The 144,179-nt window shown below is 41.5% G+C and overlaps 1 long non-coding RNA gene across 2 annotated transcripts; it reads right to left on the bottom strand.

The window, feature by feature from the left end:
• Nucleotides 1-64,289: 64,289 nt before the first annotated feature.
• Nucleotides 64,290-109,812, bottom strand: LOC308475920. 2 transcript variants are annotated; one of them, XR_013985534.1, is made up of 3 exons: nt 109,588-109,800; nt 66,980-67,060; nt 64,290-64,556 (listed from the first exon to the last, which is right to left on the bottom strand). It is a non-coding gene; the product is annotated as an uncharacterized lncRNA (long non-coding RNA). The 2 variants fall into 2 exon arrangements; XR_013985533.1 differs by lacking the exon at nt 66,980-67,060 and having other exon boundaries at nt 109,588-109,812.
• Nucleotides 109,813-144,179: the final 34,367 nt, after the last annotated feature.

Below are 144,179 nucleotides of genomic sequence, written 5' to 3'. Positions count from 1 at the left end.
ACTTTAAAATTAATAGTAAAATAGATTAAAACAGGTCAGCATCTCAGTGTCTGGGGAGGCACTGAAAAGAGTAGAGTGAAGATGCTTCAACAGGGAGGGATGTCTGAAGTACAGACTGAACACTAAAATATTGATATTTTTTTTTGCAATTGTACAAAGACTAGTTTTGTACACACATTTGCATGCCTCTCTCTATCCTCTATTTAGGCAAGCAGGAGGCATGAATGGAGTACAAGGACATCTTCCAGCCAATGTCTGGTGATGGGGGTGGCCTGGGGAGAAGTATGTGGATGAGGTAGAGATGTAGACTAGAGAGAGTCCTGAAGGCCAGGTGCAGGCTTGAGGTTCACCACCCATGTTTTGGACGAGAGCTTTCCAAACTTTTCATGTTGGTGACACACATTTAAGACCTGCGTCGTTTTGCAACACAGTAATTCAGTTTTACTAGCGAACCGGAGGTTAAACTAACCTCTTTCCAGCCGCGGGAGGAGCTCAGGGAGTTTGTGAGACACACCTACACACTGCAGCCAACACACTAACATGTTCGACATGCAGTTTGGAAAGCTCTGGTTTAGACTATTCTGTAAAAGGAAGAACCATATTTTTCTGTGTATAAGACGATGTTTTCTGCTAAAACAAAATTTGGCAAAAATTGGGTGTCGTCTTATACACGGATAGTGAATGCAGAGGGGGGATGTGCGATTAATGGCAGCAGTAAGCAAGAGATTGGCAGGGGCAATTGGGCAGGTGATTGGTGGCTGTGGCAAGGCCTGCTGGTGATTGACTGTGGCTGCAGCAATTGGGCAGGCGATTGGCAGCTGCGGCAAGTGGGTGGGTGGACTGTTGGTGGCAGCAAGCAGGCAGACAGTTGGCGGTTGTGGCAAGGTGTGCGATTGGCAGTGGCTGTGGCAAGTGATCGGCAGTGGCGGGCAGGCAGGTGAATGATTGGCAGAAGTGACCTCCCCCACCCACCCAAAAGTTGAACAACTTAATTTCTTATTTTTGGGTTTAAAAAAAAGGGGTCGTCTTATATATGGGGACGTCTTATACACAGAAAAATATGGTATATGTAAGGGTCACCTTCCATGAGCTTTAACAATGTGCTGGAATGCATGGCATGTCCTTCAAATTAGAGCTGTTACAATGGGATCCCTGATCTGGACCTTGTGCAGAGTAGAAACAAATGCTCTCTGCCACAAGAATGAGTTTCAAAGCATTACTAAAGAACAGTCCTAAAACTAGTAACATTAAATGTTACAGGTAACATATTGCTCTTAGGCTGCAGTGCAGTGCAGTCATTTAAATCCATTTAATACAGTCCAAGAACTTCATTCTCTGATTCCAGAGAGACTTCCTGAAAAACAATCCTCCATTATGCTGGAAGCTCCTCCTCCCAGCATGGAGATGGTGATCTCTCTGATGGCTCCCCATGACACAGAGATGCTGGCTTCTCAAGTTTCAACTTCCTGCTGACAATAGCTGCTCAAATTTACTGCATTTGCTATAGCTATAGCTAAAGCTCCTGCCTAATGTAAACCTCTCTTTACAAGATGCATACCTCTACATAAGTTTTAACTTAAATGCATACAGACGTATTTTATGCACATTAAGGTTACAGTTTTAACACTTCGGGGATATCAAAGTGTTAGTTGCCACTGAGTTCACATGCGTAAGCCTAAGATACTTATTTACAATTTCTATTCCACCAATCTAGTCCATAAATGGACTCTGAAGGCAGCTCACACCAAGTTAAAAGCATTCAAAATCTCAATAAAATCAATTAAATGACAATAAAGCAAGACAGAATATCAAACCCGCATAGAAGACCGATTCATGGCCAGCATGTGTCCAGAGAAGAAAAATTGACTTACTCAATTTCATTAAACTTTAATTAAAATGTGTCCGGCTTACAGTTATAGGACAAATAAATTGAACAATTAAACCCAATTAAATCATTATTAAAATAGAAGAAGATACATAATTGAAATACAGTGAATGACAGTGGAATTAAGAATATTTAGCCAGTGGACCCCAAGCAGGGCTCGTTCCACTCATTCGATACGTCTGTCAGTGGCAACTGCTGGTATTCCTTCTCGCTACACAGGGACAGAGCCCAGCAGGAGAGTGAAACTGGCAGGGACTATTCTTCACCCTCTTTCTTGTGTTCACCTGTCACCAGCTGAGGAAAAGGTCATAGCTCAGTAGTAGAACATCTGTTTTGAATGCAGAAAGCCCCAGATTCAATCCCCACATATTCAGGTAGGACCAGAAGAGAATCCCATCTGAAATCCTGGAGAGCTTCCTCCAATCAGTGTAGACAATGCTGAGCTGAATGGACCAGTGGTTTGACTCGGTATAAGGCTCCTTCCTGTACTGCTATATGATGATGAGGATTGGACTCAAAGGACCAGAGCAGGAGCAGATAATGACTACTGAGAGAGAGCCAGTGTGGTGTAGTGGTTAAGAGCAGTGGACTTGTAATCTGGTGAACCGGGTTCGCTTCCCCGCTCCTCCACATGCAGCTGCTGGATGACCTTGGGCTAGTCACACTTCTCTGAAGTCTCTCAGCCTCACTCACCTCACAGAGTGCTTGTTGTGGGGGAGGAAGGGAAAGGAGAATGTTAGCCGCTTTGAGACTCCTTTGGGTAGTGATAAAGCGGGATATCAAATCCAAAGTACTCCAAACTATTGTCACACCTCCTCCATCTGGCCTACTCAGAAGTAATATAGAGAGACTGCATGGACCCCTTACTATTTTAAGGGCCCCAGAAAATGCCCAACTATATTGCATGACTTTTCTGGGCCAATCCAAGAGCCATATGGGGAAAGGTTTCACCTACCTAAACATGTGAAGTGAATATGCTTAGAAAACCACCCTAGCAAGGGAATTTTAAGGTGCCACAACTAGGAAATCTCTGTGGTTAGTTCAACAGAAGTTTACTATGTTGAAAATATTCTGCTTTTTACTACTACTACTACTACTACTACTACTACTACTACTGCTACTACTAAATTAATATACCACCCTTCATCTGAGGATCACGGAGCAGTTTACAATATAGAAAAGCACAAAAATACGTAACATAATAACAAACAAAACAATACCCTACCCAGTTTTAAAAGCCATCAGTTGTTTAGGTTTTATTAACAAGTAAATTCAGGCAGATTAATACAATGGAGAAAATCTGTGTTTGGCTTAATTGATTGCCGATTGCTTTCTAGACTGCAGTAGAGTAATTGTTCCTTGGCTGCCCTCCCTCCCGGTTTTCTTTCCTTTTTCTGGATTAGCTTCAGAAGACACAGAAGGCATTTGACAAGAATAACTAGTCCAACGTTGCCTCAGTTATTCTGAAAGTCTGCCAGGCACTCTGCCTGGTTTCTCTTAAAGTTTTTAAAAAGGAAACTCCTGCATGGATCATAAAGGCCAGTTCTCTTGAAATTGCTTTTTCTGGAAAGGATCCCAAAGCGCTTTGCGGACTTTGAAATGCCACCACAAGCAGAGTGAAATCCAAAGCCAATTAAATCCAATTGCTGAGCATTGCGGCCAAATCCACAATATAGCATGGCTCAAAGTGAACCTTGCCACCTAAGTGCCAATTTTCATGCACCCCCCAAGTCCTAGCAAAACAGACTGCTGCTCAAGTTAAAAAATGTAGAGACACACATTTAGGGCTAATTCTCACTTTCTTTTTTCCTACTCACTTATGACACTCTATAAAAGAAGGGTGGGGAACGAGTGGCTCCCCTGATGGTGTGGGGCTCCAGTTCCCATCAACCCCAGACAGCATGATGGAAGCTGTAATGTGGCAACTTCCGGAGGTCTTTGAAGAAACTCTCCAAATGAGTGGTCTGCTTCTTCCTGTGGGATATTTAAAATGCAGTCAAACAACATCTGAAGAGCACAAGGTTCACGAAGGCTTGGAACCAGACTTGATGCGAGAAATGGCGATACATGATGCATATCAGATCTTTTAAAGAGATGCACCACATATCTCCATTGTCACGTTCAGTTTGGCCCTAAAGCAGCCAGCACCAACCTTGAATTCTCCAGATGTTGTCCATCAGCCCCAGGCAGCATGACCAGTGGTCAAGGACGAGGAGAGTTGGGTACCAACAACATCTGGAAGAGGGCACCAAGTTGGGAAAGGCTGCTGCAAGGCTACTCAGCAAAGTTACGGCTGAGGTGAAATCTGAACCATACCTTCTCAATTTCTACTCTCTTACCCACCATGTAACACTAATTCCCCAATGCTACACAACATTCAAGCTCAGATTCCCACCAAGTAGGAGTTCCTTCAAGTGATCGTGTTTTAAGGTAGGAGTAGAGTGTGATCAATGCTTCAGTTTAAACTAACAGTTCAATTCTGTCCTCCTACTCTGAGGGAGGAAATAAACATGAATTAACATTTGCTGGTTCCAGTTTAGACCCTGCTGAGTTATAACAGGAAAAAAACAACCGTGAGTTGGGTTGCTGTATGCCAACAAAAGCAGTAATTTAATTTGCCAAAGAGACAGGTGCTAACAAGTGTTTTGTTTTCCTTCCGAAAGACTGGTTACTGATCAGTGAATACCTGACCTTCGCCTTAATGTTTCTGTCTATATTTTTAAATGTTGGGAATATTGGCTAAGCAGTTTCAGTGAAGCCTGCCAAGAGAATTAAAAAACATATTAAATTGTTAAAAAAAAGAACCTATTTATCAGATTATACCAAATGTTTCGGGACATATTGACATGCTGTAAATGTATAGGTGTATGGTATGTATCACTTTAGTGTTCCATCCCATCCAGCCCTCTTCCTGGTTTCTGCCCTTCCTCCCCTCCCCTGTCAGTCAGCATTCCATGCCCACCAAATGTAAGGTAAAGGTAAAGGAACCCCTGACCATTAGGTCCAGTCGTGGCCGACTCTAGGGTTGTGGCGCTCATCTCGCTTTATTGGCCAAGGGAGCCGGCGTACAGCTTCCGGGTCATGTGGCCCGCATGACTAAGCTGCTTCTGGCTAACCAGAGCAGCGCACGGAAAGGCCGTTTACCTTCCCGCCGGAGTGGTACCTATTTATCTACTTGCACTTTGACGTGCTTTCGAATTGCTAGGTTGGCAGGAGCAGGGACCGAGCAACGGGAGCTCACCCCGTCGTGGGGATTTGAACTGCCGACCTTCTTATTGGCAAGTCCTAGGCTCTGTGGTTTAACCCACAGTGCCACCCGCGTCCCCCACCAAATGTACTGAGCCATATATTTGGGGTTCCCCCTGTGACCATTGTGGAATTTCTTTTTGGTGGGGAAGTGGCACACTTGTGACCAATGGAAGCTCTCTTCTGTTCTTGGGGACATTCAAAAATGGCTCTTGGGATGAGCCAGGAAGTAAGCTATCTAGACAACAAGATAGCTTCCCCCCTACTGTATATAATATCTTCCTGTTCCACACCTTTCATTTGTCATCGTCTCCCCCTCACTCACTCGATATTCCATGCCGTCGAGTTATTGTGAGATGGTTTTGGGTTCCACACAAAAGTTTTTCCTGCAGAGGCATAGGACATTTTTCTTTAAAGAACTGCCTATAAATTCTGAATATTAATAACTGAATATTGATCACTGAAATGACTTTGGGAACCAGACAAAGTGAGAGCACGTGAACCCTGATAATGGAAATTCCTGGCTAAAATAAAAGCAAAGTTAGGTAAAAAGGTAAAGGCCCAGTCGTGGCCGACTCTGGGGTTGCGGTGCTCATCTCACCTTATTGGTTTGGGCAAAATTAGCATCATGGACTTTTAATGTGGAGATGCCCTAGGTGTGGAGTGGGATAGACAGTGCTTTTTTTCTGGGGGGATGCAGGGGGACGCATACCCCTAAGCATTTTGTGAATCTTTGTACTTTTGTCCATTTACTGTATTTATTTTTCCTGATTTGAACTATAAAATGGTGGTTTTCTTGAGTTAAAATGAGAGTACCCCTAAACATTTTTTTAAAGAAAAAAATGTACTGGAGATAGACATTGAAAAAGGTTCACAAGTGTGCATGCCTCTTTCATAAGCATCTTATTTCTTGTTCTAGACCCCCAGAGCTAAACACTCAACATATCTGAAGCAACTGCGCTGTGGATGTAATGTCTGATCTGTCCGAAGAACCACTGATGACAGGCACCGCTTTCCAGTAGCAATTTGTGTGAGGAAAGTAGATCACACTGCATTGTGTGTCCTTCCTTCACATGGGAGATCCCCATGGATGCAACCACATGGGGGGGAGAATGTCTGAACAGCAGTCTACCCTCTTTGTCTTTGAAAAGAGACTTGGTGCAAACACCCCTTTCACTGTATTCAGCTGAAGTACCACCCTCCCATAACCTGAGTATGAAAGAGATCTTGTCTCTCAAACAAGAAACATTTGATCTGTTTCCTTGCTGTCTTCTAGCAGTTTTTACAACGTATTTTGTTTGTTTTGGTTCTGCACACTGGAGAGATTCTCTAAAATAGCTTTTCTTATCTGTCTAGTAAATTGCATGAATTCAGTAAAGATTTTTATAAAAGCAAACTTGTTACAGGCAAGCAGTAAAATCCAAATGTATGTAGGTTTACAATAAAGTCTGACTGCACTCTAAATTGATGGAAATTCCCTAGCTGCAAGTGAGATAGTGGGATTTTTTTTTATCCTCCTCATTTATACATGTCTGTCATGGTCTGTAAGCATATGTTTTCACATACTATGTGTGGATAGATTACCATATAAAATTACAGTGTAGCATTTCCAATACTGTACTTAACATTGTGTTTGCATCTATTGCTTTATTGCCCTCATATCTCAATCATAAACATTCTTCTTTGGTTAAAACTTGGCTTATGACAGCCAACTAGGAAAGTGAATACTGAGAATACAGACACATACACAGAGTTTCCTGGGAATAATAACTCCACTGTTGTTATTAAAAGTTCAGGGACCAATTATTAAATAGCGTTTCCAATAAATGTTTTTTCTTGGCACAAGCTTTGTTTTTTTGTAATTGGACATGAGAGTTTGTGCAACTTAGTAGCTAAAAGCACAATCCTCTGCATCTCTACTCACAAGTAAGGCCCACTAAGTCCAAGAATGCTTGCGACTCAGACCTGAAAATCATTGGGAGCAGGGTTCTAACAAGCTAGTCTCAAAGATGGAAGGGGGAGAAATTTGATTTTGTTTGCATTTTAATGAGAAACGACCTATTTTGCATTTCTCAAACTAACATGTGAATCGAAACACACTTACCCTTCAAAATTTGCTCGTAGCTGAATTTTGTGATGCAGTTTTCAATGTTTCCAAAAACAGATAGGTGTATTGGGGAATAGTTTGCACAAAAAGGAATGTAATGGTGACAGTACCTTACAAAAATGCATTGTCTTAGGATAAATTCACACTAAAATGCCGATGAAGTTTCAGGAGGATTTTAGAAACAAAACACAAATTGCTCCAAAATTGTGGAGGACTAAATTGAAGATCAGAAAATGGGAAAATCAAGAGAATCCAAACTGACAAATCAACCCATTCCTAATTTCAAATGACTTCTTGAAACTCTGACCTACTTCTCCAGCTTGGATTTAAACCCTCTTTGTTTGTTTAATTTCATAAAATCTATACACTACTTGATTGTTAAAAAACAAACAAGCATACCTCAAAGCAGTTTGCACCTGTAATGAATGGTGGCAGCAGTGGATGTCAGTGGCTCATCATCCCTCTCTCCTTTCCAGAATTCCAGCTACCACTGATAGGTCAGGAAAGAGATATTGGACTGTTTCTTGGTAGCGAGGGGTATTGCGGAAATACAAGGTGTGACCAGAAAGTTCAGTGAATGGTCACAGAAATCGGACAGCGAGAAATATTCAAATATACAATCGGCATCGGAAACCCATGAAATACTCACAGTTGTGTACGGAGATGAAGCTGTAACTCAAAAGACAGTGTGTGAGTGGTTTAAGCATTTCTGTGAAGGGTGGTAAAACATTAAAGATGACCCTCAGCCTGGTAGATCGTCGACGAGCAGAACGGCGGCAAATGTCGACAGAGTTCATGAGTTATTGATGCGGGATCAGCATTTGTCCATCCGAATGGTGGTGGAAGAATTGTATATTCCACGTGAAATCGTTACTGAGGTTACTGAGTTGTCCCACCCTCCATATTCTCCCATTGTGGCCCCACCAGAATTTTTTCTTTTTCCAAAACTGAAATCTGAACTGAAAGGGCACAGATTTCCCAACGTTTCACACGTCCAAGTTGCTGTGATGAGGGAAGTGAAAGCAGTACGGAAAGAGGACTTCTCCAGAAGTTTCCAACAGTTCTATGAACGTTGTCAATGGTGCATTGTATCAGAGTGGGCCCTACTCTGAAGGTCTGTCAGGTCTGTATGTTCGAATATTTCTCACTGTCTGATTTCTGTGACCATTCACTGAACTTTCTGGTCACACCTTGTATGTATGGCATACAGATCAAAAGGCTTCACCTGCATATGGTCCATGTGAAAAGCAAGGTGAATGAGAAAACTGAAAGAAGACAAGACGTAGCAGAGCAACAGCCAGCTTTATTCACCCAACATACATAACGAAAGATTCAGGGTAATTCAGGAAATAGGAGTGTGCTCTGCTCCTAAGTCTAATTGGGGAGACAATTTTCTGGGCAGGGGCTGCTCACCAAGAAAGCCAGAATCTATGTAGGCAGAACTATATAATGTTGCCTGAGTTAGCCTTTTCCTTCCTCCCACACAATCCCTTCTTCCTTGTTCTTTTCGATGCTAAGCCTGAGGGCAAGGACTATCTTACTACCATTTCTTATAAGCTACTCTGGAAGCCTTTGGGGCTAAAAGGTAGGGTGTGAATGCTTTGAATAAGGAAAACATGTATCTTGATGATATATTTCTAACCCACTCTTCACTGACTATTCCCCAGAGTGAGGAAGAATGAAGCAAAAGAGGAATAAAAAATATACAGGAGAAAAATATAATATACAAAAACTCCAGAATCCACAAAAAACAAGTCCACTATATAACACAAGCAAATTAACAACTCCATAATGAAAGAAGCAAAAACATACTGCAGTGAGGACAACAATTAGCATTTCTAGTGTGTCCCGATGCCTGGGTAAAGAAAACAGGACACCCGACCGCCAGAGTCTTCTAAAAACAGTACTTAAGGAAGCCATTAGAAAACGGAGAAGGCTGCTGTCCTCTTCCCCTTGTAATTTGACCACTGTTTTCCAGAATCCTGTACTCCGCTGAACAAGTGCCACCCAGTTTTGCCTAATGCAAACTTTTGAGGGGCATCTGTGAGTTCCTGGCTCGGCAAAGCATCCAAGGGATTTCAAAGGAAGCAAAAAGTTTTGATTTAGGATTAAATATGAAGATAAACAATCTGGTGGAAGACGGGGCAGGGGAGAGACTTGGTTTCAATGCACAGGAGAGTTCCTTCCCCCATACTGTTGAGGAAATATTTGCTTTATAACCTTTGATCTCCACAGTACTGGCTGTTAAAAGGCGAGTTTCCTTACAACAGCATCTGTGGTGTTTAGAGCTACATCGTCCCAGGTTGGGCAAAATAAGACAGCCTCTCAGTGTCCAAACTCTGGGGTAACTCTAAGATCAGAGAGAGGGAATATTGCAGTGTGGAGGGTGGATGAGGGAGCAAAGCAAGAGACCTAGATTTTACTTAGTTTATTGCAACTTTCTCCATCAAATTTCAGAGGGTGAAATGTATTGTTTATTTCTCTCTATGCAGCGGTAGTGGTTGAAGCCTGTTGGAAGTGATGGGCCAGAAGGGCAGGGAGGCCAACAGAAGGTGGCACCAGAACCAATGACAAGCAGAGACAACGAATTCTAGCTTTGTCCCCATCCTTCTCTCTGCCAAGTTCTGCAACAGCAGCACTGAAGCTTCCAGGCAGTGCCACACCCTGAATTGGTTCTCCAGTTGTTCCAGTGCAATTCTCCAGCCAAGTGACCTATAGAATAATGGGGCAAGGTGTCTGTAAAAATGCACAAATCAGTGAAAATGCATTACTTAAGAGGAAATTGCTTTGCAAAAATGTGTGTATTAGCAGATATGGAAATGCTGGTGAATTTTTCATGAAGACGTTTCTTTTTTAAAACAAACTAATGTGGAAATCTGGAGAACCAAACTTAAGACTGGGGGGAAAAAACAAAAATCTGGGAGAAACTGAAACTGACACAGCGACAGGAGTGAGCCAGCAGTAAATCACAGTGAGCAAGCTGGTGTTAACTCTTTATTAGCAAAACAGGACCTGCACAGGAGCGCCAGGCCTAATGAGCACAGCTTACCCCCATGAAGCAGTTGCCAAAACTAAAGGTCCTTGCCTTCCCACAGCCAGCTATTTCTCCACCCTTCCATGGTCCCGTCCCCCCAAGCAATTGGAGACTATGCCTGCCTTTGCTCCTCCCACTTCATGCCTTTACTGGTTCTGGGAGACCAGGGGTGAGGACAGCTTGTTGCAGCAGAAGAGGGAGACACCTGTGCCTCTTCAAAAGCCTGGCCCATCCCTGCCTTTTTGGCTTCCCTCTCTCCTGCTTCAGCTTCTGCCTCTGATTCTGAACTTCTGTCTGCCACAGACTCTCCCTGCTCACTAAGCCTTGGTACTTCTTCAGCTTCTGACACCTCTTCCTCCTGGTCTTCTCCTTCTTCTCCTTCTGACCACTCATCATTGCCCTACCACCACACCCCTGGCTATGAGCCTTCTTTCCTTCCCCAGTTGGTTCCTCCCACCATTCCTCTGTGTCCAACCAGTCCATGACACAGGGCCACCCACTCCTAATAGACAAGGAGGATAGGAATTCTTATTATGCCTGTTTCACTGAAATGTAACAATTTAGGCTCAGCGTACAGTTTAGCTTGCGTTCTCCCTCTTTCATATTATCTTCCTCCCATGTTTTAACTTCCTGTCCTTACTGAGGGCTTTTCTTTCTAGTATGTTTAACTAGCATGCTGTCAGGTTAGAATACAACATGACAGAGATATTAATCACCTTATCAGATAGGGAGATCAGCACTGTAATATTGTTTACATTTCCCCACATGAAAAGGAACCAACATGTGCCAGATCAGTTGTTGATCCTTAACTGGCTTGAACTGGAGCTGCAAGGGAGCAATTACAACCCCACAATCAGAAAAGATTTCACTGGGGTTAGAACATTTACACTGATTTGTTATTGGGGAGGTTCTATGACACATTCATCCTGGTTTGCTTGTGGGCATCTTCCCGTTAATCAGCCCCACACTTTTTCAGCGTATTTCCCCGTCATTCTTGCAGCTGCAAAAGTCTTCTTTTTCTATAGTGGATTTCTTGCATCAGGTCAACAGAGCACTTTAATCCACATTCACTGTGCAAATCTAAATTTCTCGTATGTCGTTGAATCCCTCCCACAAAATCCTGGTGGTGACCTGAGAATGCTATGAGGATCTCTTTGACCGATTTATTTTTGCGCTGTGGCAAGGTAAAGTGGCAAGAGAGGCAATTAACAACCAGAAAAGATGCAGCGAATTCCTGAACATGGTACTGAGCGTTCCATATTATGCACAGTCTCCATATGGCAAGGAGAATTCTGATTTGACTCACAGAATATGCGTTGCCAGCATTCCAGATCATGGGCTTTTGCTGGCAATCATCCCCACAGCAATCATTCTGAATATTACAAATCAAACACATGCATTGCTTAGCAGAATAATTAATACACCTAACGGTGTAGGTATATAGCACAGACTTAAATATATTCTGGTGTATTGACAGAAGAGAATTACTTATCCAGAGTAAATAATGTATTTCATCGCTTTCCATAAAACATTTCATTTGTCTTTATTTAACATGAACTCTCAAATAAATTCATGTATCTAATGTATTTTAATTAAGTAAAGGGCTTTCCTTTCAACCTCCTTAGTTGCACTCTGTTGCTCCAGTCAATGAAAGTGAAACCAAAAGCCTCCATCTTTATCAACATTAATTTCATTTTCTTTCACACCCTTTAGCAAAGTGGACTCCATTTTTTTAATTATTTTTTTAAAGTTGGATCTTTATAGATGTCTTCCCTAATTGCTTTTACATGACTCACCTTCCTTCTTTCCTTCCTTGGAGAAGTAGAGAGGGTTGTTTTGTTTTTGGATTTGAGTACACACATGGGAGGGGCATTTTAACATGAAACGGACAAAATTATTGTATTGATCTCATGAAGCAACGAGACGTCAGGAAAGCAGATGAGCTGCTGCATGGTCTCCTTCCCCTTTGCCCACAACTTTACAATACATGCTACCCAGTGACGTAGGAAGGAGAGGTGCTGCTGAAGGAATGCCTATGCCGAAGGAATCCCCAAATCTCATTCTTAGAACAGATGACTTGTAGCTAGGGAAAATGGAGAATTCTGATGAAAATGGAAACATGAGTTGAAATTTCCACGTTTGCTTATTTGTCTCTTGCCAGGAATGCTACGTTATCGATGACACCCGCCCCCTATTTAGATTCTGTTTTGTTTGCGTTGAGACGAATGGTGGGGAAATACACTACAGTGGTACCTCAGGTTACATACGCTTTAGGTTACATACGCTTCAGGTTACAGACTCCGCTAACCCAGAAATAGTGCTTCAGGTTAAGAACTTTGCTTCAGGATGAGAACAGAAATTGTGCTCCGGCGGTGCGGCAGCAGCGGGAGGCCCCATTAACTAAAGTGGTGCTTCAGGTTAAGAACAGTTTCAGGTTAAGTACGGACCTCCGGAATGAATTAAGTACTTGACCCGAGGTACCACTGTATTAATGATGTTAAATTCATAATTTGCATAACTTACGTGAACAATTACATATATTATGTGAAATGATGAGTAATGTAGAATTTGGTGGAAACCAAACTGCAGCAGAACGGAAACGTGTCTGATGGTGACAAAGTCAGGTAGGAAAAGACAATGCTGCCTTCTTACATTCCCTGCTTGTAGGGAACTGATATCCTGTAGCGAACTGTGACATTGGACTCAGCTACGTAAGTAAAGAAAAAGCATGTTATATGCATTATACCACTGTGACACCAGATGGCGCTGTGGAGTCCCATCTTTCGCCAAAGTGATTTCCCACTATGTGGTTTACAACATGTTTTCCTGGAATACTTTTTTGATGTGTCTAGATTCAGCCATTGTCTTGTTCTGCTGAGAAGTATAGAAAAGGCCACACTGTATAATTCAAATTTATTTATTTATTTTGTGTGTGTGTGTGTGTGTGTGTGTGTGTGTGTAGTTTAAAATCCATGCTAGTCTTTAACTTTCCTTTTCTTTGGGGAGGAACTATTTAAAGCATAATAGAGCTTATTTAATTGCACTGGGATTTTTCAAATCATATCAGGGTAAAGCAGGATAGAGTATTGGCCCCCATGTGCTAATTAATAGCTAGCAGTACCCCTGAAATAAACCTGAAACACTTCATTAATCAGGCAGTAATTGAATTGGCACAGGAATTCTGTGCAAACTGTATGTGCCTTGTGAAATACCAAACTTGGCAGAAGAGACAGTAACTTTCTCCACAATGTGATTTCTTTTTGGACACTGGGTTTATCATTTTCAGAGGGTTGGTAGACTCTGTATCTGAGTTCCTATCATGCAGACCCACATGATTGAATCCAATGAATTGTTGCCTTCTGCTGCTTCAGAACGCATTCCTGTGGAGACTTACCTGGAATTAAATCCCATTGAATTCAATGAGGTTTGTTTCTGAGTCAAAGGGTAGAGGACTGCGCTGCTAGGAACATCTCCTTCAACGATCACAAGGTCACCTCAGTGGAAAAGAACAAATTAGGGCAGATACATTTCACTTTGTCATCTGAAGACATCTGCCAATTAATGTTATTATAAAATAATAGTTTTGAACAGATGTTGCGTTTGCTAATTTTACATTTGACTGTTTGAGATCTAACTACCTGGGGATTTATTTAGCTGCAAACGCTTTCAATAGCGCTAACAAAAAGGGAGATAAATTTTCCTGCAAAACTGAATGAAGTTTCTTTCTGGATATTGATTGCCCCTAGTAAAAGCTCAATGAGAAGACTTATTGGCTATAAAGGAAGAGAACAAAAACGGCGCTTGAAGCCTTTTGCTAGGAAATGGTTCTCAAGGCGCTCGTGCCGAAGGCTTAACATACAGCTGCTGTGTGACTTTGAGACCCATCACTTCACCTCTGTTGGCCTGTTTATCTCCTGCCTCCTCTGGCCCACCTTTCCCTCAGAAGGTAAGCCTTGTCGGGAATGGACATTTCTTCCCTGTTGACTTTTGCAGTGCCAGACAGAGTACAGACAATTCCTTATGGAAACAAAGTGCCGGATGTGCGCAGTCTTAAAGTCTCAATAGAAACCTAAGTATTGTGGAATGGCTGGGGCTGGGCTGCGAAATCACTGTCCAAAAATGTCCCTGTTTTCCCACAGGTCTGGCAGTCTAATTCCCCATAGTCATTTGAGAGTCAGAGCAATTGTCAAATGAGGAAGGGTAATATTAATCTAAAGGAATATAAAACTTTCCACGCTTTGGTTATGTCTTAAGATGGGGGAAGAAATTTGGTTCAGTTCATATTGAAAGGCGAATCTACCCAGTTCGCACTTCCTGAAACAATGCGCGAACGAAAACATAGTCATCCATTAAAAATTCACACTTCTCCTAATTTTGCAACGCAGTTCTCCAGCCACGTAAAGTGTACAATTGTACACAATTGTAAACTGTGCACAGGGATGCATATATTAGCAATCGAAACGTACAAAAATGCATTGTATTAGTGAATATTGCTATGCAGCGGTGCATACAAAAATATGTGTACAGTGGTACCTCGAGTTACAAATGCCTCAGGTTACAAACGCTTCAAGTTACAACTCCGCTAACCTGGAAGAGTTACCTTGAGTTGAGAACTTTGCCCCAGGATGAGAATGGAAATCGTGTGCCGGCGGTGCAACGGCAGCAGCAAGAGGCCCCATTAGCGAAAGCACGCCTCTAGTTAAGACCAGTTTCAGGTTAAAAACCTCCGGAATGAATTAAATTCGTAACTAGAGGTACCACTGTATTACGATAGATTTTGTATTACATTGTCTACGAATTTTCACAAGCTCTTTATAAAAATAAATTGCAAAGTGATGTGAAAACAGGGAGAAGGGAACTGAAGAACTGAAAAACGAGAACCCACAATTTGACAGATTTCACCCATTTCAAGCCTGGTCTGGATGAATGCAGTGAGCTAGCCCTGAAAATGGTTCAAAAGTCTGAGGGCAGAATGCAGTGGCCGAGGGTGGTTTTTTTGGTGGTGGTGGTGAACTTGCATTGATTTCTCAGATCATAACCCACCAGTTTTAAAACGATACCACCATATGTGTAGCCACATATGGTTCCAATTCAGACTGCTAGTGCTTACCCTTTTAAGCCCTAAATGTTTAAGTCCCAAGTACTTAAAGGATCCCCTTTCCTCCTAAGAGCTGACCGCACATTAAATCATTGGCTAATGCCCTTCCACAAATGCCATCTCCTCCAGAGGTAAGGCTTGCTGCAGCAAGGGAGAGAGATGTTTTCGTTTCTCCATGGTGCTCTAGTGATGGAATGCCCTCTCCAGAGAGATGTGCCCAATCAAATGTTGCTATCTTTCATATTTCTAATCCACTGAGTAATGTAAAACCATTTTATTTTTTTTGGCATTTGAAGCATCTTATCAGCTGTCGTTGGGGACGTATGCACATATTGTTTCCTCACTTGTCATTTTCATTTTCTGAAAACTGCCTTGAAAGAAATACCCGGAAGTTGTAAATAAATATTGTAAATAAACAAATATCGCGATTGCACACCTGTGGCAAGGGGGAGTGGCCATGACGTGACTTATCATGTGACAGAATGTACCTGCTTAAAGTAGAATAGGGTGGCATGACCACACCAGTGTCATCATGATGGCTGTATGCAGGAACAGAGGCACCATCCAGTGGTGTAACTTGGGAGGGGGGCACAAGGGCAGTTGCCCTGGATTCAAAATTGTTAAGAGTGAAAAATTTCAATATTCTGTGCTGCCTCAATACAGCTGCATGCTTCCACCACTGGTCTCCATTGAAAAAGGCTTCTCCATGCAAACCAAGGTGTCAGTTCTCCAGACAATGGAATGACCCTTCTTTTCCTTTTCTTTTTCCTTTTAATTTTTTATTGGTAAATGCAATACTCACAAACACAAAACAAAACACAAAACAAACTTATTATACATACAACTCCTTCTTTCCTACAAAGAAAACAATGAAACATACATTAACCAAAAGAAATATCACCTTAAATTACAAAAGAAACTAAACATAAAAGCATAAATCCTGACTTCCCTCCACCCATGTGTGACTTCCTTTATTTCTTTATTTCTTTTCTTCTTTTTGCTGTGTTATCTGAATGACCCTTCTTTTCTTATCTCTGCAGCTGTGATCTGCTGGGTGATGCGGACGCTGTTAGGTAGTTCAATGCGCATGCATACTCCATTTGTTTCCCTTCCTGCCACAGAACCCCTCCACAGAGCCCTGAGTGCTGGCAACCCATGTGGCCTTGGCCCAGTATACCTGAAGGAGCGTCTCCACCCACATCGTTCAGCCCAGACACTGAGGTCCAGCTCCGAGGGCCTTCTGGCAGTTCCTCACGGCGAGAAGTGAAGTTACAGGGAACCAGGCAGAGGGCCTTCTCGGTAGTGGCACCCACCCTGTGGAACACCCTCCCATCAGATGTCAAGGAAATAAAAAACTATCTGAAGGCAACCCTGTTTAGGGAAGTTTTTAATGTTTGATGTTTTATCGTGTTTTTAATATTCTGTTGGGAGCTGCCCAGAGTGGCTGGGGAAACCCAGCCAGATGGGCAGGGTATAATTTTTTTTATTTTTATTATTATTATTCCATTGGCACCATCCATCTGAATACATGTTGCTGGGAAACAACAGTGGGAGAGGACTATTATGCTTGTGTTAAATAAAATACAAAATGTTGTGCTTGTAGGCTTACCATAGGCGGTTTGCTGTTGTGGGATCAGTGAGGATGCAGATAGCCAAACTCCTTCAAAAACAGTTGAACTACAACTCCCAGCATTCCAGATGGGGATTGCGGGAGAAGCAGTCCAAGAACTCCCTGGAACTGGCCGTCCTAATGTGAATAACACCTACCCATAAGGAGTAAAGGTAAAAGGACCCCTGACCATTAGGTCCAGTCGTGACTGACTCTGGGGTTGCGGCGCTCATCTTGCTTTATTGGCCGAGGGAGCCGGCATACAGCTTCCGGATCATGCGGCCAGCATGACTAAGAAGCTTCTGGCGAACCATAGCAGCGCACGGAAATGCCGTTTACCTTCCCGCCGGAGCGGTACCTATTTATCTACTTGCATTTTGACGTGCTTTCGAACTGCTAGGTTGGCAGGAGCTGGGACTGAGCAACGGGAGCTCACCCCGTTGCGGGGATTCGAACCACCGACCTTCTGATCGGCAAGTCCTAGGCTCTGTGGTTTAAGGAGTAGCTTGGCCAAATTCAGAGAGGCAGGTGGCTAGCTCCAGTGGGCCATCATTCCATCAACAACCTGCCCATATTATGGGCTATCAAAAGAAATTTGCAGTGAAGGGGTTGAAAAGATGAAAGCCCTGTTGGCCATAGGCGGTCTCATTAGATTGCATCACTTGCGAGTTGCAGTTGTTTTTGAAAAACATACTTAGCATTTTGAACTTTTATGCCTGGTGATGGAAATAGTACCCTTAAGTATGTTTGCTAACAATTTCTTTTTTATGTGCTATGTGGTAGACAATATTTTCCAGCTATTTTAATTAGCCTTCTCAATGCCCCCTTTCACCTGAGAGTTTCTCATTACTGGGGAACATATGGATGTATATGTTTCTTCGGCAATCAGATCTGAACAAAATAATTATTCACTCATTTTCCAATTACTCCTCAGAATCAAATGAAACAGGGCTATTTGCAAAGACAGTTTCTCATAATAAATCCCATGAAACCATATTTAATGTATCTTCCATTCAAGCCGTTTAATTTCAAGATCACAGTGTAGATGGCAAAGGGGGAGGGTGGAGGAGGGAGGGAATTTTTACACACCAACAATAAGGGGTCTCAAGAGTAGGATTAGAGATCAAGTGAATAGCAGATTAAGGGGGAAAAACAAATTTATTAAAAGAGAATTAATAACAGGTTAAATGATTAACCTTTGCATATGTTGCTGCCTCACCCACCATGTTCGGAATGCTCCAGAAACTTGATATAGTTCATGGAAACTTTACAGACAGTGGAAACAGAGGAGCTCCCTCTTGATGTGACATGATAGCTGCCACAGTACATCTCCTTCCTGCAGTGCTTTAGTGCTGCTGGAAGCATGAGTTCATATAGGACATATAGAATGGGCATAGGCAACCTCGGCCCTCCAAATGTTTTGGGACTACAATTCCCATCATCCCTGACCACTGGTCCTGTTAGCTAGGGATCATGGGAGTTGTAGTCCCAAAATATCTGGCGGGCCGAGTTTGCCTATGCCTGATATAGAACTTCTCAACACCAGTGCCATTCATCCTGTGTCCTGGCGTGGCAATGATGTAGAAGAAAATGTGTTTTCGATATCTTGCACATGACCAGGAGCTTACTCTGTAGCAGAGTGTTAAAGGAAAGAGACATGCCACAGGTTAGATAAGGCAGGGATAGGGAACTCATGCCAAAAATGTGCCTGTCTCTCTGAGGTCCGCAGGACTCTCCTTGGGCCACACCCCTTCCTCAGTATTCAGGCTTTTGCCTGAATGAAAGTGTGTTCCATTCCTACACACACATGTGTAGAAACCTCTGACACCTGTATGGCTAGAACGTGGCCTCCTGTATAAAGGTAAGAGTCACACCTGTGGTCCACCCACATTTGCCTTTGACCATGCTGGCATGTGTCCTCCTCAGGCTCAGAAGTTTCCTTAGATGGAAATGTGGCCCTCTGAGGTAAAGTACCACCACTAGCAAGTCCAAGAGGATGCCAGTGTGGTTGACAAGCTAAGTCAATGAAGCTATAATAGGCAGTAAGATTTCTTTTGAAAAGTGGAAGACTTGACTAAGTCTTAACAAAGGAACACCAACCAAATCAAAACAAATATAAGAGGACATGCAGAGGACAACAAGAAGAAGGAGAACAATCTGAGGAGCATATGCCTAAAAACATGAAAGCAATGAATACAGCTTTCTTTAAATACATCTGCTAGCGAGGTTGTTGAATTGTTAGACAACAGAAGTATGAAAAAGTAGTTGAAAGAAGATAGGTGGTTGTGGAGAAGGTAAATGAATTCTTTGTGCCAGTCTTCACTGTGGAAGATGTTGAGCACCACACACAACTGAATCAGTTAGGAAAATAATAAGAATAGTCTAAAGAATTTAAGCAAACAGAGAAATGTCCCCAGTTAATTACAAATCACCGACAAATTACAAATGAACTCAAATCTAAAATTTTTGCTCTTCTAACAAAAATATACAACTTGTCACTAAAATTGGCCTCTTTACCAGATGATTGAGAGGTAGCTAATGCAACACCATTTTTTTAAACAAAAGGATTCTGGAAAATGAGGAAATTACATGCTTGCAACCAGCTTCTATCCTGGGTAAATTAGTGGAAAGGACTGCAAAAGCTAATATTATGTGGTTGAGCTTTCTGTGTTTGGGGTAATCTCAAAGGGTTGGCACCCCCAGAATGCAGTGGAAGAGCCTCGCTCTGGGAAAACCGCCTTGCAGTCCCAGTCGCAGGGAAACTGGGCCAGGCTGGGGCTCAGAGCATGTGCAGATGCAGTAAACATACTGGACATTGTTTTGGGGTTCAAATAGGCCACAACTTTATTGCTTACAAATATAAGTAGGTTTTGGCATAGGCATTGGAATAGGCATTCAGGGTCGATCCTGGGTGAAGCATTTTTCTATGATGCACATTAAGCAGGGCTGATCCCTCAAGACCTCAATTTTGGCGTGGGGTGCTATGGTCCATCAGCCCCCATCGGCATCTGGACAGAAGCACCTGCTCCCAGACATCCTTAATGCAGTACCCATGAATCCCTGTAGTGAACAGGAATACACTCCCAACTACCTCCCACACAAGACTAGGGATCCAACCCAATGCTTCATCTGTGAGAAAGTTGTGACAATTGCTAAACGTCTAGACAGGCCCAATTCGTCTTCAGGAAAATTCCTCCCTAGCCTGGAATACGGTGACTGAATATCTCCAAAGCAAGGTCCTTCACAGCACTTGCCAGTTCACCTTTGGGCAGGGTCTTGTGCTACACAGGGTGGGAGGATGGGGAATTCAGCCCCAACTGAGGCCTTCTTTTATCCCTAGCAAACAAACCTGAGTGAAGAGGAAGGGCTAAAGTCCTCATCCAGGTGTGCCAGCCAAGCCCTCATAAACTATTTTGGATTCATCTGTTTAAACCCAGCAAAGCCTGTGATTGCAGACTCTCTAAGTTTCCCTACTTTCCAAGGACAGTCCAGGATTTGCAGAAGCCATCCTGGTTTCTGATTTGATCCCACAATATCCCGCTTTTCCTTCAGACGTCCCTATTTTCATCGGAGAAATGTTGGAGGGTATGGTAGGACATTCCTATTTTCATCAGAGATATGTTGGAGGGTATGTGACTGGTTTGTTTAAAGTGTAGTCCTCAGGGGAACCTGTGCGGCCAGAGAAGGAGGGGATATCATCCCTCAATGACCACTTTGGGTCAGAGGAATTGCAGGCCAGGCCGCAATTGCCACTCCACCTCATCTGCAGGTAAGTGGTCCTTCATGATTAAGGTATCACCCCTGCCTGAACAGTAAGCCTTGCACAGGGAAAATCAAAATGCCTTTGATAAAGAGAAGTCCTGCCCCACTCACTAAAGTTTAGAATTCTTTGGAGAGAATGAACATATAGGAAGAGGCAAACTTGTAGGCATGCTTTGGCTAAATCCCTCACCAAAGACACTGGAAAAAACTTAGGGAGCAATCCAAACTCAAGATCTGTTGAGACGAGCAGAGTTTGGAGCAGGCAAATCTCTGGCTGAGCCCTCCGGATAGCTCTGCTGGAGATACACCAGCAGAGGTCCTCTGTCTTGCTTCAGCCGGGGCTCAGCCAGTGCCAGCTGAGCTGAGGCCAGGGTCAGTCTCAAAAAAGCAGTGTGGAGGGAGAGATGGTCAGGGGGATCCCCTGTTCCAAACTAGGTTATGTGACCTAGCAACCTGGCTGAAGTCACACTGGCAAAAAAGGTGGTTCTAGTCACACTCTATTTTTAAAAAAACTTCTTTTCCCTTTGCCAGGCTCTGGATAGCTGAACTGGCAGTAGCCCCACTCCTGAATGGAGTTTGGACTAGCAGTAAATTACTCTGGCATAATTTACCTCATGCTGGTCTCCTATGGTTTGCTCTGCCCATTATCGTGCAATGAGAGCACAGATTCCGATATGCATCGGTTGATTGTGAAAGAGAAGGAAGCCGGGAGATGGAAAAAAATAGACAGTTTTTACAATGTAGAGAAATAAGCAGGGAGGCTTTCCTCAAGGGACTTTTTCCTGAACTGCTGTCACAGAACAAAAAAATGATTTGGTATCAGAGTTGCATGGTGAGGCCATCCATGTTTCTGGATGACAATGAATTATTCAGGATGTTGAAAGCAGAATGTGAAGAACTCCAAAAGGATCTATCCAAACTGGGTGAATGGATAACAAGACGGCACAGGAGATTCACAGTGGGATCCTGAACATCTTGACTCAGAAGTAAGCCCCATTGAGTGCAATGATACTTACTACCAGGAATGTGTGAGTACCAGTAAGTTTAGAGTGAAGCAAATTTTAAGTACAAAGAGATGCGCTTTGGAACAAATATATCCCTCAGTTTCACATAAATACTGATGGGATCTGAACTGGGGGTGAGTCCCAAGAAAATAGATCTTGAGGATCTATCAATGAAAGCCTCCACACAGTGTGCAAAAGTGATGGAAAAAGCAACTCTGTGCTGAGGTTTATTAGGGAAGGAACTGAAAATAAAACCTCCAGTATCATTCTCCCTTTTTATATATAAAAAAACCTGTGATGTGGCACCTGTCCGCATTGTGTGAAACACTATGTCACCCTTCTCAAAAAAGGATATTGTAGAGCTAAAAAGGTGAAGAAATGGGTAACCCAAATTATCAAGGGGATGGAACAGATTTTGCAGGAAGAAAGGCCAAAAGCATTTCAAACATTTTTCTTTAGGAAAGAAACACAAAGCTCAAGTGAGGACATTAGAGAGATTTATAAAGAATACACAGTGTGGAAAAATATCACAGTTTAGTGGTAGGATATATGATTTGCATACAAAACTTTAAAGTACCACTACCAGTCAGCATAGATCAGTTTTCCATAACTGGATTTTCTCCAGAACATGTTCTTCTGTCAGGGGAAGAGTTATTTTGATAGAGGAAGACAATTTTGGAATCAAACCACCTACCATGTTAAGGTGGGTTGCTGTAGTTTCTGTGTGATGTGAAAGCACTCTACACATGCTCTGGAACATTTGCATCTGAGAGCTCAGCCCAGGCTGAGGGTCCAGAATGTAATGCTCCTAGGCTTCTGCCTTGAGCTGAGCTCTAAAACATCAGTGCTCAAATGAAGCTCTGGCTGCTGATGGAAAATAATGTATTCTCAGCTGAGATTTCTTTCTGCCTAAAATTAGAGAGCACAACTTTCGTGCCAAAAATACCCTAGAAATAGCTATTTATATAATCAAATCTTCTTCCTCTCTATTTTTTTTATATAGAAAAACACGCTCTATTCTTCCAGTACTAGAACACTGCTGATTAAAAAAGCAAATCCTTACATTAATATTATTTTGTGGTCCATAGATCATAATAACCTTCTGTTAGTTGCTTCTCAGTGCCAGGAAGGTTGTGAGGAAGAAGCAAAAACAGTGGATGATGACAGCTGTCATCCGATGACTGAATCACTTTTGAAATTGAAGAACAATCTTGTGTTTTGCCCCTTTAGCTGAGGATCCGAATGCTTTGACACCGGGCTACAGTTCCGTGTCGGCAATTTTTCTGTATCCCAGCTCCAAATCAGAGGCCAGCTGACTCATGGCATTGAAGCCCACAAAATGCTCAGATACAAACCACCTGCACAGAGACCGCTCACTTTCCGCATCTCCTTTTATTTCTCCCATAATAGCACCATAATAATTTTGCCTTATCCTTCAGAGGTATTTTGCTCACTTTATTATAGTGTTGTCTACTGCAGCTCAGGCTCAGTCATCATTTCTATGACAAACAAATAACCAGCCTTTAAAAATCCATTCAGGGATGAAACCTGGTGTACATAGCCACAGCGTGAAAACAATTTATTGTGCTCCCCCTTCTTTTTAACAGTATGCACTTTGTTTAACTCTGTTGAAGGGTTTTGTTTTGTTTTTAAAGGAAAGCTATAGCAGGATTTCTTTCTTTCTTTTTCTTTCTTTCAAATAAGAGGTTTCCTGAAACAGAGGCCTATAATTTTTGTACTCCAGCAGATCCTCCGGCAAGGTATTATTCTGAATGCACACATTTGCAAAATGATAAAATTGAATGCGGGGATGAATTATGTTATATTGTCCTTTTATTCAGATCAGTCAGATGTTGAAAAATAGAGACAAATTGGAAAGACTTCAGAGAAGGGTTGGTGGTGTGGAAAACACATCCTATGATGAAAGGGTGAAAGAGCAGGAAGAATGAGAAGCTGGTAGGCCTCTCAAATTCTCGAACCTTTATTGGCATATCTACGAGATTCCACTAGGGTAATTCTTCATGTCACATGACAAACCACTTTTTAATTATGAACACTTAAGAAGAAAAAGAGTTTGTGTTGTGGCAAAGAGGGGTGGTATTTAAAGAAAAGGAATCAAATCCCTCCCCAGGCATGTTCAAGCCCTTGGGCGTGTCTGAGATGGCTTTTTGGCTCCAAGGCAAAGTCTGATGCCCGCATTATTTCCTTGCCGGTTCTGAATGATGAAGATGTACCAAGTTCCAAAATTTACTTATTTACATAATTTACGCATCCATCATTTACATCCTTAAAAGTGTGTATTACGAAAACTGATTGCAATGATTTAGTGCAGAACTAAGTAGTACACCATGCTAGCAATTAGCTATACCTCCATTTATTTGATACATTATGATGATTTAAGGCTCTTCATGTTGCATTTAGCAATCTCATATGCATGTCGGGGTGCAAGCCCATACATGCACCTGCCATATAAAGCAACGTTTATGCAGCCACGGCCGACATAACAGTATATTCAGGGTAGGGGGTGTCTGCATCCTAAGGAATTGCTGTCGAACTGTGTGATGGCCTTCAGAAAACAAGCAATTTCTGTGTGTCTGATTAGTCGACAATCCATAGACTATGACAGATTAAAGGTACTGCCGAGATTGGTTGGCTTTGTCGGTTGTGTAGCTCGAGCTCACAAAAAAAATCTTTAGCCCTCAAAGGAAAATCAAAGGATAATGGCTCTTAGGGGAATGTTGAATTGCATGGCTTCCCAACCCCAAATTATAAAGTTGTAGCTATTCAGCTGCATCCCTGCCTGCCACCGAGCAAACATAGACATTTCCAAGGAGAAAAGGCAATCATATCCACCCCCTTTTTTAAGATACTGAGACATCAGGGCTCACTCAAACAAGTCAAGCCAAATTTATTAGTAGCTCATTTGCATAGCCTCATCCTATTAGCTGACATATTCCACAGGTGTGTTTGTGTGGGAAAAACTATCAGTGTTTAGCTTCCCCTAGTGACAGGGGTACATTGTTGGGGAAGCCAATGTCTGAAAATGGCCAGATTCCAGGTGCCAGGGCCAGCGCAGGCTGTCTCAAATACTCTGGGAAGGGACCTGAGGGAAGCCTACCTGCTCTGTCAGGCCCACCGCCTTTGGCCAATCTTGCAGGCAGGCTTGGAACCATTTTCCCGACTGGCAAGGAGAGCGACAAGGCCTCTTGCCAGCCGGGCAGATCCTAGCAATGATGGCCCACATTGGATCCTGGTAAAAGGAGGCGTCACCGGCCTGCAATGCCGCTGTACCAGGTCTTCCAGCATTGGCAGGAGTACATTGTTGGGGAATCCCATGTCTCTGAGTTGCCAGATTCTATCTTGTAGGCATCACTCTTTGCCCAACTTTTTTCAGTAGGGGAAAATATGTAGCCACGTTCTGTTTCCCAAGGTCCGCTTGATGTGCAAACAGGTGGCTCCCCAAGGACCAACTGGTACTGTAAGTACAAGGCACTCAGCCTGGTATTTGTATTCAGTGTTACAAGAAAAGGACCGATACCCCGCCAACTCGAAGGAAGAAGCACCTCCTTATTTCCATCACAGGCAGTGAGAAATTCTCTCATTATCATGCATAACTATACCAGTTATGCATACTTGAAATGAACGAATCGATTGTGCATCTCACAAAGTGGACCTGGATTTCAAAATAACCAGCACATGCAGAATCCACTGCCGCCCCCCCAAGCCTCTGAATATCATGTTATTTGTGCATTTCAGTGATTGTTAGTTATTCATCTTCGCTCACATCGTCAGCAGGCATATGGGGGAAGTCTATACAGAAGCCAGCAGAGAGGAAGAAGCAACTAAAATAAACAGATGGGTGGACAGGGAGGAAACAATATTAAGTAGTTAAATAGACAATATAATGTCTAGAGAGAAAAATAAAGGGGCTAAGAGGGAAGGAAGGGCTCTGATAGTAACCTTCCCTATGTTTCCCCCCCTTCTCTCCCCACCCCCCAATTCACACAGTGAAACTAGGAAGGGTAGCTTCTCAGGAAAATTACGAGGTGTCTGTAAACAAATGCAAAGATCAGAAACATGAAGATACAAGGGTGTATGGGAGCCAAGAAACTCTGTCTCTGGTATTAAATGCTTTACCTTTAATGGCATCCTGCCCGTTTTCTATTGACATAACTGATAGCAGAATATCTGATAGCCAAGTGAGGATTGCCGAGTTTAACCAAAACAAAGTGAAGCAGTGGGACTCCGCGGAAGCTCAAATGCGAGCGACTATAAAATGCCAGCTGGTTGAATAATGAAAAACAGATTAATGATCTGACTCAGAACTGATTTGTTGCTAGAAATGGACTGCGGTGTTGTGGTTCCAGATTCATTCTCCCTTCCCTTTTCAACCATTCAGAAACTGGTCAGGAATGTGCCAGCATCTGCAAATAAAGGGTAGGGAAGTTGCTGGTTCTTGTAACGATATCACGATGCTTGTGATAGCTGAGGATTTCCTTAAAGCAGGATGGCTAACCTGTTTCATTTCAATAATCCCTATCCATTGGTCAATTGGACTGGAGCTAATGGAAACTGGAATGAATGGGAGTTGGTCCAGAGAAGAAAAAGGCTTTCTACTTTCCGAAGGGCCACTCCCCATGTGACCTTTCCTTATGCTAGCACGCAAAACCTGTAGGGAAGCCAACAGAAAAAGTCTGAACGGCATCCTTGTTTTCAAACACGAGAGTAGCAGAATGAGAGTTCAAGACACGCATTTGGCAACACTCTTCAGATCCATTCCGTTCGGTTTGTTCATTTTATGTATTGTGTCACATTGCCAAAAAGAGCCCTGAAGCAATTTGCAGGGACAATAACCTACGAAATATACAATTAAAAAATCCATTAAATTGAAAGAAATCTACTAAAAGTGCTCAAAACTGGTACACCAAATACATCACTGGCATTGTGGGAAAGGAGGCTGAGAAGCCTTTGCTGTGGGTGCTTGAAGGTGACATTTCATGCCACTCAGGGTGAGGACCTGGGTGGGCTGGAGAGCAGGGATGAACAATGCTAAGCTGCTTATAAGCCCCAGAGTTGGCACAGAATGGGACCTCTTTGGACAAGGGACAGAAGGGCAGTGAGTGGGTTGCCCTAGGTTGGAGATGAGGCAGGAGCTGCTGCTAAAACCCCTTGGTTGTTTTAGTTGGCTGGCTGTCCTGTTTTCTTTAACTAGGTATTTGGTTAAATTGGAAAATCTAATAATTGTCTTCTCTGCTGCTCAGTGTATTTGTTCTGTGGTGAGCTTATGTTATTTATCTGACTTCTTTTTACAGATTCTGGAAGTTTTGGGTGGCGTGCAACTAAATGAATGTACTAGCATGATGGTTAGCACTAATGCAATGGGCCTTCCCTGCCCCCATCTCCCCCCAATGGAGGACCTTGGGCTGTCAAATTTCAGTAGTGCCCTGTGCAATGCCATAATTCAACCCCCTTCCACCTCTTGCACTCCATTCTAAATCATAGTTGTGGCGTCCCCGATGGTGCCCCCAAGATCCTGTGCCCAGTGCAACCAAACCAGTTGTACTTTCCTAAATCTACCTCTGCTTCCACCAGGCTGGATAAAACCCTCGAGTAAAAGTTATTGCCTGAGTGCTCACTGGAAGGACAGATCGTGAAGCTGAGGCTCCAATACTTTGGCCACCTCATGAGAAGAGAAGACTCCCTGGAAAAGACCCTGATGTTGGGAAAGATGGAGGGCACAAGGAGAAGGAGACGACAGAAGACGAGATGGTTGAACAGTGTTCTCAAAGCTACCAGCATGAGTTTGACCAAACTTCGGGAGGCAGTGGAAGACAGGAGTGCCTGGCGTGCTCTGGTCCATGGGGTCATGAAGAGTCAGACACGACTAAACGACTAAACAACAACAAAAGTTATTGCAGAATTGGAGCTTGTTTTATCATTATAGGGCAGGAATGGGCAACCTATGGCCTTCCAGTTGTTGTTGGAGTACGTGTTCCACCTTCTCTAACCATTGACCATGCTTGGTGGGACTAATGAGGAATGGAGTTTATTCCACAACACGTTCTGATAGACATCAGCTACCAATCCAATACAGATTTAGGTGTGGTTTTAAGCCTATTGAAATCAATATATTTGATGAAATCTGTACACAGAGATATCTGTGCACAGAGAAATCTGTACACAGCAATATCTGGAAAGTTGTATTTCCCCATCAGCACTGAAAGGTTTAATGCACTAATCTCTGTGTGCAGCTTTCATCAAATATCTTGATTCCAATAGGTTTAAAACCACACCTAAATCTGTATTGGATTGGTAGCTGATGTCTATCAGAACGTGTTGTGGAATAAATCCAGTATTTGATGCGCACACATCACCAATGCCTGCCTCACTGTATGTTTAGCAAAACATGAGGGTAGGGCTTGACTGATTTTCATCATTATTAGAGAAAAAGGCATTAGTGTTTTCTTACAGATGGTCACCTATGCTGGAAGCACATGAAGAGAATCCTAAATTGTGGAAAGATTATTCTAAATTTAGGGAAGCATTAACTCCCTAATGCTAAAGGTGGAGCCATGCTGCTAAACATATTAGTATTTCCTAATTCAAACACCTGTTCTGCCCAAAAGATACATAAAAAGCTCTTATTTATTGCTCGCATCTCCATTTCAGATTTAATTTCACTATAAATTCATCTCATGTTAATTTATGTACAAACAAAGGCACACACATTTTAAATATCCAAAATGCTGGAAATAAACTTATTTTTTAATTTTGTGCTTGTTTTCCATTTGTCAACCAGCACATGAAAGGACGGAATAAATCAGTCTCTAATTGCCAGCGGTGCTAAATTTAGTGTGAGATCTGGAATCCTTTTGATCAAAACCGCTGAATATGAAATCGTCCTCAGCTCTCTAGGCAACTTTATCCGCCTTTCTATTCTCCATCTGTCAGTCACCTGGGAATTTGTGAACTATTCCATATGTCAGGCTTGTCAATCACAATGGAATGTGGGAACTATCTGCCTACTGCATAGGAATTCTTGTTAAAAATTAATCGACATTAAGCTCGGAGTTCTATATTTTGTGTACCATACCATTTAGGGTTCCCATAATATTTTTCCTATAAAGAGAGGCTAAATAGATATGACATAACTATTCTAATAACTTCAGTGGCTATATATAGGCCATACAGAAGCACATCTTTCTCTCTCTCTCCCTCTCTCTCTATCTTTACAGACCAAGGAAGCTCTAGTTAAAGTTGGTTTTTCTATTCCATTTTCAGTTGCTAACTTCATCCATCCATTCCTCTGGGGCTAAATTTTTACATTTCTTATCTCAACCCGAAAGGTGACTTAAGAAAAAGAAGGAAAGAGTACAAGTAAACTTGACTGAGACATTTTTAATAAGTGAGAAGGAAGGAAAAACCTTCTCTCTATTACATCCAGAAACTTCTCGCTGAACCTTTATCCAATAGCTGTTGTTCTTTGGCTGGGCAGGATGCAAGCAACTGCAGACATCTGGCTTAACCACATTAAGAAGCAGTGTGTTGTAGTGACTACGTATAGGAATGAGCTTCTCAATTGGAGAATCATTGAGCTGTAAGACACTAATGTTGCAAAGGCAGAAGACCTTCTTGGTAGTGGTACCAGCCTTGTGGAACACCCTCCCATCAGATGTCAAGGAAATAAACAGCTATCTGATGTTTAGAAGACATTTGAAGGTAGCCCTGTTTAGGGAAGTTTTTAATGTTTGATTTTTGTCGTGTTTTTAATATTCTGTTGAGAGCAGCCCAGAGTGGCTGGTCAGGCACCTTATCCAAAAATTCCTATAATCTTGTAGGTCCTAAATCATCACTTGGTGGCTTGCTGATACTTGTATTGAGTAATTTTGCTCCTAGCCCCACATGTGAATATGGGTGCTCACGTGGAACCAAAACTATCGGCTTTGACATCCCAGGTGGCTATAGGTCAAGAAAGATCTCTTCATGAGAACCTACTGAAAGCATATTCAGACAATGGATACATCTTCCGCACAGTTCCAAATATTGTTCAACTGCTTTGTCAGTTGATCATGGAATCAGTGCTTCATTAATTCCCACAATTAGCTGAACCACCTGATTACAGTAAAGAAAGTAATAGTATTGAAACTATCTACTTGATAGTTGAAGTCATCTGAAGACTGATGCTCCCCTTATCTCCTAAAGGAGGGAAAGGGGACCTGTGGCTCTTTGGATAGTGTTGGACTCCATCTCCCATTAGCCCCAGCTACCAGAGCCAGTGGTCAAGGAGGATGGGAGTTATAGTCCAACTGGAAAGCCGTGCCCACCTTCATTTTAAAGGTTGCCTACAAGTGAAAAGTTGTCATGCTTAACACATTAGACAGCTGTTTGTGTTTCAAGAAACACATTCAAGCTCTTTCAGACCAAGAAGGTAACTTCAAGAGATGACATGGCAGATAGCATTTCTTCTTATGATGCAATTCTAGACTTGCCTATTGAGAAGTAAGCCACACCAAGTTCAAAGGACGTGATGCCACATAAATAGGTATAAAATTACACCCCTGAGGGGCATTTGTGGTGCCCATGAGTCAAATGTGTCTCCTCTGCCACAGTTCTACCCATTCTGCATGTGGAGCCTGGAGCATATACAGTGGTACCTCAGGTCCGTTCTTAACCTGAAACTGTTCTTAACCTGAAGCACCACTTTAGCTAATGGGGCCTCCTGCTGTTGCCGCGCCACCAGAGCACAATTTCTGTCCTCATCCTGAAGCAAAGTTCTTAACCTGAGGTAATATTTCTGGGTTAGCGGAGTCTGTAACCTGATGCATATGTAACCCGAGGTACCACTGTACTGCTGATGTTATTCCTTCTCTTTAATGGTGATCCATCCAGCCATTCCAAAATGGTGCCAAGCTTGAAAGAAATGTGAGTCATTATTTTCAAATTATACTCAGTCTGGATGTTGCAAACATGTTTCAGTGAGTGTGGTTGTTCTAATATGTTGCCGAGCTCTTTGTGGTGTGCTTTGATTTACGCCCTCTATCAGCCACCTTATTCTATTCAAACATTTATCACATCATTGAAATTCCTTATTTGCCCAGTTGTTCTGCTGTGAGGTTTGTCTGTTTACCCTGCACAGCACAGTTCAAGAGGGATGTTGACAAGTTGGAAAGGATTCAAAGGAGAATTGCAAAGATGATAAGGGGTCTGGAAGGTAAATCCTGTAAAGGACAGGCCGAAACAATGAGACTATGCTAAGCCAAGACAAGACAAAAGAGAGCAAAAGGGGGGCTTTAAACAATCCTTAGAAACATGAAAGAAAGAAGATATTACTTACTGGATTAAGACTTCAATCCTATATTAATTTGGGAAGAAGACCCATTAAATTCAGTGGAATTTTCTTCTGAGCAGACATGTACAGGATTGTACTGTAAGAGGCATGTATTTTAAAGGGTCTCAGAAGATGGAAAATAACCCTTTACACCAGAGGTGGGGAACCTCAGGGCCTCCACCCCTTTTTAATCTGGTCCCAGTGACCAGGGACACTGACGCCCCCACATTGAGAGGGCGCAGTCATGTGATGTGTCATGTGACATGGATGCCACTCAGCATGCATCAGGCGGGAACCAGGCTGCTGCTGAGATGAGCAAAGCAAAGATTGCCCATGCTGGTCCCAGTCATACGGAGGCTGGGATGAGTCTAAGCGATCATTGCTTCACTCGTCCCAGCCTCAGCCTGGTCCCTGGGCTGATGGGCGGAGGTTGCGGCTGGGGCGCTCAGAGAGCACCTGGCAGTGGCAGGGGTTGGTGGCCCCCTGCCAAAAAATATTGGGGAAGCTGAAGCCCCCTCTGCTCCACATACCTGGCACTGCTGCCAGTGACTCTGTTCTCACCACAGCATTTCCTCAGCCAGATCACCTTTCCCCAAGTCATACCTTTCACCAACTCTGATTTTTACCCTTTTTGAGTGTTTTTGCTTGGCTGGAATGTGTCCCTGAGTACTGATAAAGCCTCTTGCTTCCTTGAAGAGACAGGGATGTGTGAGTGTGTGTAGAAACTAGCCTACTGTACTATATACCATATACTATGCATACTATCAATAGGGTTGCCATATGTCCAGCAGTCGGCAGCAGTGTCCGGGCAGGAATAGGGGAAGTGTCTGGGGAAATCCGATGTAGTGCCGTTTTTGCCATTTTCCCATAAAAATACCTCAGAAGTGGTGTCTGTGTGTCTGTCTGTCTGTGTGTCTGTGTGTGTGTCTTCCCTCAGAAAGCTCAACAACTTTTCCGTCCAGATTTTCACTGTTTGAAATAGGTAAAGGTAAAGGGACCCCTGACCATTAGGTCCAGTCATGACTGACTCTGGGGTTGCAGCGCTCATCTCGCTTTATTGGCCGAGGCAGCTGGCGTACAGCTTCCGGGTCATGCGGCCAGCATGACTAAGACGCTTCTGGAGAACCAGAGCAGCGCACAGAAACACCGTTTACCTTCCCGCTGGAGTGATACCTATTTATCTACTTGCACTCTGATGTGCTTTCGAACTGCTAGGTTGGCAGGAGCAGGGATGAGCAACGGGAGCTCACCCCGTCGCAGGGATTCGAACCACCGACCTTCTGATCGGCAAGTCCTAGGATCTGTGGTTTAACCCACAGCGCCACCCGCATCCCTTACTGTTTGAAATATGGCAACCCTAATCTCCAAGTCACAAAGTGACTTGACTTGGAGGTATGCATAGTGTGAAGATTGCTGCTTGCCATCCTGTCCTGATTGCAGAGAGGGTTGTCAGGTATATTGCATGACAGTAGGGATGATGGGGAAGAAAGTCATTTGGTCCTCCTTTTGCAATGGACCAACCCAGCCTGACACTCCTGAACTTGCTTTGGATCAGAATGCAACAGTCAGTCAGACGACACACTTCTTCGGATTTTGCAGTGCAGATTAAGTGTGCAAAAAGTACACCCAAGGTAAGTATTGTACATAAAAAATAAGTATTTTACATTTAAAAAACCCCATTATACATAAAAATGAGTGTTTTGCATTTACAAATGTATACAATGTGCATAATTTATGGGGAAAGGCATTGAGAATTGCATGTTTGACATAAATAGTGAGTACACTTTAAATGCAGGCTTTGTGTGTGTTCTTTCAACAAATTTGCAGAATCAAATGGCTCAACATGAGCATGAGAGAAACTGCAGTGGGGTGGAATTAGCCTTCTCACTCCATCCCTAATTTTACCTTTGGCTGGCTGTAATGGAAAACAAAACACAATCATTCGATGCAACATTAATAAGCAATAGGAAGGGGTATTTTGTCAGTCCAAGGTGACTTTTACTTGACTCAGCTCCAGGTGCCACCTATAATTGTGACAGCATTTCATCTAGAGGGTTGGGGTGGCATCAAAGCTCGATACCTGTTTCTCTACCAGATCTGGCTTGACAGTAGAAAGCAAGAAGCCCCAAAACAAGGCTGGAAAGAAATAGCCCTCTCCCATTAGTACTCTCCAGCAACAGCTATTCTGGTGATTTCTCCAGACCCCATGCATCCACAGGACAGAGCAGTTGTCCATGAAATTTATTTAAGGCATTTATATTTACAGTGGTACCTCAGATTACGGACTCCGCTAACCCAGAAATAATACCTTGGGTTAAGAACTTTGCTTCAGGATAAGAACAGAAATCGGGCAGGGGCCACAGGGGGAGACCCCATTAGCTAAAGTGGTACCTCAGGTTAAGAACAGTTTCAGGTTAAGAATGGACCTCTTGAACGAATTAAGTTCTTAACCTGAGGTACCACTGTATATGCCTGGAATTCAGCTAAACTAGGGCAAAACTGGATGTAATGTAAGTCATGTCAATAGGCCTTGTGAAATTATTGAAAAACAAACAAATTGTGTGTATATGTGTCTGTGTCCAAATTGGAACTGTGGCATTATGGAGGGACATTAGCCCTTTGACTTCACCACGGTTCTAATCCAAATCACCCCCCTACTCTCATTTGCATTCCCTCCCAGAGTAAAATAGTAGATCAGGACCATGGCAGGGCAAAAGGTCAAAGCTCCTCCTCATATCATGGTCTCCATTTAGTCCTCTATCCCTCCTGCTGCATCTATTTATTTTTCAAAATAATCACGCAAGAGGGTGATGATGTGCTTAATGCCACATCCAGTTTGGCCTTTGTTAATGGGATTTCACTTTTTAAGGCAAAATTATCCATCTTAATTGGTTTACTTATCTTGCTGATAATCTGGAACCTGATTATAATCAATTTCAAAGGAATGAAATAGATGTGTCGAACTATATCGCCAGTAGGGTGTACGTACGGCTGTTCTGCATTCTGTTTCAAATATCACTTTGTGAATGCCAATAATAATAAAAAAGCACACATACCGCAAGGCTAGTTCATGTGTTTGGGAACTCTAAGACAATACTTTGAACAATGTGACTGTATAAACAACACATCTGAGAGCATAATATAGGTTTGTGTGTATGTGTGTGTTTTATCACACAGCAGTTCCAACAAATCTACGATAGATTCATGCTGTCACCAGATACATTGGGGGGAAAACAAGTCAACAAGAGTGTTTCTTGGAAAAACCAGCCAATTTACTTGTGTGAGACTCAATGCCAAACCATCACATCTTTGCACAAATCTTTATTCTCTAGCAAACAGCAGTTCTGGTGCAAACTATTTTCCCCCTTTGGTGTCATCACAGACTCTTTTGTAACATAGCAGACCTTGTGCTGACGAGTCCAGGAAAAAAAGACTTGCTACCATGATTTTAACTGGAAGGAGACATGAAAAACAAATAAATCCAGATCTTGTGAGATGGCAGGGGAGCAAGGAAGAGATTTTTTTTTCCTTTTGAGACAGCATCCAGGGAATGAATCTAGAAATAACAATTAGGGGCACCTCTCTAAAAAATGGGTTTTGAACATACAACACATCCTTGCAATTTGATATTAGCAAGCTGTGTCCCAAGTTTTAATTAAAAAAAAAATGCTATGAGAAATCTCAACAGTGATGACATAATTTCACATCCCATCTTTGACAGTCACTTTTTAGTCTGTAACCATTATTCATTTACTTTATTCATTTACTTTAGCCACTGCTAAAACTTTGGCTTCATTATACAAGGCCAATTAAAAGAGGAAGACTGCTGAGGAAACATAATAGCACTTCCTTCAATTTATTACTCACGGTAGATGGCTTACAAAAAGAGAGGGGGGGAAAGGGGGGGGGGAGAAGTCTCCGGGAAAAAAACACCCTTGTTCTATTCGCAAGGCTGATGCATAGCTGCTTATGCTATAGATAATTAAGTGTTTTGGTGGGAAATTTGTTCATGAGACGGTTATATAATTAGACAAATTTGTTCACCTATCTTGGTTCATTGAAGTCTCCATGAGCTTCCTTTGCTTGGCAATGGGTCCTGATCCTAGAAGCTTTTATGCCTGATTAATTGTCAATATTAGGCAGGGGTTTGCTCATTAGCTTCGTGCAGGGCACATTGCCACTTGCAACAAGCCCCATTTGGAGAGATGATGTGTTAACTGTTAATAAACTGCAGTGTGCTGGTTGTTTATAAAACCGCAGCGTGCTAAAGGCAAGGCACATTCTGATACATTTCCGAGGGAAACAGCATAAATACATTTCCCCCCCTGTCCCTTGTATAAGCAGCAGAGCCAGGCAGGAATCTTATTGCATTCTGAACTCCCCAGTGATACACACACACACACACACACACACACACACACAAATTTACTGCGTATTATTCAGGCAACATTTCTGGGGTTTTCCATCTGTCATGTCAACTACTTTAAATCACACGTACCCTGGTTTTAAACAAGGAGGAAGGAAATTAAAGTTCATATATTTCTACCAGACGCATTATTTGGTTGGGATATTTGTTGTCAAGGACTCGGCTCTGAATCTGAAGTTTGGTAGAGAAATTTGCATCCTGTTGAATTCAGCTCTTCCAAATCTGCTTTCTGACTAATTAGGCCCAATGCTAGGCAGTTCGTTCTTCCTATCCTCCCCCATTAGAAAGTCTGAAGTGTGCTGTCTATCTGAAACTACTGCTCGCCTCATTGACAGGCAGTTGGGTCTCCTCCAGAATATTCCTAACTATTTTGTGTGTGTTAAGACTTGCAGTTAGAAGCCATATTTCTGCAGGGCTGTGCTCAGGCCTATAGGTGTCATTAGTGCTTGTGCCAACGAGGACTCTAGACTCTTCTACTCTTCCTTGCCCCTAACAACTTTAATTTTTTTTTTAAGCCTCAGTTCCGGAGGAAACATATTGTATAAGACCACCACGCAGTTAGATTTTTTTAGAAAACCAAAAAAGTCAAAGAAATGGAAAAAGGGCTATTTCAAAACCCCAAGCACTATGCAAATATGGTCATCATCCCGGCACTGCTGCTCTCTGCAGTGGGAAAAGGCTGCCTCCATATTCTCCAGCATTGCAACTGCGTTTCGTGAAAGGTGACTGACAGAGGCTCAAAACTCAGAGGTTTTCTGTGCTCGCAAAAACTAAAGAGATGGTGCCAAAAGGCTCCCGACTCTAGAGAGGGCTTTTCAGAGGCTTATGGCTGAGTAGAAGACAGCACAATCAGCAATTCACGCCAGCACAGAGATGAATACAGGAGAAGAAAATGCCACCAAGAAAATAGGATGAAAGTATTTATGGGTTCGCAGCTCTCCATGCTCCTGTTAGGACAATCAGCCTCCAGTCATGGAGAGCTGGAGCTACTTTGAGTAAATGTATGTGGGGTTTGAGGCCAGTGTACAAGCCTGGGATGTGGGATGGAAGAGCCTGACCTTCTTCGCTGTCTCAATTCCTCATTGTTTAACTCTTAAATTTGCCTCTCTACATTTCTGCAGGAATTCACAACTTAAAAAATGCATTCTTATGAAAATTCTTCCGAACAAATTTCTTCTAACAAGCAGTTTTGACTAATGGACATATCTTTGCAAGCAATTTCTCCTAATGCTATGCATTTTTTCTGAATAATAATAATAATAATAATAATAATAATGTATTTATACCCTGCCCATCCAACAGAATATTAAAATACAATAGTCAGTTAAACATTAAGAGCTTCCCTAAAAAGGGCTGCCTTCAGATGTCTTCTAAAAGTCTGGTAGTTATTTTCCTCAATATCTTCATTTCTATGCAAACTTTCCCCAAAAACATTCTTTTTTTTTTTTTTTGGTAAACATTGCTTGCTTGGAGAACCTCATCCCAAAATTCAGATCCATGTGAATTTCAAAGAATGTCTGTGTTTTGGTTCTCATATTGTTTTTCGAAAGTGCAAAACTGGAAGATTCACCTTTAAATATCACCTGCATCCAATTCCTCCCCCATCCTGAGCTGGGAATAAGTCACACTGAACACAGTGGGCCTTCTGAATAAACTTGAACAGAATTGCGCTGTACATCTCAGGGTAAAATAAACATAACAGTTTCCTTCTGTTACATTTGGTAAAGAGCCCCACCTGTAAGCAAGTGTCTGCAATATTGTGAATGAAAAAAGTGTGAGTGCATATGCATCGCTACGTGGCTGTGTAAGAGAATGGAAACGTCTGTTTTGATGGGATCGCCTGCTGTTCATTTTAAAATTGGCAGTATACATTTCAGAAGAGATCAAAAGTGGTTTTGTTTAAATATCCTCATCCGAGATTCCTGCTTTGATGATCTCTAGGTACAGCACAAGATCGTTATCGATGCTTCGACTTGTGCCACGCAAAGTGTAGTTTGAAAATTAAGTGCTTTTTCTTCTGCTATACTTGAGACAAGTTAAAAGTTCAAAATGAGCAGGACACTCCCCATTCCCAGACTGTTCCATAATTATCCAGGAAAATTGGCTTACATACAATTTGGCTTAGGCTATTCATCTAAAACAGGAATGGGGAACCTGTAGCCCTATAGCAGTTTTTGGACGACAACTTCCACCATCCTTTACACTGGCCATGATGCCTGGTGTCATGGACTGGCTGGATCTTTTGTCTCTAAAGAGCTTGGGAAGGTTAAAAAGAGTGTTTTGCCTAGTGCCAAAAGAACATAAAAGAAGTTCCTCTCGTGGGAGAACATTGGGGCAATGTAGAAACTTCCCCATTGCATTCCAGCACACAAAATGCAGTTGGGGAATAGGTGGAGAGCCCACAATCTGTCTCAGGGGTGTTAAACAAACATAAGCAAGCAAGCAAGCAAGCAAGCAAACAAACGTTAAGAGCCACCTCACTGACTGATCATCAATGCTTTCTGGAACTCAATGCAATGGGCTTCTCAAGACCCAATCTTTGGCTCTGAGTTTTGCAGGCTGTGCTGATCCGCAGAGCCTGAATTGTGCCTCTTGGCTCCTCTGTTTTTACCTGTCCCACCACTGACATCATTGATCATATACACTGGTCCTGAAAGACCTACATTGGCTCCCAGTATGTTTCCGAGCACAATTCAAAGCGTTGGTGCTGACCTTTATAGCCCTAAGTGGCCTCGGCCCAGTATACCTGAAGGAGCATCTCCACCTCCATCATTCTGCCCAGACACTGAGGTCCAGCGCCAAGGGCCTTCTGGTGGTTTCCTCACTGTGAGAAGTGAGGTTACACAGTACCAGGCAGAGGGCCTTCTCGGTTGTGGCGCCCACCCTGTGGAATGCCCTCCCATCAGATGTCAAGGAAATAAGCAACTATCTGATTTTTAGAAGACATCTGAAGGCAACCCTCTTTTAGGGAAGTTTTTAATGTTTAATGTTTTTATCGTGTTTTTAATATTCTGTTGGGAGCTGCCCAGAGTGGCTGGGGAAACCAAGTCAGATGAGTGGGAAATAAATAAATAAATAAATATTTCAGGTTTATGGCAGTTGGGTAGGGCTTTGCTGAAATAGCCTCTCAGACTCAAAGGGGGTGCCTGGTGAGTTTAATTTGGCATGTAGCTGGAGATTTCCCACTGCTGGACTAAAACAAAAGTAAATAAAAGCCCTTCAAAAGAATGGGCATGAATGCACCTGCGGGAGAATTTTGGACCACCTTAATTCTGATCCCGCAACTGTGAAATCCTTTAGTCTGGTTCTGATCAGAGACCATTCTCTCTTGTGTCTCCAAAGCATTCTAGGTGCTCCAGAACCTGTCTTGGACCTTACCCCTGTTTCCTGCTTGATATCTAGAAGTTTGCTCTTATTTTAGTGTTGGGATCCAGCCTTTCTTATCTGGTGACCGTAGTTACTTGTTAGGTGAGCGTTGCCCAGGCCACCTGACCATCTTCCCTACTAGTTCAGACCTGCATGGACTGAGCAACAAGCATTCGACAATATAGCTCGATAAGAATCATATTCAATTTTTCCTCTGAACACCTTCTGCACCTCAAACTGTAGTTTGCCCCAATCTTTAACTTGAGGTCAAGGACTGCTGTTTGCTATCAGACACATTGATGGTCACAATTTTACAAGATCCACAGATGTGCTTGAAGTCATACCTGCTTGACTGTGTAACTGAGTCCATGAAAACACTCATGATTCCTGCTTACTAGGCAATCTCCTTGTAAGGGTTGAGAAGAGCTATACAACAGGTTTTGTAGACAGAATTCCACTATAGCTGCCAGAGGACCCTAAAATGCAGCAGGAATGCATAAAAATAAAAAAACTCCTCCAAGCTGTTGCCCAGAAGCTAAAATTACCTAAATATACCACTGTGAATATGCCATGGTATTCTGACACCTGATAAATATCTTCTGGTAGAATATTTAACACCACCATCATAGCTTGATTCTCCATTAAGATATGGTAGCAGCTCAATTTCGTGCCACGATTTTCCCCTGAGAAAGCTGCTTTTTGAGGGGCACAACGCTCAAAAGCACATGTTTTGGGGCATCACATGAGATTGCGAGAAATCACATGAGATCATGGCCCCCAAAATGGTCACTGTCCTCTCATGAGAAAAAATGTGATGTCCTGGTTTCTGGGACACTTGTGGGTTATGCTATATGGCTTTGGCCCTGACTACCAGGAAGATTGTATCTCCCTATATGAACCTGCCCAGGTGCTAAGACCTCCCATCAGCATCAGATGCATGGTTGGTGCTGACAAGAGAGAGACAGCTTTTTCTGTGGCTATTCCCATATTGTGGAATTCTCTCCCAAGAAAGGTTAGACTGGCTCCCTCTTTGTTATCTTTTTACCAACAGGCTAATACCTTCATGTTAAGACAGGCCTTTGAAAACAGGTGCAGATGATGCTGATCACTGGGCTGATGTCAAAGCAAATGATATTTTGCTCTGCATTTTGCTGGTTCTAAATGCATGTTGATATATTTCAAACTGTTGCTTTTGACTAGTTTGCTTTTTATTTTATGGTGCTGCTTTAAAATGTTGGAAGCCGGCTTGAATCTCAACTTGGGAGAAAGATGAGATACAAAGACATTGAGTAAACAAATAAGCAAAATCCCAAAGAAACAAGCATACTCACTTGTGCTTCCTATACAGGATAAGTTAACAAGTCTTTAGTTAAGCCAGATTTCATTGTCTGGAGGTCCACCCCTCCCTTGAAACACACAGGGGCAGCAGCGGGGGGGGGGGGGGGAATCAGACTTTTTCGGATAAAGAATGCCTGTAGCTTTGTGCTTTTCCTTGTAGCCGCAAACAATAGCAATGGTAAGATAACTCAGCCTTTGCAACTTGCAGAGAAAGCTGAATCTGTCTCATTTTCAGCATTAAGCAATACATGAAACCCACTTGGGGATCCTGGGAAAAACTCGCTCGGCACTCACGTTATGCTTCGTTTTGTTTTTCTCCTCCCCTCACTAGGCCTACATGAACTCTGAAGGGGTATCTAATTCCCCCTGGCTTATCCACCTGTAATGAAATATACAGGAGCAAATGTCCCATTAGATGAACTCGGTTACAAGTGCTTCCTTAATTCATCGTTGTGGAAGAGTCATAACAACTGGTTCTGAATCCCGTACAGTATGTTGTAGGAAAACCACGGGAGCAGTCAGAGAAATGTTCTATACTTTGTGTGTCGCAGCACAAGTGCTGCTGATTCCAAAACGCTGACTAGCTGGGGAATGAGAAGATTGGCACTTCTTTCCATATGTGAGGAGAACCTGCTTCAGACACAATTAGTTAAAACGAGTGAGGATTATGCAGGAGCATTATTCTGATAGGTAATGTGCAGGAGATCTTCCTTGTATGTCATGCCTCCCCTCCATTGTCTTCACATGGGCAAATGTAGTACTTACAAAACACACACAAGACCTCATACATACTGATATCAGTGTAGAGATGACAGGAGACACTTCCTATGACTTTTTAATATTTTTTTTTAAAAAAACGATGGGGTTGGGGAGGGATGAAACCAGCTTCTATGTATTCAGTGTGCAGATGAACTTCACTATAAATACAAAGTTTCATGAGCAGGTCTATGCGAATCATTAACTTTTCAAAAGGCACCAGTTCCCTTCTGTCACTAATGACATGCGTAACAGTTTAATGTAACACTACTTTTAATTATCAGAGCCCTTTCTTTTAAATATCAAATTTCCCCTTTCTAAATTGTCCTGAGTTCTCTTTACAGTCTCATCTGTCACTGTAAATGTCATCATTTTATCCCTCCTTTGGACGCAATGACAGGCCCTCTCTTATCCCTAACTTTATCTCTTTTTCCATCCTTTATTGTACTACAAAGATCCCTTTTTCGCCGTTTACAGCTGTATCCGCTTTCCACACGTGGCAAATGATTGCCTCAGTAAAGGTATTTTCTGTTTCAATCTCGCATTTTCCCAAGGGAGGACAAAAAGGGGACGAGCTCTCTGGAGTTGGTTTCACTGAGAAGATTGTTTAGAATTGCCTCATTCCTCAACAGATTAACAAATGCATACAATCCCGGCTTAAGTGCTATTGTACGGCACAATTTATCCATTATACTTTGTCCTTTCCATTTAGAAAACCCCTCTCACCAATTAAAGTAATACAGCCTTCCCATACCTGCCCCCAATTAAATCCAAGCTGTATTACCTGCCTTGATGCAGCTGGTCACACATTCCTACCACTTACCAGCATTCATTAAGGCCTTTTCATTATAAAAAAGGGCTGGTGGCAGGAATTCAAGCTCCTGGCTCTATTTAGAGCCCACCTAAATGATCAGCTTTCAGCACAAGGTCCCCATAAGAGCAGGATTAAGTGAATGGAGGGAGAATTCATACAGTAGCAAAATATCATTGTTTCCACTTTGATTGTGTCTTCTTAACCTTGCTGTAGCCAAAAAGCAACAAACCACACTGTCCATGTACAAGGTGGTGGTGGTGGGGAGAGACAGCTGGTCATGATTGAAATATAAGAAAAATGTCATGTGCTCCCAATTTTATTTCTTTATATCCCTAGGCTCCCAAGCCCCTTCCACCGAGAGGAAACAATAGCCGCTATACAAAATGATTCCCCTTTACAGATGTGCTTTGTCATTAACTACTAAGGCTTCACTTGCTGCAGGCTGGCTCGGCGCTGCTTAGGAGCCGTTTTACTTACCGAGCTTAAATAAACTCGGGGAGAGGGGGAGGGAAGAGTTTGCCAAAGGAAAAAGAGAGAAGAAGAAGAAGAAGTTAAAATCGGATTTAAAGCCACTGCAAAGATTTTGATTCATCATGCACAGTCCGGGGCTGTTCTGCATAGCAGAGTTATATGCAAAATCTCTTGTAGCTAATGCTGCCGCCGATTTAAACAGGAGTTTAAAACATAGGAGGAGAATAGATAGCTACTGCTAGCAGTCAGAGTTAAGGCACACATCTTCCATTAATTGTAATCTGTGAGTGGGGCTGCATTGAAGCATGGCCCATATGCTTACGGCAGATTCTTCATCATACTGCCGGAATCCTTTTCAGCTGTGCATTTTTAGACATGCTGGTTTTCTTCTCTCCCGACATTATTGCACTTGGGGCTATGCCAATATACTGTATACTTCATATCATGAGGCTAGTTTTGTGGGGGCTAGTGGGGAGATGAGGTTTGCTTCCTGGTCCTTTTCCTAGGTTCAGCCAGTATGGGTCATTGCCCCCCCCCCAAGTGCATGTGAACCATGACCCATCATTTGTTGCTGGACTCCATTTCCCATCAGCCCCAGCCAGTCAAAGGTCAAGGATGATGGGAATTGTAGTCCTGTGTCATTCAGAGAGCCACAGGTCCTACAGCCAATTCATACAGCAAACCTCTTCTGAGTGTGGACCTTTGTGTAGCCAAAACAGCACCACCCACCCACAAAAGGGAGGTTCAGGGTATTCAACAAAATATCTGGGGGAAGAGAAGGAATCGCAAGATGGGGGCAAAACAGCCCCACAAATACTAATCATGCTCAGTAGGCATGATATCTCCCTGCCCCTTTGTTATTATTGCATGCGTCAACATAAAGTCAGACATAAGTTGAAGTCCAGATGAGGGGTGGGTATGGAATCTGTTTGGTTCACTTTGTGCGGTGGACCAACCTGATCTCATGCTCCTGAGCTTGCTTGTGGAACGGAACACAACTCCTAGACAAATTGCACACTTCTCTGGATTTTGCAATGCATTGTTGTTGCATAAAAGTGCACACAAATAGACATACACACTTTACATAAAAGATATGCGCAAAAGGCTTATTTCACAAGCGAATGCATTGAAACATAATGTACATAAAAAAACCCCCACATCTTACACAAAAAAGTGCACACAAAATGTCTACAACTGGATGAGACACAGCAGGAGGCCAGCAGACGGAGCAGAATGGGATAGATAGACCTACAATTGAGTACCAGGAAGACTGAAATGCTCAGACCATCCCTAGTACAGCTGAAGTAGGTCAGAAAAATAGCACAGTTAAAAGTATAAGCTTTTCATGATTCCCACAGAGGTGAAATCCAATGAGAGCAGTGGAGCAGGTTTGGGTACCCCCCACATTCTCTTCACCCACATTCTGTGTGGTGGTGGTAGGTCTACATGGGTGAGGTCAAAGGCAAAATTGAACAGAGCAATGGATGTGACATTTACCTTTATTGGCTAGTTTCTACCATACCCCTCAACTGTCCCAGAAAAACTGGGACATCTGTTTTTTTCACGCAAGAGCATGGCAGCCATTTTGAGTGCTGTGATCTCACCCCCAAAAAGCATTTTTAGGGGGGCTGTGGTCTTCCACAGTAGTGTACAGCATCTCAGTTTTTTTGCCTTGGAAAGTATGGTTTCTACACACACACACACACACACACACACAAACACACACACCTTTATCCTTTAGCCACTATCACTATTACAGTGGTACCTTGGGTTAAGAACTTAATTCATTCTGGAGGTCCGTTCTTAACCTGAAACTGTTCTTAACCTGAGGTACCACTTTAGCTAATGGGGCCTCCTGCCGCAGCCACCACGCGATTTCTGTTCTCATTCTGAAGCAAAGTTCTTAACCCGACGTATGATTTCTGTGTTAGAGGAGTCTGTAACCTGAAGCGTCTGTAACCCGAGGTAGCACTGTATTTTGAGCCAGGTAAATTCAAGGAGACCATGGACTTAGGAGATCCCAAGGGCCAGACAGAGTTGCAGCTGAGGCCTTGACGTTGAGGAGAGAGAAAATCTCCTTTTAAATGGATGTTACTTAGTTTATGGATGGTCCCCAAATAATAAATTTAAGTAGACATGTGGGGAGCCTGGTAATGAAAAGTTCATGTTGCCCTGCAAGGCTGATCTCTCTCTCTAAATATCACTGGCTTGGAGACCAAGGGCTGCCAGGAGGTTGCTGCTCCTGCTTCCCAAAAAGAATATCATGACAAGGGAGAGACAAATCTGTCCCCTTCCTTTGGATGTTGGGAGAAGAGCTGCCCTGATGTTAGCTTTCCTCTCCCCTCCTCATGCTTTTTTCCTTTTATACATCGCCTATTAGATTGCGAGTCCTTGGGCACAGAAGGACCTTATATTTTAATATCTGTACACAGCTTAGATTTTTTAAAAGTTTTTTTTACAAGTGTAGTAGAAATGACAACAACAACAACAACAACAACAACAACATGCTTCAATTAATTGCATGGACCACAAAATAATTCATATCAACCTGTGTGTGTGGCAATCATGCAAGTAAATGTTGAGTTTTAGCTCTTCCCCCTGTTTGTTGTTCTTTTCTAAACAGACGGCCATGATATATTTATGGAAGAGGAGATCGTTCAGTAGAGTGGTAATAAGGGAAGCTAAAGAAATGTGAAAAGGGAACGATAATGCAAATGGCTCCAGTTTGTTCCATTTTGGGATCAGTTTCATGATGATTCTTGATGGCACGCCTCTGCTCTTATCAAGGATCAACAACGCACACCTAGCCATTGCATTTCCCCCTCCCTTTTTGGTGGCAGAGGATGTATATTAGTGTTTTCCTCTCAATTAACTCCTAGGCAATTTTCCCAGCTAAATACATAACATCTCTGGCAAAGTGCCAAGCAAAACCTTAAGAACCAGTGCTAAATTCTGCACTTATACAGGCAGCTTAGATTTTCATGTGGTGAACTGGACGTGTGCCAGCAACTCCCACCATAATGCCAACAGTAGGAATGTTACACATACCTATACCTATACCTATACAGTTGTACCTCTACTTACGTATCCCTCTGGATACGGAATCTCTGGGTTACAGCGACGGCAAACCCAGAAGTATATACTTCTGGGTTTCGCCATGCATGCATGCGCAGAAGCGCTCTGTGCGCCTTGCACATGCGCAGAAGTGCTCAACCATGCCACACGCATGTGCAGAAGCACGCTTCTATTTACGTAATTTTTGGGGTCTGAACAGACCCCCAGAACGAATTAAGTTCATATCCAGAAGGTCCACTGTACATAATTAAGAAGTTTCCCCTTAGATTTCCAAGGCCACTTGTAGTCTGCAAGAATCTAAAATTTCTGCACCCCAAAGTGAAAGAAATAATTATCCTGCTATTAAATCAACCCGATGATGATGATTTGGTAACCTCACACTTCTGACGGTGTTGCATCAAAGATACCAACAGAACAATCCTTTACTCCCAGTTCACTGGTGGTGGAGCGTGGGAGGAAAGAAAGAAAGAAAGAAAGAAAGAAAGAAAGAAAGAAAGAAAGAAAGAAAGAAAGATTGAGATGCTGCCATTTTGTCAGCAGGATGGTAGCTGTATCCTATGCTTGCTCATTCCAGGATGGGAGGAGAAAATATGCCATCCAATGACAAGATCTTCAAAGACTCATCAGACAGAGGGTGGGCTGATGATGACAGCCATAGGTGGAGGGAGTTTAGGAAGGATCCAAGCTCTATGGTACAGCATCTGCTTTTCATGCAGAAGGTTCCTGGTTCAATCCCAAGCAAGGTCAAGTAAGGCTGAGAGAGACCCCTGACTGAGACCATGGAGAGTTGCTGCCACTCACTGCAAATCTTACTGAGCTAGATGGACCAATGGCCTGACTCCATATAAAGCAGGCTCCTGTGTTCCTATCAACTCCTGACAAGACATCCATCCATGGCCATCTGTCATGGATGCTTTAGCTGGAATTCCTGTATTGAAGGAGCTTGGACTAGATGACCCTTGGGGTCCCTTAAAACTCTACAATCCTATGATTCTAGGCTCACAACACACAAACGCAGCACATGTCCCAGTGACACAGTCAACCTCTCTTTAGGCAGGGGATTAAGTTCCTGCTAGGCTGTTCCAGCAGAATGGCTGGAAGTTTTGGACCCAAGATGCTGTTGGTCCCATTGCCTGCCAATCTCTCTCATCCCAAGTCTATTCAAATCCTTCATGTATGTGCAAACTATTTTTCTAGTTACCCCTAATGTGCCATTTGCCACTGTTTATCTCATTTCCTTGAGAACAGACCTGATTGAACAGACTATAGGTCCATCAAAATGCCGAGCATCTGATTTCTCACAGAGGAGAACAAGATGCCTCAAAAATCCCACAGATCTTGTCACTGTTGAATTTTCTGAGAGACTTCTAGTGCCTTTAGCAATGCCCAATGGGCAGAAAACCAGTACATTCAATACAGAATGTAGCAATGGGAAAAAAGCTCTGTTGGATTTTGGCCATCATGGATATATTCAAGAAAGAAGTTCAGTGGCTGTTTTTTTGACCTACTTGATAACATTTGTATAGCTTCATAATGATCAAGTGAGCATTGGCTTTGTGACTTGACTTCGTGAAAAACCTCAGCATTACAAATTAACAGTTATAAATGAAGGAAACGGTCACCAATTTGCCGTGTCCTTCATGGACCTCAATAGCAACATCATTCATCTGAACTTCTAAATTATCTGAACATTTTTGAATATTCCCCAATCCATTCAGATGGAGGACACTATGCTGTGCATGTTAAATAAATACCAGCTCTATCACCAAATAGGGCTGCATTCAGTTTAAAGGACAGCTCTCAGTGGAAAGAATTTTGACATTCAGATAAAGCTATAAAGTGGTCTTTTCAATCTGAAATCCTCTTTTTGAGCTGGACAATTAAAAGTATGAATACAAGGGGAAAGGCAATAAAAAGTAACTATTAAAAGGACCACATGAACCATACTTTAAGACACGCAAAACTCCAGCCCACGATGGCACTGCAAAGTGGTGTTTTGAACTTCCCATGAGTAAGTCAAGCATCTCAGTGGGGCAATCAGACCTTATCTTTTCATTCTTTCCCATCTAAGGTGAATGCAGGATTGAAGTTGAAGACTGCATGTGGTAGTATGTTGAGCAAGATAAGATATATGGAAAATACAGGGGGTTGGGAATTGCCTTGCTTTCTTAAACCACAGAGCCTAGGACTTGCCGATCAGAAGGTCAGCGGTTCGAATCCCTGTGACAGGGTGAGCTCCCATTGCTCGGTCCCTGCTCCTGCCAACCTAGCAGTTCGATAGCTATGTGGCGTTTGCCCTCCTAGGTGGGTCATAAGGAAAGGGTTAAATGAGTGTGAAGTGATTGGCCAGTGGGAAACCAAGGGGAGGAGTTAGAGTTAGAGTTGGAGTTGTTGGGAAGACAGTTGGGAGTTGAAGAAGGAAGAGGGAGGATAAGTCTGTGGGTTGGTCGAGTTTTGATGTGAGAGAGTGAGAGAAACTGATAGGAGGAGTCAGATAGACAGTTGGCATAATCAGTTAGGAGTTATTAGGAAGGTATAGGCCGGTATAGAAACTAAGGATAAGAAACTGACAAGAAAAATTATCTGAAACCATAAACTTGTTCATGCTCATAAAATAAACTTGATTATTTGTTTTAATGTTAACAACTGTCTGGACTCTGTGTGTACCCGAGAGAAATGGGTTGGTGGCAGTGGGGAGGTGATCTTAGTGGTGGCACAGGGATCAATAGACCGTCAAGCGTCCGGGGACCCTGTGTGATCACCACAAGCACATCAAAGTGCAAGTAGATAAATAGGTACTGCTCCAGTGGGAAGGTAAACGGCGTTTCCGTGTGCTGCTCTGGTTCGCCAGAAGCGGCTTAGTCATGCTGGCCACATGACCCAGAAGCTGTACGCCGGCTCCCTCAGCCAATAAAGCAAGATGAGCACCGCAACCCCAGAGTCAGCCACGACTGGACCTAATGGTCGGGGGTCCCTTTACCCTTTACCTTTTTATGCATGGCTACCAGTCATTTCCTCTTTTTTGTAAGTCAACTAGAATTCAAGGAACAAGGATCACCGAGGACCTGGGTTCTTATGCACAGGCTGCAGCTGCAAGAAATAAACAGGAGGAATCAAGTACACATGTGGCATTAAGAAATAGGAGACTCCAAGGCCCCTTCCTTAAGCTTCTGCTATAAATCCTCTTACCTGTATTTTATTTGGCACAAGTCTTTTCCAGCTTATGAACTGTTCCATTTTTCAAAGCAGTCAACTGCAATTTTGAACCCAGAAATCTATAGAAGGGCGATGGTGTCATCACCTTGCTTCCTCATGCCCAGTTCATCTCAACACTAACAAGAGGAATTTTATTTGTAAGTCATTTTGATCATTTCGGAGCAGAGCTGGAAAGCTGCTTTATGTTAGTAGCAAGGAACTCTGAGAAAAGTGGTGCTCATGTAGATCTGTTGAGAACAAGAAGATTTGGGATTGCTGAAATCAGCCCTGTTTAATCCTTTCTGCATGCAGGTTCCATGTGCAGTCCTTGCAATAATGACAATCACTGGCTATCCTTATTGCAACACAGAATTATAGGCGGTCTGCTTTAAACTGATTGGGCTGCTTTAAGCAAAGGTTGTCAAGGTTTTTTGGGTTTTTTTTTTTAAGATTGGTCCTTCAGTGGCCCATGCAGCCATGTTAGCTTTTTCTCTCCAAGCTGGCCAGATATGCATGACTAAGTCTCCTGCTTTCAGCCATGTTAGCTAAGAAGATTACCAACTTTTATTTTCCGGAAACTTTTCTGCACACTTGTTGTTGTTCTTGTTTAGTCGTGTCCGATTCTTCATGACCCCATGGACCAGAGCATGCCAGGCACTCCTGTCTTCCACTGCCTCCCACAGTTTGGTCAAATTCATGCTGGTAGCTTCGAGAACACTATCCAACCATCTCGTCCTCTGTCGTCCCCTTCTCCTTGTGCCCTCCATCTTTCCCAACATCAAGGTCTTTTCCAGGGAGTCTTCTCTTCTCATGAGGTGGCCAAAGTATTGGAGTCTCAGCTTCAGGATCTGTCCTTCCAGTGAGCACTCAGGGCTGATTTCCTTCAGAATGGATAGGTTTGATCTTCTTACAGTCCATGGGACTCTCAAGAGTCTCCTCCAGCACCATAATTCAAAAGCATCAATTCTTTGGCGATCAGCCTTCTTTATGGTCCAGCTCTCACTTCCATACATCACTACTGCACTCTGCACACTACTTCGCTGTATTTGCTGCCTCCATTGAAATGCTCTGGTGGATTGGGCAAATGAGTCCAATTGTGGGTCCAGTGGTCAAGAACGTGATTAATGCACATGTGGCAGAGGGAAATGAGGGGCAGATAGTGTTCATCAACCATCGAAGGTAGCCCATCTAGGAGAAGGAAAACTCTGATCCTAAACTTCTGCTGCCTTGTAGGATATCTTTGGGAAAAGATCAGGCTAAGGAGTGAACCAGGCTTCCTCAACCTTGGTCCTCCAGATGTTTTGAGACTACAACTCCCATCATCCCTGACCAGTGGTCCTGCTAGCTAGGGATCATGGGTGTTGTAGGCCAAAAACATCTGGAGAATGGAGGTTGAAGAAGCCTGGAGTAAACCCTACAGATATCTGGAGTGGAGATTGGATGGTGCCTTGTATGCACCTTCCAGCACCTTCCAGCAACTCCTGCAACCAAGCTGGTGCCAAAAATATTGCTCTGCTTTCCTTTGGGCCACATCAACTAGGTCAAGAGGGGGTCTTGTCATCTGGGCAGCCCAGAACCTCCATACACACTGCTTGAGCCCTGGATAGGTCACTTGGATGCTGCTAATGCAGCAAAAACAACACACATTTGGAGAAAATGGCAACATCTTGGTGGGTGATTTTTGGCACAAAACAGAATGGGAAAGAAGGGTTTAAAAAAACCCTCTGCTGGTGCCATGATCTTGATTTTTGATCAGCCTCTGCTGCTTTTTATGAAAGAAAGATGGTGGATGGTTGTGAGCATGTGTTTTAAAAGCATGGCAATGTGTGGTTTGAATCAAAAACTAAACAAAACATGCCATGTGTCTGAGGCAGTAGAGGCAGTCTGTATTTTAAAATGTTGCCCATTTTAACTCACCCACTGTTTTAAGATTAAAGTGGACACGCAAAGCCCAAAACCAAACAACTACAATTCCCTTTGCATTCCAAGTATGCCAAGAGTTTATTATTAATATACTGAAACAATCCACATTAAGGAAAAGGCTTTAGCATTTCATGGTGTAATGTGCATAGGCAGTAGAGCAAGTTGTAACTTTTTCAGCACATTTTTTTTGGGGGGGGGAATCAAATTCTCATTTCATATTAATATTCAGTATTCATATTGTATGTGGACACTATGCAAACATGAATGTTCACATTGTCACATTGTTATGACATTAAAGATCACTGTTAAAAACTTTCATAAATTATCTATGAAGCTGTAAACTGACTTTATCACTGGCATCGTACTTTTCAGAAGTGTATTAAATATTTTTGTATAGAGTGTATCAACATAAAGGAACAAAGGGAATATATAATAGCATTTGATTTCTTTATGTTATATTTATGTGCATAAATTTAGTAAATGGCATGGTTTAGGATCATGTAGTGAGATTTTCTGGGATATGCTGAGAAGATAAGAAAGCTGTTGTAAGTTCCAGTGAATTAATTACGCAGGCAAAATCTTGGCTTGGAAGAATCATGGGGTCAGATTCTGTGTCATTAAGCAAGGCTGCTCCCAAGGGCTTTGCTCAGTGAGCAACATCTGAAGCTGAAATGCATTTATGGGAATCATAGCAAAGGCTACGAGTTCCATAAGCCTAAAGCGCAGAGGAAGATACTGTGTTTGATATGTTTCACACTCTGTTCTAGGGCTGGGCAAATATATCTTTCAGCTCCATGTCACTTTTGCACATTTTTACCCATAGTTCTGTTCAGTTTCTGCATGGATTCATGAATTTTAAAGTTTTGGGAATTTCTCTCTCTCTCTCCACAAGTTTAATACATATTTAAATGTGCATTGTTTATCAAAATGCACACCTGTGTGTGTGTGGTTTCTTTGCAAATGGATATCTAAATATATGTCCTCTTTAAAAATACATATTTGAAAACATTCTCATGTTCTGAAACTGATGAGAACTGTTTCTCAACATTCAGAGAAGTGTGAAATCCCAGTGGATAGCTAAGTTTCAGTCCACACATTAGTCAGTGATTTCATAGGGGAATTTGTAAAGATTGAATGAATCCCTTAAGAACCCTCCTCTGTACTTATCTCCTTCATATCAGTCTTTGCTAGGGTTGGACGAGTCTGTCAGTTTTGGATTGTCTCACTTTCTCATATTGCTGATCTTCAAGTTCAGTTTGTCCTGTTTCAGTATATGTAGTCCACCTCTCCGATCATATTTATGCATTAAAAAGACATTTGGATGTTTGCATAATAAAATAGTATATGCACATGTATATAAGGAGGAATACAGCCAGACTGGTGACTGGGAGTAGCTGCTGAGACCATATAACACTGGTCCTGAAAGACCTACATTGGCTCCCAGCACGTTTCCCAGCACAATTCATGGGCTTAGCATGTTGGTGCTGACCTTTAAAGCCCTAAACAGCCTTGGCCCAGGGCACCTGAAGGAGCTGAACACTGAGGTCCAGGGCCGAGGGCCTTCTGGCAGTTCCCTCACTGAGAGAAGTGAAGCTACAAGGAAGCAGGCAGAGGGCCTTCTCGGTAGTGGCACCCTCCCTGTGGAACGCCCTCCCTTCAGATGTCAAGGAAATCCTTGACTATATGACCTTTAGAAGACATCTGAAGGCAGCCCTGTTTAGGGAAGTTTTTAATGTTTGATGTTTTGTCGCTTTATTATTATTAATAATATTTTGTTGGAAGCCGCCCAGAGCGGCTGGGGAAACCCAGCCAGATGGGTGGGGTAGAAATAATAAATTATTATTATTATTCAGTGTCATGCTAAGGTGATCATTCCATCACAGCAAGCCCTTCAGCTTGCCAGACTGAACATTCCCTCTTCTCCCCATTTGCTGTTCCAGAGCTTCTCCCAATCCCCTCCACAAGCCAATTTCAAGGGGGGGGGGAGGAGGAGAGGGAGAGAAAGCCCTGTTGTAGAAGTGGATGTTCTTGTGAGGGGCTTCCATTGAGGGGGCTCATTGGATTAATCTTTCCCATATTTTCTCTCTCTGCGTGTTCATGTGTGTGTTTTAGAGGAGGTGATCTGGGGTGCCTCTGAAGGATCTGGGGTTTATCCAAGTCAAAGCAGGATCTTTACAATGCTGGATGAGTTGAATCAAGGACCACTGAAGTGGTTCATGGTGACCCAGACATTTTTTTTAAAAAAAATGCTGCAGGCAAGCATGTAGAAAAAGTGAAACAATGTCTCTAACCTTTCAATGTAAGGAAAACACCAGGGTTGCTCGTGGTAGAGGATTTTCCCATCAGGAACAAGTGCCAGGAAAACTAAGCCAGCTGATGTGAAGCTGTTAATGTTTTTTCAAAAAAATGGAACAAGCAAGAATACTTGGTTATTTTAAGGTAAGAAAGAGCAACAGAGAACCCCCCACTTTCTCCCATAAAATGTGAAACTTACATGAATTCTGGAATTTTAGTTGGGCTAATAAAGGTATTGCCCAAATCTGGATAATGGAGGAAATTTCCCTTGGAGCTGCAATTCAGACACTTCATACACTCTAGAGCAGGGGTCAGCAAACTTTTTCAGCAGGGGGCCGGTCCACTGTCCCTCAGACCTTGTGGGGGGCTGGACTATATATTTTTGGGCGGGGAATGAACGAATTCCTATGCCCCACAAATAACCCAGAGGTGCATTTTAAATAAAAGCACACATTCAACTATGTAAAAAACACGCTGACTCCCGGATTGTCCGCAGGCTGGATTTAGAAGGCGATTGGGCCAGATCCGGCCCCCGGGCCTTAGTTTCCGTATCCATGCTCTAGAGATTTAAGTTTTGATTTTGCAAAGCTAGCCACTCTTCCTTGTGCTTTCCTTACTTGGCAAGTTTCCTTACTTGACATAGTTTCATTTTTACTAGATATTTGTTTGCAGTAGTGTGTGATTTATTAACTTCTGATCATGGGAGATGGGTGAATTTCTCCATTTTGTTTCCCTCAGTTTCTCATTTTCTTTGTCTAATCTTGAATTCAATTCTCCATATTTCCAAACCAGTTTGCAGGGTTGTTGTTTTTTAAGTCCTACTGGAAATCCATCAGCATTTAGTACAAATTTTTCCTAATATACTTTTTTTTTTTTTTGGTATGCAATATTGCCTAATATGCACATTTTTGCAAAGCACTTTCACTAATATATGTTAGTTTCACTAGCATATTTATATGCACACTTTACCCCTGTATATGCTGTATATACATTTTTCTACATATCACTGGGTTGGAGAACCACATCACAAAAATCAGAGGAGTGTGAATTTTGGAAGTTGGCTGTGTTTCATACATTGCTTTGCAAAGTGCAAATTAGATAAGTTTGCCTTCAAATTGAAGCAGAATTGAATCTGTCCCTCATCACTACTGGTTCCTCACAACCATTTATCCTTTTGTCTATGAGCAGCTCCTGAAAACTCTTTAAATAACCCACCAGGAAGTTTTCTAGTGAAAACGCCACTGAAATGAATGAAAATTTAATGAATGGAAGCGTGAATAGGTGTCGACTGTGTTCTAAATAAATATTCAGCGCAAAAGTATAAACTGGAGTAGTAAAGACTGAAAAATAAAAAAAGGAACAGTGAAATATATAAACCTGAAAGTAATTTGGACTCACGGGTTTCAGCTGTGAATTTTCTTCATTGCTTCATATCACCAAGTAGTCAGTTTTGTCAGAAGGCATTATTATTTTAAACCAAATAATTTTCTTGGTGAAGCTCAAACTCACCAAGGTGAAACTGCATGGCTTTATAATGTTTTAACTCACTTTGAAATTAATGTTGACTAAAGTTTTGTGTTCAAGCTGGGGAAAAGGACACAAATAAAATGAGCCTAAAAGCTACAGCCATCTTGCAACTGTACACTGCAGTCTCCTAAACTGATACTATACAGAGAGCCAAAATATTAACTCTAACACAAACATATTACATTTCATACCTTGGATAGGTCAGTTTACATTTTCCCCTCTCTCTTTATCCTTAAAAAAAAACACCTTGCTGCTGTGATGTTTTAGATATATTTCCTTACACCTTGCCTCCCCCTGCTGGTTGTGCAAGAAGGAATTTATACAGTCTAAATAAAAGCAGCCAAATTAACAAATGGCCGTGGTTCACCTTAGTACTAAGAAACTCAGAACTGGCTCACTTAGTTCTCCTTAGCTGTCTTCTGCCTAGTGAAGAGCTGGGTGGAAGAAGCAGTTCCTGGCCCAGAAATTGTCTTCTGCTCAGCTTCAGATCTGAAGGTGGAGGAGAAGGAGGTGCATCCAGGGATGAGATGCTATCTGCCCAGCCCATGACACTCTTGTGTCATCTGTGCTATGCATTTAAAGCACTCTTATAACACTTGAAACAGTCATGGCTTCCCCACCAATAATCCAGAGAACTGTAGTTTTCTTAAAGGGACCAAAAGTTCTTAGGAGACCCCTGTTCCCTTCACAGAACTGCAGTTCCCATAATTCACTGGGAAGAGGAATTGATTGCTAAACCACTTGGGGAGTTGTATCTCTGTGAGGGAAAAAATGGGTTGGGGGTCTCCTAACATCTCTAAACACTCTTAACAAACTACATGTCATAGGATTGTTTGGAGGAAACCATAACTTGATATTTATTTGTACATACATACATACATACATACATAACATACCCCACAAGACTCAAGGCAGAAACAAGACTTGCTTAAAACATAGAAAAGGCAATCTTTTTGAAAAACCAATTGAACATTCATAGAATTAAAACTATATACATATAGAAAATCTGTCTGTAACATACAAAAAATTACATTGGAGACAGCAGTGTTTAAAGTGGTATATATTGATTGGCAGGTGTGGTCAACGTTCACATAGCTGTCTGTCTTCAGCTCGATCTGATTTGGGGATCAAAGTGGGAGATGTACATGCACACACTGTTCTCTGAGTATATTAACAATTATCTTCCCTCAGTCCATTGATATTAATGGCACTTCTCATAGACTCAGGTGTGTTGCATTCATGGATAAATAAATGCACAGACATCCCAATGTACTATGTATTTACTATAAAGCATTATTTATTTTAATATTTATAAATGAACTTAAAATATACCAAGGGCAGCTATAAAAGATAAAAACATAATACCACAATGACAACAGTAAAAGGATCAGTACCATATCACGTCTTCAACTGTCTCCAAAAATTACAGATTGTGGGTGACTGTAACAGAAATGTCCCACATGGAAAGCGCTGCTCCAAGTTACTATGGAGCAGTTGTCTGATATCTGTGGAACTTGCAGGAAAAGCTCTCCTACAGATTGCAGTGTCTTCTGGGTATATAAAGGATAATAAGGTGGTCTCTCAAGTAACCTGGTTCTCAGTTGCATATTGCCATATAGGATAGTACCAAAACCTTGAATTTGACCAGCCAGTGCAAATCTCTCAAGCAGGACGTTATATGTTGGCGGTAGTTTACCTCCTCAGGATTATGAAATGTCACATTGAGCACAGTTTTTGAAAATTACATTCAATCAATGCATATGTCTGAAAGACTGCCTCCTTCCATGCAGAGGGAACCCTCTTGGTCGTTCCACCACCTACAGAAATTTGTGGGTGGGGATGGCTCAGCAGAGTCCATGCCCTGTGGCAGCTCCTAAGTTGTGAAACTCCCTCCTCACAGAGTTCCTCTGGCACCATGGCTGTATATAGTCATTGTTTTATGCTGAAAACAAACTTCTTCACCACTTTAAGTGTATATTTTTAGGACCCACTCTAGTCTTGTGATGTTATTGTTGTATTTCAAATTGCTTTGACCTGCCCATGGATCTTGGGGCATAATATGGATAATAAATCAGATAACAACAACAACAACTTTTCCAAGAAAACTTTTCCCCCTGTCCTTCCCCCATTTGCACCACAGGTATTCAGGCATTCTTCTTCTTTTGCGATCACTCATAGCCGAGTAACATTGTCTTCCATAAACATGGTTTTAACAATGGGTCCATAAGTGACTGTGGAGGCCAATTCTGGATCTACACGTCCTTCCACAGTGGGGATATTGGTTACCGGGCAGGAGTTAATCACAGTGTGGATTTGCCAAGTGTGCCTTCAAGCATATAGGGTACCCCACACGGTCAGGGGACCTGTGGATTGGAGTTCCAACATGGAGGCACCTATGCATATTATCGTGAACACACATGGGCTCCCCCTTCAGACCTTCTACTTGGCACATTCCAAACCAGTGGCAATGGGGACACTGGGTGGGGATCAAGTGTGTGTGACCCTGCTCTCCTCTGCATGCATTCTTGGAATACTTTGGGGTGAACCTACAAAGTGAACATGCAGATCTTTCAGATATGGGGGTCCTTCAAATACCAGTATACCAGAAACACGTGTGGCAAAAGAAAAAATTTCAATCGCAGACAAAAGTATGTATTCCAGGAGTAATCTCACCCTAGGCGTTCTCACCATAGATGTAAGTCGGGTGGTAAAATGCAGATATGCAGCTTTTCAGGAATGAAAATACCCTACAGATCTGCAGGAATGCAAACGAAAGCAGCATCTGCAATGCTTATAGAGGAACCTATACCCACAACTGTAGAAATCTTTGCATAAGGCATATATGAACCCCAGGATGTATAATTTTCTGCATGGCACCAAGATGGGTGGCAATTTACATTAAATTGCTATGTTTTGGTTAAATGGCACCTTAGCTACCAAGCAACTCTTTGAATACTTGTTTCTTTAATTATTATTTAATTTTGTGGTTATGACTGGCTTTCAGTTAAAGAGGGGACTACTGACAAATTCAATTAAATGAAAATAGAGGACTTAATGGTCCATGCTAATGATTCATTTCATACATAATATTTTATCATTTTTCCATGAAAATCTGTAATGAATGCTTAGCATGTATTAATAAATGCTTACGTTGAAACTACATTCCCGTGCGGTAATTAAAATGGTTTGCTAATAGTATTTGTTTATAAGTGGCTTTAAAAAAGAAAAGAAAAACAATTTAAGTTTTCTCTCTGATGTTATCATAGCACAAAGAATGGATTTAAAATAAAAATAAATAAATCAGAAGCAGAAAATCTCAACCTAAAACATGCAGTATTTTGCAATACCAACAGGTTGCCTCAGGAAAAAAGTACTTCTGTCCACACCTATATCTTGGTTATAATATATTTTACATGGTTGTTTATTTATATATATATATATTTTAAAAATTATATGGATGTTTTATGATGGCCTATACTTATATAGACAGCATCTTAAATCTAGACAGCATCTTAAAAAGTAGAGACATCCCCTTGCCAACAAAGGTCCATATAGTAAAAGCTATGGTTTTCCCAGTAGTGATGTATGGAAGTGAGAGCTGATCGCCGAAGAATTGATGCTTTTGAATTATGGTGCTGGAGGAGACTCTTGAGAATCCCATCGACCGCAAGAAGATCAAACCTATCCATTCTTAAGGAAATCAGCCCTGAATGCTCACTGGAAGGGCAGATCCTGAAGCTGAGGCTCCAATACTTTGGCTACCTCGTGAGAAGAGAAGACTCCCTGGAAAAGACCCTGATGTTGGGAAAGATGGAGGGCACAAGGAGAAGGGGACGACAGAGGACGAGATGGTTGGACAGTGTTCTCGAAGCTACCAGCATGAGTTTCACCAAACTGCGGGAGGCAGTGGAAGACAGAAGTGCCTGGTGTGCTCTGGTCCATGGGGTCACGAAGAGTCGGACACGACTAAATGACTAAACAACAACAATACTTATAATGCCTAATAAAGGTTTGGCAAAGTAAGTAAATAAATATAAGTACATTCAAGTGCTGTGGGTTCCTTCCGCCTGCTCCAGCCCTCTGCACTGTATGATATTCTGTTCTAGAATATTTCCCTTCCTGCCAATCCTTAGGAGGAATTTATGCAGGGAAGGGAGAAGAGGGTAGTGAGAGAATGGTGAAAATTATGTTCTGACTTGTGTAAATGGAAGCAACTCCCATTTATGCTAAGGCAAAGCCACCACAGAAGACAACCCAATCAAGATCTTTATCCAGTTTTCATTTAAGAAATAACCTGAAACATGACACTTCCATTCTTCAGACCTATGATCTTCTCAATTCCTCTCCTATTTAAATGCACGGCGAGGGTCTGTGCACTCATTTTGGTACAAATGGGAAACTGCCCCAAAGGCGGCCCAATTTGCATCCGTACCAAAAATGAAGGACCAGAGGACAAGGATGGGCAGGAATAAGAATCCCATTTGGAGCTCTCTCTCACTTCCGTTTGTTCTGTTTGGGGATAGGGGCCGCTCACATCTGTCTGCCAAATTAAACGAACCTACCTCTAAGGGTTGCTGTGGACATAAAATGGGATGTATGCTGCCCTGGGCCATTTGGCAGAATGCTGAGGTGCACATTTCTTGAGCAGAATTCTCCAGTTGTGGGCAAAAAATAATAATAATAATAAAATATAAAATAAAAAAAATAAAGGTTAGGTTGGCAAAGCAAGGGGAAAGAAGGGGAAATGGGGGCTGCCAACCAAATAATGGTATAAGAATGCCCCCTTCTCTCCCAGGCACAAGCTGGAGCTTTGCCTTTATTTTTTCTCTGCAATAGTTCCCACTGCTGAATAGGCAAACAGCTTTTTTTAAAAAACGGAACAGCAGCATGTCTGTTTGAGAGTAGGAAGGAACTGCTGCTGCAAGGAAGAGTGAAAGTCAAATTCCAGCTGTGCAGAGGGGGAAAGAAACCTCCATTCATCAGATCCTGCCCAAGGTCAAATGCCACGAGGGACTTATTCCCCGTAGTACATAAACTTAGGCTATTCGTTTTAATTTGGACAATGTCTTGATTTTCTTTTATGTGAATTCACTGGGTTAAGCGCCCATGCCTTGGCACGGGGGCATAATTTGAAGGATGTTGCCAATGCAAATGTTCGAATATTACTTGGATTTTCCATTTGCAAATGCAAAACTTGGAGGAGTTTTGATCGGCCATGATATTAAAACCCGGTACACTCGTGGGTTAAATCCTCTACGTGTGGGGACTGTTCAAAAAGCGGTAAGAGGGTTCACAGAGCTCTGTATGCATGTACTATGCCACCCCAATCTCCAAGTGGTGAGAGATTCCAGGATTTCTGGGCACTTTCCTAGGGTTTGTGTTTCCTTTGGAATGAGGCACAACATAGACTGTGGGTTGCTGTCAGCTAATGGTAGCACTGCCTACAGAGCCTCTTCTGATACATATGGACGAGTCTATTACAGGGTCAGGTATTCCTTCAGATATCTAGGCCCAAGGTTTAAATATCAGCAAAAGTACCAAGTATATAGTTTGGTAGCAAACTGGAGGTTAGTGCAGCTTCTTCAAAATTGGCGAAATGGGTGACTACTAAGTGGTCTACCCACCACATTCTGTAATAGCCGCCACTTCTGAAACAGCTTTAAGGGTAGCCCCACATATAGCACATTATAACAATCTAGTTTTGAGGTTACCAGAGCATGGGTCACTACAGCCTGGCTCTGTCATCGCTGGTAAAAGTCATGTACAGGCTGAGATGTGTGATGTATTACCCCGAGGCATTCACGATTAGCTCTAAATACTCAATTTACCCCATAACTTACATTTCCCCAAATGACTCTTGATCCCATCCTGTTTTGCCATGGGAAGATTCCACCCAGTGTATGTTGCATGTGTCTCCGCCCTCCTTGCCACCCCTTCTGAAGCCTCACTTACCCAGGTGTGGCTTCTGGCGACATCCTGCACGAGCCTTGCAAAATCATGCAAGATTCGCCAGAACCCGGAAGCCGCTGCAGCTTCTTCTTCTTGGTTTTCCAGTGGCAGCAGCAGCAGGAGGACACCCAAGGCAGCAGGAGGACACCCCTTGGATTCTGCCACCTGAGGCATCTGTCTCAGCCTGCCTAATGAACGGGATTGCCCTGCTTACCACTAATGATATTATTATTAATTTATTTTTTATACCCCGCCCATCTGGCTGGGTTTTCCCAGCCACTCTGGGCGGCTTCCGATAGAATATTAAAATACAACAATCTATTAAACATTAAAAGCTTCCCTAAACAGGGCTGCCTTCAGATGTCTTCTAAAAGTCTGGTAGTTATTTTACTCTTTGACATCTGGTGGGAGGGCATTCCACAGGGCGGGTGCCACCACCGAGAAGGCCCTCTGCCTGGTCCCCTGTAACCTCAGTTCTTGCAGTGAGGGAACCGCCATAAGGCTCTTGGAGCTGGACCTCAGTGTCTGGGCTGAACTATGGAGGTGGAGACGCTCCTTCAGGTATACTGGACCGAGGCTGTTTAGGGCTTTAAAGGTCAGCACCAACACTTTGAATTGATTTGATAGTCTGCAATTCCTTATTCCCACACAAGAAAAGAAAACTCCCCATAGGGAAGAATAGGTGCTTGAATCTTAAGCACAGGACCAATCTACTTTCGCGAAGCAACAACAGAGATCAGGTGCAGATTTTATTTCCGAAAGCTACTCAGAGAGCGTGGTGTCAAACTGCACCGCAGCACCAAGGAAATATATGTAACAAAAGTGATCTGATCGCCTGGCTTTCTCCCCTCCGCCTCCCCTCACTCTAGGCTTTACATCCCGAATTTCTACTCCAGTGACTCTGTAGCCAGATACGAACACAATAACGCTTGTCAAGAACTGTGCCTCTCTGTGCTGGCCACCTATAAAGGAGGCTCCCCTCTTCTCCGAGTCCTGGCTCTGCAGTCTGAGCCAGTCCCTTTCTGCATGGCTTGTGCTGGACAATGTTGTACAATCAGGTTCAAAACCTGAGGCCGCCCGGCGCTGTCGCACATGTGCAACCTCAAAGGGCGAAGAGAAAATGGGACAAGGCAGGGGTCAGTGACAAGTGGCCGTGCACGGCCGGTGCAGGGATGAAGTGGGGTGGAACAAGAGCAATAGAAACGATGGAGTTTTTTGTTTTCCCAGGCTCCGACGGGAGCTCCTGGAAAGGTGCTCCTTCTCTGTCACTCACACAGACCGCAATGCACGCTGCCTTTTGGTGAAAGGGAAGACAGGGCCTGTCATAAAAGCCTGAGTGTAGCTCAGTTACAGACCCGAGGGCAACATGTGCTCAACAACAGAGGATATCAGAAACACTAAATTTGCTAGTTAATGTTTCAGGCATCCATACATTATGGGGTGGTTGAGGGTTGCTGTTTTTTTTTTAACCACTGCAGAAGGATGACTTCCCCCACCCGCCCTTTTGACAGATTTACGGCACAATCCTATGCATGTTTACTTAGATTAAAGTCCTGTGTTCCACAGGGCTTGCTCCTTTGTAAGTGGGTTTAGGATTGCAGCCTCAATATAGGGAAGAATGCTATTCAATTCAGTAGGATGACAAAGGATCGTCACAATACACATGTTTGTGTATTGAAGGCTGTGAGTTAACGCATGCTTACTTGGGAGTCAGAACAGAGGAGAAATTAGGTTCCGGTTCACACTTCACAAGATAATACACAAACTGAAATTCGGCTGTCCTTCAACATTTGCATCCCCACCCCCCAAATTTTGCAGTTCTATGACCAAACAAAAGCATACAAACTAATAGGGGGAAATGTTCATAAAACGCCTGCATTTCTGTCAGCGTACAAAAATGCATTGAATCTGGGGAATTGCTTGCAAAAATGTGTTTATTAAGAGAAATGTATACTAAAATGATGGTGAATTTTTGTGAGGATTTTTCAAAAATGCAAACTGATGTGGAAATGTAGCAAATAAGAGTGGAAAAAATGAAAGGCACCCAAACCCTGAAAGTCTTCCATTTCCTTCTCAGGAGTAAGTCCTACTGAATTTAGCAAGGCTTAATCCCGAGTAAACATGCACAGACTCAGGTGCACATATTGAAATATTCTTTGGAGAAAATATTTCTGAAGGTATTCATTTATGCTAATGAACACATGTGAAATGCAAGCAAGTATCAGAAATAAATGGACTAAGTACAAGTGAAGAAGATTCATAAAACACATTTCAATCAGTCTTTGAATCTATTTTTCTCTGCTCTGTTACAAATTGCATACTTTTTCATTTGGTTTTGTTCTTTAAGCATGAACAAAGCATGAACAAAGAGCAGATTACAAGCCAGGTGAATTACATGTCTGTTTACAGTTGTGTTGCACAAATCCTATGTATCATTTGCTAAACTATTCCCCAAAGAAATATGTATAAAACTTTTTTTTAATAGATAAACCAAATAGATCTGATGACAATCTGTTGGCATTTTTTTTATTTCTTTCAGATGTTGAAGGGCATTTCATCTGCTTTCCTTAGATTCATAATTTTTTTTTAAAAAAAGCAAAACAAAACTGCAGCTATAGCTTTCTCATCACAGTCCATTTGTTTTCTTTTGTACTTTATTGCTTTAATGCTCATCAACTATATTATTTGATTTGATGATATCATTGCAATTAAGAGAAACACAATCCTAATATATTTGAACTGGTTTTTGTTTGAACAGATCTTTTTTAAATGGCTCTGGAAGCATTTTCCGAGAGGCTGATCAAATAAGAAGTTTAAAATTGTAGTTAAAAATCTCACATTCTTTTAGTGTGTGTTTATATAGAGATGCTTTCAGTGATCAACGTATATAAGGCTCAAGTGCCACATACTGGAAGCTACATTTAATGCCTTAGCAGACCCATGACTGGTAATGATGTTGTGCAATGTCACAAATTGTGCTTTTCAATTCGCCCTCCATGCATCCGCACTTGTCCTTGATTGTTCAAGCCCAAATCCAGATGTAGAGCATGGAGTGCCTGGGGCCAACACAGATTCCCCACATTGTCCTGGTCCTGTTTTGCCTTATGATGCAGCAGCTGAGGTTGCAGTGCGAGATGTTGCCCCAACAGTCAGTTTCTCAGGTTTCCAAATGTTCCCAGAGATGTTGGTGACCTCTCATCTAAACACTGACATATGGGATGAGGAGGAGTTGCAGTGTAGAAGGGGCTACATTTGCGGCTATAGACTGAGGTTTCCCCCAACAGTTTCTCAGGTTTCCAAATGTCCCCATGGGTCTCCAAAGATTGAGGAGCCTTCTTCCAACCAGTGAAGATCCTAGTTTGGGCACCACATGACAATCAGCTGAAATGAAGGGCAGAGCCACAGATTCCCCAGACGACATACCTAAAACCATGGTCATCTAAGGCAAAAGCCAGTTTCATGGAATACTACAGATGTACTGCAATTCAGATCTTGATACGCTCTTCAACATAGCTTCATTGCTATCTGGCCAATGGGGAGATCTGGCCAAAAGAAACAAGCCACAACAGTCTTGTGCCACTGCAGCTGATATTAGCATAAGTTATGTATTTGCTCTAAATTAACCCCTCCATAGTCTTTCAGCAAACCTGTCCTGTACAAATTAAGTACAGTGGTACCTTGGGTTACATATGCTTCAGGTTACATACGCTTCAGGTTACAGACTCCACTAACCCAGAAATAGTGCTTCAAGTTAAGAACTTTGCTTCAGGATGAGAACAGAACTCGTGCTCCGGCGGCGTGGCAGCAGCAGGAGGCCCCATTAGCTAAAGTGGTGCTTCAGGTTAAGAACAGTTTCAGGTTAAGTACAGACCTCCGGAACGAATTAAGTACTTAACCCAAGGTACCACTGTACTCGTGTCACTTCAAATTCATTATCCACACTGCAGGAAAGAAGAGGGGATGGCAGGGGTTACAGTTCAGGCATCTGTGATTAAAATTAGAACTGGGTCAAGATGTTTTTCTGAGAAAAGTTCTGAGATTTTTCTTTTTCCTCAAACCCTTAGAAGAAGGCCTCTTTGCAGACTTTTCTCCAAATATTTTATTGTACTTCATCATTAAGATCATTTGCAATCTGCCCTCTGCTTCAGTGTCTCAGGGCTCAAAATACAGATACATGAAAAATAGCAATATGAAAATGGATAAAAAGACAGGTGGAAAAATATAAATCACAATAAAATTAAATCACAGTGATAAAACCAAAAAGCAGCAACAGCAAATGCAGATTACTCTCAGCATCCAATGCACCTCAGGGCTCCCCAAAGGCCTGGACAAACAGATGTGTCTTCACCTAACAACAAAAGAAAGAAAGAAAATAAAAGTGTTGAAGTTAGAGACACCTGAAACAACCAGCCCATTACTCCCCCGCAGACATTGGTTTGGCACCTCCTCTGCTTCTTCTGATTCAGATAGTAGAGAAAGACAAATATATATATATGCCAGACCCTCCAAGTGTCCCTATTTTCTAGGGATCTCCCTGATTTGATCCCAGAATGTCCCACTTTTCCTTAGAATGTCCCTATTTTCATAGGAGAGATGTTGGAGGGTATGGAGTTATCCAACCCCTGAACCTTCTGAAGGCAATCCTATATGTTAATGTTTTATTATGTTTTTATATATGTTGGAAGCTGCCCAGAGTGCTGGGGCAACCCAATAAGATGTGTGGGGTATAAATAGTAAAATTTACATTGTGGAATGGGACGTCCCTATTTTTACTGGAGAAATGTCAGAGGGCATGATATCCACCATCTTTTGTGATAACCACCATCTCCGTTCCAATACTGCAGAACTACATTAAGTCTTGGGCATTGGGGAGGATGCAGAATGATGGCTACACCACCAACACATTTGCTGCTGTTGCCACTTATAGACTTAGGCTCCAATTATATGAAAGAGTGCCTCTTTCCCTAGAGGCCCCCCTTAGGTGTTAAGAGAGCAGATGGTTCACCATCCTCAAAAGTGTGGGGTGGAAGTGGCAGCCCAGGACAGAGCTTTATCTATGGCAGCTCCTAGGTTGTGTAATTCCCTCCCCACAAAAGTGTGCCTGACACCTGAATTTCTGTCATATTCTGAAGACACGCCTATTACCAGGATAATTTCTCTTCCCCCTGCACAAATCTGGATAAATGGTCGTCTCATTCCAGTGTCCACAGATTTTGTGCACAGTACTAACTGGAATATGCCGAGATTTCTAAAACTTTTCTGTACCCATTTATTTTTACATTAAAGGTTTTCCGGTGATAAAAGTGCTTTAAAAAACAACAACAACTGGAGGTTGTTTTTATCCCTTGCACGGGTAGTTCAATAGAAATAAATCCTAGAACACAGAGCCGGCGGTACTTTAAAGACGAGCTCTCCGTTTATTTAACTTGGGAAAGTCTTGCGTTTGTCTTTCTAAACAACTCTGTGGAAGTGATTCCCTGAAGACGGCGGACTTCAAGACTTGCACTAGACTAGCATCTGAGAATGCTCAGCCATCCTCCGTTTGTCCGTTTTAAACAATAAATTACCTGTAGAGCATAAACTACAAACAGTACATACATTATGCATATACTGTGAGAATCGTGCCCCATGAAAGGTAATTATATCTTTGCATTGTTACATGTAAAAATAAGTTTCACTGGGGATGTTTATAGCCAAAAGAAATAGACTAGTAATGTTAGAGGATGTAAGCTGACTGGAGCAGCATGTAATACCCACTTATGCAGCTAATTAATCATCATGATTAATTGGAGCAAAAAGAGGGATAGAATACCTGAGTAAACCAAAATTGCTTGGTCATAGCAGAAAGGTCTGCAAGATGTGCGTTTGTGTGTTTATGTGTATTATAAGGATCACTGCGGCTGAGGCGGGTTGTGAAGCTTGAGAAAAGTAGCAGTTGCCCAGCAAAAAAACGCTTTTGGCAACTATTGACCTTTGAGTTCCTAACCTAAAGGATATATAAACATCACAATGTTTTTTGGCAGGTTTTCCCTGATAACCTGCTGGAAGAAGCAGAGAATATCCCGAAGCCATTTTACATGCACAATTTAACAATTATGCGGTCAGGGCAGGGACGAAACTGTTAAGCTGCTGGGCTCTGACTGCAGATGTTTGGAACCTTTTACTCGCTGACAAAAGGAATGTAAATCCTTACCCTGCGTGATGAATATCGCAACTAACCTGTTCCAGCACCACCACCTCCCAACCACCCAAATGTAATGCTAAATTGGGGGAAAGGCAGAAAGATTCACAGAGATGGGAGATACTGAAGGAATTAGAATAAAAGCTATTCAGCTCAAAGGATTAACCTGTGTTCTTTGCCTCCACGCACCGCCACAATGAATTGGTAGCTCCTGGGTGCATGACCAAGGAAATCAAGGCCTATGCTTAATGCAGAGGTAGTCAATATAGTGCCCTCCAGATGTGGCTGGTCGACAACTCTACTTCTAGTTTAGTGGCTGCTCCAGGAAATATCTCAGGTAATTAGTGTTGCATGGAATCAAGACCTCCCAGTACCTGAAAGGATCATTCCTTAACACAGGCACCCCAAACTCGGCCCTCCAGCTGTTTGAGGACTACAACTCCCATCATCCCTAGCTAAAGTGGTCAGGGATGATGGGAATTGTAGTCCCAAAACAGCTGGAGGGCCGAGTTTGGGGGTGCCTGCCTTAGCAAATAAGAGAACAGAGCTTCTTCAGGCACATCAGGATCCTCCAGAATTATGAATCACACCTTAGTGGTTGTAGTAATGCAGACATTCACACGGAGATGAATTCAATTGGCAAGACACCAGGGCAAGTCACTCAAGAACGACTGAAATAATACAAAAAAATACAAAATAATAATAATAAAAAAATAATTAAAAAAAGATACACTTTCATTAGCTTCTGATGAGATACAGCTTCACAGCGGCCAAATTAAAAAACAAACAAACTTCTTCTTCTTCTTGCCTTTATTGGGTATTTTACAAAACTGAACACTTCCGCCATGATTCCTGCAAGCTGTGCTCTAATGGGAACCAAGAGTGTGGCAAGGTTCTCCTCTTCAGATTCAGACTCTACTGTAAATGGGATTTTGAGATGAAATCCTTTGTTGACCCATGAAATGACACACTATGTCAAGGAGCGTTGTGCAACTTTTGATTATTATTTTTACATGTGCATTTCTGTTAAAAATGTTGCTGCAACTTAGTTGTTCTTTATCAAATGTTAGCTTTTTTGTGTAGAACTAAGATTTGCTCTCTTCCAAGAGGAGCAGCTTCCAACAGGTAAGCCTATTTAGTACTAAAGTACAATTATGGGTCGAACTTCACCTGATGACTATCTTTGTATTATTACTTGTGTATCATCCTGATTTATTTTGAAGTATAGACTTCAACACAGCAGCCTGTAACATTATTGATGCTCCGTCTATCATCTATCTATCTATCTATCTATCTATCTATTGCCAAGGATAAAATGTTAATAAACTAAAAAGTTCATCTGGATGATCTTAAACAGAGCTAGTTCATGTTTTTGTCAAAATGACTTTCCTCACTTTCCTGATCATTTCAGTCGCCCTTTTCCAGCTGTACTATACAATACACAGTATTCCAAGTGCAGCTGCATCATAGATTGGTATTTTCAGTATTATGATATTTTCAGTTTCATTTTCAACCCCTTTCCTAGTCATCCCTAACAGGAATTTTCCTCTTATCCCTTTGGCCACATCTTCATTCATCACCTACCCACTATGATCCTGATGTCACCTTCCATTCAGTCACCACCAGTTCAGACACCATGAGTGAAAATATGAAATTGGGGGGGGGGGGAGGATTTAGCCCCCACGTCATCATTTTATACTTACTGAATTGCATTAGTCATTTTAATGTTTTTTCACCCAGTTTGGAAATATACTTTTGGAATTCCTGATAATCCCCTTTTGTTCAGCCTGTACAATTTGCTATCATAAGCAAGCTTGGCCACCTCACTGCTTGCAATTACATATATACAGGATTGCAGCCTAAATCCTCCTACTTTTGATAGAAATCCTAAAACTGTAGAAGACATTATTAGCCCTAAAAGGGCCCATTCTACATTAAAATAATAAAATAAAATAAAATAAAAATTTAAAAAATGGATACACTGGAGATCTTATGTGTATTTACACTGAGTATAATAGGCCTGGGCTTCAAAAGACATGCATAAATCTAGCATGTAAGTGGTTGCATTAATGTTCTTATCTGTGAGGCTGGAGAGCTCTTTTTTCCTGCACATGTAAATATTTCTCTAAACCGAAAGACAATAGCAAAACCCAGTAAGTGTTCCCTGCAGACTGAAAAGTAATACAGTAATACCTTAAAAGGCACTTTCCCGTTTCCGTCCTTCTTGAAACCACCTTGGTGGGAAGGCTCAAAGGATAAATATGACAGAATTCAATTATCTGTGTTAAGGAAGCACTTTCAAATGTATGTGCGTGTACACACAGAGAGACATGGGGAAGGGAGGGGACCCCATCCCTCTGGTCCAGCTGCCAACCCCTGCCACCCTCCACCATGGAAATTCCCTAGATTTCCCCCTTCCCAGCTCATGGACTACTAAGTCCACTTTTCCCCTTCCCAACCCTATATCTGCAGCTGCTTCTTTCTTCTATTCTGCAGCACCACTCAGTTGCGTGGCGAGTTCCCGCCCCCCCCCCCCCAGTGGAAATAAAGACACATGACAAGATTATTAAGGTTAATGGGCTAAATAAGGCCACAACTTTATTGGTTACAGGTGATGAGCGGTATTGGCTTAGGCATTGGTCCTAACTGTGGCGTTTGCCCTCCTAGGTGGGTCATAAGGAAAGGGTTAAATGAGTGTGACGTGATTGGCCAGTGGGAACCCAAGGGGAGGAGTTAGAGTTGGAGTTGTTGGGAAGTCAGTTGGGAGTTGGAGAAGGAAGAGGGAGGATAAGTCTGTGGGTTAGTCTAGTTTTGATGTGTGAGAGAGTGAGAGAATCTGTTAGGAGGAGTCTGTTAGGAGGAACTGTTAGAAAGACAGTTGGGATAATCAGTTAGAAGTTATTAGGGAGGTATAGTTCAGTAAAGAAACTAAGATTAAGAAACTGACAAGAAAAAGTATCTGAAACCATAACCTTGTTAATGCTTATAAAATAAACTTGCTTATTTGATTTAATATTAACAACTGTCTGGACTCCGTGTGTACCCAAGAGAAACGGGTTGGTGGCAGCGGGGAAGCAATCACAGTGGTGGCACAGGGATCAATAGACCATCAAACGTCCGGGGACCCTGTGTGATCGCCACACTAACTGACTATATCCAACTTCAGCCGTCTGCTTGAAGTCTGGGAAGGGTTAACCACCAGTAGGGGGAGTCCTGCTGATGCACATCAACTAGGAACTCCCCCAGGGTCACCGCTAGGGGGCATGCCTTAGGCCCTCACCTCCATAGGCTTCGGGCAGGGCCCCTGGAATCCTTTATCGGAGTAACCTTCAATATTTGGCGCAGGTGATGGCACTTCCTCCCCTCTTCCATCTACAGAACAATAGCTTGTAGGTGGGAAAAGAGGGAGATCTCCGGCCGCGCCTGCCTTAAATAGGGCAGGCCACGCCCCCAGAGCCAGCCGATTGTCTGGCCAGGGGGTGACGCGGCTGGGAATTCCCCCAATCACGCACCTGTTGGTTTCTGTGTGTTGCCACTGTGCAGTGCTCTTGGAGTCACAGGTCTCTGTTTACATTCCTGGGATTCCAGACTGTTGGAAGTCTCACTGAAGACAGGAGACGGATGTGATGTTACTGGTTTCCTGTTCCTTTGTTGTTCGGTTGCTCTCTGCTCTCACAGAGAGAGGATGTGTATTTCTTTTCTGTCTGCGTAGCTTAGCAATAAAACTTAGCATGTAGCTCATACCTTCTTGTCTCTTCCCTGTGCTGGATTCTCTGCTGAATGGGGGATGTGCCTGGAGCCTTATCAGAGGCTCAGGTCGTCAATCACGTTGGAGGCAATTCTGGAGGACTCGGCCGGAGGAGGATGAGCTTTATCAGCTCGGCTGAGTGGAGATTCCGACAGCAACCCACCTCCTCTGCAGGGTGGAAGTGGCTCTGCAGAACATCACTCTGCAACCTGCCCTGCCACTTCCAACCCCATTGCCATGTCTCTTCCTCTCCCTCCTTTTCTGTCACCCTCTTGCACACAAACTACCCTTTCGCCCCTCATTTTCACCTTCAGCCCCATTCCCACGCTGCTGCCTCCTTCCTTCACGACCCTCTTGTGCACAGACCCCACAAAACTCCCTAGAACTTCCCCTCTGATGCAATTACTAATCCCACTTGTCATCTCCCCATTTCTAAAGTTGCTTCTGTTCTGCACCCCCGTTTTCACATTCACATCCTTTTTTCACACCTCCTCCTCTTTTCTCCTTTCCCCTCTGGATTGTTGTTATATTATGGAAAGACGCAGAAGTTCCAGCAAAGGAAGAATGGATTAAAAAAACCTAGGATTACAGATGCTCCAGGTTACAGATTCCGCTAACCCAGAAATAGTACCTCGGGTTAAGAACTTTGCTTCAGAATGAGAACAGAAATTGTGGTGCGGTGGCAGCGGGAGGCCCTGTTAGCTAAAGTGGTACCTCAGGTTAAGAACAGTTTCAGGTTAAGAACGGACCTCCGGAACGAATTAAGTACTTAACCCGAGGTACCACTGTAGTTGTTATATTGTAGGTTGCCTGGTTCACAGGTAGGAAGCCTCAATTGGTAGCAGCTAGTGGGGCAACGTCGCTCACCTGGCTTCCTAACACAGAAGCTGCTGCCAGTAACTGAGAGGGGGGAGAGTGAGGTGAAAGGGAGGGGTGGTCTGTGAAGTGCAGGCACAGAGGCAGAGCCAATCCTACCCTCCCGCTGCTGCGTCTGCACTTTGCTGACCTCCCTGCCACCTCCCTCTGTCAGTTGCCAGCAGCAATCTCTGTGTTGGGAATCCAGGAAGGCCACACTTCAAGGATGCCAGCCAGCCATGCCTTTTCTTAGATACTCCAGCTCCCTTTCTGCTCTGTTATTCCATCTTGCACGACCCTCATTGGACTGCTTTTTTGGGGGGTGGGCATCACCTCCCCTCCCCTCCAAGGGATTCTGTCTAAAATGTGTCCTTGGAGTTCCCCGATTCAGCTTATATCTTCCTCTTGTGCATGAATCATGCCAGCACTTAAGGATTCACACTTGGAGAAAGAATTTGCTGTGAGTATGTAGGATTACTTAGGAATGCATGTAATGCTTGGATTGTGAGTAGAAAGACAACTCAGGCAGGGCATGGGTTAGCAAACCTTTCCGGCATCCAAATCCTTTGATTCCCAATTCCTGCACTCCGCCAAAGCTCTCTTGGGTTCCTTCATATGTGCCTCCTTGCCATCTGTGTTGCATCTTTGCCGTGCCTTCATTTTGCATCTTGCTTGAAGCAAGCTTGCTAGATGCCTTCATATATTCTCAGCCATGCTGCCACCATTAAGGGAAAGCAATGCTTTTGAACCTGCTTTCCTAAGAAGCAATACCAGCACTGCCTTCTCTGAGCTATAAAGCAGCTCTCTCCAAAACACAGCAACTAGGATTTCTTTCCTGGGTTCGTGGTTGTTTTTTCCTCCCCTGTTTTTGGCCAGGAAACTATTTGCTGATCCATATTTACAGTAGCTTTATTTGTCATCCAACAGATGTTTGGACAGTTAAAGTCCCCTCTGGGAAAGTGCTGTGTGGTTTTGAACAACTCAGTTGTTGCTCAATGAATATTTTTCCGTATTGTCCTGGGGGGGGGGGTCTGCAACAGCTGCTGATTGAATTTTTCTCTTCGCTTTGTTTTTGGTTTTGATCATCTAGTCTCACCCAGATTGTTCTGAGGCTACACTCGATCTTGTCAAATATTATCATTCTGGACTGTATACACTTTCAAAACAATACACATCCTCCCTCTTCTCTCTTTCACCTCCTATGCGCACATATATTAGAAATGGATGTGAAACCACATTTTCTTTTAGTGGTTGGTCACATCTGCAGCACAAATGTAGATCTTCACCATGAGTTTTGGATCTTCTGCAGTCCGATGCAAAAGCATCATAATATGGGGGCATATGTGAAACTTTTCAATTTCTCTCTCTCCAAATTTCCATCTTTCTTAATGATGCCCTTGCATCTTTCTTCAAACCTGGGTTGGTTTTGGCATGCCTGGAATGTTCATAATTTGCCATCCTTGTTTCTCTTTGCATACACATACTAAAAAGTACCTTGTTCAGTGCAAGAGCTTCCTTAAGGCAGGTGGCACAGAGATGTTTGGATTTCAGATAGTAAGGAAATGGAAATGAGCAGGTAGTTTTCTTATAAAATGCATAGAAGGGCATAATGTAATTTTTTAAAATGCTTAAATAGCTTTGCTATTGGACTGTATGCTCCCCTGGGCTCCATTGGGAGGAATGGCAAGCTAGAAATTTAATAAATAAATATGAATTAATTTTTAACTTTTTTTAAAAAAAAAATCAAAATGTTGCAAAACTGCATGGGAATGTACATGATTACCCATTCAAAAACACCAAATTAGTTTTTGCACTAGGTTCCCCAGTCAAAAACAGTCACTAGGATTTATTGTCTCTTGTTCCCTGATTAAATGCCCAGACCGCAATGTGAATCAAATGTTGTTAATTAGTACAATATCTTGCACAATGAATCACTGATTGTTTTCTCTCCCACTGTTAAAACTGATCACAAGCCTATTGACCGTGCTAGATATTTATCTAGAGTGGGAAATAGTGAATATTTGCAGCATGCAACCCCTCATACTTGACATAGACGTTCATCACTTACAGAGAAATAGACATAGGAAGGACGGGAGTTGCAAGAAAGTACTTGCAATAATATAGTTGCAATCCATTTGAACAATCCAGCTTTATGAACAAGCCCATCAGTCCATATTTAGAATTCATATTTATTGATGAGAATCACAGAACTGAGCTGAGCCAAAAAAAAATTCCTGAAGACTTCTTTTTGAGAAAATATATGGAACCCCCCCCCCCCACCTTAGAAAAAAAAGGCTACTTTGCAGATTTTCTTTGAAGGTTTCCTACCATATTGTGTTTGTTAGTGGCTTTCCCTCCCTTCCTCTTCCCTGCTAGGTCCAGGGCATTGTGAGGAATGCAAAATTCTAGCCAGCTGCCCCTGTAGTCGCTACTGCTTTCACTTGCAGAGGCAGCAAAAAAATAAAAGCAAACTACAAAAAAGAAGCTGTGCTACTGTCACTGTTCCTGGTGAGCACCACCCTGAAACAATTGTGGGAGAATTTCTCCTTCCTCTGAGAAATTAATTGAAATGGTCATCTTAGGACTCAGCCACACAGCTGAAAATAAAACATTTTGAATGTCTTGTAAAGTGAAATATAGAAATGTGACACAAGGTGGCGAAAGTGAGCTATGCAAAATTCAATGTATTTTTCAAAACTTTTTAAAAAGGCATTTTTACAGCGTGTTGTTGGTTTTTTTTGTGTGTGTGTTGATTCCACCCCAGTTTGTGTGCACGGAAAGAGGGGTGCAGGCTGTTGAGAAACCATTTCCACAGAATTCTGAAGGACAGATCTCTCTGTCTGTGCATAGTTGTATAATGTAGAGAGTTCAGTCATAACTTTATCTATACAGGGATACCTCAGGTTACATACGCTTCAGGTTACATACGCTTCAGGTTACAGACTCCGCTAACCCAGAAATAATACCTCGGGTTAAGAACTTTGCTTCAGGATGAGAACAGAAATCGCGCAGCAGCAGCAGCAGCGGGAGGCCCCATTAGCTAAAGTGGTGCTTCAGGTTAAGAACAGTTTCAGGTTAAGAACGGAACTCCAGAACTAATTAAGTACTTAACCCGAGGTACCACTGTATCTATATCAACAAGCAAGATGGTGCATTTCTAAGCACAGTCGAGGAAGAGAACATAAAAAACTAAAGCCCTGCTGGATCATACAAAAGCCCCATCTAATTTAGCATCTCATTCTCAAAGTGGCCAATCTGACATCACTTGGAAGCTCCCTAGCAGGACGTTGTGCAGGCGTTGTGTGGCAGCTTGGCCTCCGTGGCTGGCAGCTCCTGTCGCCGCTATGGGCCTAGGCCTGCTTCCCCTCTGGAGCTACCGTGTTCCTGGCTCATGCAACTGTGTTATGCCTAGCCATTCTGGGCAACACTGTGATGCCCAGATTAATAATAATAATAATAATAATAATAATAATAATAATAATAATAATTTATTTATACCCCACCCATCTGGCTGGGTTTCCCCAGCCACTCTGGGTGGCTTCCAACAGAACACTAAAATACAATAACCTATTAAACATTAAAAGCTTCCCTAAACAGGGCTGCCTTCAGATGTCTTCTAAAAGTCTGGTAGTTGTTTTTCTCTTTGACATCTGATGGGAGGGCGTTCCACAGGGCGGGTGCCACTACTGAGAAGGCCCTCTGCCTGGTTCCCTGTAGTTTTGCTTCTCGCAGTAAGGGAACTGCCAGAAGGCCCTCGGCACTGGACCTCAGTGTCCAGGTAGAATGATGGGGGTGGAGACACTCCTTCATTGCAGGGGCTCATCCCCACACTAACAAAGGGGTTCAGCCCCTAGCAGTTGACGCCCCTGATAGTAAGCAATGGAACAATTGTAAATGAAGTGCGGTGCATCTGAAACAGATAATTGGGTGCACAGCATCCCATTTTAATTCCTGACATCTGCACATCCATTAGGTTGCAATATAAATAATATATTGATAACAGGAGGTGGCATCTGATTGAATTTTAGTCCCTTCAATGTATTTCTAAACTTGGGGTGTTTCAACTATGCTCAACTACATCTCCAGTCCCTCCAAGAGCTTTGTCTGCTTCATAAAATAGACTACAGGAGGTCGCAAAGATAAACAGATATATTTGATTAAGTCCTATTGAGTTCAGTGGGACTTTCTCCTCTACAAGTGTATACAGATGTATAGTATTACAACAGGATGGGTTGTATTCAACATTCGTCATACTTTGAGCATCAATGGACGTGACTCAGTTAGGTCTATTAAGTCCAAAGGGTCTACTTTGATGAGAACTTAGTTGGATCCGATGCCCACAATCTTATGCCTAAATTTAAAAGAGATAAATCCATGAGAAGTAGAAACTTGGCAACACCTTGGATTAAGTGGATTATATTGCCTCGAAAATACTCCTGCTGCTGGAGTCATGGCTTCAAATGTGGCACTAAATGATCTACACAATTACCTCAAATTCTCTCTTGTTTGAAAGCAATCTGTAGCTTAAACCTATTCAGCTCGAAAAAAATAAAGTAGTCACATTGAGAAATCAAACACATGTCTCCAGGAATTAGTTCGCAAACCAGATTATACAGCTAAATTGGAAGGCACATATAAATAAATGCACAGCTATAGAGTTTGAAATAATGGTAAATATCAATTATGCACAGTTATCAGAGTCTGCAAAAGGGTTCTGCAGAACGGATCTCTGTGGATCACAGACAGGATGAAGAAATAGAGTCAAAATGAATTTTATTGAAAAGCCATTATTTTTGTTTTCCGCACATTCAGTCACAGTCCCCCGACCTATCTTGCAAAACCAGCAAAAAACAACAACTGAAAACAGCATTAAACTTTTATATGGAAAGGAAACAAGACATGAATATCTTCAGTGCCTTTATTCTAGGGAAAATGGTGTGATACTCACCATGAAGCAGCAAACTTTCTACCTCTGTCCAGCTTTCCCCCCGTCAGTTCTCCTCACCCTCCACACCGCTCTACCCAATTTCTTCCACGTATTCCTGATGTATTCTGCACTATCCTCCCTGTGTATGCCGAGACATAGAGTCTTTCTCTCCCAACGAGCTATAATAATAATAATAATAATAATAATAATAATAATAATAATATTTTATTTATATCCCATCCTCCCCAGCCGAAGTTGGGCTCAGAGCGGCTAACAACAGTAAAAGTAATACAGCATTCTAAAATCAATTCATTCTAAAATCAATTCAGAATCAAATGAATGGCAACCATTGGGCTAGAGTTCTATGAGGATTACCAAAGGAGGGGGTCAGACTGTGCCTTGGCCAAAGGCCTGGTGGAACAGCTCTGTCTTGCAGGCCCTGCAGAAAGATGTCAAGTCCCGCAAGGCCCTAGTCTCTTGTGACAGAGCATTCCACCAGATCGGGGCCACAGATGAAAAAGCCCTGGCTCTGATTGAGGCCAGCCTAACCTCCCTGTGGCCCGGAACTTCCAAAATGTTTTTGTTTGAAGACCGTAAGGTCCTCCATGGGACATACCAGCAGAGGCGGTCCCGTAGGTACGAGGGTCCTAGGCCGTATAGGGCTTTAAAGGTTAAAACCAGCACCTTAAACCTGATCCTGTACTCCACCAGGAGCCAGTGCAGCTGGTATAGCACCGGGTGAATGTGATCCCACGGCAAGGACCCCGTAAGGAGTCTCGCCGCGGCATTCTGCACCCGCTGGAGTTTCTGGGTCAGTCTCAAGGGCAGCCCCACGTAGAGTGAGTTACAATAATCAACCCTACACTTGCTACAAGTTGGAGAATTATCAAAGGCTGTGACTAGTGTCAGCCTCTTTGTAGCCTCTTTCCCCCATGCATCCTGGGAACTGTAGTGATTTCTCTATTATTATTATTATTATTATTATTATTGTTGTTGTTGTTGACTGTGATGTGGTGGTGTCTGGCATGAAGTGTACGCCTCCAGGGTGCATAGGGATAGAAAGAGATTAGAAGAGCAGAACATGCTACTGACTTCTGATACTCAAGGTTGTGCTCCTAAGGTTGCTTACCTGGGTGGGAGCAAGATGGCGGGGTGTGTGTGTGGAGTTGGTGGTATCATTGAGTACCACCAGATAAAAGCACCGAATATCTTGAACCACATTGTGGAATCCAGTTGCGTATTCCTGATGCAATGATCACGCTGCCAATTTGGCAGCTACTGTGCATCAGTGTAATATCGATAAGGCGGTCTTACTGGAACAATTCTCATGCAGAATGCCTTTAAGACATGTTATTTAGTACTGGGATAACAAATTGCAGAAAAAGATACGTAAAGATACTCAGGTATCAGCCATTTTAAAAACTTGGAAATTTTTTGACAGAAGCAGTCTCCTGGACTAACTCCCTTACCATCACTTGATTATAAGGGCATGGTAAAGGAAAACGATATAGGCTACACGTCACATTAATAACTTGATCAACAATTGGCAATTTACTCCTGAGCTATTAGGAGATCTTTATAGAAATGAGGTGCTAGCTATCATTTTCCACTCTATGAATAGCTTTAATTAACGCATTATGGTTGCGATCCCTATATATACTGCAACATGTTCCATGCTGCCGTGTTACTCCCAGTGCTTTTTTTCTGGGGGGGGGGGACGCAGGGGGACGCATACCCCTAAACATTTTGTGAATCTAAGTTTGGCCTCATTGAGGGGCAGTATTTCAATATGAGTAGGAAAATGAGAGTACCCCTAAACATTTATTTTTTTTAAGAAAAAAAGCACTGGTTACTCCTATGCTTCATTGAAGCAAGCCTCATTAAACACAATAGCATTTACTTCTGAGTAAACATGCATGAATAGTCTCTAGATGTTTCAGACTCCAACTTCCACCAGCCAGCATGGCCAGTGGTCAGGCATGATAGGAGTCGTAATCCAACAACATTGGCCCAAACTGTTAGACATTATAGATAGAAAGCAATAACACTTAAGGGGGGGGGAGAGACACCATAAGTGATAAGTAACATCACTAGTTAGAGGGGGGTTTTTTGGGGGGGGGGTCTATATGTTACTAGATCTGAAAATGCTCAAGTCAAAGCAATTTTTTTCAAGAAAAGTGGTATCAAGATTTGAACAATATTATTATCCTCAATGCAGCAAGACTATGATTTGTAATAAACTACTTTGTTATATAGAGTTAGTATGGCTAAAGGGACAAACGTCCAATGCCAATGTAACCTAACCCCTACGTAAGGAAAATAAAGGAACAGCGTAATAGTTGAATTTTTTGAAAACCTATCATGGTTTGCATTTGAATGAGTGATATCACGACAAAGTGAAATGCGTTTTCTGTTTCTTTGGTCCGGTGGCAGTCAAATATGTGCTGAAGGTGTATTACTGCATTTTAGATTTTCTCTCCCTCTAACATAAGCAGCAGCAGCAATTAATTCTGAGTTTCACTCTAGGCCAACTCTTGACCACTGGGTCAAATCTTAGATATATAATGCATTTTAAAGACAGAAGGCAACAAGCAGAATAGTATTCCCACGACACTTGCAGCCAATTCTCAAGTTAAATCTTCCATGTGTGAGTATAGTAGAAACACTTTTGAATGCTGTCATATTGCGCTGTGAGGATGTGGAATTATATACAGTGCCAACCAGATCTTATGGAGGATATACATTCTAGCTCCATTGGATAGTTGGAATGAACTGGAGCTCCGTACATGGTAAACAAGTGTAAAAATAAAACTTACGGCATTATAATGCTCTGATGCAAATTTTTGTTGCGGCCATATTTGGAATGCTCTGCAGAGTTCTGGTTACCTCACTTCACAAAAGATATTGTAGATTGGGAATCAGTGTAGAAAAGGGCAAGGAATGATGATAGTTGATGATAGTAGTCATTGACTACTCATATTGACTAAACCAACTACCTTATTATCATTATTATTTATCTGTTGCTTTTTCACAAAAGTCTCCCTAAGCAACCTGAAACATAAAAACAAAGCATTATAGCCAAGTATAATAGCAATAATAAAATAGGAACCAAAAGTGCTTATCCATAAATATATATAGAAGAGCAGACCCAACCCTCCCGACTAAATTGATGAACACAAAAGAGGAAGAAGGGGTGATGCCAAAATACCCTCCAAATTAAGGGCCCAAAGCCCTTAAAATGTTTTTGTCTGCCTAAATAAAGGTGATGACGACACCAAGACTGCCTCCCTGGGGAGAGCACACCACAAACAAGGAGTCACCACCGAGAAGGCCTGTTCTTGCATTGGCAGCCTCCACACCTCCCTCAGAAGGGACATGGAAAAGGTCCTCTGATGACAAATGCAAGGTTTGGGTTGATTTTTATGGGAAAAGACAGTCCTTGAGTTATTGGGGTCCTGAGCCACCAAAGGCTTTATAGCTCAACATTGGTAGCCAATGCAGTCATGCCGAAATTAGCATTTCATGCTCAGATTGCCTTGTCCTTGTCAGCAATCTGGCCAATGAATTTGGAACCAGCTGGAGTTTCCAAAACACATTGAAAGGTCACCCTACATATAACACATTGCAGCAATCTAACCTAGAAGTTACCAGTGCATAGACAACAGAAGGTAGACTATTCCCATCCTTTGAAGAAAGGGTGTAATGTTTGGGGCTTCTTAGCTGAGGGACAATATGCCTTAAGAGGGAATATGATAGAAGTTTCTGAAATTATGGATAGGTTGGTGAATGCAGATCGGGAGAAGCTTTACTCAGTCTTGCATAATGTTGGAACTTGGGCTATTCAGTGAAATTGATGGGAAGTATATTCAAATGAAGCAAAAGAAAATGTTTTTTTTTTCAAAAGCACATGATTCAGATGGTCTACATATAGTCTAGTTTGCTCACTTGCCATTTTAACGTAATAATACAATGTTTCTTATCCTGCAACATTATTGTGGTTAATCAGGCCAGAATTGGATGCAACTGACAGAAAACATAAGGATACCATCTCTTCCACTCTCTCCTTTAGAACAGATTTGTGATCATGGATAGTCATGACTTAAGACTTCTTCTTTTTTTAAGTACAAAAGTCACTTATTAATTAGAAACTTGTTTGAGGCAAATTCAAGGACAAATTGATTTTCAAATTGAGGTTGTTGCTGAAGCTGCTGTGTTTGGTGCATATGCTTAAAAATAAATAAATCCTGTGTACTTACTATTTATGGCTATTGAAGAATGACCATCCTCTTCTTGGTATAGAGGGAACACACGTTTTGATTAATTGGTCACGAAACAATAGCAACAACACTGATTTGTTTCGTATTTCAATTTTCACGATGCCGAGCAAGGAAGAGGTACAAACTGCTTTGACACTGTAGTACATTTTCCGATGCCAAAATTTAGGACTGTAGTGGAAAATGAGGAGGCAGACAATGCTATCTATTTATAGTGCATATCTGCTTGAATCCCCTCTTTTGTACTCAACAGCCATGGTCTTTCATGCAGAACCACTGTAGATGGACAGCTGTGTTTCTAAACATCTGTGATGAACAGAACTCAGATGGGAGCTTTTAAAAAAAAAATAGGGGAGAGAGGGAGAGGGAGAAAGGCATCAACATATTCATAAGTTGGTATGGGAACAATGAAAGCACATATTGTAGGTCTGAAGGAAAAAGGCAGTGTCAGCTTGCAAAAAAAAAAAAAATTCTCTATGAAATTCTTTTTGCAGATGTCAGCATCAGTTTGCTGCATGAGTAAGTACCACTCTAAACTCGGGGGAAAGACAATAATGAAAGCCTTGACCATCTAGACTTTGCTGAGGACCAAAGTTATAACCAGAATATGCTCCAGTTCTGAAGATGTCTTGAACCGGGATGCACACCTCTGTACAATTATTAGCTTTGTTCTAGAGGGGTTGCACTGAGGGGAAATTTTATGATGCTGGAGAACGGAATTTGAATTTAACACTATATGATAAAATATGGTGGATATGTTGGGGGTCTCCATCAGCTCCATGTAACCCTGAATGGGGAGGCGAATTGGGGTGATTCAAGTCATGCTCTTGCATCCCTGAACTGGATCACACCATTAGCAAGAGAGATCAAGGACTCCGAACTTCCAAGTTACCTCATGGTTTCAGGTTTTCCCAAAAAGCTAAATGACCTTTATTCCACCCCCTTTATTTTCTGAGAAATGAAACCAAGCTGGCTGAAAAAAACACCCAGAGCTTGAGAGACGAAGGGGTAAAGAGCAGAGAGGAGGGGTGTAGAGGGGAGAGCACTAAGGTGGAGGGAGAATTATTTTGACAGTCATGTCTAGCTTTCAATCACAGTGAATTGTGTCTGAGGGCACTTCTATCACAGTGGTTTTGGGGTGGGGATGGTAGAGTAAATAAAACAGGAGTTTTTCTTCCTGTGGGTTGTCCTCTGAGTTATCTCTGTTAGAGTAGGGCACAAGCGGCAGAAGAAGACTATTGGTGTGGCCTGCTTCTCTCCCAATCATTCTTTTTCCTAACAATTTAAAATCATCTCTGCCTCTTTTCTTCACAGAGGGTGGGAGAGATAGTGAAGAAAAACACCTGTGACTTTCTCAGGTATTTATAATGAGGGTAAAAATCACCTCACATGATATCCGACGGACTGATTTCTTTGAATTTTGGAAGGTTTCTTAGCCATGCCACCAGTTTTCAAAATGACGGCTAACGATAAAATTATTAATAATAGAAACCAGGAGAAGAAATGAGATTTCTGGTTTCCCACCCCAAAATGGTGAGATCTGCCCTTGCAGGAGAACAGAGCTTTGGATTTAACAGTTTAGCTTTGTACCCAAATAATAAATTGAATTGCACAGTACAGAGTAGATCCAAACCAGACTGGGCTATTTTCAAATGCTACAGATACAAGGTCTCAACGTTAGGTTGGCACTGCTGTTTTCTGTGTATGTGATATCATTAGCTTTCTTAAGTGGCTAGCTTGCAGTGCTGAATTTCAGTGTATCGATTCTAAGAAGATGAAAAGGTTTGGTTCAGAGCTGAGGTTCTCAATAGCACCTTGTAAAGCACATCTGTCTCCCAGAGTTGCTGGACTCCAGTTGTCATCATTGCCAACCACTGGCTGGGGGTGACTGAGGTTTGGAATCCAACAATGTCCGGAAGGCAATAGGTTTCCCCATCTCTGATGCAAGGATTTCACTTTTGGAAAGTCCTTGTTAAGTAACCTTTCACAGGGTTCATAAGGTGAAAAATCACTTCCTATGCTTCCGTCCTTAGGAATTTATGTATTTCCGCTCAGTACGCTTATCAAAAATAAACAAGGAGGAAAACGACAAATGTTTAAATAAATGCAAATATTTTGTTCTACCAATTAACATTTAAAGATGCAGTACCACATATCAGGGCAAACAGAGGCAAGTACTACTGACTAAAGCAATGGGGGGAAATGGCTTCAGTTCATTAGCCTGATTGCATGAGGATGAAGTTTCCACTGAAACAACACTAGCATGTATATTTGATATACTGAAGGGGTTAGGAAGCTGCTCCTTCTCTAAGAGAGTGTTGCATAATGGTTAATGTACTAGGTAGGATTTGGAAGATCAGGGATCAATTCCCCATGCAGTCATTAAGCTCACTGGGTGATTTTGGACTACTCAGTCCTACCTACCTCACAAGATTGTTGTGGGATAAAATGTGGAGACGAAGAGCCATGTTTGTCACTTTGAGTTTCTTGTTGGAAAGGTGGCATAGAAATGCAATAGAAATAACTCAGTTTATATTAATTGGGAATATACATAAAAAGTACTCTGAAGGGGTAGTGTGTGAAGTATTTATTCATTCTGCACTGATATGTAGCATGTAAACTGATTCATAAGGAATAGTCACTACCAAAGGACTTTTATCTCTCATAGTTGAATCTTCTGGATAGGGACATAAATAGTGAAAGATATGTAACATGTCCTGGAAAATTACAGAAAACTAAACTTTTCCAAGATAGGCTAAATATGGATCTTGTGATGTGGGAGTTGAATTCATTTAATCACCCATGCAGAAGTGACAAAAACTCCAAGCTTGCTGCAAGCAGCCTTTTACATGGTGAGTAAGAATTGGCTTCAGGCAAGCACATAAGGAAGCTATTGTAAAGTGGAAAATATTCCCAGGCTATTGAAGAAAGTGCCACAAATGTCTGGCAACCAATATTTTTGAATAGGCAATCCAGTAAATGTTTTGTGGCTAGGAACATCTGCGGACTCCCGTGCCAGTGTGCAGTACGCCATCTCAAAGAAATTAATGTGAGAAGGATGTTGAAGTACTCCAAGTCTTTTCTCCACCAAATATTGCTACCACAGCTTCTCTGCTCAGGAGAAACAGCATAACATTCAGTTTGACTTGGGGATTTATTTTGTATAGGTTGGAGTCTTAACAAAAATAGCTGCTAACACAGTACTACAAATGTTTGGGCCGCAGCTGGCACAAGACGTGAGGCTGCAGAATATTAGAAGATGTAGTTTCTAGAGCAGTCTTCTGCTTGTGCATGAGATTTGGCAAGTTATTTTTCAAGTGGAAGAACATCTTTGGATTTAGAGTTTCACGCAATACGAGCATAAGATGCCTTCTGGCTGTGGAAGCTTTGTGTGCAACCCAGTTATAGATATTATCAGTGCTATTTTTTTTGAAAAAAAGGGTGCCAGAACTCACCATGAGTGCCTGCCTTGTTCTCTTATAATGGCATTGGTGCCCACCTGAGAGAGGCCCGAACTGAGTTCCAGTGACTTTTGGCTGGGGAAAAAAGCCTGGATATTATATAAGTGGTTGTCAAAGTAGGGCCTGTCTACAAGAATGAATGAAGAACGAAAAGCATAGGGGGATTTATGGCAGTGTGAGCCTCACTGGCTGTGCTTGACTGGCATCGAGAAGGAGGCATGAGGGCTCTGACAGGGCCCTGGAGTTCTCCTGCCTCTTTCCTAAAACTGGGGAAGTGCTTACTGAGCTTTGGGAAGGAGGTAGAAGGGCTCGAGGACCCAGTCAGAGCCTCATGCCTCCTTCCCAAAGCTCAGTTTGGGAAGGGCATCAAATACTGGCCTCTTACAGGCCGGCCTATTACCAAGGTCTGCCCCTGTGAAAAGATTCTGTATGGAATAAGGACTTGACCACAAAATGTGACTTGGTTGCCCAGTACAATTCCACAATGGTCAAACCTAATTTTTTTTGGAAAGTCTTCCATGACATTCATCCCATGGGAAGAGAAAATGAGTTGAGGAGGCAGGCAGACAACATCATTTCCTGCCTCTGCTTGACTGCCTCTACCACCAACATTCCCAAATTTACATTCTATACCATTTCTTTGTTTTAGCATTAAATTTGTAAAGCACCTCAGATGCCTTGGCAGAAAAGCAGGATAAAACTGTAATAAATAACTAATAAACAAGATAAATCCAGGCATGGCCCACGATGCACCTGTGAATTTGCGGCTGAAGACGGCAGGCCAGCAGATCTTTATCGTTAAATATTTTTACTGGTTTTTAATTGCATTCTTGCTTCTTTTGTGTTTTTTTATTGTATTTTAGTATATTAGAATTCGAATGGAATAAAGTACAATATGTAAGAAATGCTGGAAGCAATTAAAATGCAATTAAAAATCACACAGCATCTAGCACAGTGCATTACAATGGCTACAACAGGTAGAAAAATCATTAAGTGATATGCTAAGACCCTTAACAATTTTCAAGTGGTTAGGAACCACAATTTTCAAGTTGATAGGAACCACAGTATTACTGCTGCTCATACTACTATCATAAGCATTATTATCATAGTCACTGATAGTATTAGTAGCCTGATTATTATATTGTTTCTTCATCACAGTGTAATTCTTGAAGCATGCAGTTCTTGAATACAAGAAAGTTGAACAAACTTAGCATTTATATCTGAAACAAAGCAAAGCCACAACTTTTGATTGATTGTGTGTTTGGTGTGGTGTTTTGTTTTTTAAACAAAACAAAACCCAAGGCATTTCAGGTCTTCTGAAATCTCTAGGATATAAGAGAAACCTGGATATATGATTACTTTATGTAAAATAAATGTCTAATGAATAAAAGCTAAAAAGCAACATGCCATATGTATTACAAAAGCTATCTATAATGTTGATATATTGAAGAAGCAGTCTGAAATATAATAAAAGAACATTCCATTACTCATGTGCTACAGCTTTGAATTAACAAATGAAGCTATTGACATATGGAACCAAGGCAGAAGCTGGTCTTGGAGGTGATTTCAAGGTCTGCATACTGGTTCTGGCAATGTGATGTAAGGTAGATTTTTCTTATTGTTCCATCAGACTTACAGAAAACAACAAGGCAGCAGCTAGGTGTGTTTCACAGATGCATTTCACAAGAACAGAAATATCAAAATGTTCCCAAAGTGGCAAAGCATTTTTTCCCCTCTTTAGAAATGTGAATACATTTTTTAGCGTATTCACACTAGTCACAATCCACCCAGAATTTCTGTAGTGCAAAGCCCACTCATTTCAATGGAATTGGATGAGAACACTTAGCTGCATTCTGCCCAATAGCTTTCACACCATAGTTGTGAACAACTCACTAATGGGGTTGGGTTTGGGGTTTTCTCACCTGCAGTACAAATGCCGAAAATATTTCATTTTTCATTGCATTTACCAGGCATCTGATGCAGCTTTTATTCCAAATCATTACAACTAAATAATATTTTTAAAAATCAATAAATAAAGCCATACCATATTTTTTGTTCTGCTTGAATTCAGTATTTGCATGGCTGTGGTTGATAAACTCTATTTTAATAGAGAGATTTACTTCACAGTGGAAAGTTAATAGGTCAGTATACTGAAACAGTGTTCAAAAAATTGTTGTTGTTTTTAATATTCACACTTGCAGTTTGTTCTGAAGAACCATCTAGCATCTCTGGGCTGCAGAGAATATTTGAAGAATTCAGAGAGATACCTGCTTTTTGTTAGCCCAGTTGCAGATTGTTACAAAACAAAACAAAACATTCTTCTATATTTTTCAGCATGTTGTTGATGCTGGTTGCTCTGACATCATTTTCAAAAATAATTTCATCTTCTTAGAAACTTTTCTAAGAATTTTTTTCTTAGAAAATTCTCAATTTTTTATCATACGGGCGTGCCCAGAAGCTGTGCTATTATTTTTACAAAGATTGCAACACACACACACACACACTTAAGGAATAGGAAAACATTATATCCACCATATCATTTATAAATTAGACACATTTCTGTTTAGCGTGGTTTGAATGAAAAATACCTACTTTACATTCTACATCAACAGTGATGTATTAAAGTCAAAATGGGCACTCTTAACGTCACTTACGAAAACACCCTCAAAGTTAGAGGCAATGTGCTGCGTAAATTTGCATATCATCACATTCAGTAAACATGCAAATATCTAAAATCCTTCTAGAGATGGCAAATGCATACAAGAAAGATTAATAGTAGCATCCCCTCCACACTCCAAAGTTAATGTTAGAATTAATCCAAATTCGTGTACTGCAGGTGAAGAAACAGATTTCAACAAGTATTTTTTGGAAATTCTAGCCCAATCCCATACATGTCTACTCAAAAGCAAGTCTAATTAAGTTCAATGGTGCTTACTTCCACATAAGACTTTAACCTTAGTCACTAAACATGACACTAAACACAAACAAACTAAAACAACCAACACATTGCTGATTATTTTTGCTACAGTGTAACCCATCTTCCAATCTGTTAACTTTGGCAATTCCCATTATTTTAGGGGGCTTTGAGTGCTGAAAAGTTTGAGAGTCACAATAAAATTGAGCCAGGGGTAGGAATCCTTAGTGTTCAAAATTCAGTCGAAACTGGATGTCAGAACAAATAACTATACATCTTGCGCCATATGTAGCCAAAATGTAAAGTAAAATATCCATTTCAATTTGAAATACAATGCACTAAAACTATCCCGAAAAGGCTTCATTCGGATCACTGATGCCACAACCCTGTAAACACTTGTCCTGGAGTAAGTCCTAATAGAAATTAAGGGGCTTATATATGAGTAGATACACATAGGTTAGCACTACAAAAATGGTTCAGTTAGGAAGGCTATACTGCTGTTCTGGATGACGTGGAAGCTATTCTGTTAAATAAGCCACACACAAAATAAAATCTTCCTAGATCTCCCGAGTGTGGCTAAAACTAGGCACTATCGTTAAAGGTAACCATAAAATCTTTATCAACTGCAACTGGCTAGCAGTATGAATCTTGTCCATTTTTCCATTTGGTAGGTGCACCACATTTATGATGTACAGAATAGGAACCCAGGAGGCCAGTATTAATACAGTAGACAATAGGAACCCTGAAATGTATGGAGGGGATGGGGGGAAATTTCTGCTCAGGCCAGAATCGTACCGGTGATTTTAGATAGGTTGGCTCACACTGAAGCAGTAAATTAGAAATTTAAAGCATATTAAAGTGGCCTATATAAACTACAAATAATAATAAAGGCAGCCATCCTAAACCAAGTTAATGTGGCCTTAAACCAACACTACATCCTGCTTCCCCTTGCCCATATCCTATAAATGAGTGAGGATATCTAACCAGTTCAAGTGTCCCCAACCCACTAAACACTAGACATTAAAAGCAGCCAATCCCAAGCTCAGACTCTCTGTCTCTATTTTCCAGGGACTGTCCCAGATTCAGAGAAGCCCTCCCAGTTTCTGACTTGATCCTGGAATGTCCCCCTTTTCCTTAGGATGACACTATTTGCATCAGAGAAACGTTGGAGGGTATGGAGTTATGTTGCCCCTGAGCCAAGAAGATTAGTAACTATACATGCTTTAGAAGACATCTAAAGCCAGTTCTGTAATGGGAAGTTTTTTAATGCTTAAGCTTTTATTGTGTTTATTGGAAGCTGGAATATCCAAGATGGGTGAGATATTATTGTTGCTGTTGTTATTTGACATCCCTATTTTCATCAGAGAAATGTTGGAGGATAGGCAAGCTACACTAGCCTGTGGGACTGCACCTCCCTAGGAACAATGTTGTTCAAACTTGGGTCCCCAGATTTTGTTGGACCATAACTCTGAGCCTTCCTGACCACTGGATAAGCTGGTTGAGAAGGATAGGTCTTGTAGTCCAATGACATCTGGGGACCAAGCTTGAAGAACACTGCCCTAGGAGATGCCTTAGGATGCTTGCCAACCTTTTCCCTTTCAAGACCTGCCTCTGCCAAAGGTTGTGACAAGTACCTCAAAGATTATACAAATCCCAACTGTCAATTACGGTTTCCCCTTAACTCCCCCTTCATCCCAAGATTTGGCCTACATGTTGAGATCATGACAAATAAAGCAAGCAGGGGGAAAAGAAAGTGCAAGGCCTCCAGCTAATCAGGAAGCCCACAGGAAAACGATGAAGGTTCTTTTTTTTTAAGAGGTGAAAGGAAAAAGACGAGAGGTGGCAATGGCAAAGATGTGGACCTCAGCAGGATTCATGCCCCAACACGGACTAGCGCATGACACCTTAGCACATGTACAGACCCTGATTAATTAGCTGTCACTTTTATTTGTTGACTAGTGAATTATTTATACTCGTAAAATGGTTTAATAATTTAGAGCTGATATCTTAACAAATGACAGCGGAAAGTGACAAGGAGAAGGTGGCACAAAACAACTCTCAACTTAAGTTGAGATCGATGCTATTGTGCTCGGGGCATTTGAGAAGACAATTTCTGCTGACTGTTTGCAGGGGGGAAGGAGGGGGAAGTACGTTGATTTTGTATTACGTGTTAAACAGAGAGAACTGCATATCTCAGTAATCAAAGGAGAAAAGTTCCTTTAAACCAAAAAGAACATGAAATTACTCTGAAGAAATCTACATTTCCATATGAAATGAAAATCATTGTCTTTCTTTTAAAAAGACTAAATAAAAGCTAATTGCAGTGTTTGTTTTAATTTTTTTTTTTTTTTGTCTCAAAGCAGTTCTTCCATCTTTTGTTGCCACAAAGGCTTTCGGATACATATTGATTTTGACCTGTGTGTCACTTTCTTTCTTTCTTTTTTTTTTTTTTTGACAAATTCCTTTTTAAAAAATAAAGTAAAGCAAAATGACAAAGCCATCCTCGTATGACGAGGTTACTTTATGTGGGATCGGGGATGGAGCAAAAATTACCATTCCATGCCTCCGTGCGATCTAAACGTGGAGGGAAAGAAATATAATTTGATCCTTAGCTAAATCCAAATTCTCACCAAGGGAAATGCTGGAGGAAGTGAAATAATTGAATACAAAATCCCTGCAAAGTCTTCTGTGGCTGTAGACAGCACCTCACTCCTGCATTTTCTGTCCCTGAAGTCCGTAAGTGGATGCATAAACAAACAATAACTTGATTTATAACTTGAAATAATGAAAGAAAATACTTAAAGGAGATCTTTCATGGCCATTGCATTTTTCTGTTTCTCATTAAATGCCATAAGGATACTGTGTGCATTTAGTAAAGTTGGGAAAGAATTGTAGCTTAGCGGTCGACCCCAGGTTGAATTGCCAGCACCTCCATTAAGGTCTGGGGGGTATCTCCTGCCTGGAACCCTGGAAATATGATTCCAATGAGTGGGACGATACTGAGCTAGCTGGACCAATGGTTTTACTCAATACAAGGCAGTTTCCCATGTCCCTAACAAAATCAGAATAAAAAGCAATGATCCCCCATTATTCCACCAAGGAGCACTGCAATTGATGGAAGGACTCCCCTATGAAATACTTCATATTAGAAGTCCAACTTGTGTCTACTACAAGTCAGGCATGTTGTATTACCAGTCCCATGTTATGGAACGCCCTTTCAGAAGAGATTCAGTAGGCCTCCTTGCTACTAACCATTAGGCATTTCTTTTTTTATGCCAACAGGTGTTTAATTTTCTTAAGATAAGCCACTCATATAAATGTTTGGGAGAAATGGGAAGTCAAAGTTTAAAGAGAAAGGTATAATAAATTTGAAATCTGGAATTTATATGTGAAGATTTTAAAATTTAATAAAAATTCGAGCCATTGTTTTTATGCTGTTTTGTGTTTAATTCATTTGTATCTGTACACTGCATTGATATTTTATACGAGTGCACATGTCAGGGTGGTGATGGTAACAAATATTCTTAATAAATAATAATATCCCTCAATTTCCTGTTCCACAGCCAGGAAATGTGGGGCCTGGTCTACCACTGTCCGAATAATATTTTTAATGCACAAATGATAAAAGCCATATCTTAAAATCAAGACTTCCTTCAAGTAATCAATGCCGAACCAGCCAGTGAATTACCTCCTGTTATAAGCAGCTTCAGGCGAGGGCAAAAAGTACTCAGACAACACCAATTCCTTTTTACAAAGCTATTCACTCTCTGACCTGGCTCTTATTTATTTTTCTCTACAACAAACAACACTGTAGATATTATGAAGCATGGTTTGAGCTGTTCTGTATTGATCAAGTTCTCCAGTGGTTCTTGACCTTATTTTCAGTCGGTGGCACCGTATTTCACAGCACAATATTCCTGAAAGGGGTTTCCCACCTTGCAGTTCTCTTCTCCTGAACAGTTTGGAAATGTGGGGAGATTTCAGGCCAAATAAAAAGATGTCACTGCTCTTCCTTTCCACATTCCCAGTATCACAATGAGGTACAAAGGCCCAACTTGGAATACAGTGGTACCTAAGTACTTAATTCGTTCCGGAGGTCCGTGCTTAACCTGAAACTGTTCTTAACCTGAAGCACCACTTTAGCTAATGGGGCCTCCTGCTGCTGCCACACTGCTGGAGCCCGATTTCTGTTCTCATCCTGAAGGAAAGTTCTTAACCTGAAGCACTAACAATTATCGGTCAAAAATCCCAACTGCTATTTTTATCTATATGCTTTTCTTAATCCTGGTCTATGACCGTAATTCATTCATTCAAACCTGGAGCACTATTTCTGGGTTGGCGGAGTTTGTAACCTGAAGCATATGTAACCTGAAGCGTATGTAACCCGAGGTACCACTGTACTAGAGAATGCAGCATCCCAACTGGGAAAGGGTGAGTTCTAAAATGAGTGAGTTCTAAAATGGTTCAGTACCTCCCCTCACCACATGTTGTAGTACAGAAGCAATCCCTCCTTGAAGAGAGACCATGGCTCCCTGGTAGGTCATACATGTTTCCCACAGAAAGCTCTAGATGCAATCCTAGCCATCTCCAGCTATGGTGAGGGGGAAAGGTTCAGGCAGCAGTAGAGGATAAGGACTCTCTGCATGAAGCCCTCTGAGGCCGATCAGTCAGAGTAGACAATAGCAGATTAGATAGTAGAACTGTGTCCAGGGCCCCTGACCAAATTAGGGGCCTGATCTAGTGATTTGTGGCTCCAGTCTGACTCAGGATGTTCCAGGAGTAAACCCAACTCAGATCCGGACCCCAAACTGGTTCAAGAAGGTGGGGGGGGGGAAGGAGAGACACACAGGATCCCTGCACATCTTCTTCCCTTCTTCCTTGCTGTCAGGTGACCCCTCCCACCTTTTGACAGCCCCAAATTGCTCTAGGTAGACCCGATCCAATGTGCCTCAATCCAATCTAGGCAAATCTCAGAGTTTGGCTCGGGATCCAGGATTCAGCTGGATCTGGTGCATTGCCCTTCCATACGGAGATAGTAAAATATGATATAATGTCTTAAAAATTAATATGCAAAAGTTTAAAAGTTGCAAGGAGATAGGATAATAATATATTAAGGATGGAATAACAAATAAAGTGAATAACGCAACAATAACAAAAATAATAGTAGGTAAAGAAGATCGCACATGGGTGGAGGGATGTACTGGGCTGCGGAGGAGGGAGGTGAAGGGATTAATTGAAATTGTTAAAGATTGGTATAGGATTTAAGAGATTTAAATTTTTATAAAGATTCTATAAGGAAAGCAGAAAGCAGCAAGAAATATCAACTAAAGGTATCGGAAAGGAGATCAGTGCAAATGAAAACATGAGACTTATGGTTTTGCTACATAAGATTTTATTTTGGAGTTGTCTGTTCATTTTGGAGTTGCTTGTTGTAAAGAATGTATATTATGTGAATAAAATAATAAAGGATTTGGGGGGAAAGAAAAGAAAAGAAAAGAAAAGAAAAACAACAAATATGATATAATGTGACTTCCCAGCACAGATCTTTATTGTGCCTCTACAGATATATTCTGGGCATGATAGAAGGAGAAGACTTCAACAAATAATGGAAGGCAATAGTTCTTCAGCTGTTCCTCTATGGTCTCTAGCCAAATAAGCTTTCCACATTACAAAACCTGTTTCTACTGTGGCCACAATAGAAATGGGAATGAAAATATGTTTACCAAGGACAACAAAGGCATTGTTATACCGCTTTCAGTCTACCAAAAGCTAGTGGCTCTGTTCAGAAGATCCTCCATACCATGGTCTGGAGGCCAGGGGACATGTTCTGTACTTCCCCTTGTCTCTACCTCTCAAACAGCTTAGCTAATTACTTCCAGGGTTAAGCAAACCATAGCTTGCCCACATACTGGGATCACAAACCGTTGAAGAGGGAAGGGGAAGAGGTTGCCAGCAGGTGCAAGCTGCTCATCATCTAAACCCTGTTTGGTGGCTTGGTTGAAAGAAGCCATTGTCACAGGCCTATTTCTTGATCTTCCTTTTCTTCTGCAAGCAGCTCTGTCTTCTCTCGGTCAGTCTCTTTATGGAGGAGATGACCCTTTTATAATAGTTTTGAAAGTACTAGTGTGTGCTTTAAAACGGCATGTTGGGATCAAGGATAGAAATATGATACATTTCACTACATGGATGGAATATGATCTAAAAGGAAAGGGAAATGTAATCTGATGGGGAGAGTGTGGGAGGCAGGGTTATACTATAACTTGACAGGGGATCAGAACATTTTCTAAATATCAAAACCAAAGTATTGCTTTTAATAGTGAATGTTGGCAATAGTCCCTTGTTCCTATACAAAAATGGTTCATTGGAATACTAGATTCCAGTCCTATCCCCGTATTTCTTCTTTCCATTTTGCTTGCAATAACATTTGGTGCACACATATAAAAAAATTCCTGAGGTCATTATTGTTACTACATAGAAAAAAAGTCAGTATCTAAAAAGAAAAACCAAAAGCCTGATAAAAATTCTCATCTCTGAATTCTAATGTCAATTCAAGATATCAATAATGGATAGAAATTAAACAAAAAAAATCATGTCTACTCAGAAGTAAGTCCTATTGATTTCATTGGGACTTGCTCTCAGGCAGGCATGTTTAGAATTGCAGTGTGAAAAGAAAGTAAGAATCCAATTAAAATGAAATCCCAGCTTGTTATTTTCATGATGAAATTCAGTTGGGTCCACACAATAGTTGCTAAGGATCTTCATCCCAGAATTAAAATACCTTATTAGTGGATAATTTCATCATTTAGGAGAGAAGAATGTTTAATATATATTTATTTTAATGATTGTGCCCCCCCCGGTGGTTTTAGCTATTTCTATTTTATCTGTAAGCCGCCTTAAGTCCCTGTCAGGGGAGAAGGTGGGATATAAATATGATGCTTATGATAGAATACAAACACAAAATAAGAGAAAAGATTTTTAAAAATCCGTGTCTGAACTTCAACTGTGTGCTGTACTATGTTCAGTTTCAATGTTGCTACACCTTCCTTTTTCAAGGCATTTATTGGTGTTAACATTTGCTTTTAATTTGTCTCTAAAACTAAATACACAAGTCTCTTGGGTTGCCTTTTGCAACATTGCTTCTGTTTACCAGATAATCAAGTTTTGCAAAATTAAACAATGTTTCCAAAAACATATATGATCTCTCTCTCTCAGAATGCATGCCAAAAATGTGCTCTTCAGTATAGATTGTTTTCCTGACCCATAATACTATCTAGCATGCATTCTTTTCCAAACATGCAACATGCAAATTTACCTTGTCTTTGCTACAAAAATTAGACACAGATGTCAAAATACCGTAGTCTATGAAATATACTGAAGCAGATGTTTAGAACATACTACTTCCTCATTTGCTGTCAAAGATATGAAACTTCTCTAAAATGATTGGAGCATGCATGCAACACTCAAGGTGTAGGGGTGAATCTCCATTCACATCATTTTGACAGTTTAACGGAGTTAGCCCTGATTTACATGGGCATGAATGAAAGAAGGAGTTATCACTCAAGGTCAGAGTTAAGGTTACGCATAACATCATGACTTGGAATTTACTGGCTTAGAAATACATTTGCCTTACAATTATTAAGCGAGTATTTTAAATTAATTGGTAACCTTAGATCTAATTGCCTTTTTGCTTCAAAATAAGCTAACCTAATGAGTGGTGCCTGTGTTTCAGTAATAATAAAAGGTGCTTTTCTTTGCAAAGCTGATCAACAACCATGCAAAATGTGTAAGAAATACACCCTGCACCAGAATCAGCTCACTAGGTGGATTGGAGTCACTGTGCTAACCTTTGGAAGATGGGTTGCTGTTGTTTACTGGGAAGGAGAGATAACATGAGGTGGCAGGAAGAGCGGCGCAGTGCAAAATACATTGGCAGTAGTGCCAGATTGGCTCCGCCAGTGTGTTTGCACCATGCCAACCTCCCCACCACCTCACCCTTCTTCTTCCTCCTCTAGGTAGGCAATAACAACCCATCTGCTGGGAAGCAAACACAGCTCTGCTTCTCCTAGCAAGCCATTTCTGGTGGTGTGCAGAAGATAGACTGTGATCTGCTAATAGATCTCTGGAGGATTTACTGTAGATTGGCAAAGTTTTCCTGATTCTTAATGTCTAACAATAGCAGCAACTAAAAAGGCTTTCCTTCTCACCCTAAATGTAGTTACTAAAAAAAAAAAAATGCTGGTGGGGGGGAGGAATTTTTGTATGAAAGGATATGTGAACCCTGTTCCTTAATTCTTAGTGGACGTCCTCCTGGCTGAATCACAATTTTGCACTTGGCTCTGGTAGGTGGACCTGAGGGCTCTAGAAAAATGAACAAACTACAAGCACTACCCTAGATTCTGTCCACCATGCCCTAAACTAATATGTACAGTTAAGATCTAATTAGGGTTTGGGGAATAATTTCGTCCAGTTCACATTTTCATGCAGTGCTACCTAACTTGCAAAATGAAAACATAGCTGTCCTTCAAAAACTGCACTTTTCTGAATTTTATGATACAGTTCTCCAAGCACATTAGGGGAAAGCATGTATAAAACTAGTGGACAATAATATGTAGAAATGTACCACAGCAGGCAAAATTGCATGCAAAATTGTGATTTTTCTTGAGGTTTTCTTTTGCAAATCTATGTGGAAACCCAAATTGACAGATTTACCCATCCCTAGTTGGGTTAGTTCATATATATTAGCCAAAATGTTTTTGGGGTCTTGCAGCGTTATACTCTGGCTGTCTCTGAAAACCATAGCAATTGCAGGGCTCAGACAGATACTAAGAATAGAGAAGCATTTTAGCCATAGCAAACTAGTTGTATATTCCACTCCCACAACTAGAGGAACAGTCTCTTCTTCAATAAGTACTGCCAGCAGAGTCCTCTATGGTTTCCACCTGCAGCTTCAGAACCCATTTGGATGCTCACATCAACCCCTTGTGCTCTCTGCCCTCAGATGCATAGCACAAATGCTCTTGCATAACCACATTGTGCCTCACAAAAAAGATGAGCAAATTATGAATGCTCTCATTGGGTTTTAATCAACAGTGGCATGTGAGAGAGTGCAGTGGCAGATAGGGATGGGGCAAGGTAGCAATGAGGTCAGAGGAACCTGAGTTGACTGTGCTGTCATTTCACAAGTGCACACCCACCCATGCACTTGTAAGACACTACTGGACCAACCCTAAGGCTCCCACAGCCACCTCACATCACCACAGCAAACACAGCCCTGCCACAGAGCAGAAGCCACTGCTGTGCTGCCCTGTCTCATGTGCCACTGCTGGTTTTAATGCCAAGAGCTATGGTGAGGTGCTAGAGTCTGGCTTTACATACATGAATGTTCAGGAAAAAGTCAGAAATCTTGATTTATTAAAACCTTTCACATATTGAAATATATTATATATTTTCTTCTCTTCCAGTACATATTAGCAGAGGGGTCGTACACACCTCTGTTAAAAATCATCATCTATTTTTTTAAAAGGTTTGTGTTTTTTAAATGTTTCTGTTTTTTCTTTTTTAATGTTTTGATGTATTGTTGATGTTTTGTTTTATTGTATTTTCTTTTGTTTTTGAGGTTTTGTAACTGTTCACTGCTTGTATTTCTTTCTTTTTTGTAATTCTTAAACTCTAATAAATATCTTTAAAAAAAAAATCATCATCACCATCATAAAATTTTATTTATATCCTGCCCTCCCCAGCCGAAGCCGGGCTCAGAGCGGCTAACAACAATAAAAGTAACACAGCATTCTAAAATCAATTCATTTTAAAATCAATTCAAAATCAGATTAATGGCAACCATTGGGCTAGAGTTCTGTGAGGATTACCAAATGAGGGGGTCAGACTGTGCCTTGGCCAAAGGCCTGGTGGAACAGCTCTGTCTTGCAGGCCCTGTGGAAAAATGTCAAGTCCCGCAGGGCCCTAGTCTCTTGTGACAGAGAGTTCCACCAGATTGAGGCCACAGCCGAAAAAGCCCTGGCTCTGGTTGAGGCCAGCCTAACCTCCCTGTGGCCTGGAACCTCCAAGATGTTTTTGTTTGAAGACCGTAAGATCCTCCGTGGGACATACCAGGAGAGGCAGTCCTGTAGGTACGAGGGTACTAGGTTGCCCCAGAAGCGGCAGATATTCTTCCCCCCTCATAGTAATACATGAAAAGGAATGCTAAAATCTGTTGAATAGTTTTTCATCTTCGGTAGGAAGGAAAGCATTTTGGGGAAGAACATTTTCTTGAATGGACTATTTACTTGCATTCACCAGTGAAAACAACATGATGGACACTGCAATCCTTATACACATTGCCCCACTGAACTGAAATAGACCTGCGTAGGTTTAAGCTTAAAAGGCATTTTAGGAAGATCTGTACAAGATGTGAACCACCAGACCAACCCAGTCTGCCAGCATTAGCAGAGTCATGGTATTCTTGATGCTTTTACTTCCAGCATTGAATGGCAGAAACAAGGGGGTTGTCATTTAACATAGCAAGCCCCGCAAAAGGGTCTCTAGCACTTCAGTACAGTGTAAGGGCAAATAAAAATACAATATTGCACTTTGCTGCTGTAATTAGAGTTTCCGCAACTTTTGAGAAATTTCTAGAGTTAGCATTAGGTTTTGAGATCAAAATTTGATGTTTGCATCTGCAGACCCTCCAAGTGTCCCTATTTCCCAGGCAGGGGCACCAACTATAGGGGGTTCTGGGTGAAGAGCACCCACAAAAAATTGTTGTGGGTGCTCAGCACCCATAGCTTGGAGCCAAAGTTGGCTCCCCTGTCTCCAGGGATAGTCTCAGATTTGCAGAACCTGTAAATTTTCATCAGAAAAATATTGGAGGGTATGGAGTTATGCGACCCCTGAGCCAAGGAGATAAGCAACTTTACAACTTTTAGAAGGCATCTGAAGGCAACCCTGTATAGGGAAGTTTTAAAAAATGTTTAATGCTTTATTATGCTTTTATATATGTTGGAAGACACCAACATATATGGCTGGGGCAACCCAGTGAGATGGGTGGGGTATAAATAATAAAATGATTATTATTATGGAATAGGATGCCCCTATTATCATTGGAGAAATGTTGGAGGGTATTCATCTCTATTTCTAAATTCTATGTACACAAGCCTTCTGTAGTTCCCTGTTTAATGCTATACGATGACACAGAGCTTCTGTTTCACCAGCCCAGATGAAAGAGGTGACGCTTGGATCCCAAAATGGGATTTAAAGTTTAAAATGAGTCAAAGGATCACTGGACTTTAAGAATCATCATCATCATAATTTATTATTTATACCCCACCCATCTGGCTGGGTTGCCCCCGCCACTCTGGGCGGCTTCCAACAAAAGATTAAAAATACATTAAAACATCAGTCATTAAAAACTTCCCTAAAAACTTCAGGTGTCTTCTAAACGTAAGATAGTTGTTTATTTCTTTGACCTCTGGTGGGAGGGTGTTCCACAGGGCGGGCGCCACTACCGAGAAGGCCCTCTGCCTGGTTCCCTGTAACTTCGCTTCTCTCAGTGAGGAAACCGCCAGAAGGCCCTTGGAGCTGGACCTCAGTGTCTGGGTTGAAACTTTTAAATATCTAAATGCTCTGCCAGCTCTTTTATATAGATTAGATAACCTGATTACATTATCAGTTTATTTCCTCTATCTAAACATCCCCAATAGATTAACCAAAAATAATAGCCTTGATTCAAAGATTCCCCATGCATGAGGAAAGTGAATTGGGTCACACATGGGTCAGGTCACAGAATTTCTGTGCAGTTTCAGCCACAGTTCCCCTCAAAAACCACTCCAGGGACTTTGGTACCCCTTAAAGTGGTGTTAGGTGTATCATAGGAGTTGCAGGTGATGTATTAATAAAGCCCATCCTACAGCCTGCACATAGAGCTAAATATTCAGAATTTCACAAATTGTTGATTTTTACCACAGAGAAGGTCAAGACAAGCATTACTCGGCACTGACCAGAATTCCACTATGTAACTTCTTCAAGTTAAGTGTTTTTTGTCATGTAATAAAATGGCCAACAGGATCTAGTAGGTATTGTGGCTTTTTCTGTGGCTTATTCCTCCCCAACAGACTGCAGGCATCAATCCCCCCTCTCTAGCAAAATATAATTAAAGTAAAACAAAAAAGTAATAGAAATGTAACATTACAAGTTACTTATCCCTCCTTTCTTTTTTGAAGCAGGAGTTTAAAAGACTCCAAAGTAGCACATACTCTGTAATCAGCCTCTTCCTGAATGCTGTAGTAAACAATTTTCATTTCTCTCTCTCTCTCAAAAACACTGCTACAAGAGTAGTTTGCTGTTGTTGTTTTCATAGATGACAGAGATTTTCTCCATGCTATAACTCATCTTGTTTTGTTCACATCTTCTACTTTGGTTGAATTGAAATACAATTTTCAAAAAAAAAAAACAACCACACAAAAAACAAACTACTACTTTCTAACTTAAAATAATATAGGCTGTTGGGCTTTGAAGTTAAAGAACTGCACTGACACACAGCCATCAAAATTTGAAACTTTTAAATATATGAGTTCATTTTTAAAATCATTTTAACTGGAGGTATGAATAGCTAATAGAAAATTATTTTTCTGAAGTATAATTTGAGCCTTTAAAAGTAAGTAATTCCTATTTCAAACCTTGCGCCTCGTTTATGAAACAATGACGAATTTGGCACTGGAATGATGAAACTGAGATATTACTTGAATAATTCTGAAATATTAATGGTGACTGGCTATGAATAATGCTGCAAGTTCCTTATGGGCTTTCAAGCTTTTGCCATGTTTTCTTATGGTGTTTTTATTTTTGAAAAGGGAAGAGAACAATAGCATTCCTTTAAAATTTATAGCCCACACCCCATGTGGAAGGCTCGCGGTGGGTAACAGTAGATTAAAAACAATTACTACAGCCCATTAAAATGGAAGTTAAGATCCAATTAAACAGTTAAGAACATCATAAATATTAAACCGCAGCCCTCTGGCAGCTTAACCAAAGCCTCCCCAAATCAGCCCAAAATATTATTTGAAAGCAAATTTAATGAAGGCAAGGGAGACATGACCAAAGCTTATCTCCCCGCATCCCTCCAAATTGTGACTCTTTTAATATGCAAATATGAAATAATATGAAGCAGAATGCACAACCAAGTAAAATAAATAGCTAAAAAAAAGAAGAAAGAAACCACGGTCCTATCAAATCTAAAGAGATGTCATATTGTTAATATCCCATCTGAGGCATTCACTCCTATCAAATGTAATGCAACAGGAAACCCTCCACTGCAGTATTTTTTCATGCAGGCCTGTGCACTAATTATAATGCTCAGTGCTTGCTGCTACATGATAGCTTCCATTTGAAGGTGGCTTGCAGTTTTTCCTACAGAAATATCTCCAAGCCTGCATGGAAATAAGGCTGTAGCCACTGCAGGAGAAATGTATTGCTTTCAAAAATAAAAAATAAAGATGTGAATGCAAGCCAGAAACAGAAGGAGAGCAACGGGTAGCTTGCAGGTGCCCTTTTTCAGTTGCATTAGTAGGTCTAGGCTTAATATCCCTCTGCTCTTTCATTCTGTCCATGATCATCCCTGAATCCTTACTTTACATGTCCCAGCTATTCCTGAAGCAGCGAAAACTATGAGAACAGTCCACTTTGTAGGCCTCTGTCTCACAGATACATGGGACCTTCCCCCCCCCACACACATTTTTTTTACCACACATCTGCACTTGATGCATAGAAAATCCTCCTTACCACTTGGCCAGAAATTATGGAGAAGCAGTTTACCATAGGATCACGTGCAGACTCTGCTAATTTGCCACTTGTTAAAAGAAAGTTCACCTCTATCTACTCTGGTTATCTTTCTGCCACACGCTTAGAAGAATTTTACGCATCCTGTGTTGAATGTGCCAAAAAACAAAAACAAAAACAACACCCTGTTGGTTAAAGCGGTCACCAATATCCGAAAAAGGAGCCCATAATTTTTTTATAAAACAAAACAAACACGTTTTGTTAAAAGAGAGAAGGAAACGGTGGTTGTGTATATATATATTACTTCTTAAAATGCAGCTAAATTATTCTTCTCAAATTGGATCGAAGCTGGTATGGGAAAAATGCATCAAAATGTCATATTTCATAAGAAACAACAGGCTAGAGACAGGAAAGAGAGGGAATACAGCTCACCGGCAGTGGAAGCACACTGCAGAGTAAATGGGAACTTGTACACAGCTTGTTTTTCCCCCCTTCTAAATATGACACTTATTTAAGAAGTGAAAATGCCCACTTCCCTGGTCCTCTGCTACCAGGAAGCTTACATCATTTAAATTATTATTCAGGTCTTCTGAAAGTATAAATAGTTCCTATCAAATTCACATGTTACATGTAAGGCATAAGCATGTAAATGAAGGAGTCACAGACCCTCCAAGTGTCCCTATTTTCCAGGAATGTCCCTGATTTAGAGAAGCCGTACCGGTTTCTGATTTCATCCCGGAGTGCCCAATTTTCCTTAGGATGTCCCTAATTTCATTGGAGAAATGTTGGAGGGTATTGCATTATCCAACCCCCGAGCCATCTGAAGGCAATCCTGTATAGGGAAGTAGGTTTTTATATATATAGAATGTTTAATGTTTTGTTAGGTTTTTATATATGTTGGAAGCTGCCCCGAGTGTCTAGAAGAAGAAGAGTTTGGATTTGATATCCCGCCTTTCACTCCCTTTAAGGAGTCTCAAAGCGGCTAACATTCTCCTTTCCCTTCCTCCCCCACAACAAACACTCTGTGAGGTGAGTGGGGCTGAGAGACTTCAAAGAAGTGTGACTAGCCCAAGGTCACCCAGCAGCTGCATGTGGAGGAGCGGAGACGCGAACCCAGTTCACCAGATTACAAGTCTACTGCTCTTAACCACTACACCACACTGGCTCTCTCAACCCAGTAAGATGTGTGGGGTAAAATTATCATTATGGAATGGGGCTTCACTATTTTCATCAGAGAAATGTAGGAGGATATGGGAATGGGACTGTCCTTTTAGCCCTACCCCACTTAGAAACAGCAACAACTATGCATTGTGTGCTGTTCTTTGAGCAGATAGTCCAATACATGAGCTCCTGTTGATGCGTAGGGGCTCTGTGCAGTAATGGTGAATGGTCGTTTAGGTGCCCTGATCATGTTGAGCTGCTACTTGGAATCAGGAGCTTGTGGCTTGAGCTTTCAGCTCCCCAGACTGTGCCCAACCCTTGGTTACTGGGAAAGATAGATGTGATGGCGCCACTCCTTGTGGTACAGGTCTACGCGACCCAGGTAAGCAATGTGGACTGCGATGTCCTTCTGGAAAATTGAAAGCTGCCTTATACTGAGTCAAAAAAAATGTGTCCATCTGGCGCAGAACTGTTGACACCAGCTGGCAGGTACTAGACATTCCCAGTTCTGTGTGGAGATGCTGGAGATTGAACCAGAGGACATCTATCTGCATGCAAAGCAGATGCTATCTCAATATGTGAAGAGTCTTCCACCCATTCCTGCATTATGCCCCGATGGCATCAGAACTTGGTACAGCATCACAACTTCCCATACTGCTAGACTAGGGAGGTCTTGTTTTAGAAAGGTCATATCATTTTACAAAGGACAGTTTTCTGTTTGAAGGTGCCCTCTATTTCAAGGGCTGTCCAGTCCAAGTCTGGTTTAATCAGAAGGAACTACAAGAAGGGAGAAAGTGACCATCAACAGCACTTGGGCACCAGACAGAGCAGACCCCCAGGTCACCTCACAACCAGGTCTTCACCCATTGCCATGAGATGCACTGCATTCCTACTTAGCTTGTAGTCAATTATGTAGAAATTTGCATCTCCCTATATATCCATTCATCTATATAATTTTCTAAATTCATTTTTATTTGATTTTACAAAAATGAATTTATAACAGTGCCAAATGCATATCCGTATAAAGAGATTTCTCTGAATCTCTCAACCATCCCTTCCATGTGTCCTAATGTGAACATTTTCAGCTACATATTATTTCCTAATCTATATTTTATATTCATCCATATTATCCATAATACCTGTTACATTACAAGTTGTATGAAAATCCTGCTAATGTTTTTATCTGCTTACAGTGGTCTCCTAAGTAAATTATATTTTTCCCCATTCTTTTTTAAAGTTTTTGTCCTCTTGGTTCCTGAGCTTTCTAGTCAGCTTTGCCATTTCAGCATAGCCCATCAGCTTAGTTTGCTATTCCTCTCTGGTAGGGACTCTTTCTTCTTTCCACCTCTGGGAACATCTATATAAATTAAATTTCTGTCTTCTTTTATCCTCTTTCTACTGATGCACTCTGTTGATGTGGGAAGCCATGGGCAGTGTGAGAAGAGCTCATGCTTCTCTTTTCAGTACCAGCCATTACCCCAGTTTCTAGAGAGCTGGTGGTGGTATGGGGCAAAGGAAAAGTGCCCCAGAAAGACAAATGATAATCATCTCCCATGGTCCAGGGTTTTTCATGTTAACTAGGAGATTCAGGAAGCAGGAGCACTGCAATGCCCCCAATGGTACCAGAGTCCAAAAGAATCTGCTCCAAGGACTGCATTTCCTCAGACTGTATTCAGACGGACAACAGATCTGGAATGTGCTTGGTATCATTCAAGAAGGAAAATAATGCTAAAACATGGGGAGACATGTATCCAGTCACTGAAGTGAAGTGGATGAAACGTGAGGATGGAAAAGACCAAAGAGGTGCTATCATGTGGTTTGTTTGCAAACTGCCCCATGGTGCTAGGAGCTTGTAGCAGTGGCCCAATTACAAGTATGTATTATTTTGATCCAGTGTTGTTGCATGCATATAGAAAAAGCTACTTGCAATGCTTTTGCATGCATGTGTTTGCTTCCCCACCAAAACAACTTCAGACTCCTGCTGCAAAAATGCATCATAACCGACTTTAGTCAATTGCACACACGAAAAGCGATTTAGAAAAATACATAGGGCATGCCACTCTTACCAGACTCAGTAACACCTTGGAAGACCACATAAGCCATAAAATGTGTCTTTTCTTGCCACAACACCAAACATATGACAGTTACAACATGTCAGTACGATATGTGAATGAAAGCCCACATCAGTAGTAGGATTTGGACACGGAAGAAGACCACATCTGGTAACATTTTTGCAATGATAGACAAGGAATGCAACCACACACACACACACACACACACACTCCAACACCAACATACCATGCCAGAAACATAATGTCTGAATCAAGAAATAGACAGGCACTTTAAAAAAAAGAACAAAAGTGATTCCGCACCACACACACACACACACACACACAAAAAGGCAGAGAAAAATAGCTGTAGAAATATTAAGCAATGCAGAATGCAAAGTTGGTTACTTATGGGAAGATTGCCACAGAGCAAACAAGGAAAACAGACCCATACTTTATTTATTACTTAAATAAATAGTTTGTACAGCTTGCATTTTTGTGCTCAGTTTTCTGACAATATAAATCCGGTTCCCCATCACTCCCTAATATCTATATTGTTTAAGGCTTTATATACTGTATGATTAGTTGGCAATGGTACTGTTCAATCTGTACTAATCTGTATGCATTTATATTGTCTGAGCAGTTCCCTAATTGGTTTCCATCCAAGTAATACCACAGAGAATAAGGTTACATGCTGAAAAGGGCCGAGGTGAGAGAGTGGTTAAAAGGGGAGTGCAAACTCTATTCCTGTTCTTATTAAGAATGCATTGCACATCTGCATTTTTCAAAACATTTCTAAAACTGCCTCTCTCTGAATAAATGGGAATTGTATACCAGCACGGGGTGTGTGTGTGAGTGTGGAGGGATGGAGGGAGAGGATCATTTGGGACAGCTCCACCCACTTTGCTTTCATTCATGGCTTGATACTGTACATATGGATTCTTTATGGGAAATGTTCTGAAAAATGAGCAATTTTCACACAAGGTGCATCACATTTTTATCTATAAAAGTGTGTGAAAATTGGGAGATGGAGGAGAGGTGAAAGCTCATTTTGACCATGGTGTTGCCACAATATAAATGACCAATTTTGCTTTCACGGCCAGATTTTTCAGACATCAACAAATGACACTAAAAATTGGAAAGGACAAAGTATTCAAGTCTACGCTGTCAGTTACAATTTCACCCAGATCGAGAGGAGAAAACGATGATCTAACGGGGCCACTTAGACTCAGTGTCTGTCTAATGGTCTTCTAGGTTCTTTAGATCCCTTAAATGATATCTACCATTCCATAATACAAAAGAGCTGCAACTCAGATTCTTGCTTGTTTGAAATCAATATATATTTTTTCCATTGATGCCAAAAAGGAATAGAGTTACACCCGCTGAAATAAAATATGAACTCAACATTTTCTGAGGACTGCACTATGGCATCGCTCAAAACTGGCTATCAGCAAAATCGATATATGACTCAGATAAACAGATGAATGACAGGTGTTAGGTACCACTACTCACAACTTGCACTGAATTTAAGATGATGTAACAGAACTAAGAACTTCAGCAGATTACTGGTCTTGTACTGCAAGAAGTCTCAGCATGCTTATAGCCTCTTGATTATGCCTTCTGCATGCCATAAAATTAATATTAATTGTGTGCCACGGTTGTAAGTAAAGAGGTGCACACATGCATGTCGATCAAATGCATTTTCCAGCTCCCCCCCCTCAAATAAAGCATTTCGGGGCTTGCAAAAAAAAGGGGGGGTTCTAATGCGAAAAACTATATGCCAGAAAATAAGTTTATTTAGACAAACAGGATCCAGACACAAACGTGTTTGGGGTCTGTGGAACAGATACACAACTACCAGAGAGAGTTGGGGAAAGGAAGCATTGGCTGTACGTGTGTTTTCCGTCTGTTAAAAAAGTAAACGAAAAGCTCACATCCCTGTCAGACATACTGACGTATATTCTTGAAGACACATATGGAAGCTTATTTTAAAATCCAGAAAGAATAAAAGATTTATTTTCAGTGAATGATGCTGTGATTAATTTTGGTTTTTGTGTTTTGCAAAATTGGGCAATATTGTAAAAATTACATCATCTCAGATATATTTTTAAGAGCATCCTCTGTTTTAGGCAACACAAGGATGTGAGTCTCAAGTGCACTAAATTCACCACTGCTGAGGATGGAAATTTATGAGAATTCATTTTGAAAGGAGAGCGTATGGGATTTCCATTCTGGAAAGAATGGGGGAAGGGAAGTACTCAGAATGCATTTCTGGTTAGTCAAACATGGAATACATTAGAAGAAATTTTTGAATTAAATATTAATGATCATGTGGACCATTAATCCAGTTTGGGTTTCGTTTTAGAGGCTTATAATGCAGTGACCCTCTAAGCTTAAGGAATGACATGCAGGTACATCCTGTTGAGGCCACTGGAAATTATTGCTCTGTAAGCATAGCCAGGTTGGCATCCTCATATGTTTTCTTGTTTCCTGTGAGACTGTTGCCAAGTCTCATAAAGGTTTAGATATATAGATATATGACCCTTTCACAACACCAAATATTTTCTGTTCTTTTTAAACACATGAGCCTATTTCTCTTCAGGTGCTCAATTCAAAAAGTCCCCCCAATGATTCAGAAAAGTAAAATTATCCTTGTATTTTCTTTTAAAGGTAAGTTACATTAACAATGAACTTTATCCTGTAAAAGATTAGTCTTCTGTAAACTGTTAGGTCTGCAATAAAACCATTAAAAATCATTTTAAAAGTTGTTTTTGAAAATCTAGTAAGTATATGAATCACAAGATGGACAACATATATATATATATTGTCCATCTTGTGATTCATATACGTACTAGATTTTCAAAAACAACTTTTAAAATGTTGACCCCTTTCTGATTTGATCACAGCAAACCAATTCCTTGCAGAAAAGTCACTGCAACTTAATGTAAGCAACACATTCCATTTATTTGTAGACATTATCTGTGCAAACCCTTCCTTCTTTGTGCAGCCTATTTTGCTTTATTTAATCTTTGGCTGAAGAAATCTGGGTGCAAAACTTGAGACTCTTTTGGGTCTCATTAAATGTGAAAAAACTAATGTTATTTCATGTCTTCAGAAAAGTGCAAAATCAAGTAAGGTGCAACATCCCCCTCTTTCATAAATGATCTGGATTTTACAGAAAGATGGGGTGGGGGAAATCAATGAATATACTTGCATAGATAATAAATATGATCTTTCTGCATCACTGTAGCATTGTAGAAATGCATTTTTCTTTTAAAAAAACACTTACCAATTTCCATTCACCTTTATTTGGTGTCACTCGAGTTAAATAAATCAATAGACTCAACTGGTGCTTCACATTCTTCAGGTGATACTTAGGATTGTACTTTCAAGCTTTTTTATAAAGTTACCAAAATACATATAAAGATGGCTTGGATATTGATCATAGCAAATCATTGTGACCATAATCTCTCTGAGGGTTGACATTCATACAAATAAATTCCTTCCTATCATTATTTTTTTTGGGGGGGGGGGATCAATCGATTTTCTATATGTACTTAAAAGGATAATTCTAAGTTCCCTTTGCAGTCATGTGATTCCAGGAAAGTGTGTCAGGCATCACTCACAATCTCACAACCTTAAATCTTGTTACGCAGGATGAATGTAATGTCTTCATTTACAATGCATTCCTATGCATGTCTACTCAGAAGTAAGCTTCCAGTCAATCAAATAGCCTTTTGGTATAAATTATTGTGAGGCAGTAAAGGTTTCAACCCTCTGCTATGCTGTAACATAGAATCTATGAGAGAAAGAGAAAGAGATAGAGAGAAGGAGATCACCACAGGGCAAAGGATAGCTAATCAATACTGGCAACTTTTTTCTACATGCCTCTGGGATCTTCCTAGGCCTGGCCCGATCTCAAAACCACCTCAGCAAAGGCTTAATAAGGAGAAGAAATGTACACAGAGGAGGATCTTGTCCTGCCAAAAAAAAAAAAAAAATCTCTCAAGCTCAAGGGTTGTTTAACGTAACCACAGTTACTTAGTTGATCTTGCATTTGAGAGAACTTCTCATTTAACTCGCCCGCCTATAATAGGCAACTTTTCCCAACACAGAGTGAAAGGTCACTATTATATGTAAGGAAAATTAAGCCGATGTTCTCCGTTGCCTTACAGTTCTCCTAGTTCAACTACTCCAATAAATGAACATGTACTACAAGCCGAAGGGCTTTTTATTACAAATTTAATTCATTTCTCTAGACAACTGTGAAATTTGCCATTGACATTAGTCATTACCCCAAGGCGAACTAAAAGATGATCTCAGTTAATAAATGATCCTTAACAAGGAACACTCCCTATCTTCTCTGATATTGGCAGAGGCACATTTTATTAATGCAAGGCTTGCTTCCTGCCAGAACACTAGCATTCACGACTATTTGGTATACTTGTTTCCTCTTCCTGCTCCTGATATTAATAATTATGCAACGGGATAATTAACAACACAAAGAGACAGTACTCTGAGCTTGCAGCTAGATTTTCAGCATGTTAACCTTCTGGGAAATAAAGAACAGAAGCAAAGAGTCTAGCCAAATAAACCAATGCAGGTTGATTTCACAGTGTGTAAAAGGCTAATTATCTGTGAAAAGTCTGACCTCCAGTAACAAAATCACACAAATGTGCAGGAATTTTATTTTAAACAAAACTCAAGAGTCTTTTTTTTTTGTTAGAGTATCAAGAATTCTCGTTAGCTAGCTTGCAGAAGGATTTGCATATACATATATGTGTGGCAATGCATGTACACACACACACACACACATATATATACACACACTGAGAGAGAATTCCTCAACGATTTTATTTCATTAAAGAATTGTATTTATTAAGTGTGCACTCACACATAATAGCATCATGTAATAAATGATAACTAGCTATTCACAACACCTGTGAAAGTATGGTAAAATAAACTCCCCCCCCCCCATACACACACACTCTGCCACTACAATATAAACAAGATAAACCTAACATATGACTGAAGTGGGTTAAGTGCATATTGTTTACTGGAGACAGGGTGCAATAAAATACAGGAAATATTATCACTTCTTTACAGATTCTATATGTAATTCATTCTGATATAAGAATATTTATCCACTAGCAGTAATAACAAAGCTACGTGGGGTGTTTGGTTTTTTCCCCTCTTCATTCCAAGAAAAAAATAAATTGTATTTGCAAAAAGCAAACACATTACGGAGTGTGTAAAAATGCAATATTCCCATTTTCTAGTCAGAGTTCCAATTTATTGAAGTAACAGAGCAGAAAATGCACTGACAGCTGTTACATTTTATTGCGAATTAGTATATACGTTTTATATCCAGTGAGCAAATGCATGATACATTGTATTCCAGTAATTGCCACTGGCTTTCCAAATGGAAACTGAATGATCTTAGTGCAATTACACTCAGGAGAGTAAATGTAACAAGCCACAGTTCTACATTATAGCTCTTTAACAATGCGACGAATAGCATTCTTCTTTTTCACAAATAAACACATAAAAGGTCAAACCGCCGATCAATTATCTATAAGCATGAGGCAAAGACAAAATTAAGAGTACTGCATTAGAGAGGTCTTGTGTATCACAGGGTAGAAGATTAATAAGGATCCTGAGAAAGGCAGTGAAGTTTTCACCAGGCTGAAGTAGTTATTACTTCTACACAGCTTCAAAACTCTCCCCCCTCCTCTGTTTGAAGGGAAGTGAGGCTATAACTGAACAGTTGGGAAAGAGGTCTCATTTCCTATCAAATTCCAAACATTACAGCCTGTTAAGCAACTCTTCAGTTTAATCTTTTATATGTGCGAAGAAACAAACAAACATGGACGCATCGAAATATCTCTTTCTATATTTAAAGCATTTTCTCGCAGAGAGCATTTTTCGTGACTGGAGATGTTGCTTCACTAGGTTAGGAGATATTTTAAAAGGTCCTATGTTAAGAGAAAGGAATAACTGCACACATTAAGGAAAAAAACACCTTTTTTTCTGTACTAACCTTCATCCCACCATCTTTTAAAAGCTTTTTCTTGGGCAACCGGTTCTGTGACAGCTTCTTCACCTTCATGCTCTACGGTGGAAACGCTTGGGGAAAGCCAGCAGTCTCCTCCCCTCTAGTGGCTACCGGCTCTATTTGCAACAACACAGAAAATGAAAGGCCTACAGCAGACCACCTCTGGGGCATTTGTGTAATTTCTAAGCTTACAAGAGAAAGAGAGAGAGAGAGAGAGAGAGAGAGAGAATAGACCAGGCAGCCTATCGCAGCAGCAAATAAAAATTATCAGTCATTTAAAACAATATGTTAGTGAGGACTACAACTTAATCAACACCAACCTGCTGACATAGATTTGCAATTTGAGCAGGTTATTAGTGATCGAATTAGCAACGTGTCACAACTTGTATCTGATTTATTAGAAGAACTGACTAATGCAAGAGGACTATAAAACAACAGAGAAGACCATTTTCCCCCTCCAAAGCTCACCGGATGTAATAGCATACAGCTCCTGAGAAAAAGTAGAGGGAAATGCCAGGAGGCCTTACTGTGAATGCATTTATTTTGCACATGCATTTATGCTGCAATGCTTAAAATAAATAAATCAAGTCAAGGCCTGGTCACTGGACTAATGTGGCTAAATTTTCACAAGTAACAGAGCTGTTGTCTCCAAACTGATAGAATAAAACAAAGTCAAACTATTATCTTTTTTTTTTCAGGGGCTGGAAAGGCAGGGGAGAGAAGCACAAACTCTCTTAAACTCTCTTAAATAATGTGGCTCCACAGAAAAATGCATTGTTAAGGACAATTCAGCGTTGTTTCCAGGTTGCATAAATACCAGGCCGTGTTGCATTTTACTAGATAGCAACTATGTTCATGTAACATGTGACAGTGCTAGATGGGAATAAAGATATCTCTGGCGCAAGCACTTGTTTGATAGTTAAGTGACTAAGCATCATTCCTAACATCAAAGTAGTTATCAGCATCTATCAGCATCAAAGTACAGTAGCTTTCAGCATCTAGCATTACAACCTGGATGTTTCAATGTCCCATATCATGGACATTTGCTTCCAGATAATTCCAAATGAAATCTGAGCTCTGAAAACTTCTCTTGGACAGAAAATTCATGCATGCAAGGAGTGTCTTGAGCATTCAGATTTTAACCTATCCACTTTCACCACCAACGATTGTTTCCAATCACTTTTGGGCTATATGTCCATCTGTTCCAAGCAATATGAAATTAATACTAGACCTGTCCACAGTGTCAGATCAGCAAGGCAACCCCTTTGGTGCAAGAGGAAGGTGCAATTCTAGGAGTGGCTGAAAATGTTCCGTACTCCAAAAAAGCTTGCTTAGCTACTCAGAACAATTACTTAAATTTCCCAAATAGCTACAAAAACAGAGCCAAATTGGAAAAGCCCTGCAAAACACAAGCCTCAAATTCACAAGTCAGCCGGACTGTCAATTTTGGAAATGAGGCAACTGCAGGGCTTGCTGCAAGCATGCCTTCATCTGAACTCTTAGGACTTAATTTCAGTAAAATGTGTTTGCCATTAAGGGTGGACAGATTTCCATCTTTCTCTTCTGTCTGTGTTTACAAGTCAAATTCTGTTGCTACAGAGCAGATTGTTGCAAACTGTCTGCGTATAAGTTCGCTAAAATGCATGGCTTTGCAAAATATGCAGTACGATTAACACATTCTTATGCATGCATGTTTTCATATTTTTGAATTCTGGTAGCTCTTCACAATCCAAGTTTGCTTCCCCCTTGCTTATCAAGCATCCCTATGTGCTATGTTCCCTATATGAGTTGAGCAGTCACACAGTTTTGCCAGTTGCTTGTAGAACATGCTTTGAAAACTCCAAGGCAAGAGTGCAGCAGATACCTCAATCTAAAAATAAATGAAATAAAACATAGTGGAATAGAGTTGTGATATGCAAAAAGAAAGAGGCTTCATAGGTCTGGCATGACCCTGGCCCTGATTCTGAGATTCTCTACCTTTCACTGAGAAGGTGCTGTCTTCCTTCCTCAAATCCTTGAATTTTTCAAGAACACCTGAAACCTAAAACATCAGCTGCAACAGATTTTATTTTATTTTATTTTATTTTATTTGTATTCTGATGTAGAATTCCTGACCTGGGCTCAGAAATCACTCCTTCTGGATCAATTTGCCAGTAAGGGCAGCTTCAGCACAATATCACACAAATGTTCTCTACCTTTTAGTTATATCCTTTAGTTATATCCTAGTTATATTTTAGTTATATCCCGGAGTTATATCCTGCTCAGTTGTACTCAGAGTAGACCCCATGAAATAAATGGATTTAATTTCCTTAAGTCCACAAGGACAAAAATGAGCCCTGCTGGATCAGGCCAAGGGCTCATCCAGTCCAGAACAAGCAGGTGCTTTGGGGAACACCCCAAACAGAACTTGCATGCAACAGCAGGCACCGCAACTGTGATTCACAACAACTGATATACAAAGGCACAGTGCCTTAGACTGGAGAAGTAGAATGTAGCCATCATCACTGTTGTTGTTGTTGTTGTTGTTGTTGTTGTTGTTGTTGTTGAGTTGCTTTTCTTACAAAACAACCCAAATTGATTTACACTGAAATCGGTTAAGAACAGCAATAAAAATCTCAAAACACAGCAATACAAAAAAGCAGCTATTGGTTTCCCCTGGGTCTGCTCCAAGCATAATATAGTTGCATATCACCCCCTGTTTCTACATGTTTTTTTCTCCTTTCCCAGTTTCTCTTTCCTTAATCCATTATGTTGTAGATATAGTACTTTTTTCTACTATTTGTTTCTTTGCCTTTCACCTTTGTGGTGAGAGTTCCTTTGGGGAGCTAAAACTTTCAGGGGAAGATGCCAGGGACTGAAGCTGGAGCCTAATTCAAAGGATGTGCTCTCAACTACAGTCCTGCTGCGCAAATGCCTTAAGTCCAATGTAGCTTCCTACAAGTTCATTGGCATTTGTTGCTTTTTCCAGTTTGAGCTCAGGTACCTTCTCATATGTGGCTGGGAGAGGCAGAACTGTGTTCAAGGATCCCTCAAAATTACACTCATGTGGATGCCTGCAGATCAGAGATCCTTTCTAGAGTGCGATTTCCATTCCTGTGCTATTCTGATACATTACCATGAGACTTGGCTGTTCACCACAGGGGAAAAGGCAGCAGCAAGAGCAACAAAAACTCAGCAATAAGCAACATATTGTCATTGGCACACTGGCCTATTTTTGAGCATTAATTTTCTTCTGGCATGACCTTTTTAATTCTAACGATTAGTGTTACTTAAGGTGTTAACGCTGAAATATTCATATCTCCTTCTCAATCATCTTCTAAAGGTTTTAGAATATATTTAATAGCTTGAGCCGACTCTGTGCTTTCCTTCTACATCTCAGCTTGAGGTTATTCCAGGAAAGTTCACTGAGGGTTCCTTTCCTGAAGATGACCCAGCACTGCATACCTGAAACTCAGACCTCCTCAGCTGAGGAAAAGAATTTGTGGAATTTATGAAGAATGGCTTGTGAAGAAGATCTATTACCAAGTGTTTGGTGCATAGTTATTTTGAAAATAGTCTCTGCTTTTCTGTGGATTTGAGGGGAAAGATTATGGGTTGGTGGTAGAGATGGTGAAGTCTCTTAATTTCAGCTTCTCATATTTTTTTTCCAGTCTTCATCAATAGTTTGCATTTTTTAATTAAACTAACATATGCATTTTCATACACACAACTTGATTGGAGAACTGTGTCACAAAAATCAGAGATGTGCAAATTTTGAAGGATAGATGTGTTTCAGTCTGTGTATTGTTTGGGGGAAGTGTGAATTAGGTATTCTCCACCATTCCTAGTTGGTAGTTATTGTGAAGAAATGCCCTTCTCTTTCAGGGTCCATTTTACATGACAGCAAAGGTTTGGTTGTGCCATTTCACACTTCCCTATCCTTCATGGACCGCAAGCTTCATGAACCTCTTTCAGTTTTCGGATGGGACTCCACTAACTTATACTCTGAGCAGACACAATGAAATTAATAAATATGACCGAGTCAGATCCAGTAATTTTAATGGGTCTACTTTGAGCACAACACTTGGTTTCTCCCAGTTGTTCATTTTTCCATTCTTCAGTTCTCCACATCAGTTTGTGATTTTTTTTGTTTAAAGTGTGAATTAGGCAGATTCAAATTTAAATGCTAACTGACACAAATTTCTTCCCCATCTCTGCTTTTAAGTCTTTCATGCACAGGCAGGGAGCTTCCTCTGTACTTCTGTCTTCCCAGAGTTCAGGAGGACATGAGGGAGTGGCCACTGAAGTCACGATGTCTTAGGAATGACTGTGAACTGATAGCAACTAGGGGGTATTGCTATTGTTCGTTACTATGCTATGTATTTTTGTGTTTTAATATTGTAAAACACCCTGTGATCCTTGGATGGATGGCTGTATAGAAATTTTATAAAATAAATAAAAATAAACTCCACCGTCATCACACCTGAATGCTCATGGAGTTAGGATATACTTCAGCCCATGTCAATTTACACTTACAGTACTTGTATTTAATTACCTCAGCAAGAGAGAAATAAATATGGCCGCAAAAGAGAAAAGCGTGTGTGCCCCAGAAACACAGATGCAAAACAACATGCACAGAAGAGAATGGTACTTTATCACTATGAACAAAGAATATTGAAGTGTTTACCGATAAGATTTACATGTCCAACGTTGCAGGATTTGGGCTTCTCATTGGCCTGGCATAAGCTTCACATTAAATATTCCTTTTGTACCAGTTGTTACAACAACAGAATTTTCCTCATAGTTTTCCTGAGAAGATGCCAGCTATACTATGAAGCTTCCAATTCACCTCTCTGTAAAAGTAAAAATACCAACAACACAGTGGGTTTGGGAACAAAAGAGAGAGGGGTGTTATTTAGTATCTATTTTAGATTAAACTTGTTTCAGGGAAGTCTTTGACACTGACTGGCGAACACTAATTGGCTAACCTGGTGCAATATTCCAATTCCTGAACATCCCAAACTGTCTGGTATGGGATGGAGGGATATCACTGGAAGATCATGAACAAAGGCTGGAAACTGAGACAAGAGGGGTTCTGAGAAAAATCTAATATCAAACCAGGGATACGTGTCAACATTAAGGGCTTGTGTGCTATGAAGAAGGTGGCCTCAGAAGTCAGGCTGAAGTATGGTTGGCAAAGAAAGTGGGACAAAAGAGATGCCTGGCTAAAAACTGAGAAAACTGTTGCTGGTGGAGATGAAAGCAACAACCACCTCAGATCAGTGCACTGAAATGAAAAAGTCCCTTCCCCGCCTTAATGCTCCAGGTTTTGCATTATAAGGAGCTCCTATACAATGGCATGTAGTGGACATGACGTGACATGGAAGTGGAATATTTTCAAGGCCAAACTTTGAACACATGGGTTTAATACACTATCACAGGCCAGGAGATGCAAGCATGGAAGTAAAACTTAGGCCAGCCTGAGTGACTTGACTCTGGGTTTCATTACAGGAAGTATTTTGGTTCCAGTCAACAACCACCTTCTTCCCATCAACAGCAATATGCATTCAAGTTGCTTAACAAACAAACAAACAAACAAGACTGGACAGCCCCCGATAGCACCCAGATTGCAAATCCTAGCACCTCAGTATCCAGTGGATTGCATGTTATTGTTGCTTCATCTGTATAAATGGGTAACAACCCTCTCAACTATGTGAACGACTGTGGCCCCTTTCATAGGGTTGCTGTGATGCTAAGGAGATATGGCTTTCAAAGACCTTCACACAGTTTTTAAAAAGTACAATAGAGAAGTTTTATTTTTATTTTTTTCAAGTAATTTTTAATTTTTTTCTTTAAATATTATTTTTCCAACAGTCCTTATTATCACAATATATTCCCTTTGACTCTGCCGAGTCTTGACTTCCCTCCCTCCCTACAGTTGGTATATTTATCACATTCTTATCGTGTATATTATTCTTGTATCTCTACTATTTTACATTGAAGGTATTATTCCAGTCCTGCTAGTGTCTTTAAGTTTTTACAGTTCTCCTTTAAGTATTGTTCTTGTATCTCTGGTCTTCTTGGTCCCGGATCCTCCCTGTCAAGTTCCGCAAAATCTGTCATCTTCACCTGCCACTCCTGAATGGTTGGTATATCTTGTGTTTTCCATTTTGGGGCCAGTAGGGTTATTGCGGCGGCTGTGGCATACATAAACAAATTCTGATCTTTTGTTTTAATCTCCTTTCCCATTAGACCTAGCAAAAAAGCTTCCAGTCTTTTGAGAAAGGTATACCTAAATATCTTTTAAAGTTCATTGTACATTGATTCCCAATTTTTTTTAAACCTTGTCACAGGTCCACCACATATGAAAATAATCACCATCTACTTCTTTACATTTCCAACATCTTCTATCTCTCTTTCTATACATTTTAGCCAGTTTTGTTGGCGTTAAATGCCATCTATACATCATTTTTAATATTCTCCTTCAGAGCCATATATCCAGTAAATCTCAAACCCTCCTTCCATAATTTTATTCACGCTTCCAACTCAATATTATGCCCAGTAGAGAAGTTTTAAAGTTTTTATAGAAATATAGAAGCACCAGTAGAGTGTCTGTTATACAGTTAATATGTAGGGGATAAGTGAGAACAGACAAATATAAGTTCCTGTTGTTTTGTAGTGGGCTACCCAAAGAGGATAGTGACGCGGGTGGCGCTGTGAGTTAAACCACAGAGCCTAGGACTTGCTGATCAGAAGGTCGGTGGTTCGAATCCCCACGACGGGGTGAGCTCCCGTTGCTCAGTCCCTGCTCCTGCCAACCTAGCAGTTCAAAAGCACGTCAAAGTGCAAGTAGATAAATAGGTACCGCTCCGGCGGGAAGGTAAACGGCGTTTCCGTGCGCTGCTCTGGTTCACCAGAAGCAGCTTAGTCATGCTGGCCACTTGACCCGGAAGCTGTATGCCAGCTCCCTCGGCCAATAAAGCGAGATGAGTGCCGCAACCCCAGAATTGGTCACAACTGGACCTAATGGTCAGTGGTCCCTTTACCTTTACCTTTTACCCAAAGAGGGCATCACTTTTGCAGAAGAAGATGGTCAGTGGCAAAGCTTCAGCAGATGCTGGCAAGTGAGAGTCTTAAGGCATTCAAAAATGGTTGTAAGCGGCACAAGGCAGAGAAGAACATACAGTGTGCAGTGTGGGTGTTACTGCTCAAATGCTGCAAATGAGAAAGGCACATATTTGAAATTGGCTTTGCTGACAAAGAAGTGGCGCTAAAGTTACAGATGGAGTCAGAACTGATGCTGGAACAAGCAGCCTAAATAGCTTGTCACTCTGAGCTCATTAAGAAGTAAAATGCAGATCAGGGAACAGCTGAGCAGCTGGGTCAGGTTGTTCATTGGCTAATTTAGCCTAAACAAGAAAGAGGGAAGGAATGAAACATATTCCAGAAGAGTAAAAAGAAAGCAAGGCACTGGCAGAAGGGGAGATGTCACCCACTTGCTGTAGTGACAAACAAAACTTGGAAGGAAGCTGACGATTTAAGGGCACCAAGAGAAGAAAAGGAAATGTCACAAAATAGGTGTTGGGAATAGCATTTTTCAAAAAAGAAAAGAAGAATAACCATGCAACAGCCAATTCCAGTGTACAAACTGTACAGGACATTCAGAGATCACATGTTAGGATCTATATAAGTGTGATCCTCTTCTCTGGAACATATGTTGACCCCTGTCCCATTTCACTTATCTTTTATAGGTCTTCGAGAACTCTGCAAGCAGATGGACAGGGGTTTTTTTGGTAGACACTTGGATTTCCAAACAGCTTTTGACAAAGTTCTGCACCAAAGCCTCTTGAAAAAACCTTGGCCTTCATGGGATGAGGGGAGAGGGCCTCTTACAGATCAGTAACTGGCTAAAGAACAGAAAGCAAAGAGCAGAAATACGTGGGCAATTTTCAAAATGGAGGCGTGTGAGAACTTGACGGTCCCTCAGGGATCTGTATTGGGACCAGAGCAATGAATGCTTCCTATGGGATGTGTGTGTGAAAATGTGTCATACTGAGCTGAATTTATTGACGTATCTTGCCCAGGTCATTTAAACTGGAAATACTGGGGAGTGGACCTGAAAAAAATGGTATGCAAAGCTTATGCTTCATTACTGAGCTGCGCTCTCCTCCTCATAAGAACTTCTGAAAGGTGTGCAAAGACCCTCAGATATCTCCCTCATGGGGTTGCCAGTTTGGACGCTAGAAGTCAAGGCTGGCTGAAGGCATTTTGCTTTCTGGGGCAACTGTTAGTGTCCCCTTCCTACGTTCCACATACTGAAGCTGACTGGACTGGCAGTCAAATCTTGGTTCAACACTGACAAATGGGACCACACTCTCCACTATACCAGAGGGCAGGAGGCTCGGTTAAGGAGTGCAGATCAGGCCACATGGCAGATCCACCTCTGTCCTCTGATGCCTCACCACCGCTCCCCAACATCTGCTTCCCTGTAGCTGCCTCATATTAGGGCCAGCCCTGCCTATAGCCATAGCAGGAACTTCAGCCATAAGCCATAAGGTATTTTTCTAGGAAAGGAGGATTGATGGTGGGAGCAAGGGTTTTGTGTTTTTTCCCTTGGAATATACACAGTCTCAAAGGCTTTCAGGGCATCCCTACTTCTCAGATTGTCTACTGCATCAAATGGGGTTTCTCTCCAGCAGGGATGGGAGAATCCGTCTATTTTGGTTTATCTCAGCTTCTCATTCTTCCACTCCTAAGTTCAGTTCTCCACATTCTATATAGTTTGCATTTTATTTTTTTTGGTAAAAGAAGTCCTCATGAAAATGTAGTGCTGATTTCTCCTAATATACATTGTTTTGTTTGCAATTTTAACTAATATGTACATTTTTTTGCAAAGCAATTTCCTCTAATATGCTACTCTTATTATATATGAATTCCTATGCACATTTTACCTCAATTATATGCATTTTTGTGCACATTGCTTGGCTGAAGAAATGTGGAGCATAGGATTTCCAAGTATGGCTGTGGCTGTGTCTCCGTTCTTGTATCGGTGCAGAAAGGCAGCTTTGTCTTTATAGGGAAACAGTCAAATTTCTCTCCCATTTCAGCTCCCAGGTAACTGAGGTTAGGACTGCAGCCTTGTTCAACTCAGATCAGCTGGCTGGGTGGGGACAGGACAGGCACACCAGCATATCTCTATTGGAGCTGAGGATGAGGGAGTGAAGCCGGTGTAGCCAGAGATCCACTGGATCCCTAATACCACTCACCCTGGCAGTTCTGGCTGTAGGCTTGCTCTCTTAAGGGTTGAAAAATGTAACTCTTATTTTTCACATTTTTAATTGATTTTATCCATAGATACATGCAAAGAAGATCACTTAAAACATAAATAAAATTCAGTCCCAGAGACTAACAGGCAGAGCGGAAATTGTGCAAGAATTGCTCTCTACAAAGTATGCTATAAATATAACAAGTGTCACCATTATTCCTACTGTTACAACAGAATAAACAAACAGCTAAGAGTTTTCACATTTTTATATATGCGTTGTTGGTGTTTGTTTGTTTTTTAAATGAAAGCATGCCTTTCAAGTAGATGACTTAGGTGTTTAGACCTCTTGTGATTAGTAGTTTCTAAGATATGGTTCAAAAGATAGTGTTAGGTCCAGAGATTAAAAGAGCAACTGTATTTCCCACAGCAGAAAGAAGTCTCTCTGGAATGTTCCATGAGGGGTTTTTCAAACAAATATACATCCCCTCTCAGTTCTTCTCCACAGGCTTTTTGGTTGCATAACCACTTTGTATTGAATAAATAGGCTGATATTTCTAGAGAGGTAAAATGATATTTAGATTTGACAGAAGCAGGAGTTAAAAGTAGAGAGCTTTCTCCTGTGTGGGAACTGCTATAATGTTCTATTATCCCTGCAGGGATGGAGAGAAATTCTTGTAAATATTACTTATTTAACAGAACATTCTTCAACAACCTATCAAACTACTTAGCAGTATCATAGGAACAAATCATGAGAGACTGGTGCGTTAAAATGATTAAGGCTGGCTTAATTTCACTCCATCAGAACATTTCCTCAACAACTGAAATCAGATTTCTAGATTATAGATTTCTCAAATAACTTGATCCAACAAATACTATTTGCATTATTGCATTATGGTTGGTTCTTTTCCTCTCTTTTTTTTACATTCAGTTTGTGTTAATGAACTAAATGAAAAGTATCTGATATTTGATATGCCAGCTTTCTTCCCTCACGGAAGTCACAGCAACATATGTGGCATTTTTCGGCAGTCTCCCATTTAGGCGTTGCCTGTATAGACCTAAACCTGCTCAGCTTCAGCAAGATGACTGCATCCTGTGTCCTCAGGCTAGGCACTATCTGATATTTTGTTTTGTGAGCTTGTAATGTTGATATGCATTATAACATGGCCTGCTGCTATAAGGAGGCAGGCTGCATGGCAAAGGGGATAATTGTGGGTGATTCCAGCAGCTCAAGTTCATAGTTTAAAGATCCTTTTCATCCAAGCATGAACTCTTTTTATGCCTGAGGCAGAAAGGTAGCACCGGTCCTCACAAATTATAGGGTGTACCTTTTATATGATACTGATCTCATTGTTGTAAGAAGAAAAAGAAATACGGGGGGAACCCACAATGGAAAGCGTGTGTGGGAAATGAAAGGCCTCCAAGCTGTGGGAATCCGGTGCAATAGCAATTCTAGTGGAAATATTTTGTATGCTCTGTATATAAATGTCATATCCTGCCCTTCAAGTACGAATTGTGAAAAACTAATACACCAATCCATTTGAAAATTTGTTGGCATTCCACACTAAAGCCATTCCCCAATGATGAGGCTAATAAACATAGCAAATACATAACCACTAGACAGATGAATCCTATGCACTCACATTATGCCAGGGAGGGGAGATCTGCCACTGTTACATTGGCAGAATGGCTGCCATATCCAATGCATGCTCAACCAACCCAGGTCCCCCCCCCTTTTTCTGTTGCTTTTGTGGAAAAGGTGGTTTCACCCCAGAGGTGAGCTTGATCCATTCATTCAGCAGAAGATCAGAAGCAGGAGGGGTTTCTGTCACTCTGCCTCTGATTTTCCTGGGCTGCCAGCATAATTCACACATGCTCACAGGCAGAACCTAGAATAATGTGTACAGAGTCTTCCTTTTTTTGCCTCTAGCCTATTTCACCAACATGTCATGTTCTCTTATTGGCTCTGGCAATACATGTGACTTTTGTTAACAATGTGATGGTGCTTTATTGATGATGATGATGATAGAATTATGAACACTTGTGAACAAAGAGATATGGGCCATTGTATCCATCCAGATTGAATGCCAGTGTAGGCACATGTGACCAAGGCTGCAATGGAAAAGAAGGAGGGAATGGAAAAGACAATAAACGGCGTTGAAACAATGGGTGGTATTCAACTGAGTAGACCCACTGAACTGAAAGGACCTAAAATAGTCACTTTGATTCATTTCAGTGGGTCTACCCTGAGTAAAATTGAGTTGGATACCACCCATTGTGAGCATTTTGGGGGGGGGGGAGTAATATGCTTAATTCCATTTAACGTGCTACTTTCGAAGTGAATATCAACATGAGAGAGTATTTGCCAGAGCCCTAAGATATGCATGTATATAAATGACATCTTCCTTGACATTACTGAAGTTTTGCATCCCTAATCCAAAGCCCACATGAGCTGAAGCCAAAGAAAGTTTCACTAAACCCCTTGTGAACTGAATCTGCCAAGTTCTGCCCGGCACTACTTAAGACTCACATATGTGATCACTGACTTTGAACAAGCTACAATCGCAGCAACCAAGGAATTTGCACCAGTTTAGAACAAAGCTTGTTCCTTTCACTTGAGCCAAAGCTATTGGCAAAGGATACAAAGAGCTGGATTGGCAACTCAGCATGGATTAAATCCAGAATTCAATTTGAAGCTCCATTACCTGCAAGCCTTAGCCTTCCTACCAATTGAGGAAATGCCTACTGCTTTTGATAATAAAAGGGAGCAAATCCCAGTGGATGCACATAATGTACAGTAGTTCAGGTACAGCTATGTTTCTGGTGCTGTCTCGCATGCTTTCAGTAATGAATCTACAAGCAGGAAAACTCCTATTTCCTTCCCCAAAGCTCTGATCAATAATCTCCAAGGGCCATTCTCAAAATGTAGAAAGCTGACACCGGTGCTTTGGAAGGTTATTCAGTTGGGTTCCCTTTGGATTTTATTTATTTATTTATTTATTTATTTAAGCGATGCAAAACAGAACAGAAGCAAAAAAACCACCCAGACAAATAAACCTTATGATATATATATTTTTCTGGAGGAACACTTCTGTTCCGTAAGACAACAATCGCTTAATAAAAATGGAATAAAAATTGTGTGAGTTCTTGCTGCAAGCAATATTTGGAAAAATATCAACATTTTGTTGAACATATTAGCATATGTCGAATTTAAACATATGCTATCTTACATTTTGCATAGCAATCAGGGCTTCGTATTATTCTTGTTGAGTTTCTTGCAACTTAGATTTGATGCTTAAGCGCTCGCCGTCAAGACATGATAGGGCAAGTTTCTAAATTGGACCTTTTGGACTTTATGAGGGTCAGAAAGGTAAGTAAAATACTTGCAGAGAGAAGCACTGTTCTTACACTAACATTTTCTTTTCCTTATTGCAACATCCCTCCATAAGCAACAAATGATTTCTGGCCAGATTCTGACAACAGATTCTGAACTTTATACAAGACTGATGAGTTTCCCTTGACACTTTTATTCATGTCACTGTTTTTAACCCTGTCTTCAGAGATGCTCAAAGGAGCACTCCTATATTTGTATGTCACTGCAAAACCATGGTCCAGGATCCAAGCACAGCAGCCTTTTAAAGAATATTCGAGAAGAGGTTTAACTGATTTGAACCACATGAATGGAATTGAAAAAGGACAAACGTGTTAGTAGTAAGAAAAGCACTTTAGGAATTTAAAGTCAGGTATTTTCACAAGTAGGCAGGCAACTTTGTCTTGAGCTGATCTGATGTGCAAGCAAGCTACACCTGGGATGGGGAACCTGCAACCCTTCAGATGTTGTTGGATTCAGCTCCCATCATTCTCAAGCAGCAGTTGATCTGGCTGAGGCTAATGGGCACTGAGTTTCAACAACGTATAGGTTCCTCATTCCTGAGCAACACCAAGGTATAATTTGCATTGTTCTAGGAGTGTGAGCATAGAAATCCCATCCTGGTGGTGGCATGGGAATGAAAGGGTTTAGTTCACAAGTCCTACCCATGTGGCATACATTCCAGGAAAATTGTGGAATTGTACCACATGAACGGGATGCGGGTGGCGCTGAGGGTTAAACCACAGAGCCTAGGACTTGCCGATCAGAAGGTTGGCGGTTCGAATCCCCATGACATGGTGAGCTCCCGTTGCTCGGTCCCTGCTCCTGCCATCCTAGCAGTTCAAAAGCATGTCAAAGTGCAAGTAGATAAAAAGGTACCACTCCGGTGGGAAGGTAAATAGTGTTTCCATGCGCTGCTCTGTTTCGCCAGAAGTGGCTTAGTCATGCTGGCCACATGACCCGGAAGCTGTACGCTGGCACTCTCGGCCAATAAAGCGAGATGAGCACCGCAACCCCAGAGTTGGTCATGACTGGATCTAATGGTCAGAGGTCCCTTTACCTTTACTTTACCACATGAACATTCTTCCCACTCTACTACAGGTAATGTGGCTCATTTTTTTTTTTTAAATTTATTAAACATTTTCTTGTGCTACAAAACAAAGAAAGACCATCTTTCAGCTCCACTTTCAATGCCCCCTGTGCTCTCCTCCCTCCAATCCCTCTGTGCCCCCACCCAGTTTGGCTCAGGGGGTCAGGAGACCCACCAGAATAATGCACAAGGGGAGGAGAGGAGGGGGTGGTTCGATCTGGCAAGATGGGGCACCCCCAAACTCGGCCCTCCGGATGTTTGGGGACTACAATTCTCATCATCCCTGACCACTGGTCCTGTTAGCTATGGATGATGGGAGTTATAGTCCCAAAACATCTGGAGGGCCAAGTTTGGGGATGCCCGGGCAAGATTAAATGCTTGCACTGACAGAATGGTTGTCATAGCGCTATACTGCGGTCTTTCCAAAACTTCACATTTGTGTACAGTAGTACCTTGGGTTACATACACTTCAGGTTACAGACTCCGCTAACCCAGAAATATTACCTCAGGTTAAGAACTTTGCTTCAGAATGAGAACAGAAATCTTGCTCCGGCGGCGCAGCGGCAGCAGGAGGCCCCATTAGCTAAAGTGGCGCTTCAGGTTAAGAACAGTTTCAGGTTAAGAACAGACCTCCAGAACGAATTAAGTACTTAACCTGAGGTACCACTGTATTTTAAAAGACTGTAGGCATATTTTCCAAACTTCTCCCCACCCACCCAGTGATCAGACTAAAATCTCTTAGTCTCTTCCATTATAAAAAGGGGGAAATGACTAAGTATGAAAGGGGTGTCTGCTCAATGTTCTCACAACATTCAGGAGGCACGAATTCAATCTCTACAAATTCCAGTATCAACTGACCCTGCTCTGCACCGTAGGATGAATGTGTGGATCAGAATTTAGTTATCCACTCGATTTCACACTTCTGGAATGTTCTGATGCAGTTAGTGGCTTAAAATGCATTTAAACAGGACGAGGCTGGATGAACTTACGGGTGAACAGATGTGAGATGTGACACAGGCTGCAAATAGACTGAGGCTGCAAGCCTATGCATGCTTTTCTAGAAGTCAGCCTCACTGAACACAACTAGGCTTTACTCCCGAAGAAACATGAACAGGATCGCACAAAAGTTTCCCCGCTCTCCTTTCCCAGTGTATAAAAATCAAATGTGTTTTATCATCTGACAAATTCTAGGTAGTCAGACTTTGAATGAATGAAATCGCTTACAATTTTGAGCATGTCAAAAGAGTGTACCCACATAAAACACATCACATTACCGTACTTGTAAACATGTTTATTTTGCTCTTTCTATCTCCTCCTGTTACTATAGAGATTTCCCCACTACTGAAAAGTTGCTCTGTTGTTTCCATCCTTGGAAACCTAGAACCTATTTTTACATCTGCTGTTTGCACTTGAGTTTCGCATTTATTTTTTTTAACTCGTATGTTATAGTGCCACAAGATAGGTTTGGGGCCTATATCTTACACATATGAATAAATAATGTTAAAGCTAATAAGATCTCTGAGAGAAAATGATGATTGTCTTTAATCACTAACCTTAAGCAGCAGCAAACCATATTATCAAACACCTTCATTTCTTATAAAACTATCTATCACACACAATACAGACCTGATGAAAAGGAAGGTGGAAGTAATCAGGACAGAATGCCAATTACCTCATTACTTGTCATAGCACATTGTAACTGGAAATTGCTTCTTTCAGGTTCTGTTTGCTCAGGCAATTACAATAAACTCTCTGCTTGACATGTTGTTTGCACAGATGTAGAGCATTAATAAACATGAGGGCTAATCTGAATTATTGAACCAGCCGCAATAATTCCAACAAAGGATTTATAATAAGTCCAAGAAAGCTGAGGTATCACTGGAATTCCCTGTAAGCAACACTGACATACTTTATCACATGTAAAATCCTCAAATTTAATGTACAGTACTGGAATATGTCCCATAGGTATTTTATATTTTCTAGTACTCTAAGCCCTCAGCAACTTCTATTATGAAAGAGACTCAAGACTGTTAAGGGAAATGGCAATATCGCAGACTCACAGGGAAATTACTTTATTTGCCATATGCTTTGCACACCTTTCAGACCCTTATTACCCTGATTTTACTAAAAAGGAAAAATGTTCTATATTGAAACATGAGTAGTACCACATTAAAAGCTCCAAAGTGGGTCTAATTTTCATTTATGCTAAGACAACGTGACACCACTTTGGCAATGGGAAAGTGCCTTAAAGTGGGTACAAATTGCATTTATTCTCACCTCGGGGCCCTTTTACATTGCCAGAACAGGTTAATGCAGCTTCCCAGTTAATGAGAATTAGACCCAGGAACTATACAGGAGTGAGGTCTGTTTATTCATTCTTGATAAACTTTGGCCTGAGAAAACTTTGTTGTTAATATACCAGAGGAGAGTGCAGAGGGGAGGGGCGGAAAAAACATATCACAGAATATAGCTGCCTGAGTGAAAATGAGATTACACAGCATGGAGAGTGTTATTTATTTATTTTAAAGGTAGGCTACCTACTTACAGTTCTTTTGAAGGGACGGATGAATCCCATCTAGCTGAATGATATGAATACAAGGCAACTTCCAGCATTTTATTTTTTTAAGGCACAAAATGTGAGGACAGGCGTATTTAACATAATTTAGAGTAGCGCTCTTTTGCAAAGCTTTCTTATTTTAAAGATGCAAATAGATATTTCCCACTTTTTTTTTTAAGCAAACCATTGTTGGTTTCTGAAGTAAAGTGTTCCTGTTTTAAGACAAACTTTTGGACCATGTATGTGTGGTTTAGTAGGTTAGTGGGCTGGACTAGGGCTTGAGGAACCAAAATTCAAATCCTTACTCAGCCATGAGGCTCGCTGTGTGATTTGGGGCCAGTCACTGCCTCTCAACCTAACCTACCTCACAGGGTCATTGTGAGGAAGAATTGGGAGGCAGAGAAGCACACTGAGTTCATTATTTTTATCAGGTGATGATTGAATTTCTGTGGCTAAGCGAGCTGAGATAAGCATTTTTGGAAATGGTGAAGTTATGGCACAGCCCTTTACTAAAACTCAGTAGTAGGCTTTCTCAAAGGTATGTATCAGATTGCTACATCAGCTCCTTATTATTTTTTATTGATTATAAAAAAATTTAATTGTTTATAAAAATATTTGTATACCACTATTCATTTTTTTTTTAAAAAATCAAAGTGGTTTACAACATTAGAACATAAAACCATACAACTGTTGGAAATTGTACCTCATCTGTTACTATTGATAACTTTTTTTTATCACTTTCAAGTTAAATTCCCTCTGTAGCTAATAGTTTTGGGCAATTTAAGCCAGGAAACGGGGTGGGGACCAAAGTTAAAATCCTCTCCCCACCCCCACCTCCCAGTGTTGGGGTCCTTATTCAAACTGGACCAAAAAGACATCAGGAGATATTAATAGATAATGTGTAAAACGTGCAGGGATAAGCAAGGAAATAATAAAAGAATCAATTGAATAATTATTAAACTACAACAACTACAACAACAATAATAATAATAATATTTTATTTATATCCAGCCCTCCCCAGCTGAAGCTGGGCTCAGAGCAGCTAACAACAGTAAAATAATACAGCATTCTAAAATCAATTCATTATAAAATCAGTTCAAATCAAATTGATGGCAACCACTGGGCTAGAGTTCTGTGAAAAATTACCAAAGGAGGGGGTCAGGCTGTGCCTTGGCCAAAGGCCTGGTGGAACAGCTCTGTCTTGCAGGCCCTGCGGAAAGATGTCAAGTCCCGCAGGGCCCTAGTCTCTTGTGACAGAGCATTCCACCAGATCGGGGCCACAGCTGAAAAAGCCCTGGCCCTGGTTGAGGCCAGCCTAACCTCTCTGTGGCCCGTGACCTCCAGGATGTTTTTGTTTGAAGACTGTAAGGTCCTCTGTGGGACATACCAGGAGAGGCAGTCCTGTATGTACGAGGGTCCTAGGCCGTATAGGGCTTAAAAGGTTAAAACCAGCACCTTGAACCTGATCCTGTACTCCACCGGGAGCCAGTGCAGCTGGTATAGCACTGGGTGAATGTGATCCCGCAGCGAGGACCCCATAAGGAGTCTCACCGCGGCATTCTGCACCCGCTGGAGTTTCTGGGCAGCCTCATGTAGAGCGAGTTACAATAATCCAGTCTCGAGGTGACCGTCGTGTGGATCACCGTGGCTAGGTCAGGGCGAGAGACGTAAGGAGCCAACTGCTTAACTTGGCAGAGATGAAAAAATGCCGCCTTTGTTATAGCTGCAATCTGTGCCTCCATGGAAAGGAAGGTGTCAAAGATTACACCCAAACTCTTAACAGACGGTGCTGGCACTAATTGCGCCCCCGCAAGAGATGGGAGTTGCCCCCCCCCATATTGTCCCAACCCAGCCAAAGGACCTCTGTCTTCGAAGGATTTAACTTCAACTGGCTCCCACGTAACAACACAACAAGATGGAAGACGTAAAAAAATATTGAGATCACACATGGGTGAAGGGAAGTGGGGGGTATAGGGGAATTTATAAAAATTTCTAATATAATATTTCTAATTGCATTGCATTTATATATAGCAAAGGGGAGTCTATAGCAATTAGGTATATTTTAATCTAGTCAACTATCAGGAGAACTGGTAGTAGACCTCCCCTTTCACATGCTGTTTAGCTCTAAGCAACAGGTGTTGTTTCCTCCCACAGTGTGTGTCTTTTTGCTTCACTTCCTGGATATCCATGCCTCCTCCAACCCAGCTTGTCTCTGCATCTCCAACTGTTCTTCCCATGTTCCTTTGAGTCAGACTCTTTTCCACAGACTGAATTTCTGCCTTTGGCTTGACTCCGAGTTCAGCACCTGGATCCTCCTTCCAGCTGACCTTCCAGATTTTTCTGAAGAGGATTCACTTCCCGAATGGGATCCTGTGCTTGGTTTCAGAAGCCACCATGTAACAGCTTGTTCAGCATTGAAGAAGAAGAGCTTGGATTTGTTATCCTGCTTTATCACTACCCTAAGGAGTCTCAAAGCGGCTCACAATCTCCTTTCCCTTCCTCCCCCACAACAAACACTCTGTGAGTGAGTGAGGCTGAGAGACTTCAAAGAACTGTGACTAGCCCAAGGTCATCCAGCAGCTGCATGTGGAGGAGCGGGGAAGCGAACCCGGTTCACCAGATTATGAGTCCACCGCTCTTAACCACTACACCACACTTGATCATGTGGTAAAGATAGGGAACCAGTGAACTTCTGGATGTTGTTGGGACTCCAACTCCCATAATCCTGGAGTGGCAGTGCTGTCTGGGGCTAATGGGGGTTGCAGTCCAACAATATCTGGAAGGCCAAAAGTTTGCAGGGTGGGGAGTTGGTGCAGGCATTTTGGGGACAGAAATATCCTTGCATCTTTCCTATTGCTACTGATGAGTCCTCTTCTGAGGTGCCAGGGGCAAAAAATATTTTCAAATTAGAAATGCGCAGATATGACAACTGCTATTTTACTCCACATGATATCAGAAAGCAGCGCTTTCTTCCTAAGAGAGCAGCAATTCAAATGCAAATCAAAGAGCAAGTCACTTTCAGTCCTTCCTATCTTTTAAGTTCTTGAAAACTTCAAGTTCCTTCAGATCGATGGTCTTTCATGTATTTATCCAGGAGTAACTGAGCATGTGGTGGAATGGATAAAGGACGGGGAAACAACAGGACATTCTTCCCTCCCACCCACCCCTTTTTTAAAAAGACAGTTTAGAGAAATATAAGAACTTAACAGCCGTTCCATCAGTTAGCTGGAATAGTCTATTATATGTAATACTGTATGATTCTGTGAATATTCCTTTGTCATTGTTTTGAAGTCCACTTACTCACAGAAAGGAAACATGGTAACAAAAAAGAGAAAGAGAGCAGTGAAGCGTAGATCTCTTGATAATGCGCCTTTTCAGATCAGCCCGGCAGAAGTGTATTTTGTAACCTATGTCCTGTTATGTGCTTACTGTAGGACTGTCTTCAGATAATTCTCTCTCTCTCTCTCTCTCTCTCTCTCATTTGCTTAAACAAAGAAATGCAACTTAAGAACATAGGAGGAACCCTGCTCAGTCAGGCCAGTGGCCCATTTAGTCCAGCAACCTGTTCTCACAAAGGCCAACCAGATGCCTGTGGAATCAGATGCAAACAGGAACTGAGAACAGCAACATTTTCCCCCTCCTGCTGTTTCCAGCAACTTGCATTTAGAGTGGAGGTAGAGCATAGCCATCAGAATTAACAGCCATTGATAACTTTATCCTTCATGATAATCCTCTATTACAATCACCCAAGTTGGTGACTATCACTTTTCCTTGTCAGAACACACACACACACACAGTTTCAATTTTTAAATCAGCCACCAAATTTCCTCATTTCAACAGTATCGATTTGCCCATCAACACAAAATATATACACTTTTGGGGTCAGTTGGGAAATGAAATATGCCTATTTTTTTCCCAGGTAAAAAAACCCAGCAAGTGTTTGCCGAAATGTTGTCATGTCATTGTCCCCATGCCTTTCTGGTACACCAAACACTGTGACACAAAAACCATGCTTTATCTTTTTAAAGGTAGGGAGGTAAATTCATGTTTGAAGCCACCCTGTGAAAGTGCTTTGGTAGTTAACTCAATGATGTTTGATGGCAGGAATTATTCTGACAGATCCAGCTGGTTTCAAGTCAGTTTTGACTGCTTGCAAATATACCTCGCTAACTAGGTGTCAAAGTTTGCAGCTTTCCACCCTGAACTTGGAAAAGTTTGATGACAGACTGTTGCCACTCACAGCTATTTTTATATTAAAAGCTGGTGGTAAATATTGAAGTTTTCGAGGAACCACTCTCTGGATCTCCTCCTCAGGAAGGGGGGTGGGGGAACATGCTTGGAGTGATGCAACTGCAAGCTTTAAGTTCTATCGCAGATTTCTTCCACAGTTTGTCTTACTCTGCACTTTGTTTATGTCATAGTTTTAACAACATTGCTCATCACTTTCCCACAAACTTGGCACATCTCTCTTATGCTTAAGGCTGCAGCCTTAAAACCTTGGCTTTCATACTGCTCTCGAACACAAAGTGCTGTTCATGGATTGCTGCCCATGGAAAGGACAATGGCCCAGACATCCAAGTGGGATGACACAATTCTAGGGGTGCTTGTGCTATTCCTAAAACCAGGGATGAGCAAACCAGACTATTCCCAGTTCATATCACTTCTGCATGTGTTCATCCCTAAGTCCATTCTGTCCCGTTTCCATAAGTGCATAAGAAAAGCCTAGCTGAATCAGACCAAAGGCCCACCTATTCCAGCTTTCTGTCTGCACAGTGGCCAACTGAATGTCTATGGGGAGCAGGACCTGAACATATGAGCCACGCTGGGCCAACAGACCTTATTTCCAGCTTGCATAGGAAATAATTATAGAGGCTGAATATGAAATAATGTTCACGTCTGAATGACCCAATTCAGGGTAGGACTCTGTGGCAATCACACAGGGTCCCCAGACGTTTGATGGTCTGTTGATCCCTGTGCCACCACTGTGATTGCTTCCCCACTGCCACCAACCCGTTTCTCTCGGGTACACACGGAGTCCAGACAGTTCTTAACATTAATCCAAATAAACAAGTTTATTTTATAAGCCTTAACAAGTTTATGGATTCAGATAATTTTTCTTGTCCGTTTCTTAATCTTAGTTTCTTTACCGGCCTATACCTTCCTAATAACTCCGAACTGATTATCCCAACTGTCTATCTGACTCCTCTTAACAGATTCTCTCACTCTCTCACATCAAACTATCCCAACCCACAGACTTATCCTCCCTCTCTCTTCTCTAACACCCGACTGACTCCTTAACAACACTAACTCTGACTCTAACTCCTCCCCTTGGGTTCCCACTTGCCAATCACTTCACACTCATTTAACCCTTTCCTTATGACCCAGCATGATGTCACCTAGGAGGGCAAACGCCACATACTCCAACCAAATGGCTTCAAGTTACAAGAAAGGAGATTCCAACTAAAGATCAGGAAGAACTTGCTGGTGGTAAGAGCTGTTTGACAGTGGAACGGATTCTCTTGGGAGGTTGTGGACTCTCTGACCTTGGAAGTTGAAGAACAGGTTTTGGATGCTTTAGTTGAGATTCCTGCATTGCAGGGGATTGGACTAGATGACCCTTGGGGTCCCTACCAACTCTACAGTTCTGTGATTCTATGAAATCCAGAGCCCACTGAAGTCAGTGGTGGCCCCATTGTTGGTTTCAGTGGCTCCAGTTTTGCACACAGGAGGCTGATATGAGCTCTTAGTACACTCATGCATGCAGCCCCTAGTGACACTGAGCCAAACACGGGAACTGCCTCCAGGGAAACAAACTGACATCAGGCAATATAAGCGTTCTTTCTATAGTGACTGATCTGCATTGATGCTGATGACAAGAGTAGAGTAACTTAGCGCTTATCATAGATGGGTTATATTCTGTTTATTTATCTTTCAGTGTGTGTGTGTACACACAAAAACCTAGCAAATACATTTGGGCCTTTAATTTGGGGGTGTATTAGTAATATTCAGTCAAAAGAGTTGTTTGGCCAGATTTTAAATTTCCTCCCAGCCCCTTTAATTCCCTCATCATCTTCTGTTTATATTCCACTGAAAAGATTCTACTTTCATTGCTGACTCTCTTGAGAATTAGCAGACCTCAGAAATACTTTTATATGCTTAACAAACCACTCTATGAACACCATTTTTTTTATACAGTGGTTCTTGTATTTTTCCTTTTTTTCAAAAAAATAAAATAAAATAAATCTCCATTTTATAATGCATGCCACTTGAGCAAGATCAGCAATCTTAGAGAGAATATTCTCTTCAGATTTCACTGTTTCCTTAGACTACAGTCAGTCTCCTACCTCTGTAATTTCTGGCTTTGTGGAAAGTCACAACCTCAACCTTCAACACAGTGTTTTGTGTTAATTGCGAGCATTTAATAGCATGTGCAGAGAAGAAGTGGGGGGGGGGGGGGAAACAGGCCAAGCACAGTAGCAGTCACTTCTACAACTGCTCTTTTGTAGATTTGCCTGCTTTTTATCAGCTCCCCTTGTCTTCTAAATTAACTCTCTATTTTTGGTGCTGAAACTGTTGCTGATACGACTAATCCTTCTTGGATGAACTGTGGGGTTGGAGCCCATGACATTCAGTGCTGAGGTCCCAGTTCAGCAAAACACTTTTCACCTCAGGTCTTTAGCTGCTGACAAAGATAAGTCCCTAGTCTCTGGGAGGAAGGTGCCGTCTGTTACAGCATTACAGTCTTTGCCTCTCTCTTCTTTTTCCGGAGGTATGCATGGTGGTTGACAATAGCGGTTTTATAAAAAGGAACCCATCCTTCAATGAACTTTTTATAGTGGAGAGATTTGAAAATGAGAGAGAGAGAGAGAGAGAGAGAGAGAGAGAGAAGGAAATATTTGAAGGATTAATTGGTTAAAAGAGCACCCTAATCTCCTTCCTGTTCTGGCAATGTGATAGGAATATCCTGCTTTGGAGAACAAGCGGGCAAGGCGCCCATCATGGATAAAAAGAGTGGGGAAGCGAATGGCTTTTGAAAAGTGGCTCATCTCCAGTTGTTAGCTACTCTGATGGCAGAAGACATGCCCGAATGAACAGCCACACACACTTTGTGAGAAAACTTGGCAGAAGGTCTCAAGGTTTATTAAATCAATAGCTAAGTGTGTAAACCGATTATAGCACCCTTTAGTCAGCAAGTAATCCTTACAGAGCAAAACTTCCAAAGGTTCCATTCTGTACCACAGAGCCAGAGCTTTAGGCCTGCAAGATGGAGCCAACAAAGAAGTTGTTTATAAAAAGAAGAAGTCAGGGACAGTTCACAGATGATGGCTCTCCTGGGGGGAAAAAAGTATATTTGAAGGAAGGGCACCTCTTCATGGGGCTATATAACTTGGAAATGGCTTTGAATAGGGGGTCCTATGGCCTCCACTCCATAGGATCAGAGCCTCCCAGAGGAACTGGAGAAGCTTCCAGAAGTCTGAGGCTTTTGTTGTTTGTTGGGTCAGGTGCCTGATTAAAACTCTAAGGTGAAACAGTTGCCAGAGAGGCAGGTCCCCCCCCCAAAAAAAAGACAATTCCAGGAAGGCAAGGAAAGTGTGGAAAGAGAAGTGAACAGCAAAACTGGTGGAACCAAGGAACCAGGAACAGGTTTACATTACAGCATCAGGAAATGAAAACAGAGACAAGAGAGGACCAGACCATGGAGGGGAGACTGTAAGTTGCATGCAGTAGCCACTTTCCTGCACACCCTGCTACTGGTGAGTAAAGTATATGAAGGACAAGAAAAGGTGGATGATCTGTTATGCTGGGGAACACTAGAGCAAGGTAAAGAATCAATGTGCAATGGCTAGAGTGTCTTGACTAAGACTAAGGAGATCTAGGCTTGAATCTCTACTTAGCCATGAACATACTAAGAACAAAACTCCATCGGACACAGTTTATAATGAGGAAACATCTTGTTTTTCATGGGGATGCAGTGGCTCAAGGAACAGGACTCCCATCTAGCTCCTGTGGTTCAAGTCCACCATGGCTCTGACGTCTCAGTTTGATTATGTTATGAGGATTTATGCTAACTCCACGCTTTCCCGATGGCCCCAGTATGAAGAATTTCCATATGTTTGCCTGATTCATTTGATGAGCACCTTTCTGATATGAAGTCTGGTACAGAGTCAGTTTGGCCTGACTGCCTTCTGTCTCCTATTTCCAGAGCTCACAGTTGCAGAGCAGTGAGCATAGAGGCAGCCCCACAACATCCACTCTCAGATAAGCAAAATGTTTGATTTCATTCCCATTGAAAATAATAGTTATTCCAATGAGACTTCTGCAAAATACATTCTCAGCTGATCATGCTCAAAGGGTTTTGCTTATTGCTGTTATGCAGTATGGTGGGAAGAAATAATTCAAATTTATTTAATTGTTAATAGGAAGACCCTGCAAGGCATCTTTTAAAAGTGAATTGTGAATTATTGAAATCAATGCATTCAGCCTGTCCAATAAAGGGGTCAAATTGTTTGATAAGTCTCCCAGGAGTTGTCTTTTTGTCATTTATAACAGAAATTCAGATGAACTAGACAAACAGTGTATCCCACAAGTTCCTCACTATTGTCCCCTAAACAGGGCTAGGGAATCTGAAAGATCAAAATAACATTTCTAAGTGAATTTCAATTCTAGGTCTCCTAAAACAGCTACTCAGTAGCCAGATAAGATGGGAATGAAGTTTTTCTGGTTGTTATAAAGTGTCTCAAGTCTCTGCTATTTTTGAAGCAAGAGTCCAGTGCTTTTAAAATGAAATACTATTATTCAGTGATGGTTAGTAGGTTTCAGAAACGTTGTTCAGTCTAGCATTTCAGGATCCTTCTATCTGCTGGAGCTAAAGAAATGTATTGTGATTGCTTTAGCATGCAGATGACTGCATTAGTTATCTGTAAGTCAATATATTGATTTTAGAATTGTTTGCTTATAAGAGTGTAAAGGAATTGCCTGCAGACAAGTTTACATCTCTATATGCCCTTTTCTCTCATGGTGGTCAGCCACAGCATGAAAACAAACCAACATGTGCTACCCATAGCCACCATTGGTGGAAGAATGTGGAGCTGCCTACATGCTCATCTGAAAAATCTGAAATACATTTTAGGGAGAGCACAACTTACATGCTCTGTGCTGTTGAGCAATGTATTTGGGCCCAAGGTTATTCTCCCCCCCCCCCCAAAAAAAAGTGTAGATTTCTTAAGATTTTGCTTTATTCCATCTGTTGAATGGGGGTGGGGCTCTTATTTTAAGCAGATAGGTCCCTTGTGACTGAATGTTCTAAACATCAATAAAAGTAATCAGGGTTAATGCTTCAATGAGTATTAAACTGAAGATTAAACCAGAAAAGCAATCTGAAAAATAAGTACTCTTAAACCTCAATGGCAAAGTAAAAGATGAAGAAGCTCACCACAGTCAAGAAATGAGCTGAACTTGCCAGTTGTGAAAGCACTGTGCTATTTTGAAATGAGCAAAGCATAATATTGATTGTGGATACCAGGTGTGTGTTTTTACGTTTTCTTAAAAAAATAGAAATTGTATCATCAACATTTCATTTCATGGAATGTATAATCACAGAGATAGCAAAGTTATGATGAGTAGTGCTAGCATCATAGTCCCTTGAGGTGCCTCGTAGGGACAGACTTTTATCTAGCATTTGAAGTTCTCGTGAAATAGATTATATCATGGAAACAGTGCAGCCAGGGACACAAATAATTCACATTACTTCTTCTAAGCTCTCCAGGTGTCAAACATATGGAGATATTTAGACTGCCCAAATGTTTTTGATAATGAATTGGTCATCTGAGGGGGATATGAACCGTATCCAGATGACTTCCATCCAGGTTGGCATTATCAGATAAGTCACAACTTCTGCTGCCTCCTGAAACTTTCCTGTGATCTCTGCCTCTGCTTGCCGTTTGCCAATATCTAACAGGCTAATGTGGATCAATGATGCCAGTAGTGACCTCAGTGGTTGGTACAGTAGCAGTACTCTGGCCAGAGACTTACTTGTTTGTTCCTTCCTTCCTTCCTTCCTTCCTTCCTTCCTTCCTTCCTTCCTGTAGTGCCTCTGCAAGGGTGCTAATGGAAGGTGGCGCTCCATAAAAGGTGGAGCTCCATAAAAAGCAAAGATGATGACGATAACAACAACAACAACAACAACAACAACAACAAGAAGAAGAAGTTGAAAAACCTTCCAGAATGGCATTGGAGATTGGGGGGGGGGTGTGTGTCAGTGAGCTGAGCTGCAGTAAGAAGAAGGAAATGGGCAAGAACCTCCGGGGTGGCAATAGAGGAGTGGAGATTAAAGTTACTAGACTACGCGGACTTAGATAGATTGACGGGAAAGATTAGACACCTAAGAGACCAAAAGTTTATCAAGGAATGGGGAAAATACGTAGATTACCTGGAACATATTAGTAAAGGACAAATAACGTTAAGGGGATTCAGAGAAGCACTGTGAAAGACTAAGAGTTATTGTTTAATGAAAATAGAGGAAGAGAAATGTATAATGACAATACAAACTAGGTAATGCGTAATTTTGATTTCTACTACGGAAGATTTACGGACAAGCTGAAGGAAGCCCAGAAAGAGACGACAATGTAAAATTGTAGGTGAAAACTCCTTTATTGTGTATATTGTTTATTGGTTTATTGGTTTTGTGTTCTGTTGTTGTTTTTCTTTTTCTTTTTGTCTGTTGTATGTGGTTTTTCCTTTTTGTTTTTCTTTTTCTTTGGAAAATCAATAAATATCTATCTGTAAAAAAAAAAAAAAAAAAAAAAAGAACCTCCGGGGTGGCGCCATCGGTAATGGCGGATTCCCTCTGATCTGGAGGGACTGGCTCCACGGGAAACAGGTCTGTTCCGCTAGGGCGAAGTGGGGACCCTTTAAAAAATCACAGGCGAATGAAGCCTGTGACCATGGGACTCGGCGGGCACCTTGTGCGCCCCCCCAATTCGTAAAGGAACCCAATTACGGGCTCCGGAGCGAAGAGGGGTTTGTGGCGCGGTGCTGAGAGTCAACTGCTTCTTCCGTGGAGCAAAGCCGCACAGCCATTGCCAGAGAGCGCTATCCCTTTCCTGGGACAATTTGGCTACAAAAACAACTACCCGTGAGCAGATCAAATTTGGACAATTGGACTTTAAACAACGATCTGTGAGTAGAACGGAAAATTGGATTAGGAAATTCCTCTTAATTTGGCACTGAAACGGGAAGGTCTAAACAGGAAGTCAGCCTTCCGTTTCTTGTAGATAGATTAAAGCAAAGACATGGCAAACTAGAGTATAGAAAATCGTTTGTAAAGGATCAACTTTCATCATCTAAAAATACTGAACCCCATTTGGAAGCAGGAGAGAGGGGGGTTTTTCGGATTGTTTAAACCTGCAGAAGAGAGTGTAAGAAAAGTATTTTTCCACCGTCTTGAACCTGGGAGCGGGGTGTCAGGACAGACGTTTTTGGGAAGTTCATTGACTATAGACAAATGTTTTTGACAGATAGTTAAAAGAAGAGAAACATAGTGATTCCATTGTCCTCTTTCGCACTTTAAAGGAATAAATATTGTCAAAATATCTGAAAAAGGAAACTTTGTTGTTAGATCTGCTGTTATTAAAAAAAGAAAAGAGTTGGATACAAAGAGAAGTTCTTCCCCTAGAGGGAGCTGGTGAAATTGTTATTAAACTTGAACTGGGGAGCTTCGCAGCTGCAACAGACTAAGACCGTGGGAATAGACTTCTGACCTTGTATAACAATGTACTCAGAGGCTCTGGTGTGTGTTTTCTGCAAAACAAGTGCTTTATTGGAACAGTTACATGAGAAGACGGATTTGATGACTGTTGCGATCAGAGATTTTGAACAGGTAGTGGGTACCTATATAGAACCCACTCAGGAATCAATTCAGGAGTGTGCTCTGACAGATCAGATGAAGGAGGAGGTTGTGGCTGGACCCCGGGAGGCAGAGATGGTGGGAACCATGGCCCAGAAGGAACATGAGTGGCTGGACCTGACGAATGAACCTGGAAAAAGCCAGATTTGGAGAGATAGAGTCTTGATTGGTTTGGAGATGGGGGGCTGGATAGACCCCCCTATGCAGGGATGTTTTGACTTTTCAAGTCTGGCGTTGGGCCGGGAGGAGTTTGGAGTTGAGGGGGTCCTCAATTTTGGAGGGACTTTGAAACATGTTTTTAAATACCACATGGAGTTTAGTGTGGACTATGGAAAAGGGGCTGATCTGTCGAGAAGGGACAAAAATACTGTCAAGCTGGAGTCTCCACGAGTGAAAGGAGCAGAAGACAAAGTAAAGTACAGGTATAAATATGAAGAAGATCTGCAGAAGGGACATGGAAGAGACTTAAGGGCCTCGGACATAAGGTTACCAGGTTAATGAACTAGATGGATGGGAGAGAAAGGACTGACAAAACCCGAGACCAGGAGGAAGAGACGTTGGAGAAGATTGGAGAAAGTTTCAAAATTTTATTGAGGAATGTTTTCTAAAATTAATGAGTATTAGAAAAATGTTGGAAGGAAATTATTTGGCTTTAGCAGAAATGTTAAAAAGAACTATGCAAGAATATGTTATGGTTATGAGAAATTGGTATAGATAAGACTCAAGTTTCAATTTTTAGGGTTTTTTATAGCAAGATAAGGTTAAAATAGATTAAGGTAATTTAATGACAGAATATTATGAAAAATGGGAAGGATTTGCTGTGCTAATCAATAACTAGAATACAAAAAAGGGAGGGGTGAGGAAGTCGATGAAATAAGGTAATGACAGTTAAGGATTTGGGAACACTGGAACTGTTTTAAAACTTTTGTGGTTTATTCTTGTTTTTTGATTTTGATTGATGTGTTATGTGTTTTGTTTTTTGCTTTTTGATTTTGATTTCGGCTTGTATTGTTTGATTGTTGTTTGTTTTTTCCTTGTTTTTTTTCTTTTTTTTCTCTTTATCTTTCTGTAATCTTAAAATTCTTAATAAATATCATTATAAAAATTTAAAAAAAGGAAATGGGCAAAATTACCTCCTCACCTCTTCCATAAGTGGAGGTAACTGCTGGACCTCCAGATTTCCACATCCAATTTGATAAAAAAGAGTCCTCATGGAAATTAATCCATGTTTTAGTGCACAGTTCCCCTAATATACCCCTTTTTGCATGCAATTTGCCTATTATAAACCCTTTGCAAAGCAATTTCTTGAATTTAATATACATTGTTTTCATTAATATTTGCATTTTCATGCAAGCCATACCCTAGTGTATGCATTTTTGTACATATTGCTTGCAAAAATGCATTGCAAAATTGAGAGAGGTGTGAATTTTGAAGGATCACTGTGTTCCAGGTCCTGTATTTTCGTGCCAGTTCAGTGGGGGTTTCACCTTTAAATGCAAACTGGACCAAATTTCTCCCACACCTGGGAGCAGGCCTTATCAAACAGTGTGAATACCTTCTATGTAAACGTGCATTGGAGCCCATCGGTTGTCTTGAAACACATTCCAAGAAGACCCTTGTACTTCCTGGCTTCAGTGTACACACAGAGAACCTGCCTCCCTGACAATTTCGATTTGACTAACTGGAATCAAATATCTGATTTCCATGCCTCCACAGGCCAGTGCTTAACTCCTGCTATAAATCGGAAAGACTGAAAAAAACAATGACACTTAGCAGCGTCTTTGGAAATCTGTGCATCACAAGACAATTCGTGATTCATGCCTCTGTATAACATTTGTTTTGTTACTCTCCAAATCCTTGCAGTGGTGACAGGTTTGCCCCCTCAATAGGACAGAGTCTTAGTAATTACAAGAGCCTGCTACTACTCTTCCTGAAAAAGTAACATTCACTTTACTTAATAAAAGTGTCACTGGCACAGCAGTTTATAAAATGTCTTAGCTATACCGAACTCATATAATGATGCCACAAGATGTCTAATGGTAAGTGCATTGTTATGAATAAATGATGGGAGTCAAAGCGAGCGCTAAATGAAGGCACTGGGAAAAGCCATGAAGGGGCAGGCAGGTGAAAATACCCCACTGGTTGGGGTTGGGTACAATGGAAAAAAGAGGTGCAATCCCAACTACAGTGGTACCTCGGGTTACAGACGCTTTGGGTTACAGAGGCTTCAGGTTACAGACTCCGCTAACCCAGAAATATTACCTCAGGTTAAGAACTTTGCTTCAGGATGAGAACAGAAATCGTGCTCCAGCGGAGCGGCAGCAGCAGGAGGCCCCATTAGCTAAAGTGGTGCTTCAGGTTAAGAACAGTTTCAGGTTAAGAACGGACCTCTGGAATGAATTAAGTACTTAACCTGAGGTACCACTGTATGCTCATCTGTCCATAGATTTTCTGCAGTTTCTGCTTTCATCATCATTGCCAGCACAGGCACATAATGGGTTGTTTGTGTCCTTGCAGGTCTCCAGTACGCCTTAGAACTGTCCAAAATGTTGCCGGTGGAGCTGTGGTGAGCTCTGCATTCTGCTGCTCTTGTGAAAACAGAATAGTGAAAGTGTTTTTAAAAGAAACTTTTTACTTTTTTTAAAAAAAAACCAAAACCTTGTGTTTTAAAACAACCCAGAGCTCTTCAGTGCGCCACAGAAAATATTTTTGACATTCCTGCTAAACAGGACGATGAGCAGCCCTCCCAGAGCAATAGTGCAAGAAAATGGAATGGAGAAGTTAGTTTCTGCAATTTTGCAGCAAGTGAGGTTACAAGCTCCTAACCCCACTTTTTTCCCTCCACAGTAGCTCATAGGATCAGGCCACAAGTCACAGGAAATGGAGGGCGGGTAGCCATCACTGGCAACATTACTTGTCCCTGGCAAGGAAAGTGATTTGCAGCAATCATTGTCCAGTCAGTTTACACAAGTTCCTTGCTATGTTGTTATTACTTCTGTCCTTTTTATAATGAAGCAAACATTAAAGTAATATTATTTCAGTTGAGGGTTGGTATCTATAGCTTATACCTTGTGATGTTAATTAAAAACATAATTTTTATGTACTTATCACAAAGGAAATATCATTTCATTAAAATCCAATTAGATTCAGACAATATCTGTAAAGACTACTGAATAACTGCTGTTTGAACATGGTCTGCTTTGTTCTATTTTCATCACCCGAATAAAAGCAACCACAACAAACAAACCAAAGAAAGAGAATATTTTTTATATTATTAATCTCTGAGGTTACAGATCCACTCGCATTTTAGAACAGTAGTTTATGTGAGTAACATACCAAAGATTTCATGTTTCACCAACTGCAGCAGAAGTGACCTTTCTTAAAAGACCATTCTTATCCACCACCCCTACTATTTTCATACAATAAAAAATAATAATATTTTAGCGGCAGAGATTTCTTTGTAGAGAAAATTTGGCTCTGCTACAATAGTTCAGCACTTTTCTGTGTGATCCAAGAAAAAAGCTATGAAGTGTAATGAATTAGTGCCCTTTACACAGCGAAATCCTGTGAGGAAAAGGTACTGTTACAGAAACACTCTCTCTCTCTCTCTCTCTCTCTCTGTGTGTGTGTGTGTGTGTACGCGCACACACACATGCATACAAGGCAATTCACAACATTGATGAAATGCAGGTGCTGCGTTTCAATTCAGAGACTGCTACAATATTTACAAGTGGGGCTTAGAACAAAACACTGCAATATAGCCTCACCTCTAAACAGAAGTGTTCTTGTTCATCGCCACCATCACCATCATTTATTATTTCTACCCCACCCATCTGGCTGAGTTTCCCCAGCCACTCTCCGCAGCTCCCAGCAGAACACTAAAAACAGAATAAAACATTAAACATTAAAAACTTCCCTAAACAGGGCTGCCTTCAGATGTCTTCTAAAAGTCAGATAGCTGTTTATTTCCTTGACATCTGATGGGAGGGCGTTCCACAGGGTGGCTGCCACTACCAAGAAGGCCCTCTGCCTGGTTCCCTGTAACCTCACTTCTCACAGTGAGGGAACCGCCAGAAGGCCCTTGGAGCTGGACCTCAGTGTCTGGGCTGAACGATGGGGATGGAGATGCTCCTTCAGGTATACAGGGCCGAGGCCATTTAGGGCTTTAAAGGTCAGCACCAACACTTTGAATTGTGCTCAGAATTGTTCAGGGTTCCAGCCAGTCATGCCTTACTCCAAGATATGTCCCGCAACCCAGTTTCCTGTTTTACTCAAGATTCCAACTGTTACTCAGGGTCCTATGGATACTAACCGTGATCAGTCCTCCTTGGACGCTGTGTGTGTGTGTTTTCAGCAGCACATTTTTAATGTGTGTGTTGTACTTCTGCAAACCTCTGTCTTATTTCTTAGTAATACTAAATTGGCAAAAGGTCCCTTGTTCAAGCCCTGGTATTTTGTAGTAGGGCTGGGGAAAAGGTCTAAACACCACTGGAAAGACTACCATACATCTGGTATTTCCCAGACATATCTGGGATTTGCCTGTCGGAAATAGTGTCCCGGTGGAACTTCTGAAAATCGGTAAAAATGTCCGGGGAAGCCCGGGTGTATTGCAACCTATGTCAGAAATGTTGGTTTTTTTGGTGTATTTCCTTAAAAATAGCTCAAAAACTTGATTTGTCTTGGGGAGGGTTAGGGTTATATCTTCATCTCAAAATATTTCTTAAGGACTGTATTGCAACATTCAGAGAAGTATGAAAATCTAATGAACAATGACGTTCCGAATCTGCACAACAGGCTAGGAGAAGCAGATCAGGTCTGTTTGTGCTGGGATTCAAAAAGATTCCTTAAGCATCCCTATTTTCCCCAGTTGGAACACAAAAGTGCCTTGTAAGGCAGAGAGCAGAAGTAATGAAAAATACATGGCAGAAAAGCTGGGGATCAATTTTAGATGACCCACGAAGCCTTGTGAGTTATGTAAAATGAGCATCTAGCTTGACCAAACTTGCAAGGCTGCTGTTTGTTGCCCTCTGCTTGTCTTTCTGACAGCTGCTGTCCAGCCTTTCCTCTCTACTTGGGTACTTAAGGGCGGGGATGCAGGAATGAAGTGGTTGTCTAAGTCTGCTGGAAATGCAGTACCTTCTGGTACTGAGTACCTTCCTTGGTCCTGCTCTTAGTGGAACATCTCCCTGCCCCATGGGTGCAGCATTGGCCATTGAAAATCCTGCCACTATGTTATATTGTTTCGATTGATCATTTTCTGTATTGCACTTTTATTCTGTATTTATAGAATAACATGCATTCATGTTCTCTGCCGCTTTGGAAGTTGTTTAGGTTAGAATGTGGCTACTAAATAAACAATACAATGCCATACCATACCATACAACTCCCCTCTTCCTGTACTCCTGATCTTTACCTTACAAGCAGCTTCTATGTTCACTTTCTGGAGTTTATCCCAGGCATGGAAACAAAGCAAAGTGGGTGAGAGACTCTTCAAAAAAGATCCATGATCAGTGTCCACATGACTCTCTCTCTCTCTCTCTCTCTCTCTCTCTCTCTCTCTCACACACACACACACACACACACACACACTGACTTGCTGCAAGCTTGCCTCAAGCACACAAGTTGATTTAAATAGTAAGTGGGGGGTTTCAGTGTTGAATCTATTTGTGAGTAAATGCTTGCCATTTCTGACTTTCTGACTCTATTGACTTGCATGAAGTTAAAGAAAATCTTCTGCCTCGAAAGGGTGGGCGCATCACCTCTCTCTTTTCCTCACTACAAGACAGACACTCCCCCCTTTTGACAACCCCAGATTGCTGTAAATGGACCCAATACAACCTGGAGTGATCTGAGTCTGCCTCAATCCAGTCTGGCTAAATCCCAGGTCAACCACAATCAGCCCAATTTGGTTCTTTATCTATGATTTTCCCAGATCTGCTGCCCAGCCCTACTTTATATTTCTTACCCCCCAGAAGAAATCAGTGCCCAACTTGACTGAGTGGAACCAGGCCAGATCTGGAAGACTTTTCCTAAAGAGGCTACAATTTACCATGTGACCATGGTTTCTGACATGCACTTGGAGTTTTCTGAAGTCATGTAATTCTGGTTTGCATTGATGTATAGCCATATGGACACAACAGGGGACCTGCAGGCTGCAACGAGTATACTTGGGCCCATGGTCCCTGCTGTCTGTGGATGTTACACACATCGTGATGTGTGTGTGGAATGGTGTGTGTACACAGAGATCCTCCATGTGACAGGCACATTGCACAGTGAGGCACCAGGCACTGCAACATAGCAAAGCAGACATACAGAACCATGGACAGCTCCAAGTGAGTAACTTGCTCAAGCAAGGTCTGCACTGTGAAGCCTTTTCCTGGTCCAAGGACAGATCACCCATTCCAGGTTCTACTT

Source organism: Podarcis pityusensis (genome assembly GCF_964106645.2).
Source record: "Podarcis pityusensis genome assembly, chromosome: 4".
In the NCBI taxonomy this organism is placed as follows: Eukaryota; Metazoa; Chordata; class Lepidosauria; order Squamata; family Lacertidae; genus Podarcis; species Podarcis pityusensis.
The sequence above is the reverse complement of the archived record's forward strand: the minus strand, read 5'-3'. Positions and strand labels throughout refer to the sequence as shown.